Source organism: Pan troglodytes, chromosome X, assembly GCF_028858775.2.
Source record: "Pan troglodytes isolate AG18354 chromosome X, NHGRI_mPanTro3-v2.0_pri, whole genome shotgun sequence".
In the NCBI taxonomy this organism is placed as follows: Eukaryota; Metazoa; Chordata; class Mammalia; order Primates; family Hominidae; genus Pan; species Pan troglodytes.
Window position 1 is genome coordinate 52,736,366 of NC_072421.2, and position 143,538 is coordinate 52,879,903.

General features: G+C 43.9%; 4 protein-coding genes and 4 pseudogenes across 8 annotated transcripts; 4 read left to right on the top strand and 4 right to left on the bottom strand.

Annotated features, from left to right (window-relative positions):
• Positions 1-13,524: 13,524 nt before the first annotated feature.
• LOC112206840 (protein S100-A11-like) lies at positions 13,525-13,922 on the bottom strand (annotated as a pseudogene).
• Positions 13,923-23,166: 9,244 nt separating this feature from the next.
• On the bottom strand, positions 23,167-33,487 carry LOC129135296 (protein SSX2). 2 transcript variants are annotated; one of them, XM_009439109.5, is made up of 9 exons: positions 33,378-33,454; positions 31,947-32,035; positions 31,390-31,504; positions 30,758-30,853; positions 28,858-28,907; positions 26,719-26,854; positions 25,132-25,209; positions 24,260-24,364; positions 23,167-23,796 (listed from the first exon to the last, which is right to left on the bottom strand). In XM_009439109.5, the coding sequence occupies exons 2-8, from the start codon at positions 32,013-32,015 to the stop codon at positions 24,264-24,266; spliced, it is 645 nt and encodes a 214-aa protein (XP_009437384.2). In that variant the 5' UTR covers positions 32,016-32,035; positions 33,378-33,454; the 3' UTR covers positions 23,167-23,796; positions 24,260-24,263. The 2 variants fall into 2 exon arrangements, with proteins under 2 accessions (XP_009437384.2, XP_016803154.1); XM_016947665.4 differs by lacking the exon at positions 25,132-25,209 and having other exon boundaries at positions 33,378-33,487.
• On the top strand, positions 33,349-48,805 carry LOC100610344 (ornithine aminotransferase, mitochondrial-like; annotated as a pseudogene).
• A 10,601-nt stretch (positions 48,806-59,406) lies between these two features.
• Positions 59,407-74,866, bottom strand: LOC129138675 (ornithine aminotransferase, mitochondrial-like; annotated as a pseudogene).
• LOC741661 (protein SSX2) lies at positions 74,728-85,048 on the top strand. The gene is made up of 8 exons (XM_054676519.2): positions 74,728-74,837; positions 76,180-76,268; positions 76,711-76,825; positions 77,362-77,457; positions 79,308-79,357; positions 81,361-81,496; positions 83,851-83,955; positions 84,419-85,048. Exons 2-7 carry the CDS (start codon positions 76,200-76,202, stop codon positions 83,949-83,951), a joined length of 567 nt encoding a protein of 188 aa, XP_054532494.1. The 5' UTR covers positions 74,728-74,837; positions 76,180-76,199; the 3' UTR covers positions 83,952-83,955; positions 84,419-85,048.
• Positions 85,049-94,290: 9,242 nt separating this feature from the next.
• On the top strand, positions 94,291-94,688 carry LOC129138708 (protein S100-A11-like; annotated as a pseudogene).
• A 24,881-nt stretch (positions 94,689-119,569) lies between these two features.
• SPANXN5 (SPANX family, member N5) lies at positions 119,570-120,859 on the bottom strand. The gene is given in 2 exon segments (XM_054676500.2): positions 119,570-120,057; positions 120,700-120,859. Coding segments are annotated over 2 exon segments (483 nt in total). The 5' UTR covers positions 120,775-120,859; the 3' UTR covers positions 119,570-119,649.
• A 13,728-nt stretch (positions 120,860-134,587) lies between these two features.
• XAGE5 (X antigen family member 5) lies at positions 134,588-141,697 on the top strand. 4 transcript variants are annotated; one of them, XM_054676636.2, is made up of 6 exons: positions 134,598-134,809; positions 135,956-136,035; positions 136,537-136,642; positions 138,490-138,615; positions 139,932-140,006; positions 141,590-141,697. In XM_054676636.2, exons 2-5 carry the CDS (start codon positions 135,964-135,966, stop codon positions 139,964-139,966), a joined length of 339 nt encoding a protein of 112 aa, XP_054532611.1. In that variant the 5' UTR covers positions 134,598-134,809; positions 135,956-135,963; the 3' UTR covers positions 139,967-140,006; positions 141,590-141,697. The 4 variants fall into 4 exon arrangements, with proteins under 4 accessions (XP_054532610.1, XP_054532609.1, XP_054532612.1 ...); XM_054676635.1 differs by lacking the exons at positions 139,932-140,006; positions 141,590-141,697 and adding an exon at positions 139,664-139,917 and having other exon boundaries at positions 134,588-134,773; XM_054676634.1 differs by lacking the exons at positions 139,932-140,006; positions 141,590-141,697 and adding an exon at positions 139,664-139,917 and having other exon boundaries at positions 134,591-134,809.
• Positions 141,698-143,538: the final 1,841 nt, after the last annotated feature.

Below are 143,538 nucleotides of genomic sequence, written 5' to 3' on the forward strand. Positions count from 1 at the left end.
AGTGTTTATAAGCTCAGAGAGGACTTTCCCTTAGCCTATTTTACATGTATTGTTCACTATTTCATAAGTGAGGAAGCTGAATAAATGTAGCTTAAGACTGTTGGTCAGTGACCCATCCCAATGCAACCAGAATTGATATGGTTACCACCTCACTGAATTCCACATTCAATGTTGGTGCCTCGGTAGGCTGGTATGCCAGATCTGGTACTGCTTTCTTTGCTGCCTGGATTAATTTCAGCAAACCATTTCTTTCCCTCTCCCTTCCCTGTATTCCTCTCCCCACATCATCTTTCCCAGCAGTGTTTCGTCCCCTCCCTATGTTTTTACATTTACCCTCCCAGCAGCTGTCTACGAGCTTTTATGGGATCCCTTGTATTTTATAGAAGCTCTTCCTTTTGTAGACCTGTGAATTCTTAGAATGCTATGCTCCAAATCTTCTGTATATCACACTCTCAATTACATGGAGATTTTTGCTGTTTGCAAGAATATCAGTCCTAAAAGAGTGGGAAGATAAGCATTCTATCCCTGGAAACCCCATTCATGCAGGCCAATCCTTTCCCTTCTAACCTCCCCTCCCAGGTTTCTCCTAATTTAGGCAAGTGTAACTCTCCCAGCTTTGTTGAGAACATTGATTAAGGTAATGCATGCGAAGACGCTTTGTAAGCTCTAAAGCACTACAGAAATGGCACTGATTCTGTTTATCTGTGACCCTCACATTATAAAGATCATGCCCAAGAAGCCAGCAGAGGAAGGAAATGATTAGAAGGGAGTGCCAGAAGCATCTGCCCCACAAAACGATCCGAAGCAGCTGTGCCCACCCAGGAAAAGCAAATACCTCTAGAAGATTCACAAGAGATCTGGTAAGAGGAAACAATTCGGGAACAAACCCTCTGGCTTTCCTGGCTATGTTCAGGTGTGTGGATTGGGTGTGTGGCACGGACCCCAGACAAGCCTGGGTCCCGGCTGGGCTGAGGAGCTTGCCCAGCTCCAGAAGAGATGTTAGACATGACTTCCAGAGACACAGAGTGGAGTTGTCATCCATATACAAACCACGTGACTTGGGGCAAGTCTTCCAAATTTTCTCAGCTCCAGATTCCCAGTCCATACGATGGAAGTAAAGAATCATAGTTCACAAACTGTTTGGAGACATTATATTTAGTCTAGAAGGCCTGATGACATGAAAGGTGCTCAAGCAATTCTATCTGTAATTACCTGGGATCATGTCTTACGCAGCTCAATGCCTGATACCCAATCAGGTGTACTTCAGAGATATTGCAGGTTCGGTTCCAGACCACTGCAATAAAGTGAGTCACACATTTTTTTTTGTTATTGTCGTTTCGCAGTGCATAAAAACATTACGTTTTCACTATAGTGTACTCTACTAAGTGTGCAATAGCATTGTCTAAAAATGTACATACCTTAATTTTAAAATAATTCATTGATAAAAAATGCTAACAATCTTCTGAGCCTTCCGTGAGTCACACTCTTTTTGCTGGTGGAGGGTCTTGCCTTGGTGTTAATGGCTGCTGGCTGATCAAGGTGGTGGTTGCTGAAGATGGGAGTGGCTGTGGCAGTTTCTTAAAAGAACACAACGGTGAAATTTGCCACATTGATTAGCTCTCCCTTTCATGAAAGATTTCCCTGTAGTGTGTGATGCTACTGGATAGCATTTTACCCACAGTAGAACTTCTTTCAAAGTTGGAGTCAATCCTCTCTAGCTATGAAAGTCCTAGATGGCATCTCCTTCCAATAGAAGGCTATTTTATCTACATTGAAAATCTGTTGTTTCGTGTAGCCACCTTCATCAGTGATCTTAGCTAGATCTCCTGGATAACTTGCTGCAGCTTCTCCATCAGGGTTTGCTGCTTCACCTTGCACTTTTATGTTATGGAGACGGCTTCTTTCCTTAAACCTCACGAACCAACCTCTACTAGCTTCACGTGTTTCTCCTGCAGCTTCTTCACCTCTCTCAGCTTTCATGGACGTGAAGAGAGTTCAGGTCTTTCTCTGAATTAGACTTTGGCTTAAGGGAATGTTGTGGCTGGTTTCATGTTCTGTCCTGACCACGCAATCTTCCTCTATTTCAGCAGTAAGGCTGCTTTACTTTCTTATTCGTGTGTTCACTGGAGTATTAGTATTATTATTTCCTTCAAGACCTTTCCTTTGCATTATATACTATTATTTCCTTCAAGAACTTTTCCTTTGCAATCACAGCTTGGCTGTTTGGTGGAAGAGGCCGAGCTTTCAGCCTGTCTTGGCTTTCAGCGTGCCTTCCTCACTAAGCTTAGCCATTTCTAGCTTGTGATTTAGAGTGAGAGACATGCGACTCTTCCCTTCCTTTGAACACTTAGTGGCCATTGTAGGGTTGTTCATTGTCCTAATTTCAGTATTGCTGTGTCTCAAGAAATAGGGAGGCCCAAGAAAAGGAAGGTAGGCAAGGAAGAGCTCATCGGTGGAGCAGTCAGAACACACACAACATTGATCAATTAAGTTTGTCATCTTCTGTGGGTGCAGTTCCTGTTACCCCTAAAACAATTACCCACAACAGGGTGATTATTGTCAATAATAACCTAATTGCACATTTAAAAAAACTAACACAGTGTAAATGGATCGTTTGTAACACAAGGATAAATGGTTGAGGGGACAGATACCCTATTTGCCATGATGTGATTATTATGCATTGCATGCATGTATCAAAACATCTCACGTACCCCATAAGTATATACACCTACTGCGTACCCCCAAAAATAAAAAAAATTATTTTAAAAGACTAAAGAACAACAAAACAATCGCAATCATAATATCAAAGCTCACTGATCACAGATCACTATAACAGATATAATAATAATGGAAAAGTGTAAAATTGGTGAGAATTTCAAAAAAAAAAATTGCAGTATCTGCGAAGCAGGATAAAAATGAGGTGCCATAAAACAAGGTTTGCCTTGTGCCCTTAACAAATACGTGCAGCATGAAAGGAGGTATGGGTGAGTGTTCCCATAAGTGAAGAGGTTGGGAATCTAAACCTGACAACGGAAGGAGCCAGAAGCTAAAACTTTAATTGGTATTTGTCGTGTATTGGTGTGGATCTAAGGCCTCAGCCTCTCTAAGCCAGAGAATGTGAAAAACTGGATAAAGAAGGCCCATGGGCACTTGGTGGTGGGGAGGCATCTCCTTTTTTGAGAAAACAGAGCCTAACACTCTCCAACCCACCCAACCCTCACTTTCCAACTATTCTCCATCATAGGACCCAAAAGGGGGAAACATGCCTGGACCCACAGACTGCGCGAGAGAAAGCAGCTGGTGATTTATGAAGAGATCAGCGACCCTGAGGAAGATGACGAGTAACTCCGTAAGTGAACCTTCCGCTCATCCCCCACATCCCTGCAGATGTGCTATTCTGTTATGGTACTGGTATCCCATCTTCTCACTTGCTCCCCAAATAATTCCCTTTTCTAGGGTACAGCATTGAGGCTGAATGATGAGATTTCCCATTCTCTTTCTTTCTTTCTTTCTTTTTTCTTTTTTTTGGAGGGATTCTTGCTCTGTCGCCCAGGCTGGATGTGGTGGCCCGATTTCGCCTCACTGCAACTTCCGCATCCCGGTTCAAGCAATTTTCTTGCCTCAGCAACCTGAGTAGCTGGGATTACACGTGTGCACCCCACACACCCGGCTAATTTTTGTATTTTTAGTAGAGATGAACTTTCACCATGTTGGTCAGGCTGGTCTCGAACTCCTGACCTCGGGATCCACCTGCCTCGGTCTCCCAAAGTGCTGGGTTTACAGGCGTGAGCCACCGCACCCGGCCGATTTCCCATGCTCTTTCTACTCTCTACCCTGTATATCCAGGGATGCTCCCTACCCAGGATGCTGTGGGTTCCCAAACCCCAGGTCAGCCCTGATATGCGGGCCACACCTTCCTCTAGCCTAGGAATGGATAACCCAGGCGAAGAAGTCACTGTGGCATGAGCAGATGGTTCACTTCGAGGAACCGTGGAAGGCGTGTGCAGGTCCTGAGGTAGGACAGAATCAGAGTGTGCAGGGTCTGCAGGTCAGGAGGAGTTGAGATTGAGTTGTCACGTGGTGGGAACTCACTGCCACTTACTTTCCTTCTCTCTTCTTGCCTCAGCCTCGGGGATACGACACATGCCCATGATGAGAAGCAGAACGTGGTGACCTTTCACGAACATGGGCATGGCTGCGGACCCCTCGTCATCAGGTGTATAGCAAGTGAAAGCAAGTGTTCACAACAGTGAAAAGTTGAGCGTCATTTTTCTTAGTGTGCCAAGAGTTCGATGTTAGAGTTTACGTTGTACTTTCTTACAGTGTGCCATTCTGTTAGATATTAACATTTTCACTGATCAGCAAGACATACTTAATGCATATTTCAGTTTGTGTATCCATGCACCTACCTTAGAAAACAAGTATAGTCAGGTATTCTCTCCATAGAACAGCACTACCCTCCTCTCTCCCCAGATGTGACTGCTGAGGGGAGGTCTGAGTGTTTAATTTCAGATTTTTTCCTCTGCATTTACACACCACACGCACACACACACAAACACCAAGTAACACTATAAGCATCTCCCATCTGCTTGTACTCCCCTCATCCGAGTCCCCTCTATCAGTCACTGACAGTTAATAAACATTTGCAAACGTTCCCCAGTTGTTTGCTCCTCTCATTATTGTGCACACAGCTCTCTGCATGTGTATGAATATTTCTTTAGGAAAGATTCTTAGAAGTGGAATTGCTGTGTCAAACGAGTCACTTATTCAACAAAAAACTAATGAGTGCATACTCATGCTGAGCGCTGTTCTAGGTGCTGGAGAGACACCAGGGAACAAGGCAGACAGATGTTTCTGACCCCCATTCTAGAGGAAGATGTTTCCCGTTGTTGGGTTTCTTGGTTTGTTTGTTTGTTTCTTCTAGAGATGGGGTCTTGCTCTATCCAGGCTAGAGTGCAGTGGCATGATCATAGCTCAATGCAGCCTTGAACTCCTGGGCTCAAGTGATCCTCCCACAGCAGCCTCCAGAGTAGCTGTGACTACAGGCATGCGCCATCATGCGCCACTGATTTTTTTAGGTTTTGTCTAGAGAGTCTCACTATGTTACCCAGGCTGGTCTCCATCTCCTGGGTTCAGGAAATCCTCCCACCTTGGCCTCCTAATATATTGGGATTACAGGCGTAAGCCACCGCACCTGGCCTCCAGTTTTTATTTTGATAGAGACTATACACTTCAGTCCTGGAGCAGGATTCTGCAGCAGGTGTTTGGGCATCTTGGCCTTCGCTCTCTGAACCATTTTCGGGTTCTAGGGCTGGGACGGTCCATTTGGGAGTATGTAGGAGGAGACACAGATGAAATCGTCATCTGGGGAACGCAGAGGGATGAGGAAGATGCGTGCACTGTAGACCCTGTGTTGCACAGGGAATAGAAGAGTCCACTTAGTCTCCATGCAAAGGAGCAACGGTGGGAAAGTCTCCTGGACAGGAGCATGAGACTGCCCATCAAGGATCTCACCAACCAAGGGCCTGGGGGCTGGGGTGGGGACGATGATTTGGGAATGGGACAGTTCTTTCTCACATATACCGCTGCACGGTGCGGAGGTGGAACAGTTGTGGGGAAGGAAGGGCAGAGGGGAGTCCGTTTTAGAACAAACCAGTGTGTGTGAATGAAGACATTAAACCTCCAGTCACACACAACAGACTTGAAACACCAGCCCCGGGTGGAGGCAGGATTGGAGCTCTTCTGACCATTCATACCCCATCACCTTGGCCTCCTGGTTCTCCCCAGCCTTGGAAGGAGGACACGATCATCATTATGCCTATATGATAGATGAGAGAGGGAGTCCCAGACAGATGGTAGGCATCTTGTCACAGGTCCTACAGCTGGCAGGTGCAGGAGGGGCTGAGTTTGGAGTTCATTGACTCTAGAAATATTAAGGAGGAAAGGTGTGTGTGGTGGAGGGAGGGAGAATTGAACAAGCCCCGGGTTCTGTCCCCAGTTGCAAGGTAGAGGTTGTGGGTTCATTTTCCAAGACAGGGAGCCCTTAGAGATGGAGAGTGCAGGGAGGGAGAGGCAATCGTGGACATAGTGGGGACAGTGGGAGACAGAGATGTGCAGCCTGGGCAGAAGAGAGGCAGGCAAAGAAGCAGGGGATACCCAAGACCAAGTGTGGGCTGTCACAGCCACCAGAGGGAGAGGGTGCCAGGAAGGAGGTTGTGGGGGCTCCAGGAGCAAGAGGTTCCCTAGATCTGTGAGCATGCCCTGCCTGGCACTGCAGGAAGAGGTGGCTGCCACCCAGGTCAGTGTGGACGTACCTCTACCTGTGTCTCAGAGGAAACAAATTCTATTTTATCCCAATATAGTTCTGTATTACACAAATGTAACATTCCGATACTAGATATTGGGTGCCTTATCCTCCATGCAAATAGAGGAGAGGATACCCTAAAGGAGATACCGAAGGATTTGATTTTTCTTTCTCCCTGGGAAGATGGGATCCATAAGTTGAGTCCCCCAGCCCACAAGACAGGTGCAAAGAAGAGTGGCTGGAAGATTGTGAGTTATGACAGGGAACATTTTTCGTTAGGTTCCATGGGTATATAAAGCTCCCGACTATCTGTCTATCAGGGATAAAGAGTGAACATGGTCCCCTCTCCACAAATGTGTTTCTCTCCTTCACTATTACAGTGAAGGTCTGAAGTTCCGTCAAGTTCTGATACATTACTTTTATTATTATTATTTGTTTTTCTCTTTTTTTTTTTTTTTTTTTTGAGACAGACTGTCACTCTGTCGCCCAGGCTGGAGCGCAGTGGCGAGATCTCCCACTGCACTTCCAAGTTCGAAGGAATGTTGGGCAGGGTACGGGATCTATCTGCCATCTTGCTCCAATCATCTGGTTTTAGATATTTTATGTACTTTTGTCACTATATATGTGTAATTTTTCTCAATTTGGATTTCTAAATGGTTATTATTGGTATGTAGAAAAGCTATCTATTACTGTATATAATATTTTGTTACCTGTCTGGGTGCAGCTTCCCCTGCATTTTGGCACAAGACTCAATCTGTTTTATTCTCAAAAAAAAAAAAACAAAAACAAAAACAAAAACAAAACAAAACAAAACAAAAACCTGATAGCCTGGGTGCGGTGGCTCATGCCTGTCATCCCAGCACTTTGGTAGGCCGAGGTGTGTAGATCACCTGAGGTCAGGAGTTCGAGACCAGGGTGGCCAAGATGGTGAAACCGCATCTCTTCTAAAAATACAAAATAAAAAAAAAATTAGCCACGCCTGGTGGCGCATGCCTGTATTCCCAGCTACTAGGGCAGCTGAGACGGGAGGATCACTTGAACTCGGGAGGCAGAGATTGCAGTGAGCCAAGGTGGCACCACTGCACTCCAGGCTGGGCGACAGAGTTTCCATCTCTAAACAAAAAGAAAAAGAAAAAAAGAAAAATCACTTCACAGGCAATAGAGAGTTATAAAAGGATACTTTATGGAAGATTTCATAGAGAAGACTGATGGAAAGAAAGAAGTGTATATTTTACAGAGCTGAGCAGTTCACAGCAAAAATCACCAGAACTGCCTTTTTCTCCAAAATTATTACCCCTAAGCTATTCTACTACTGGTTCTTCTAGTCCTTCCCTCTATTCCAAATCCTCAAATTGTCCATTTTCTTATTGCAATAATTTTCCTCTGCCCAGATCTAGGTCCTCCACAACACTTAGCACTCTCTTCGAGTGTTTGAATGCCCATTGTTTTAGCTCAGGTTCCCAAGGAAACAGAATTTGGGCCATTCCGGACACTTCTAGACAGACTATACCGAGAAACCATGCCTGGAACGGTGCATGAGGAGAGGAGAGGAGAGGAGAGGGAATTTACATACCTGGCTCTCACTCCTGGTTCCTTTTCTTAACGGTCAAAATTTATCCCACAGGCACGAGCTCCCCTACACTTCTAGATTGCATCATCTGCCCCCTTGGCAGCTGTCTGGGAAGCCAGATCCCACACTTGGAAGTGTAGTTTTTCATACAATCCAAAAGTGGTAGCAGAGGCCAGGTGTGGTGGCTCATGCCTGTAATTCCAGCACTTTGGGAGGCCGATGCAGGCAGATCGTGAGGTCAGGAGTTCGAGACCAGCCTCGATAGCATGGTGAAACCCCGTCTATACTAAAAGTACAGATTTAGCTGGGCATGGTGACGTGCACCCGTAATCCCAGATACTCCGGAGGCAGAGGTGGGAGAATCGCTTGACCTCGAGAGGCAGAGGTTGCACTGAGCTGAGATCTCACCATTATACTCCAGCCTGGACGACAGAGCGAGACTCAATCTCAAAAACAAAACAAAACAAACAAACAAACAAACACAAAAGTGGTAGCAGAAGTCAGAAAGTCCAGGTATGTAGCTACTTTGCCTAGTTGTAAAGCAGCAGCCAAGGGTGAAAACTGAATACTCCCAGGCAAGTCCTAAGTTCACCGAGTAACTGGAGTACCCATCTGTGTTAGTTAATTGCCTTTATCTGAAGGAAAAGTAAAACTCATGTCTCTGTGACAACCAGGTGCTTACAGCTTGGAGCGAGGCACCTAGGCTAAACTCTTCTGGTGACAGGGAGACAAGGACATCATCTTCCTCAATGTTCACATTTCAAAGAGATGGCTCCAAGGCCCTGAAGAAAGACATTCCTAGGGGATGGGCGTGGTGGCTCACGCCTGTAATCCCAACACTTTGGGAGGCTGAGGCTGGAGGATCACTTGAGGCCTGGAGTTCAAGTTCAAGACATTCCTGGGTTCTAGGATGGCCAGAGGCTTACAGATCAAAGGAAGAATTTACAAACACAAATTTTCTCAAGAAAATGCTCTAAGGAAAGTGAAATGGGGAAAGGTCTCTTCTTCCCTTTTGGCAACAGGAAAAATTCAATTTTATGTTTAGTTACCCTTACAATATCCCCCTTTTGTTATTGTTTTATAGTAACACTGCAATTTTCTAATTATCTCCACTGCTGTTTCTATCTTTCTCTGTGTGGTTTACAGCCACCTAGATATCCAACAAGTCCATAGTAAGATGCAAAGCAAAGCAATTATCAGGATTATAATAGAATGATTTTTTTTTTCAGGACAGAGTTTCGCTCTTGTTGCCCAGGCTGGAGTGCAGTGGTGCGATGTCGGCTCACTGCAACCTCTGTCTCCTGAGTTCAAGCGATTCTCCTGCCTCAGCCTCCCGAGTAGCTGGGATTACGGGCATGTGCCACCATGCCCAGCTAATTTGGTATTTTTTGTAGATATGCGGTTTCACCATTTTAGCCAGGCTGGTCTTGAACTCCTTACCCCAGGTGATCCGCCCACCTCGGCCTCCCAAAGTATTAGGATTACAAACGTGAGCCACCATGCCCTGCCTAGAAAGAATTCTTAAATTCAGTATAATACTCCCCTTGTTTGGGCGGCGGGACCTTTAAACACATCATACTGGTTAATTGTGTCAAAGTCAAAATAAATTATAGAGACAAATCCCTAAATCAAATGCTGTATTTGGGAATCACAAAATTGCAATCCAGGGCATATACAAGGACTAGGGTGGTCTTCAGTGTGTCCAACGAACAAACAGAAGTTGGAAATTTTATTAGAAAGAAAAATGTTACATATCGTTTTGAAATGAGGCTCATTGGCCCTGGAGAAGCTGGTTCATTCGCACAATCAGCTTTCACATTCCCTCTTTTGATCAACATCTTTGTTTGAAAACCTCACTGATTAACCATATTAAAGTGAGGCTTCACTGTCACTCCATGCCAGGATGGACGTGGGCCGGTTGTCTTTGTCCCATGTCAAGGGAAAGGTAAGGGAGTCTAGATCAGGGACATGGGCCATATTTGAGCCACAAAGAGGCCAGAAGGAAAAAAAAAATTCAGGCAGGTTTGTCTGGAGTTCAGCATCAAATTCCATCTTGTTAGTCCCATCTATATTAGCATTCATCTTGAAGCACTAGGCCAACATTTTCCTGTTGGTAGAACTGGCTTAACAAATATTAGACAGGCAACAAGAATGGAGCTCAAAGATCATAATACAAAAGTAATTAGCTATCGTTATTTTATTTTATTATTTTATCTTATGTTATTTTATTTTATTGCAACGCGGTCTTGCTCTGTCACCCAGGCTGGAGTGCAGTGGCGTGATCCTGGCTCACTGCAACCTCCACCTCCTGGGTTCAAGTGAATCTCCTGCCTCAGCCTCTCGAGTAGCTTGGATTACAAGTGCTCACCACCACGCCCGGCTAATTTCTGTCTTTTCAGTAGAGACGGGGTTTCATCATGTTGGCCAGGCTGGTCTCGAACTCCTGACCTCAAGTGATCCGCCCTCCTTGGCATCCCAAAGTGCTGGGATTACAGGCACAAGCCACCGCACCCAGCTATAATTAGCAATAGTATAATAAATTTAGTTTGTACAATGATTTTGAACTAAGATCCCAAGCCTAAGGGCCACCAGCTAAACAAATCAAAAGACTATGGGGGAATTGAATGAGACCTCTTACAGTCTTTGAGTAGCATTTGAGGACTGGGTTGAATTAAAGCAGAGTGCCAACTCTATAAAAGGGACCACTCTATAAAAAGGATTCACTAGGTGAATCAAAGGATTTGGGAGTCATGGTCTGCCAAGTGAAAAATGTAGACATTAAGGGGATAAGAGTCTCATTATGATATGAAGACTTATTCTGATATCTTGGGAAAAGCTGTCTACAATGTGGAATCGTCAACTTCTCATCCTGATTTGTCGTTCGAATGTCTCTGGTTATGGCATTCGACAGTTTGGTGAACTTTTTGTGTGGTCCATACATCAGACACGAGACTTGTTCCTTAAAATGTATGCAGTTTGGCTAGGTGCAGTGGTTCATGCCTGTAATCCCAGCATTTTGGGAGGCTGAGGTGGGCAGATCACGAGGTCAGGAGATGGAGACTATCCTGGGTAACTCGGTGAAACCCCGCCTCTACTAAAAATACAAAAAATTAGCCGGGGATGTTGTCACGTGCCTGTAGTCCCAGCTACTCGAGAGGTTTGGGCAGGAGAATCGCTTGAACCCGGGAAGCGGAGGTTGCAGTGAGCCGAGATCTCACCACTGCACTCCAGCCTTGGCAACAGTGTGAGACTCCGTCTCAAAAAAAAAAAAAAAAATTATGCAGTTTTTATCTTAGAGTATTTGTAAACCAAAAATAGCATCCTAAGCACCCCCACCCTTAACCATCTGAATGGACGTCCTCCTCAGCCAGAGCTCTTTTAAAATTAACCTGGGAGACTGTTTTAGGCCATGACAGGACTTGTGGGTCAGACATGCCTCATTATATCTCTCTGGCATCAATATCAACACAGACTTAAATCTCATAAGAAACATGTTACAACCTAGTCTCTCTGAAGTCTAGTACCTGAAGGCTTCCTCTGCAAATAAGAACTTGGGTCACCACAATCCTTTATCTCAACCCAGGCATTCCTTTCTGTTGATCCTAGGCATGTTTGTTTGTTTGTTTTTGTTTTGAGACAGAGTCTAGATCTGTTGCCCAGGCTGGAGTATAATGGTGCATTCTCTGCCAACTGTAACCTCTGCCACCCGGATTCAAGCAATTCTCCTGTCTCAGTCTACCCAGTAGTTGGGGTTACAGGCACCCGCCATCACATCCAGCTATTTTTTTTGTATTTTTAGTAGAGACGGGGTTTCACCATGTTGGCCAGGCTGGTCTCCATCTCCTCACCTCAGGTGATTCATCTGCCTCAGCCTCCCAAAGTGCTGGGATTATAGGCATGAGCCACTAGGCCTGGCCGATCCTAGGTTTTTAGAAAACCCAACCAATTGTCAACTAGAAAAATTTTTAATCTACCTGTAAGCTGGAAGCCCCTGCTTCGAGTTGTCCTGCCTTTCTGGACCAAACCAATGTATTTCTTAAAAGTATGTGACTGAGTCTCCATAAAATCTGTAAAACCAAGCTGCACCCCAACCTCCTTGGGCAACTCAGGACCTCCTGAGGCTGTGTCATGGGCCAGGTCGCTCCTATTTGGCTCAGAATAAGTCTCTTCAAGTGTTTTCCAGAGTTTGACTCTTTTCATCAGCAGGCTTCAGGAACAGAGCAATTTCTGTTTTTAGTAATTTTATGGGAAAAAGTTGGATCTAGTCTAGTCTGTATGTAGATAACAAGAACTCGGCCAGGCGCAGTGGCTCAGGCCTGTATTCCCACCACTTTGGGAGGCCGAGGCGGGCGGATCACGCGGTCAAGAGATTGAGACCATCCTGGCCAACATGGTGAAACACCGTCTCTACTGAAAATACAAAAATTAACCGGGCGTGGTGGCATGCACCTGTAGTCCCAGCTACTCGGGAGGCTGAGGCAGGAGAATCGCTTGAACGCGGGAGGCAGAGGTTGCAGTGAGCCGAGATCCCGCCACTGCACTCCAGCCTGGTGACAGAGCGAGACTCTGTCTCAAAAACAACAACAACAACACAAAAAGAAAAAAAAAAGAAAAAAAAACACAAGAACTCGAAAAAATGCAGAGAGCTACAATCTAATAACTGGTCTATTAGAGCTTTTCTTTAGCAACATAATTTTTCTCTATACATTGATCACTTAGGAATCTCAGATTTAAAAACCTCTTGAGCATAGAAAGTCAAACCAAGGCCGACTTTAGATTTCACCTACCTTCTTAAGGTTCCTGGGCCTGACAGAAAGTGACCGTTTTTATTCACCCACTCTAAAGCTAAAAACACTTGAAGTCAGGCATTCCATGCATTTTGATGAAAGCCTTGGTAATATAACCAATTTCTTTTTCTTTTTGAGACAGAGTCTTGCTCTGTCACCCAGACTGGTGAGATCTCAGCTCGCTGCAGCCTCCACCTCCTGGGTTCAAGCAATTCTCCTGCTTCAGCCTCCTGAGTAGCTAGGATTACACATGTACACCACCATGCCCTACTACATTTTTTCTTTATAATTTTTAGTAGAGATGTGGTTTCCCCATGTTGGCCAGGCTGGTCTCAAACTCCTGACCTCAGGTGATCCACCCACCTCAGACTCCCAAAGTGCTGGGATTACAGGTGTGAGTCACCATGCCCGGCCTTATAACCAATGTTTTTAATTGTATCTGTCTATAAAGAGAGAGCAGATTTTTTTGTGTGTGTTTAGAAAAAAGGTGGGTCAGGTGCAATGGCTCACACCTAAAATCCCAGAGCTTTGGGAGGCCACTTGAGCCCAGAAGTTCAAGATCAACCTGGGCAACATAACTAGACCCCCATTGCTAAAAAAAAAAAAAAAAAAAAGGAAAGATAGATGGAAAAGAGAAAAGAAGTATGGTTTTATAACTACCTGCAGGTAGGGCCTGCATGAGGTGGTGGGTGTACTTGAGAGAAGAGAAGAGGAACGGAGGAGAGGAGAGGGGAGGGGAGGAAAGGGGGGGAGAAGGGCGAGGGGAGGGGGAGGAAGGGGACAGGGGAGGGGGAGCGGTGGAGCGGCACGGAGGAGGGAATGGTTTTATTACTACCTGCAGGCAGGGCCTGCATGAGGTGGTGGGTGTGCTGGGCCCAGGGTACGTGTGGGCTGTGAGGAGATGGTGATGGTGAGGCTGGAAGGAAAGGGGGTGGCTTGGAAACCAGGCCCAGGGGATCCTCAGATCCGCTTCTTGGAATGGGCAGCCTTGAGAAAAGAGTCATGGTAAGCCACAGTCATGCCATCCATCAGATGCAGACATTCTTGGAAATCTAGCTGCCCATCACTAGTGAGGTCCAGTTTCTTCATCATGTGGTCAAAGACACTGGGGGCCTCTGGTTCTTCATGAAGGCATCCAGTTCTGTATTCATGAAGCTTGGGAACTCCATCTTGGAGTGAATGCTATCGTAACCATCCTTTCCAGCCTATTTCTGGAAAATAGCAATCAGGGACTCTCTGTAGGGCTGGAGACTTTTGCCATGTTGGAGTTGAATGAGGCACCAAGAGCAGGTTTTTACTGGACCTGTGTGAATAACCATATTGCCATAGGAATATTTACAAATAGTTTTCAAATTCTGGAGGAATTGAGTAGTAAGAAAAAGCAAACATTTCCATCTCAGTTTACAAAAGTATACTTCACAAAATTATTATAAACTATAGATAGTTTAACAGAGAAAATTTTCTCTTTTTTTTTTTCATTTTTTTGAGAAAGGATTGTGCCCCGTCGCCCAGGCTGGAGTGCAGTGGTGCAAACACGGCTCCCTGCAACCTCTGCGTCCCGACTCAAGTGATCCTCCCACCTCGGCCTTGCAAGTAGCTGGGACCACAGGTGCGTGCCACCATGCCCAGCTAATCTTCTTATTTTTGTTTTTGTTTTTGTAGAGACAGGGTTTTGCCATGTTGCCCAATCGGGTCTGGAACTCCTGGGCTCAAGCAATCCTCCTGCCTTGGCTTCCAAAGTGAGCCACCACATCCCACCAGAAAATTTTCTTAAATGTGGAAAACAAAACATTTAGGTAAAAAACAAGTAAAGTTTTATTTTCTTAATTTCTTTCAGAAACCGGGTCTCCTATATTTCCCAGGTTGGTCTTGAACTCCTGCACTCAAGGGATCCTCCTGTTCCAGCCTCCAAAAGTGCTGGGATCAGAGGTGTGAGCCACTGCACCCAGCCCAAGAATAAATAAAGTTTTAAATAAAGGTCACAAAAACATTATTGGTTATTTAGCCTCATATAATTAATGTTTGTTCTGCTTGATCTTGATAATCAGTTGCATGAACCCATCAGTTTTCGTTAGAGTTTTCAAAAATAATTCATTTAGTTCATTGATCTGGAAGTTATTACAAATCTATATTCAACAGTACTTGTTAAAATATTTTTTATGAATCTGATTCTGGATGCCTTTAGAGAAGAATCAGCACTGTAGATGATAAAGCTTAGAATAGTAACGATTAAAATCCGATGAAAGTTCAATAATTGACAAGGAAATTCAGTTATTTCTATTATAGAGAGAATCTTAAGATAACAACCAGAATCATGACTAACAGCATCACACCAGGACCATCAGACCTCTGTAAATTTTATATGATCTTCTGAACATTAACATCAATAATATATCTATATAAATGTAAACACCAATTAGTATTTTTTATTATCTGACATTGTTTTTCATATAATGTGACATATCAAATAAGCCTAATGAGAGACACATTCTTTGAGGCTCTCCAGGGGCCTCACTGGTAAATCTCAAAGTCAATTTTAGGTTAAAAAGACTTAAATTAGAATTTGATTAGTTTGTTCAACAGCAATAGATAAATTAAAAAAGAATTGCATTTTGGGGAAGTTTGTCAAAGATGTTAAAAGGCTCAAAACACTTGTGCAAAACAGGATCACGGGTCACTGTGGAAATAATAGTCACTCATTTAACCAGAGTGATAGTCCACAGACTTCAAAAGCAATACAGAAAGTTACATGGACTTAAAAACTTACCCTTTCAAAGCTCAGTTTTCCTAAGCAAGAAGAAACCTAATTAGTAGGCCGGGCGTGTTGGCTCACGCCTGGAATCCCAGCACCTTGGGAAGCCGAGGCGGACAGATCACTTGAGGCCAGGAGTTCAAGACCAGGCTGAGCGACATGGCAAAACCCCTTTTCTACTAAAAGGACAAAATATTAGCTGGGTGTCGTGGCCCACGCCTGTGGTCCCAGCTACAGGAGGCAAAAGAATTGCTTGAACCCGGGAGACAAAGGTTGCAGTGAGCCAAGATCCCGCCCATTGCATTCCAGCCTGGGCGACAGAGAGAGACTCCATCTCAAAACAAAACCCCAGGATCAACAGAAAGGAATGCCTGGGTTAAGATAAAGGATTGTGGAGACCCAAGTTCTTATTTGCAGAGGAAGCCTTCAGGTACTAGGCTTCAGAGAGACTAGGTTGTAACATGTTTCTTATTAGACTGAAAGTCTGTGTTGATGTTGATGCCAGAGAGGTATAATGAGGCATGCCTGACCCCCACTTCCTGTCATGGCCTGAAACCATCTCTCAGGTTGAATTTTAAAAGAGCCCTGGCTGAGGAAGAAGTCCATTCAAATGGTTGCGGGTTGGCGGGGGATAGGATTTTATTTTTGATCTACAAGTTCTGTAAGATAAAAGTGCATACATTTTAAGGAACAAGTCTGCTGCCTGATGTATGGACCACACAAAAAGTTCACCAAACTGTCCAATGCCATAACCGGAGACATTCGAACGACAAATCAGGATGAGAAGCTGACGTTTCCACACTATAGACAGCTTTTCCCAAGACGTCAGAATAAGTCTTCATATCGTAATGAGACTCTTACCCCCTGAATGTCTACATTTTTCACTTGACAGAACCCGACGCCCAAATCCTTTACCTCACCTAGTGGTCCCTTTAGAGTTGGCACTCTGCTTTAATTCGACCCAGTCCTCAAATGCTACTCAAAGACTGCAAGAGGTCTCATTCAATTCCCCCATAGCTTTTTGATTTGTTTAGCTGGTGGCCCTTAGGCTTGGGATCTTGGTTCAAAACCATTACACAAACTAAATTTATTATACTATTGCTAATTATAGCTGGGTGTGGTGGCTCACGCCTGTAATCCCAGCACTTTGGGATGCCAAAGAGGGGGGATCATTTGAGGTCAGGAGTTCGAGACCAGCCTGGCCAACATGGTGAAACCCCATCTCTACTGAAAAGACAAAAATAAGCCAGTCATGTTGGTGGGCACCTGTAATCCCAGCTACTGGGGAGGCTGAGGCAGGAGAATAGCTTGAACCCGGGAGATGTAGGTTACAGTGAGCCGGGATCACGCCACTGCACTTCAGCCTGGGCGACAGAGCAAGAATCCATTGCAATAAAATAAAATAAAGTAAAATAATAAAATAAATAAAATAAAATAAACAATTGCTAATTATTTTAGAATTATGATCTTTGAGCTCCATACTTGTTGCCTAATATTTGTTAAGCCAGTTCTCCCAAGAAAATAATGTTAGCCCAGTGCATCAAGATGATTGCTAATATAGATGGCACTAACAAGATGGAACTTGATGCTGAACTCCAGGCAAACCTGCCTGAAATTTTTTTTCCTTCTGTCCTCTTTGTTGCTCAAATATGGCCCATGTCCCTGATCTAGACTCCCTTACCTTTCCCTTGACATGGGATAAAGACAACCGGCACAGGTCCATCCTGGCATGGAGTGACAATGAAGCCTCACTTTAAGATGGCTGATTGGTGAGGTTTTGAAAGAAAGATGTTGATCAAAAGAGGGAATGTGAAAGCTGATTGTGCGAATGAACCAGCTTCTCCAGGGCCAATGAGCCTCATTTCAAAACAATATGTAACATTTTTCTTTCTAATAAAGCTTCCAACTTCTGTTTGCTCGTTGGACATACTGAAGACCACCCTAGTCTGTGCGTATGCCCTGAATTGCAATTTTGTGATTCCCAAATACAGCATTTGATTTAGGGATTTGTCTCTATAATTTATTTTGACTTTGACACAGTTAACCAGTATGATGTGCTTAAAGGTTGCCCCACCCCCTGACAGGGTGAGTATTATACTGAATTTAAAAATTCTTTCTAGGCAGGGCATGGTGGCTCACATCTGTCATCCTAACACTTTGGGAAGCCGAGGTGGGTGGATCACCTAGGGTGAGGAGTTGAAGACCAGCCTGGCTAAAATGGTGAAATCCCATCTCTAAAAAAATACCAAATTAGCTGGGCGTGGTGGCACATGCCTGTAATCCCAGCTACTCGGGAGGCTGAGGCGGGAGAATCACTTGAACTTAGGAGACAGAGGTTACAGTGAGCCGACATCGCACCATTGCACTCCAGCCTGGGCAACAAGAGCGAAACTCCATCCCGAAAAAAAAATCATTCTATTACAATCTTGATAATTGCTTTGCTTTGCATCTTACTATGGATTTGTTGGATATCTAGGTGGCTGTAAACTACACAGGGAAAGATAGAAACAGCAGTGGAGATAATTAGAAAATTGTAGTGTTCCTATAAAACAATTAACAAAAGGGGGAAATTGTAAGGGTAACTAAACATAAAACTGAATTTTTCCTGTTGCCAAGAGGGAAGAAGAAACCTGTCTCCATTTCACTTTCCTTAGAGCATTTCCTTGAGAAAATTTGTATTTGTAAATTCTTCCTTTGATCTGTAAGCCTCTGGCCATCCTAGAACCCAGGAATGTCTTGAACTTGAACTCCAGGCCTCAAGTGATCCTCCAGCCTCAGCCTCCCAAAGTGTTGGTCTTACAGGCGTGAGCCACCACGCCCTGCCCCCGAAATGTCTTTCTTCAGGGCCTTGGAGCCACCTCTTCGAAATGTGAACATTGAGGAAGATGATGTCCTTGTCTCCCTGTCACCAGGGGAGTTTAGCCTAGATGCCTTGCTCTAAGCTGTAAGCAGCTGGTTGTCGTAGAGACATGAGTTTTATTTTTCCTTCAGATAAAGGCAATTAACTAACACAGATGGGTACTCCGGTTACCTGATGAACTTAGGACTTGCCTGGGAGCATTTAGTGTTCACCCTTGGCTGCTGCCATACAGCCAGGCCAATTACCTACATATCTGGACTTTCTGATTTCTGCTACCACTTTTTATTGTTTGTTTGTTTTGCTTGTTTTTTTTTTTTTTTTTTTTTTTTGAGGCGGAGTCGCCCTCTGTTGCCCAGGCTGGAGTGCAGTGGTGTGATCTCAGCTCATTGAAACCTCTGCCTCCCAGATTCAAGCGATTCTCCTACCTCATCCTCCCGAGTAGCTGGGATTACAGGCGCGTACCACCATGCCCAACTAATTGCTGTTATTTTTAGTAGAGACGGGGTTTCTCCATTCTGGCCAGGCTGATCTCCAACTCCTGACCTCATGATCCGCCTGCCTTGGCCTCCCAAAGTGCTGGGATTACAGGTGTGAGCCACCACGCCTGGCCTCTGCTACCACTTTTGGATTGTATGAAACGCTACACTTCCAAGTGTGGGATCTGGCTTCCCAGACAGCTGCCAAAGGGGCGGGTGATGCAATCTAGAAGTGTAGGGGAGTTCGTGCCTGTGGGATATCTACTGCCTGTGAAGTGAATTTTCTTTTTATTTCTTTTTCTTTTTTATTTAGAGACAGAGTCTCTGTCGCCCGGGCTGGAGTGCAGTGGCCCGATCTCGGCTCACTGCAATCTCTGCCTCCTGAGTTTATGTAATCCTCCCTCCTCAGCTGCCCTGGTAGCTGGCACTACAGGCATGCAACACCAGTGCCTGGCTAATTTTTTCATTTGTGTGTTTAGTAGACAAGGGGGGTTCACCATCTTGGCCAGGCTGGTCTCGAACTCCTGACCTCAGGTGTTCCACCTGCCTCAGTCTCCCAAAGTGCTGGGATTACAGGCGTGAGCCACCGTACCCGGCCTGTCACATTTATTTTGGAGAATAAAACAGGTTGAGTCTTGTGCCAAAATGCAGGGGAAGCTGCACCCAGACAGGTAACAAAATATTATATACAATCATAGATAGGTTTACTACATACCAATAATAACCATTTAGAAAACCAAATTGAGAAAAATTACACTTTCATAGTGACAAAAGTACATAAAATATCTAAAACCAGATGATTGGAGCAAGATGGCAGACAGATCCCGTGCCCCACTCAACATTCCATTGAACTGAGAAGAAAATGTTTTCAAGGGTCAACTCTTAACAGTAGAGGAAAATAAGAAAACGTGTCAGTGGTCCGCCAGAAATATTGAGGCATTCCTGGGAGATAGAGTAGATGGGATCAGACTGATAGAGAAACCCGAGGAGACAAGACCACAGCTCAAATCACTGTAGTAAAGAGATGCTGTTTGCTTTTTGAGACAGACTTACTCTGTGAGACAGACTTACTCTGTTGCCCAGGCTGGAGTGCAGTGGCGTGATCTCGGCTCACTGCACCCTCCGTCTCTCAGGTTCAAGGGATTCTCCCGCCTCACTCCCCGCAGTAATTGGAATTTACAGAGGCCTGCCACCACTACCGGCTAATTTTTGTATTTTTAGTAGAGACGGGGGTTTCACCCTGTTGGCCAGGCTGGTCTCAAACTCCTGACCTCAAGTGATCTGCCTGCCTCGGCTTCCCAAAGTGCTGATATTACAGAGTGGGTCACCGCGCCCGCCCAGGAGATTCTCTTTGTAACAAAGCCTCTGAAAATCTCCAAACCCTGAATCAAAAAAAACACGGAGCTGGAAAGGGCCTTAGGATAATCACATCATGTAGGTTAATTTAAAAGTTCATTAGAGGAACCAACCCAAATGTCCAACAATGATAGACTGGATTAAGAAAATGTGGCACATATACACCATGGAATACTATGCAGCCATCAAAAACGATGAGTTCACGTCCTTTGTAGGGACATGGATGAAGCTGGAAACCATCATTCTCAGCAAACTATCGCAAGGACAAAAAACCAAACACCACATGTTGTCACTCATAGGCGGGAATTGAACAATGAGAACACATGGACACAGGAAGGGGAACGTCACACACCGGGGCCTGTTGTGGGGTGGGGGGAGGGGGGAGGGATAGCATTAGGAGATATACCTCATGGTAAATGACGAGTTAATGGGTGCAGCACACCAACATGGCACATGTATACATATGTAACAAACCTGCACGTTGGGCACATGTACCCTAAAACTTAAAGTATAATGAAAATAAAAAGTTCATTAGAAACATCTGAATCAGCCAGATTCCCCTCCAACACCACAGACAGATTGGCTGGCAGTAGCCACTTTTGCCTCTAAGATGAAACTCTGATAATTGTTCATTAAAGAAAGTGAAGGCCTGGCGAGGTGGCTCACACTTGTCATCCCAGCACTTTGGGAGGCTGAGGCAGGAGGATTGCCTGAGGCCAGGGGATCCAGACCAGCCTGGGCAACATAGTGGATGCCGTCTCTATAAAAAAATACAAAAACTAGCTGGGTGTGGTGGCGTGTGCCTGTAGTTCCAGCTAGATCAGAAGCTGAAGTGGGAGAATCCCTTGAGCCTGGGAGATCCAGGCTGCAGTGAGCTGTACTTGCATCACTGCACTCCAGACTCAGCAACAGACTGCGATACTGTCTCAAAAAAAAAAAAAAACAGACAAACAAACAAAAAAACAAAAACAAAAACAAAAAACCACGAAAAAGTATGTATCAGGACTTGGTGTAACTTCAGCCCTTTACAGTAATAATCGAGGAGAGAAACACATTTGTGGAGAAGGGACCATGTTCACTCTTTATCTATCCATGATAGACAGATAGTCCGGAGCTTTATATACCCATGTAACCTAAGGAAAAATGTTCCCTGTCATAACTCACAACCTCCCTGCCACACTACGTTGCACCTGTCTTGTGGGCTGGGGGACCCAACTTATGGATCCCATTGTCCCAGGGAGAAAGAAAAATCAAATGCTTCGGTATCTCTTTTAGGGTATCCTCTCCTCTATTTGCATGGAGGACATGGCACTCAATATCTAGTAGCCGAATGTTACATTTGTGTAATACAGGACTATATTGGGATAAAATAGAATTTGTTCCCTCTGAGACACAGGTAGAGGTACGTCCACACTGACCTGGGTGGCAGCCATCTCTTCCTGCACTGCCAGGCAGGGCATGCTCACAGATCTGGGGAACCTCTGTTGCTCCTGGAGCTCCACAATCTCCTTCCAGGCACCCTCTCCCTCTGGTGGCTGTGACAGCCCACATGTGGCTTTGTCTCCCCCGCTTCTTTGCCTGCCCCTCTTCTGCCCACCCTTCGTATCTCTGTCTCCACTGTCCCTGCTGTGACCACAACTGCCTCTCCCTCCCTGCACTCTCTCTCTCCTAGGGCTCCTTGTCTTCGGTAAATGAACCCACAGCCTTTACATTTTGATTGGGGACAGAGCCCGGGGCTTGTTCAATTCCCCTTCCCTCCACCACACACACCTGTCCTCCTTAAAGTTTCTGAAGTCAGTGAGCTCCAAACTCAGCCCCTCCTGCACCTGCCAGCTGTAGGACCTCTGACAAGACACCTACCATCTCTCTGGGACTCCGTCTCTCATCTATTATATTGGCATAATGATGATAGTGTCCTCCTTCGAAGGCTGGGGAGAACCAGAAGGCCAAGGTGATGGGCCATGCACGGTCAAAACTGCTCCAATCCTGCCTCCACCTGGGGCTGGTGTTTCAAGTCCATTGTGTGTGAATGGAGCTTTGATGTCTTCATTCACACACAGTGGTTTGTTCTAAAATAGACTCCCCTCTGCCCTGCCCTTCCCCACAACTGTTTCCCCTCCACACTGTGCAATGGTACATGTGACAAAGAACTGTCCCATTCCCAAATCATTGTCCCCACCCCAGCCCCCAGGCCCCTGGTTGGTGAGACCCTTGATGGGCAGTCTCATGCTTCTGTCCAGGGGACTTTCGCACCGACTGCTCCCCTGCACGGAGACTAAATGGACTCTTCTATTCCCTGGCCATCACAGGGTCTACAATGCACGCATCTTCCTCATTCCTTCATGTTCCCCAGATGACGATTTCATCTGTGTCTCCTCCCACATACTCCCAAATGGACCGTCCCAGACCTTGAACCCGAAAATCATTCAGAGAGCAAAGGCCAAGATGCCCAAACACCTGCTGAAGAATCCTGCTCCAGGACTGAAGTGTATAGTCTCTATCAAAATAAAAACTGGAGGCCAGGCATGGTGGCTCACTCCTGTAATCCTAGTACTTTAGGAGGCCAAGGTGGGAGGATCGCTTTGGCCCAGGACTTTGAGACCAGCCTGGGTAACAGAGCGAGACTTTCTTGACAAAACCTAAAAAAATTAGTGGATCATGATGGTGCATGCCTGTAGTCACAGCTTCTCTGGAGGCTGAGGACGGAGGATTGCTTGAGCCCAGGAGTTCAAGGCTGCACTGAGCTATGATCATGCCACTGCACTCTAGCCTGGACAGAGCAAGACCACCATCTCTAGAAGAAACAAACAAACAAATAAAACCCAACAACTGGAAACATCCTCCTCTAGAACGGGGGTCAGGAACTCCTGTCTGCCTTGTTCCCTGACGTCGCTCCAGCACCTAGAACAGCGCTCAGCACGAGGACGCACTCATTAGTGTTTTGTTGAATAAATGACTCCTTTGACACAGCAATTCCACTTCTAAGAATCTTTCCTAAAGAAATATGCACACACGTGCACAGAGCTGTGTGCACAATAATGGCACGAGCAAACAACTGGGGAACGTTTGCAAAGGTTTATTAACTGTCAGTGACTGCTACAGGGGAATCGGATGAGGGGAGTACATGCTGACCAGGAAACAGAGTGAGGGGAGCTTGACCAGGACGCATGGCAATGGGAAAAGCAGATGGGAGATGCTTATACTGGTACTTGGTGTGTGTGTGTGTGTGTGTGTGTGTGTGTGTGGTGTGGTGTGTGTGTGTGGTGTGGTTTGTGTGTGTGTGTGTGTAAATGCAGAGGAAAAAATCTGAAATTAAACACTCAGAACTGCCCTCAGTAGTCACATCTGGGGAGAGAGGAGGGTAATGCTGTTCCATGCAGAGGTAACCGACAATACTTGTTTTCTAAGGTAGGTGCATGGATACACAAACCAAAATATGCATTAAGTATGTCTTGCTCATCAATGAAAATGTTAATATCTGACAGAATGACACAGTGTAAGAAAATACAACGTAAACGCTAACATCGTACTCTTGGCACACTAAGAAAAATGACGCTTAACTTTTCACCGTTGTGAACACTTGCTTTCACTTGCTATGCACCTGATGACGAGGGGTCCGCAGCCATGCCCATGTTCGTGAAAGGTCACCACGTTCTGCTTCTCATCATGGGCATGTGTCGTATCCCTGAGGCTGAGGCAAGAAGAGAGAAGGAAATAAGTGGCAGTGAGTTCCCACCACGTGGCAACTCAATCTCAACTCCTCCTGACCTGCAGACCCTGCACACTCCGATTCTGCCCTATCTCAGGACCTGCACACACCTTCCACGGTTCCTCGAAGTGAACCATCTGTTCATGCCACAGTGACTTCCTCACCTGGGTTATCAATTCCTAGGCTAGAGAAAGGTGTGGCCCGCATATCAGGGCTTACCTGGGGTTTGGGACCCCACAGCATCCTGGGTAGGGAGGATCCCTGGATATATACAGGGCAGGGAGTAGAAAGAGCATGGGAAATCTCATCGTTCAGCCTCAATGCTGTACAGTAGAAAATTATAAGAAGGGAATGATTTGGGGAGCAAGTGACAGATGGGATACCAGTATCATAACAGAATAGCACATCTGCAGGGATGTGGGGGATGAGTGGAAGGTTCTCTTACGGAGTTACTCGTCATCTTCCTCAGGGTCGCTGATCTCTTCATAAATCACCAGCTGCTTTCTCTCACGCAGTCTGTGGGTCCAGGCATGTTCCCGCCTTTTGGGTCCTATGATGGAGAATAGTTGGAAAGTGAGGGTTGGGTAGGTTGGAGAGTGTTAGGCTCTGTTTACTCAAAAAAAGGAGATGCCTGCTTCCTCCCAAGTGCCCATGGGCCTTCTTCATCCAGTTTTTCACATTCTCTGGCTTAGAGAGGCTGAGACCTTAGATCCACACCAACATAGGCCAAATGCCAATTAAAGTTTTAGCTTCTGGCTCCTTCCCTTCTCAGGCTTAGATTCCCAACCTCTTCACTTACGGGAACATTCCCCCATACCTCCTTTCATCCAGCACGTATTTGTTAAGGCCACACAGGCGTACCTTGTTTTGTTGCACCTCATGTTCATACTGCTTCGCAGATGCTGCAATTTTTTTTTTTAATTCTCACCAATTTTACACTTTTCCATTATTATTATATCTGCTATAGTGATCTGTGATCGGTGAGCTTTGATATTATTACTGCAATTGTTTTTATTGTTTTTTAGTGTTTTAAAATAATTTTTGTTCTTTATTTTGTGGGTACGCAGTAGGTGTATATTCTTATGGGGTACATGAGATGCTTTGATACAGGCATGCAATGCATGATAATCACATCATGGAAAATAGGGTATCCATCCTCAAGCATTTATCCTTGTGTTACAAACAATCCATTTACACTTTTAGTTTTTTTTAATGTACAATTAAGTTATTATTGACTATAATCACCCTGTTCTGTGTAATTGTTTGGGGGGTGGGTACCAGGAACTGCACCCATAGAATATGACAAACTGAATCGACCAATGTTGTGTGTGTTCTGACTGCTCCACCGATGAGCTGTTCCGCGTCTCTCTTCCTTTTCTTGGGCCTCCCTATTTCCTGAGACACAGCAATACTGAAATGAGGATTATTAACAACCTTACAATGGCCGCTAAGTGTTCAAATGAAAGGAAGAGTCACATGTCTCTCACTCTAAATCACAAGCTAGAAATGGCTAAGCTTAGTGAGGAAGCATGCTGAAAGCCAAGACAGGCTGAAAGCTAGGCCTCTTGCACCAAACAGCCAAGCTGTGAATGCAAAGGAAAAGTTCTTGAAGGAAATAATAATACTAATACTCCAGTGAACACACGATAAGAAAGCAAAACTGCCTTACTGCTCAAATAGAGAAAGTCTGAGTGGTCAGGATAGAAGACGAAACCAGCCACAACATTCCCTTAAGCCAAAGTCTAATTCAGAGCAAGACCAGAACTCTCTTCAAGTCCATGAATGCTGAGAGAGGTGAAGAAGCTGCAGGAGAAACATGTGAAGCTAGCAGAGGTTGGTTCATGAGGTTTAAGGAATGAAGCCGTTTCCATAACATAAAAGTGCAAGGTGAAGCAGCAAACCCTGATGGAGAAGCTGCAGCAAGTTATCCAGAAGATCTAGCTAAGATCACTGTTGAAGGTGGCTACACGAAACAACAGATTTTCAGTGTAGATAAAATAGCCTTCTATTGGAAGGAGATGCCTTCTAGAACTTTCATAGCTAGAGACGATTCACTTCAACTTTGAAAGAAGTTCTAAAGTGGCTAAATGCTATCGAATAGCATCACATACTACAGAGAAATCCTTCATGAAACGGAGAGCTAATCGATGTGGCAAATTTCACTGTTGTGTTCTTTTAAGAAACTGCCACAGCCACTCCACCCTTCAGCAACCACCACCTTGATCAGCCAGCAGCCATCAACACCGAGGCAAGACCCTCCACCAGCAAAAAGAGTGTGACTCACTGAAGGCTCAGAAGATTGTTAGCATTTTTAACAAAGAATTATTTTTAAATTAAGGTATATACATTTTTAGACACAACGCTATCGCACACTTAGTAGACTACACTATAGTATAAACATAATGTTTTTATGCGCTGCCAAACCAAAAAACAACGTGTGTGACTCACTTTATTGCAGTGGTCTGGAACTGAACCTGCAGTATCTCTGAAGTACACCTGTATTGGGTAACAGGCATGGCATTGAGCTGAGTCTTAATCAGGTAATGATCCCAGGTAATCACAGATAGAATTGCTTGAGCACCTTTCATGTCATCAGGCCTTCTAGATTAAATTTAATGTCTCCAAACAATTTATGAACTATGATTCCTTATTTCCATCTTACGGACTAGGAATCTGGAGCTGAGAAAATCTGAAAGACTTGCCCCAAGTCACATGGTTTTTTCTATGGGTGACAAATCAAGTCTGTCTCTGGAAGTCATGTCTAACATCTCATCTGGAGCTGGGTGAGCTCCTCAGCCCAGTCTGGACCCAGGGTTATCTGGGATCCATGCCACACACCCAGTCCATATACCTGAACATCGCCAGGGAAGCCAGAGGGATTGTTCCTGAATTGCTTCCTCTTACCAGATCTCTCGTGAATCTTCTCAGAGGTAGTTGGTTTTCCCGGGGGGCACAGCTGTTTCCCATCATTTTGTGGGCCAGATGCTTCTGGCACTTCCTCCGAATCATTTCCTTCCTCTGCTGGCTTCTTGGGCATGATCTTTATAATGTGAAGATCACAGATAAATAGTATCAGTGACATATCTATAGTGCTTTTGAGCTTACAAAGGGTCTTCACATGCATTAGCTTATTCAATGTTCTCAACAACACTGGGAGAGTTACACAGGCCTAAATTAGGAGAAACCTGGGAGGGGAGGTTAGAAGGGAAAGGAATGGCCTAAGTGAATATGGTTTCCATGGATAGAATGCTTATCTTCCCACTCTTTTAGGACTGACATTCTTGCAAACAGCAAAAATCTCCATGTAATTGAGAGTGTGATATACAGATGATTTGGAGAAGAGTAGCATTCTAAGAATTCACAAGGTCTACAAAGGGAAGAGGTTCTGTAAAATACAAGGGATCCCATATAAGCTTGTAGACAGCTGCTGGGAGAGTAAATGTAAAAACATAGGGAGGCGACAAAACACTGCTGGGAAAGATGGTGTGGGGAGATGAATACAGGGAAGGGAGAGGGAAAGAAATGGTTTGCCGAAATTAATCTAGGCAGCAAACAAAGCAGTACCAGATATGACATACTACCCTACCGAGGCACCAACATTGAATGTGGAATTCAGTGAGGTGGTACCCATACCAATTCTGGTTGCATTGGGATGTGTCACTGACCAACAATCTTAAGCTACTTTTTTTTTCTTTCTTTCTTTCTTTCTTTTTTTTTTTTTTTTTTTTTTTTTGAGACGGAGTCTCACTGTGTCGCCAGACTGGGGTGCCGTGGCATGATATCGGCTCAAGGCAACATCCGACTCCCGCGTTTAAGCGATTCTCCTTCCTTAGCCTCCAGAGTATCTGGGACTACAGGCAGGCACTACCACGCCCCGCTAAGTTTTGTATTTTTAGTAGAGACACGGTTTCACCATGTTGGGTAGGATGGTCTCGATCTCTTGACCTCGTGATCTGCCCGCCTCAGCCTCCCAAAGCACTGGGATTACAGTCGTGAGCCACCGCGCCCGGCTCTTAAGCTACTTTTAATTCAGCTTCCTCCCTTATGAAATAGTGAACCATACATGTCAAATAGCCTACAGTAAAGCCCTCTCTGAGCTTGTAAACACTGTTTAAATGTAGTAATAATAACAATTAATACCTTTCACAATCCTTCTTTGAATTCAGTCTCCACACTGGCAACCCAACTCCCAGATCCCTTTACCCTCCAAACCAGAGTTGAATCTGCACTTGTGGGATCACTCATTCAGGGGCCTCCGAGGGATCCCCTGGGCTAGGACTGGGCCTTCCCAGATGCCCCAGGTGCAGACAAGGCACTCAAGGAGCTCACAGTAGGGAGGGGCCGACAATCAAAGCGATTCCTAAGCCATGCAAGTGGCCCCAGCAACACAGCAGAGACCAGATGGTCCTTCCTGTTGAGAGAGTGGGTGTCTCAATGGAAGCACCAGCAGGCCCTATGGGGTGAAGCCCTAGTGAGCAACATCTGAACTTCATAAACAAATGCAAATGTGAATGAGCTTTAAATGGCTTGGAGCTCTGGATTAGACTACCACTGCCACTGCGCCCCAGGAAAATTCTTTAACATCTCTGTACCACGATAGCCTCATTTTATTATTATGTTGCTGATAACTATGATCTAAAACATGAACTATAATTCTTTACTTCCATTTCATGGACCAGGAATCTGGAGCTCAGAGAACTTAGAAGATTTGTGTCAAGTCACATGGCTTTCATATGGATGAAAACTGAAGTGTGTGACTCATTATTATTTGGAGATAATAGAAACAATGTCTTCTTAAGGATTAAATAAATTAATCCATGTGAACTGCTTGAAATAGTATCTGGCATCACTATGAAAACAAAAGAAGTATTAACAATCGCAACTGTTGGTACTATCAAGCCGTCGGTGCTACATCAGGTGTTGTGATAGACATGGGGAGAAGAAGGCAGTGAGGGCATTTTTGATATTCTCCCACTCTTACCAGTGTTCGCATCCGTGGAGGGACAAAGGTTCTCTGGTCCTTTAGATCTGAGAGACACTCACCTTCGGGGAGATTCCCTGGAGCCTGCCGAAAGTCATCTGAGGACGTTCAACTGAAAGAGAATACATCAGAATTTTTCTTTGTTGGTAAAGGTTTCCAAACTCTAGAGAGACTTCTGTCGCATCAGGGTATTCTGCAGCAGAGGGTTATGAGTCCACTCATTGTTGGGGAGTTATTTCAGATTTGCTTCTGAATTATGTTTAGTCATGGTTGGTGCATTTATCTGTGGCTTCAATTCAGAATTTTCCATCTCATGGTTTATCACATGGGGACTACACCCCATCACAGTGTCATCTTATTCCATTACATATCTTTTACTTTTTCCCAAATAATTAAATTGATTGGTTGGGAACCTGAACTGTATCCACTCAAGATGTGCAACAACTGAAAATCATTGTACACTTCAAATGGGTGAATCTTATGGTATGTGAATTAAGCTGTTAAATGTGTGATGAACCATGGATGATTTGGTCCAGTGGCTCTGAAATATTTTCAGTATAAAGACACTCCTTTACTGTCAAAACTTGGCAGATACTCAAGCACTGGCTTTTCAGGTCTCTTATAGTGATTGCGGGAGATTGTAGACTCTGGCCTGTTTAGTTGGCGAGTAATAGGTCTATTGGAGACGGTTTGGACATTCTGACCTTGTCTTATAATTATGTTGTCAGAGTAGAAGAGCAAGTAAACACATATGTCCCCTTTATATTCCTGAAATGTACAAAGCTCTCTACCCAAGAACCTGTCTTTTTTTCACCCTATGTTATCTCTGCTCTCTGACAAGTGGGAAAGCTCTCTGTGTGTTGGATAAGGGATCACTCCTTCAAACTCTCTTCCAAGCTCATCACGGAGAATCAGGGTTCTTTGGGAATGAGAAGACTATTTGGTTTTGATAAAATACAGAGAAACAGCGATCTTTATTACATAATGTGTTCATCACCCTCACTCCTAAGATACCTATCCAATACCTACATGCTGTTAATGAAACAAACTCTGGAAGTTTTTGGCGGATCTACAGTTTTAACACTTTCTTTCTTTCTTTTTTTCACTTGTAGCATTTTTTTAGCAGTCCTTTGATTCATTAACGGTGCTTAGGAAGAACAACATCTCGTTTAAAAAAGAAATATTTCAAACACACAGAAAAGTATGGGGAATAATATTGAGTCCAGTCGGATCTCAACATTACCCCACAGCTATGTTAGGTCTGATTTATTTATTCAGAATATTAGAAAAACTGCAAATAGGCCGGGCGTGGTAGCTCACAGTTGTAATCCCAGCACTTTGGAAGGCTGAGGCGGGTGGATCACCTGAGGTCAGGAAGTTTGAGACCAGCCTGGCCAACATGGTGAAACCCCGTCTCTACCATAAATTAAAAAATGAGCTGGGTGTGGGGGCACGTGCCTGTAACCCCAGCTACTCGGGAGGCTGAGGCAGGAGAATCACTTGAACCCAGGAGGTGAAAGTTGGAGTGAGCTGAGATTGCCTTATTGCACTCTACCCTGGCCGAGAAGAGTGAAACTCCATCTCAAAAACAAAAACAAACAAAACACACTATCAACAAGTCACAGCTGAAGCTGTCTGTGCCGCACTCAGCAATGCCTGCCCGCCCTCCCTCCCTCCTCCACTTACAGCCAGTCACCTTAATTTGATGGCTTTTTATTCACATTCATGTTTGTATACATTTACCATTTACTTATTATCCATAAAATATATATTCTTCTTTTGCATGTTTTAAAATTTTATATGAACGGCCTCTGTAGTTAACTTTCTGCATGCAATTTTTTTTTTTTCACTCAGCCCTGATGTGTATGAGGGAACAAATGCCTGAGGATCTTTCTCAGGTAGCTGAGCTGAAAAGCAACTGGGCTTGGGGAGACCCTTTCCAGCCCCTTCCCATCTACTCACCCTGATTCCCACGGTTAGGGTCATTATCAAAATCATTCCCCTGGAAGTCTTCGGCCCGTTTATTACACATGAAAGGTGGGAGGGTGGCCTTGAAACCTAGAAAGAAGCAAAATGTTTATTCCTTAAGAGACAAGCTTGGGCCTGGTATGGTGGCTCATGTCTGTAGTACCAACACTTTGGGAGGCTAAGGCTGGAGAATTGCTTGAGGCCAGGAATTCAAGGCTGCAGTAAGCTATGATTGCACTACTGCCCTCTAGCCTAGGTGACAGACTGAGACTGACTCAAAAAAAAAAAAAAAAAAAGGAAGAGACAAGCCGAGAGAAGGTAGGGTGGGTGTGTGTGGGGTGGGGGTAGGGGGGTTGCCGGGATGCCACAGAGACAGTTGGGCTCATCAGAACAGAAGCCTAAGGGAGAGAAACGTGCAGGATCCAGGTATAAGCTCCACTGTGGCCAGTCCCTGCCCTCAGCCCTGACAGGATACAGAAGAGCAGAACACCCAGAAGCTGCCTTGCGATTTTTCCCTGCACAAAAGGAAAATGTGAGGTACTTTCTGCAGCCTAAGAAGTAGCCAAAGCAGGAAAAGGGATGCTCATGTGTCCCCAGACTTGTCTGTTCCTAGAACTTTCTGTTACCTAGTTTAGTCATAGCCTCATACTTTCTCTTCATATACACATAGAAGATTTTCTCTGAGGCTTTCATCTTTTCCCACTCTTCCTTAGAGAAGTATTTGGCAATATCATCGAAGGCCTACAAAAAAAAAAAAAAAAAAGGAATTATGGCAGGGACTCAGCTAGGCATGTCTGCCATTCAGCTGGAGCCGCTTCCTGTGTGCTAGATCTGGGAACTGGGGATGATAATCCTTCCTGGTTGATGCCATGGCTAACTGACAGAACACGAGGGACCTTCCCTAGCTTCACCCCTGCCACACAGTAGGGCTTTAATGCTGCTGGCTGGCTCTCTTCCCACCTTCCAGAATGGACTGAGAGTCACCAGATGTAGTGCAAGGTCACAGACTTGTCTCCAGGGATGCTAGGTGATGACAGAGCGAGGGTGGGAGGCTCCCAAGGGTCCAGATCTCCCCCGAGACCCTGCTCCTTGTCTCCAGTATCTCTGTCCTCCCCTCCTCAGAAACCGGGTCACCCCACACTGTCCCCTGGGCCACTACTCTGCTCCCTCCAGGTCACCTCACCTTTTGGATCTTCTCTGGTATTTGAGCACCAACCGTGGGTCTCCTTGCAAAAGCGTCGTCTCCGTTCATGGCACCGGGAGCAGTCTGACCTGCAAGAGAAATAGCCTGAGTCTTTCCAGCCACAGCAGCTTTGATCCTGTGGAGGGAGAAATCAGTGAAGGCCGGCCACCCTCAGTCACCTGGAATCAGCTGCTGCATTTCTCCATCTGGGGCTTATCCGTCCCTGAGTAAGGATATGGGGAGAAATCAGATGAAAACAGGGAACCAGGGGTCTCTGGGAGAAGTATTGATAGGGAATGACAGGTTTCCTATGGGCAAAGCAGCCTTGAGTCTTTGGGAGGGGGTTGGCTAATGTTGTTAGTAGTTTCCCTGGAGCTAGGCTTACCCTGAAAGATGTACGGACCCTTGTTGGGGAGGCAGGGACATGACTGTGTAATTTTATTCAGTGGGGGCATGCTGACACCCCCACTCAATAAATAAAGGAAGGGAAGTTAGTCCCAGAGATAACATGGTCTCTTTGGCGATGGATCTGATCAGGCAGAGGGATGGGGGGTTCTGTTCTATTGAAGAGAAATGAGCATCGCTAATATGAACGTGTTCAGAGGCTATTACTCGGTGATTTGTAAATTATTAGAAGGAAGAGAGCTAGAATTTCTGAGACTACAAGAGCCCGCCATCACTTAGAGAGAATGTGGGGCATTTCAAGATGCAGCAATCAGCCAGGCACCGTGGCTCACGCCTGTAATCCCAGCACTTTGGGAGGCCGAGGCGTGCAGGTCGCTTGAGCCCAGGAGGTCGAGACCCGGCTGGGAAACACAGCAAAACCCCCGTCTACAAAATACACAAAAAGTTAGCTGGGGTTGGTGGAGCAGGCCTGTACCATCCCAGCACTTTGGAAGGCCAAGGTGGGCGGATCGCCTTAGCCCAGGAGCTTGAGACCAGGCTCGCAAACGTAGCAAAACCATCTCTACTAAAAAAAACAAACAAAATTTAGCAGAAGCGGGGTGGTGCGCGCCTGTAGCCCCAAGGCCTAGGCGAGAGGCTCACTTGAGCCCAGGAGGAAAGATTTGAGTGAGCTTTTTTGGTTTTTGTTTTTTCAGACAGGGTCTCGCTCTGTTGCCCAGTCGGGAGTGCACTGGCGTGATCATGGCTCACTGCAACCTCCGCCTCTTAGGTTCAGGCGATCCACCAGCTGTGGCTTCCAAAAGTGCAGGGATTACAAGTGTAAGCCACCGCACCCGGCCCAAATTTCTTAAGTTGCTACAGAGTTCCTAGGAAAAATCCCGTACCTGAAAAAGTTAGAAACTGACAGGAAAGATTTGAGATGGCGGCCTGCCTCATATACACTCCTTATTAAAACTAGATAGCAAATGCACCGCGGAGGAGGGGAGGGGTAGGAAGAATGGAAAAAGAAAATCAGCCTATGCTTACTCTGATTTTGGAAGAATCCAAAGAGAAAATCAGACCGTGCGTACTCTGAGTATGGAAGAATCGAAAGAGAGAGAAAGTCAGAGCATGCGTACTCTGAACTTAAAGTAGCCAATCCCAGGGGATGCTTTAGGCGGGAAAATTAGAGTCTCCACCCCCACTTTGAGAAGGTTTCGTCCCTGGAGCCGGGACTGATAGAAGCCACATCCGCTTTGCTTGTTCCGCCTACTGTTCTGACTTCTAATTGGCCAGATGGAGTTCACTAACTGCCCTGATTGGTCCATCATCCTTGGGCAGCGACATTGCAGAATAATGTCTCCTCCTCCAGCCACACCTTGTCGCCACTGCGAAAAAGTGGGTGGTCCTCAGGCGCCGTCAGATTTTGAACTCTCTGAAGACCGTTCCTGGATCTTGGGTTAAAAATCTGGATTCTAGTCTGAACTGTGGGAAGAAAAGAATAGTCAATCTGTGATTTTTCTACTTGAAAGACACGATGTTTTCCAAACTAGCACATTTGCGGAGGTTTGCTATACTTAGTCGTGGCTTTCATTCTTCAGTGGCTTCTATATCTGTTGCCACTGAAAAAACAGTCCAAGGCCCCGCAACCTCTGCTTACATTTTTGAAAGGGAATCTAAGTATGGTGCGCACAATTACCATCCTTTACCTGTAGCCCTGAAGAGAGGAAAATGTATTTACTTATGGGATGTGATTGTGGTATTGGTTACATCTGCCTTGGCCAATCCTCCAGCCTCCGTCTTGGGACTACAGGCGCAAACCACCCTACCCCCACTAATATTTTTTATTTTTTGATTTTTTAATAGAGAAGGTTTCGCTGTGTTGGCCAGGCTGGTCTTGACGTCGTGGGCTCAAGCGATCCTCCCACCTCGGCCTCGGGACTACAGGCATTCACCACCCAGCCCACGCTTTTTTTTTTTTTTTTTTTTTAAGTAGAAACCAGGTTTTGCTATGTTGGCCGGGCTGGTCTCATCGTCCTGGGCTCAAGGGATCCTTCCGCCATGGCCCCGAGACTACAGGCATGCACCACCCTGCCCACGCTTTTTTTTTTTTTTTTTTTTAGTAGAAACCGTGTTTCCCTATGTTGGCCAGGCCGGCATCAAGCTCCTGGACTCAAGGGATCCTCCCATCTCAGGACTACAGCCATGCACCACCCTGCCCAAGCTATTTTTTGTTTTGTTTTGTTTCGTTTTAGTGGAAACCGGGTTTCGATATGTTGCCCAGGCTGGCCTCAACCTCTCAGGCTCAGATGATGCTTCCACCTCGGCCTCAGAACTATAGGCGTGTGCCATTCTACCCTGCTTATTTATTTATTTATTTATTTATTTATTTATTTATTTATTTTTTAGGAGAGGCAGGCTTTCGCTTTGTTGGCCAGGCTGGTATCAAACTCCTGGGCTCAAGCAATGCTCCCACCTTGGCCTCAAAACTACAGGAGTGAGCCACCCCGCCCACGCTATTTTTTTGTTGTTCTTGTTGTTAGCAGAAATGGGGTTTCGCTATGTTGGCCAGGCTGGCCTCGACCTCCTAGGCTCAAGCAATCCTCCCGCCTCGGCCTCGGGACTACAGGCTCACACCACCCCGCCCCCACTAATATTTTTAATTTTTCTATTAGAGACAGTTTCGCTATGTTGTCCAGGCTGGGCTCTACCTCTGGGACTCAAGTGATTCTCCCGCCTCGGCCTTGGGACTACAGGCATGCACCACCCTGCCTTTTGCTATGTTTCCCAGGTTGGTCTTGACCTCCTGGGCTCACTCAATGATTTGAACCCGGGAAGTGGAGGTTGCATTGAGCTGAGATCACACCACTGCACTCCAGCTTGGGCGACAGAGCAAGACTGAAAAAAAAAGAAACAAAGAAAGAAAGAAAGAAAGAGCGAGAGAGAGACCAGCTGAATCTCCGTAAGAACAGTGAGCTTTGTGGTATTTTTACTTGCCCTCGTCCCATCTCATGCTCCCAGCTTGGTTCTGTTCATTGCTGATGAAATACAGATAGGATTGGCCAGAACTGGTAGATGGCTGGCTGTTGATCATGAAAATGTCAGACCTGATATAGTCCTCCTTGGAAAGGCCCTTTCTGGGGGTTGATACTCTGTGTCTGCAGTGCTGTGGGACGATGGCATAATGCTGACCATTAAGCCAGGGGAACATGGGTCCACATATGGTGGCAATCCACTAGGCTGCTGAGTGACCATCGCAGCCCTTGAGGTTTTAGAACAAGAAAATCTTGCTGAAAATGCAGGAAAAAAAATGGGTATTATCGTGAGAAGTGAACCCATGAAGCTACCTTTTGATGTTGTAACTGCCATAAGAGGAACAGAATTATTATTATTGCTATTATTTTGAGTCAGAGGTTCATTCTGGTTGCCCAGGTTGGAGTGCAATGGCGCGATCTTGGCTCACTGCAACCTCTGCCTGCTGGGTTCTAGCGATTCTCCTGCCTCAGCCTCCTGAGTAGCTGGGATTACAGGCACGCGCCACTATGCCCGGCTAATTTTTGTATTTTTGGTAGAGACGGGGTTTCGCCATGTTGGCCAGGCTGGTCTCGAACTCCTGACCTCAGGCGATCCACCCGCCTCAGCCTCCCAAAGTGTTGGGATTACAGGCGTGAGCCACTGTGCCCGGGAGGAAAATAATTATTAAATGCTATTGTTATTAAAGAAACCATAGACTGTAATGCTTGGGAGGTGTGTCTATGACTTTGAGATTATGGACTTCTGGCCAAGCCCACCCATGGTGACATCATCAGGTTTCACCTCTGCTGGTGATCAAGGAGGATGAGATTCGAGAGTCCAGTGAAATCATTAACAAGACCATCTTGTCGTTCTGAGGGTAGCAGCTGTTTTCAGTGGTCCCTGGGAGCCGGCTGGAGACAGGTGGTCCTGTAAAAGCTCTGCTCTAAATGTAGGCACATTCCACTCCCAGGTGCCGTCAAAATCTTTTTGTGTATATATGTTTTTTTCAGTTGATACACAATGGAACAATGTTCATGAACCTGACATTTGCTTTGTAGTGTTAAGAGAATGTAATGGCATCTATATTCAGTGAAAGTGTTTTGATGTGCACGTGTACTTTATAAGGTGAAATGCATCTGTATATACAGGCAGCCTTTAAATCACATCCTTCAGTATACTTTATATATGCTTTTATAATCTCCTTGCTGGTATAAAGGTTTTGTATTTGAAAAAGTATCTCTAGCGTATTACATAAAAGGCTGCACCTTATAAAGTCAAATCATTGTTTTCATTGAATTTTAGGAAGGATCAATGGTTAAGCATATAAAAAATACTAGTTCTTTTGTTTTCTTTTGTTTTTTGTTTTTGTTTTTGTTTTGAGACGGAGTCTCGCTCTGTCGCCCAGGCTGGAGTGCAGTGGCTCGATCTCCGCTCACTGCAAGCTCCGCCTCCTGGGTTCACGCCATTCTCCTGCCTCAGCCTCCCGAGTGGCTGGGACTACAGGTGCCCACCAAAACGCCTGGCTAATTTTTTGTATTCTTAGTAGAGACGGGGTTTCATCGTGTTAGCCAGGATGGTCTCGATCTCCTGACCTCGTGATCCGCCCGCCTCGACCTCCCAAAGTGTTGGGATTACAGGTGTGAGCCACTGAGCCCGGCCTATAAATTACTAATATTAAGTAAACTTTATGTTGACCAACACCAGGATATATTCTATGGATGTCATTATTTTGAATTAAGAATTAGTGTTTAACATCCCTAAATTGTTTTGAGTGCTTGATTATAATTTGTAAAAAAAAAGTTTATTTTTTATATTTCTTTACATTTTAAACAAAGCTTATATTTCAGAAAAAAAAAAAAGAGAGAGAGACAGAACATGGCCGGGTGCAGTGGTTCACGCTTGTAATCCCAGCACTTTGGGAGGCCGAGGTGGGCAGATCACTTGAGGTCAGGAGTTTGAGACCAGCCTGGCCAACATGGAGAAACCCCGTCTCTACTAAAAGTACAAAAATTAGCCAGGCATGGTGGCACCCGCCTGTAGTCCCAGCTACATGGGAGGCTGAGACAGAATAGCTCGAACCCGGGAGGCAGAGGTTGCAGTGAGCTCGAGAGTGTGCCACTGCACTACAGCCTAGGAGGCAGAGTGAGAATCCCTCTTGAAAAAAAAAAAATGTACAGTACATTTTCATCACCGCAATGCTATCCCTTGTGCTACTCATTTTTAGTAATACTCTCCTCCCATCCGCCATCCCTAATCCCTGGCAACCACAAATCTGTTTTTCGTTTCCACAATTTTGTCTTTTCTACAATGCTGTACAAGTGAAATCTTACAGTATACAACGTTTTACGGGCTTATTTCACTCGGCGTAATTCCATGGAGATTCCTCCAAGATATTGATATTTGTGTATCAGTAGTTCATTGTTGTTGTTGTTGTTGTTGTTGTTGTTGAGACAGAGTCTCACTCTGTCACCCAGGCTAGAGTGCAGTGTCTCGGCTCACTGCAACTGTCTGCCTCCCGGGTTCAAGCAATTTTCCAGCCTCAGCCTCCCGAGTAGCTCTGACTACAGGTGCGCGCCACCACACCCGGGTAATTTTTGTATTAGTAGTAAAGATGGGGTTTCAACATACTGGCAAGGCTGGTCTTGAACTCCTGACGTCATCATCCACCCGCCTCGACCTCCCAAAGTGCTGTGATAACAGGGTGAGCCACTGTGCCCTGACGATAGTTCATTTTTATTGCTGAGTAGCATTCCAGGGGATGGATGTACCACAGTTTGACCATTCACTTATTTTAGGACATATTGATTATTTCCAGCTATTGGCTATTACAAGTAAAGCTGCTATGAACAATTATGTACAAGTTTCTGGATGGGCATACATTTTAATTTCTCTGAAGTGTAATTGTTGAATTGTATGGTCACTGCATTGTTTAGTTTTATAAGAAACTACCAAACTGCTTTCCAGAGTGGCTGTAAGATTTTACCTTCCCAGCAGCACTTAATGAGGTGTCCAGTTTCTCTGCATCCTTGTCACCATTTGGTGTTGTCACTATGTCTTTTATTTTAGCTATTGTAATAAGTGTGTAGTGATACCTCATCGTGGTGTTATTCTGCATCTAGTGAAGCAAATGAGTGTTGAACATCTTTTCATGTGCTTATTTGCTTATTTCCTCTTCAGTGAAATGTATGTTCATATCTTTTCATGATTTTCTAATTGGATTATTTGTTTGTATTTTTTACCATTGAGGTTTTTATTATTATTTTTTTCTTGAGACAGAGTCTTGCTCTGTTACCCAGGCTGGAGTGCGGTGGCATGATCTTGGCTCGCTCCGACCTCCACCTCCGAGGTTCAAGTGATTCTCGTGCCTCAGCCTCCAGAGTAGCTGGGATTACAGGCATGCATCATCATGCTTGTCTAATTTTTGTATTTTTAGTAGAGATGGGTTTTTTGCCATGTTGCCCAGGCTGGTCTTGAACTCCTGGCCTCAAGGGATCTGCCCTCCGTCCACCTCGACCTTTCAAAGTGCTGGGATTACAAGCGTGAGCCACCACGCTCAGCCTACTGTTGAGTTTTGAGAGTACTATACGTATCCATTATATATTCTGGATGTGAGTCCTTTCTTGGATATGTGGTTTGCAAACATTTTCTTTCAGATCGTACCCTATTTTTTCATCCTTTTAACAAGATTTCTTGCAGAGCAAAAGTTTTAAATTGGATAAAATCTAATTTATTTTTTTCCTTATGTATTATGCTTTTTGAACCATTCACTATGCCCTAGATCTCAGACGTTTCTCCTATATTTTCTTGTAAAACTTTGTTTTTAGTTTTGTTTGTTTGTTTGTTTGTTTGTTTGTTTTTTGAGATGCAGTCTCGCTCTGTTGCCCAGGATGGAGGGCAGTGGCACGATCTCGGCTCACTGCAAGCTCCACCTCCCGGGTTCACCCCATTCTCCTGCCTCAGCCTCCCGAGTAGGTGGGACTACAGGCGCCTGCCACCACGCCCAGCTAACTTGTTTGTATTTTTAGTAGAGACAGGGTTTCACTGTGTTAGCCAGGATGGTCTCGATCTCCTGACCTCGTGATCCGCCCACCTCGGCCTCCCAAAGTGCTGGGATTACAGGCGTGAGCCACCGTGCCCGGCCTTTTTTAGTTTTATATTTTAGATTTAAATCTATGATCCACTTGACTTACTTTTTTGTATAAAGGTATGAAGACTAGGGCTTATTATTATCATTTTTTTTTTGGCCTATGGCTCTGCAACTGCCCCAGCACCATTTGTTAAGCAGATGATCTTTCCCTATTTTTGTCTCTTGGTAAAAAATCAGTGTGGGCTATTTCTAGGTTTTCTATTTTGTTACAGCGATCTATGTGTCTATTTTTCTCCCAATGGTATATAGTCTTGATTCCTGTAGCTATATAAGAAGTATTGAAATATGGTAGAGCAATTCCTCCCACCTTATTCTTCTTTTTCAAAAATTGTCTTAGCTATATAAATATTTTTTGAGATGGAGTCTCACTTTTGTCGCCCAAGCTGGAGGGCAGTGGGGTGATCTCGGCTCACCGCAACTTCTGTCTACTGTGTTCAAGCGGTTCTCCTGTCTCAGCTTCCCGAGTAGCTGGGATTTCAGGTGCACGCCACCACACCCGGCTAATTTTTGTATTTTTAGTAGAGACAGGGTTTCGCCATGTTGGCCAGGCTGGTCTCAAACTCCTTACCTCAAGCGATCTGCCCCTCTCAGCCTCCCAAAGTGCTGGGAATACAGGCGTGAGACACGGGGCCCAGTGTTGTCTTAGCTGTTGACAATTTGTTACAGCAGCAATCAAAAATGAATACACATAGAAATAGATTAATTAGTGAAACAAAATAAAAAGTCAAGAAACAGACTAATTTATATACAAACTTCAGCATGCATTTCCAAACAGTGGGCAAAAGATGGGGTGTATAATAAAGGATTGTATAATAAAGGATTGTTGTCTATCCATTTGGAAAAATAAACATTAAATCCTTACTTTCAACCACATAAAATAATAAATTCTAAAAATTCAGAGACTTAAATGTGAAAACGTGAAGTCATAAAGAGCTAGATGAAATTTTAGGAAAATATTACAGTGTAAGACATCTTGAGTTGGCATAGGCACTTCCTGATATTACACCAAGGCTATAAACAATGAATCTGACATATTTAAAGACGTAAAAAGTAAAGTATCATCTAAGTCAAAAGACACCATAAAAAAACTGTTTAAAAAGGCAAATTTTAGGCCAGGCACAGTGGCTCATGCCTGTAATCTCAGTACTTTGGGAGGCCAAGGCGGGCAGATCACGAGGTCAGCAGATCAAGACCATCCTGGCTACCACGGTGAAACCCTGTCTCTACTAAAAGTACAAAAAATTAGCCAGGTGTGGTGGTGGGTGCCTGTAGTCCCAGCTACTCGGGAGGCTGAGGCAGGAGAATGGTATGAACCCGGCAGGAGAATGGCGTGAACCTGGGAGGCGGAGCTTGCAGTGAGCCGAGATTGCACCACTGCACTCCATCCTGGGCAATAGAGTGAGACTCCGTCTCAAAAAAAAAAAAAAAAAAAAAAAAAAGGCAAATTTTGGGGAAAATGAAGCATCCCCAATAAATTAACAGTAACCATCTCTAATATGTAACAGAGCTTTTCCATATCAATAAGAGAAACTGGAACAACCAAATGAAAAAATGTGTTCAGGCATGGCACTACTTTATCGTATAGCAGAAAAGAATTACAGAATAGAAATTACGAAAGGAAAATAGTAAAGGAAATGGAGAAGAGATCCAAGAACTTTCAACGTTCATCCAATAGAAGATCCAGAGGTAGAGAATAGAAAGACTGGGACGGGCGCGGTGGCTCACGCCTGTTATTCCAACACTTTGGGAGGCCAAGGCAGGCAGATTACCTGAGGTCAGGAGTTCGAGACCAGCCTGTCCAACATGGTGAAACCCTGTCTCTACTACAAATACAAAAATTAGCCCAGTGTGGTGGTGGGCGCCTGAAATCCCAGCTACTTGGGAGGCTGAGGCAGGGGAATCACTTGAACCCGGGAAACAGATGTTGCAGTGAGCTGAGGTCCTGCCACAGCACTCCAACCTCGGTGTCAGAGCAAAATTCCATCTCAAAAATGAAAAAAAAAAAAAAGACTGGAGAGAAGGCACTACTTGAAGAAATAATGTTCTAGAATTTTCCCAGTTGAACAAAGACATGAATCTTCAACCTGAAAAGAGCCACCTAGTTCTGAGCCTGATTAACACACATGTGCACACACACCTGCGCACGCAGGAGCGCGCACACACACACACACACACCCCCTCGGGGTAAAATTTCTAGGATAAAGATAAAATCCTGAAAGGTCCCAGAGAGAAAAAGAGAAGAGAGAATGCAATGGAGAGGTTTTTCAAGGAGCTGATTTAAAATAACTTTGGGCCAGGCGCAGTGGCTCATGCCTGTAGTCCCAGCACTTTGGGGGCCAAGACCGGATGCTCGCTTGAGCTCAGGAGTTTGAGACCAGCCTGGCCAACAAGGCGAAACCCACTTCTACAAAAAATACAAGTAACCAGGTGTGGTGCCACATGCCTGTAGTCCCAGCTACTTGGGAGGCTGAGGCAGGAGAATTGCTTGAGTCCGGGAGGTGGAGATTGCAGTGAGCCGAGATTGTGCCATTGCATTCCAGCCTGGGTGACAGAGCCAGGCACTGTCTCAAAAAAACAAAACAAGAACAAACAATAAAAAAGTTGAACCTAGATATCTATATACAGCCAGAATAATCCAGAATGAGGGGAAAAATATTTCAGAAAATTCATGACGCATATACCCTTCAGAAATAATTATTGGTATCCAGTCCTGTGAGAAGGGAAAACTAAATTTAGGAGGAAGGAGGTGATTTCAGTAAGCAATGGCGAGCAGAAAAATAGTAAAATTTATTGAAAAGTGTAAGCTTTAGATTGAAAAATTTTAAAATTACAGTCTTGAACTAAAATTCCCAGTATTATAAACTTGGAAGACGGGAGCAGGGACAGGAAAGAAAAGATAAGTTTTTTTGGTGTTCAAGGAAGGGATACAGATGCTAATGAATGATAGAATGCGGTGGTGCACGCCTGTAACCTGAGCTATTCAGGAGGCTGGGGCAGGAGAATCACTTGAACCTGGGAGGTGGAGGTTGCATTGAGGTGAGATCACACCATTGCACTCCAGCCTGGGAAACAAGAGTGAAACTCTGGAAAAAGAAAAAAAAAAAAAGGCCAGGCACAGTGGCTCAAGCCTGTAATCCCAGCACTTTGGGAGGCCGAGACAGGTGGATCCCTTGAGTTCAGGAGTTCGAGACCAGTCTGGCCAACAAGGTGAAACTCCATCTCTACTAAAAATTCAAAAATTAGCCTGGCACAGTGTCACATGCCTGTGGTTCCAGCTACTCAAGAGGCTGAGGCAGGAGAATTGCTTGGACTCGGGAGGCAGAGGTTCAGTGAGCCAAGATCGTGCCACTGTGCTCCAACCTGGGCGACAGAGGAAGACTCTGTCTCAAATAAATAAATAAATAAATAAATAAATAAATAAATAAATAAGTAAATAGAAAACCTATTGGATAGATTGGATATGAAAACATTAACTGCTCAAATAAATAATTCAGCGGAATAGATTGGATGTTAAAACCGATATAGTTGAAAAAGCAATTACTGAGCTGAGGAAATGCGTCTAAAGAATTCATAAAAGTAATCAGTAATGGATAGAGAAGAAGTAAATGAAAGAAAAGTTAATTAATAGAGAGGATAGAAGAATAAATGTCAAAACACATCTAATAGTAGCCTTATAAGAAGAGAATACAGTTATTAAAAAGGAGAGTGTACTTAAATAAGTAATCAATGAGAATTCCTCAGATTTAAAAAAATGACTTAAGGTTTAAAGGTATTATAGTACACACATACACACAGGAAAAGTGAAATGTAAAATTGTGAAAGACAGAGATAAAAATATTTTAAAAACAATCAGAGAGAAATAGCAGGTTACTTACGGAGGAAAAATAAACTGACACCGGATCTCTCAAATACCACACTGGAGGCAAGGATACAATGGTGTAATAACTCCAAGCTGTTGAAAAAAATGATTTTTTTTTGAGACAGAGTCTCGCTTTCTCACCCAGGCTGGAGTGCAGTGGCATGATCTCAGCTCACTGCAACCTCTGCCTCCTGGGTTCAAGCAAATCTCCTGCCTCAGCCTCCTGAGTAGCTGGGGCTACAGGCGCACACCACCACACTCGGCTAATTTTTGTACTTTTAGTAGAGATGGGGTCTTGCCATGTTGGCCAAGCTGGTCTGGAACTCCTGACCTCAGGTTATCTGCCTGCCTCGGCCTCCCAAAGTGCTGGGATTACAGGCGTAAGCCACTGCACCCGACGAAAGAAAGGAATTTTTATACCGGGTGGAGTAAAGACAATGTCAGCCACATGACTTCAGGAGATTGAAGACACAGGGAAATGTTAAAGCAAACAAGTATTTACTGCACTTATTAGAGACTGTAAGGAAGGGCCAGCTGCAGTGGCTCGTGCCTGTAATCCCAGCATTTTGGGAGCCTGAGGCAAGAGGATTGATTGAGCCCGGGAGTTCAAGACCAGCCTGGGCAACATGGCAAAACGCCGTCTCTACAAAAAATTCAAAAATTAGACGGGCATATCAAGTTCCTGGGTCTGTAGAGAATTAAAAAAAAAAAGATATATATATATATATATATATATATATATATATATATATATATGTGTGGCTGGATTTGGTGGTGCGTACCTGTAGTCCCAGCTATTCGGGAGGCTGGGGCAGGAAGATTGCTTGGGCCCTGGAGTTTGAGGCTGCAGTGAGCTAGGATTGGGTCACTGCACTCCAGCCTGAGTTACAGAGTGAGACTTTGTCTCTGAAAAAAAAAAAAAAAAAGATCGTAAGGACGATTTTACTCAGAGGGGGGACTCCTGTGATAGGTACAGGGACCACCGTAATGGGGTCTTGCGGTGGGAGAGTGATATTGGGATCGACTTCAACTCCACAAGGACAAGTGGGGATTTGTAGTCAAGGAGTAGGGTCGGGGGGTCAGAAGATGGGAAATTACTTGGAGGAAACCTCAGGTGCAGGGGAATTCTGGCTAAACTGACTTGACAGGATTTTTGCTGAAACAGGCTAAATGGGCAGAGTCCCTGGATGAAGGACAGAGCCTGAGGTTGGGACCTAGTCAGAAACAGGACTCAGAGGAGCCCGATTCAAGTTTGGTCAAAGGAGAGTGTCTCTGTCTGAAAGCAAAAGCAAGAAAGCCAACAGCAGTAAAATGAATGGGTCACAAAGGAGAATTTTTGTGCATTGCTAAACAGGACTCTGCTTTAAACATTGTGAAAGTTGATTATGTGAAGTGAGTCACTCTTAGTTGTTTTTTTTGTTTGTTTTGTTTTGTTTTTTGTTTTTTTGAGATGAAGTCTCTCTGTGTCACCCAGGCTGGAGTGCCATGCGTGATCTCGGCTCACTGAAACCTCAGCTTCCTGGGTTGAAGCGATTCTCCCGCCTCAGCCTCCCGAGTAGCTGGGACTACAGCCACGTGCCACCACACCCGACTAATTTTGTATTTTTACCGGAGACAGGGTTTTGCCATGTTGACCAGGCTGGTCTCAAACTCCTGACCTCAAGCCATCTGTCCGCCTTGGCCTCCCAAAGTGCTGTGATTACAGGCGTGCTCCACCGCAACCCACCTGAATTGACTCATTCTTGACATACACAACTATGTCAGAGTTGTGTGGCCAGGGGAAAAAGCACTCAGGGCACATTGCACCTGCTCTAAGAATTGAATTTTCCACAAGGCTGGTGGCTGAAATGGCCTGCTGCCACCCTAAGAGCACTTTTACCTAGTAACTGCTGAAACAACCTGCAATGACTCTAAGGCTTGTTTTACCTATTGTCCACACTCACCAATCAGAGCTTCCAGCTCCTGAAAGCTTCTCTGGTGCCAATGGACTTGCTTTAAAAACTATAGGTAACATTTCTGTTTCTAATAAAACTCTCAACTTTCTCTTTCTTCTTTGGACATACCAAAGACCAGCCAGTTTGGGTGTATGCCTCAGATCACAATTCTGTGATTCTCAGGTAAAATGTTTAGAGATTCATGGCCTGGCGTGGTGGCTCACCCTGTAATCCCAGCCCTGTGGGAGGCTGAGGCCGGTGGGTCGCTTGAGCCCAGGGGTTCGTGACCTGCCTGGACAACGTGGTGAAACCCTGTCACCACAAAAAAATACAAAAATTAGCTGGATGTGGTGGTGCATGCCTGTAATCCCAGCTATTCCAGAGGCTGAGTCGGGGAGGCAGAGGTTGCAGTGAGCCGAGATTGTGCCACTGCACTCCGGGGTGGGCGACAGAGTGAGACCCGGTCTCAAAACAAAAAACAAAAACAAAAACATAATGTAACATCCTTAATATTGTAGTTAAAAAAAGAGACTCGTCTCCATAGGTTTTGACTTTGATATTTGTGGTGTCAGAAGTGGGGTCCGAAGCTGACTCACCTTGGAGATATCAATGACCTCTGGAACTATGGTGTGAGGTCTGCGCACTTGGTCCCCTTGAGCTTTTGCTTTTCTGGTTGCCTCTTTCCCCCCTGGTGAGTCTTTCTTGGATCAAACTGCCATTTGCTGAGGAGTTGAGTTCAGTTTTATTTGGGAATTTGTTAGGAAGGGTCTTTCTCTCTCTCCTGGTTATGAAACCTCCTCTTTTCTTTTCCTTTCTTTTCTTGTCTTGTCTTTTTTATCTTGTCTTTCTCTTTTCTTCTTTTTTTGAGACAGTGTTTCGCTCTGTCGCCCAGGCTGCAGTGCAGTGGTGTGATCTGGGCTCAGTGCAACCTTCACCTCCCAGGCTCAAGTGATTCTCGTGCATCGTCCTCCCGAGTAACTGGGATTACAGGTGTGCGCCACTACGCCTGGATAATTTTTGTGTTTTTTAGTAGACATGTGGTTTCACCCTGTTAGCCAGGCTGGTCTTGAAGTCCTGAGCTCAAGTGATCTGCCCGCCTCGGCCTCCCAAAGTGCTGGGATTACAGGCATGAGCCACTACACCCAGCCAGAGACGGCCTGTTTAAGAGGGATTTTCTCCCTCCTGGTTATGAGGCCTGGTTACAGAGATTTTTCTGTTAGGGAAGGCTTCTCATGCTTCCTGGTAAGTTTGTACTTTATTTTCTGAATCGTTTGCATGCTTAGAGTTTAATTTGGCTTTTGTGTATTAGGCATTAAACCGAATCACCTAGATTAATTTATTTACACACAGGCTCTCAAAGTTCAAAGGCATGCCAACATAGTTCTCTCTTTCTGGGACGCCAGCTGGTAATATGTGCCAACATTATGGGGATCATTCACGCAGTCTGTTTTCCTCAAACTGAACTAAAATAATACAGTCCAAATGGGACTCCTATCTCAGTTGGTATCTTGAGGCTCCAGAACACATTCAAGACTCAAAGGCTGCCTCACTGCAAGATACTGTCTAAAGCTAGCTGAGATTTTCTTCTCCAAAGCCTTCCCCTCTCCTTTGTTTACCTCTTCCTCTTTATCCTTCTTTAAGCAAAACTCTTTTTCCAAAACTCCTCAGCTACTCTGGCATACTGACTATTAAAATAAAGACAGTTGAAAGACATCAGATACAAATAAAATAAAATCACTGACCTTTGTAGTGTTTCTTAAAAGCAAAAGATGAAATTCCCATGTAAAAGATCTCCTTCCTATACTAAAAGGGAAGACAACACTCTTATCTTCAAGGATGAGGAATTGAGACCAAGAGAACACTATACAAAGCTTATTGGAATACCACTTATCTTTTGGGCCTTCTCACATAATTCAGTCACATTTTTACAGTTAACAATTCTTTGTCTAATTCAACATGTTGGTAACTGACTCAAACTGCTTTACCCAAAATTTGGGTCACCACCTTCATAAGATTACCTATTGAGGAGAAAAATCTTAAATAAAGTTTAGCCTTCTTCCATTTTGTCAGAAATATAATTTAGATCCAACGTCTTTTATAAATTGGTGAGTTTGTATGTTTTACTGTCCCATAATCAAAATTCTAAAATGAAAGTTATCTTTGTTTATGTACGTATCTGTGTTTGGGCGTATTCATACGTATGTACATGTGTTATGTTAAATGTGTCTACATGGTAAAATCTGGAATCGTTGGCAAACAATTATTTAAAGAATCCTATTCAGATTGGCTTAACTAGGTACTCATATAAATATACAGTAATTAACTAAAACGCATTTAGTTCATGCAACTTAATTAAGTAGTTGAAAAATAAGCTGGTTTTAAAATTGTTGGTAAAATAAAATGAGAAATGTTTTCAAAATTGTGACCACACATTTTTGGCTGGGTTTACTGGTTCTATATTTGTCTCTGTTGGATGTTTTAAGGTTATGAAACATAAACCTAACCTAAAAACAGAATGGTCTTTTATGTGCAATTCTTTGATAAGTAAGACTAATTTAATATTGTGGGTGTAATAAAACAGCTGTATTTTCTGAGTTATTGGCAAAATACTCATATATTTAAGGTTTTTGCTCAGGTGGATACCTGACATTTACAGGCTATAAAAATGTTTTAATAGGAAAATAACTCCAAATGACTAGCTTTATTTATTTATTTATTTATTTATTTATTTATTTATTTAGAGCAGAGTCTCCCTCTGTCGCCCAGGCTGGAGTGCAGTGGTGCTATCTCGGCTCGCTGCAGCCTCTGCCTCCCAGGTTCAAGAGATTGTCCTGTCTCAGCCTCCCAAGTAGCTGGGACTCTAGGCGTGCGCCCCCATGCCTGGATAATTTTTGTATTTTTAGTAGAGATGGGGTTTCACCTTGTTGGCCAGGCTGGTCTTGAACTCCTGACCTCAAGTGATCTGCCCTTCTTGGCCTCCCTAAGTGCTGGCATTACAGGCGTGAGCCACCGACCCCGGCCGACTGGCTTTGTTTAATATGTCAGTTTTCATAAGTAATCTAGGTATAATAGTTAAAATGAACAAATGAGGTAACTGTGAGATACATGTTTATAAGTGAACTTTTCATGTAATTTGAAATGTTTTTTTCTCTTGCTCTTACCATATGGAGATGAAATATTAAAGTTGTGTTATGTTAGATTAAGTAATAGGTACTCACTAAATGCCAGGATCATGTCCAACTAAGAAAACAATGGATCCACCTGCCTAGGCCTTCCAAAATGCTGGGATTACAGGCGTGAGCCACCATGCCCAGTGAGGAAAAGAAGTATTAAACGCTATTGTTACTAAAGAAACCAAAGATCGTGATGCTTGGAAGGTGATTCTAAGACTCGAGATAATGGACTTCTGGCCAAGCCAACCCATGGTGACATCATCAGGTTTGCGCCTCCACTGGTGATCAAGGAGGATGAGATTCGAGAGTCCAGTGAAATCATTAACAAGACCATCTTGTCTTTCTGAGGGTAGCAGCTGTTTTCAGTGGTCCCTGGGAGCCGGCTGGAGACAGGTGGTCCTGTAAAAGCTCTGCTCTAAATGTAGGCACATTCCACTCCCATGTGTCTTGAAAGCCTTTGTGTGGAATATCCATTTTTTTCAGTTGATACACAATAGAACAACGTTTATGAACCTGCCTTTTGCTTCGTAACGTAAGTAAGAGAATGTAGTGGCATCTATATTCAGTGAAAGTGTTTTGATGTGCATCTGTACTTTCTAAGGTAAAACATATCTATGTATACAGAAGAGCCTTTAAATCACGTCCTTCAGTATACTTTATATATGTTTTTATAATTTCCTTGCTGGTATAAATGTTTTGTATTTGAAAAAGTTATCTCTGGGGTATTGCATAAAAGGCTTCATCTTGTAAAGTCAAATCACTGCTATCATTGAATTTTAGGAAGGGCGAATGGTTAGTCATATGTAAAATACTAATATTAAGTAAACTTCATATTGGCCAACACCAGAATGTATTCTATGGTTGTCATTATTTTGAATTAAGAATTAGTGATTAAAATTCCTAAATTGTTTTGAGTGCTTGATTATAATTTGTAAAAAAAGTTTATTTTTAATATTTCTTTAAATTTAAAATAAGGTTTATATTTCAGGAAAAAAAAAAAAAGATACAGAACATGGCCAGGTGCAGTGGTTCACGCCTGTAATCCCAGCGCATTGGTAGGCCAAGGTAGGCAGATCACTTGAGGTCAGGAGTTCGAGACCAGCCTGTCAAGATGGTGAAACCCCCTCTCTACTAAAAATACAAAAATTAGCCAGGCGTGGTGGCACGTGCCTGTATACCCAGATCCATGGGAGTGTGAGACAGGTGAATGGCTCAAACCTGGGAGGCAGAGGTTGCAGTGAGCCGAGAGATCCTGCCACTGCATTCCAGCCTGGGTGACAAAGTGAGACTCAATCTTGGAATTAAAAAAAAAAAAATGGTACAGACCATTTCCATCACCACAGTGCCATCCCTTGTGCTACTCATTTTTAGTAATACTCACTCTCCTCCCATCCACCATCCCTAACCCCTGACAACCACTAATCTATTTTTCATTTCTACAATTTTATATTTTCTACAATGCTATACGAATGAAATCTCATGGTATATAACATTTTAGAGGCTTATTTCACTCAGCATAATTCCCTGGAGATTCATCCAAGCTATTAATATTTGTGTATCAATAGTTCATATTTTTGTTGTTGTTGTTATTGAGATGGAGTCTCACTATGTCACCCAGGCTGGAGCGCAGTGGCGCGGTTTTGGCTCACTGCAACCTCTGCCTCCCGGGTTTAAGCGATTCTCGTGCCTCAGCCTCCCAAGTAGCTGGGACTACAGGTGCACGCCGCCACGCCCAGTTAATTTTTGTATTATTAGTAGAGACAGGGTTTCACCGTATTAGCCAGGCTGGTCTCAGACTCCTGACCTCATGATCTACTTGCCTCCTGACCTCATGATCTGCCTGCCTCGGCTTCCCAAAATACCAGGATTACAAGTGTGAGCCACCGCGCACGGCCAATGGTTCATTTTTATTACTGAGTAGTATTACATGGTATGGATGTACCACAGTTTCACCATTCACCTATTGTTGGACATATTGATTATATCCGGCTATTTGGCTATTACAAGTAAAGTTGCTATGAACAATTATGTACAAGTTTCTGGATGGGCATACATTTTAATTTCTCTGAAGTGTAATTGATGAATTGTATGGTCACTGCATGTTTAGTTTTATAAGAAACTACCAAACTGCTTTCCAGAGTGGCTGTAAGATTTTACCTTCCCAGTAGCATTTTACTAGATGTCCAGTTTCTCTGCATCCTTTCCAGCATTTCGTATTGTCACTATGTCTTTTATTTTAGCTGTTGTAATAAGTGTGTAGTGCTGCCTCATCGTGGTCTTAATTTGCATCTAGTGAAGCAAGTAAGTGTTGAACAGCCTCTCATGTGCTTATTTGCTTATTTCCTCTTCAGTGAAATGTATGTTCATATATGTTCATAATTTTCTAATTGAATTATTTGTTTGTTTGTTTTTACCGTTGTTTTGTTTTGTTTTTGAGACAGAGTCTCGCTCTGTTACCAAGGCTGGAATACAGTGGCATGATCTTGGCTCACTCCAACCTCTGCCTCCCAGGTTCAAGCGATTCTCGTGCCTCAGCCTCTGGTGTAGCTGGGATTACAGGTGCGAACCATCATGCCTGTCTAATTTTTGTATGTTTAGTAGAGATGGGTTTTGCCATGTTGCCCAGGCTGGTCTCGAACTCCTGGCCTCAAGGGATCTACCCCCCATCCACCTCGACCTCCCAAAGTGCTGGGATTACAAGCGTGAGCCACCACGCCTGGCATACCGTTGAGTTTTGAGAGTACTATACGTATCCGTTATATATTCTGGATGTGAGTCCTTTCTTGGATACGTGGTTTGCAAACATTTTCTCCCAGTTTACACCCTGTTTTTTCATCCTTTTAACACGGTTTCTACAGAGCAAAAGTTTTAAATTGGATGAAATCTAATTTATTTTTTTCCTTATGGATTATGTTTTTTGAACCATTCACCATGCCTAGATCTCAGACGTTTCTCCTACGCTTTCTTGTAAAAGTTTTTTTAGTGTTATATTTTAGATTTAAATCTATGATCCACTTGAGTTTTATATATATATACACGTATATATTACACATATATACGTGTATATATACACATATATGTATATGTATATATGTACGTGTATATATACATATATACACATATGTATATGTGTATATATACGCGTACATATATACATATGTATATATGTGTGTGTATATACGTATATACACATATATACACATATGTGTATATATACATATATGTGTGTGTGTATATACGTATATACACATATATACACATGTGTATATATACATATGTGTATATATACACATATATATACGTATATATATATGAAGATTAGGTGTTTTTTGTTGTTGTTGTTGTTGGTTTTTTGTTGTTGTTGTTTCTTGTCTATGGATATGCAACTGCTCCGGCACTATTTGTTAAGCAGACGATCCTTCCTTCTTTTTGTCTCTTGGGGAAAATCAGTGTGGGGCTATTTCCAGGTTCTCTATTTTGTTCCAGTGATCTTTGTGTCTATTCTTCTCCCAATACTACACAGTCTTGATTCCTGTAGCTATACAAGAAGTATTGAAATATGGTAGAGCCATTCCTCCCACCTTATTCTTCCTTTTCAAAAATTGTCTTAGCTACATATACATTTTTTGAGAAGGAGTCTCACTTTTGTCACCCAAGCTGGAGGGCAGTGGGGTGATCTCGGCTCACTGCTATCTCTGCCTCCCATGTTCAAGCGATTCTCCTGTCTCAGCTTCCCAAGTAGCTGGAATTTCAGGTACCTGTCACCACACCCAGCTAATTTTTGTATTTTTAGTAGAGACGGTGTTTCTCCATGTTAGCCAGGCTCGTCTCAAACTCCTGACCTCAAGCGATCCACCCATCTCGGCCTCCCAAAGTGTCTTTGTTCAGTTCAGAAAATTCTAGAACATTATTTCTTCAAGTACTGCCTTCTCCCCAGTCTTAATATTCTTTTTTTTATGTTTTTCATTTTTGTGACGTAGTTTTGCTCTGTCACCCAGGGTGTAGTGCAGTGGCAAGACCTCAGCTCACTGCAACCTCCGCTTCCCAGGTTCAACTGATTCTCCTGCCTCAGCCGCCCAAGTAGCTGGGATTTCAGATGCCCACCACCACACCGGGCTAATTTTTGTATTTTTAGTAGAGACAGGGTTTTGCCATGTTGGACAGGCTGGTCTCGAACTCCTGACCTCAGGTAATCTGCCTGCCTCGGCCTCCCAAAGTGGTGGGATGACAAGTGTGAGCCACCTCGCCAGGCCTTCACTTTCTTTAATGAACAATTATCAGAGTTTCATCTTAGAGGCAAAAGTGGCTACTGCCAGCCAATCTGTCTGTGGTGTTGGAGGGGAATCTGGCTGATTCAGACGTTTCAAATGAACTTTTAAATTAACCTACATGATGATTATCCTAAGGCCGTTTCCTCCTCCGTGTTTTTTTGATTCAGGGTTTGGAGTTTTTCAGAGGCTTTGTTACAAAGAGCATCTCCTGGTCGGGCACAGTGACTCACGCTGTAGTGCCAGCACTTTGGGAGGCCGAGGCAGGCAGATCACTTGATGTCAGGAGTTTGAGACCAGCCTGGCCAACAGGGTGAAACCCCCGTCTCTACTAAAAATACAAAAATTAGCCAGCCGTGGTGGCAGGCTCCTGTGAATTCCAGTTACTGCAGGGGCTGAGGCAGGAGAATCCCTTGAACCTGGGAGATGGAGGGTGCAGTGAGCCGAGATCACGCCACTGCACTCCAGCCTGGGCGACAGAGTAAGTCTCCGTCTCAAAAAACAAACAGCATCTCTCGCCTACAGTGATTTGAGCTGTGGTCTTGTCTCCTTGGGTTTCTCTATCAGTCTGACCCCATCTACTCTATCTCCCAGGAATGCCTCAATATTTCTGGTGGACCACTGACACGCTTTCCTATTTTCCTCTACTGTTAAGAATTGATCCTTGAAAACATTTTCTTCCCAGTTCGATGGAATGTTGAGTAGGGCACGGGATCTATCTGCCATCTTGCTCCAATCATCTGGTTTTAGATATTGTATGTACTTTTGTCACTATGAAAGTGTAATTCTCAATTTGGTTTTCTAAATGGTTTTTATTGGTATGTAGAAAAGCTATCTATTACTGTATATAATATTTTGTTACCTTTCTGGGTGCAGCCCCCCCTGCATTTTGGCACAAGACTCAATCTGTTTTATTCTCCAAAAGAAAACTGACAGGCTGGGCACAGTGGCTCACGCCTGTAATTCCAGCACTTTGGGAGACTGAGGAGGATGGAACACCTGAGGTCAGGAGTTCGAGACCAGCCTGGCCAAGATGGTGAAACCCCATCTCTACAAAAAAATACAAAAAATAATTTAGCCATGCGTTGTTGGCACACGCCTGTAGTCCTAGCTACTAGGGCAGCTGAGGCAGGAGGATCACTTGAACTCAGGAGGTGGAGATTGCAGTGAGCCGAGATCACCCCACTGCACTCCAGCCTGGGCGACAGCAATTCTATCTCTAAAAAAAAAAAAAAAAAGAAACGAAAAAGAAAAAAAGAAAATTCACATCACAGGCAATAGATAGCTATAAAAGGACACTTTATCAAAGATTTCACAGGAGAGACTGATGGAAAGAAAGAAGTATATATCTTACAGAGCTAAGCAGTTCACTGCAAAAATCAACGGAACTGCCTTTTTCTCCAAAAATAGTACCCCTAAGCTATATTACTACTGGTTCTTCTAGTCCTTCCCCCTATCCCAAATCCTCAAATTGTCCATTTCCTTATTGGGATAATTTTCCTCTGCCCAGATCTGGGTCCTCCACAACACTTAACCCTGTCTTCGGGTGTTTGAATGCACATTGTTTTAGCTCAGGTTCCCAAGGAAACAGGCTTTGGGCCATACAGGACACATCTAGGCAGACTATACTGAGAAACCATGCCTGGAAAGGTGCAGGGGGAGAGGAGAGGAGAGGCAATTTACGTACCTGACTCTCACTCCTGGTTCCTATTCTTATTGGTCAAAATTTACCCCACAGGCACGAACTCCCCCACACTTCTAGATTGCATTAGCTGCCCCTTTGGCAGCTGTCTGGGAAGCCAGATCCCACACTTTGAAGTGTAGTGTTTCATACAATCCAAAAGTGGTAGCAGAGGCCAGGCATGGTGCCTTACTCTGTAATTCAATGCCATCCCCATCAAGCTACCAATGACTTTCTTCACAATATCTAAAACCAGATGATTGGAGCAAGATGGCAGATAGATCCCGTGCCCTACTCAACATTCCATCGAACTGGGAAGAACTGGACCACTGACACGCTTTCCTATTTTCCTCTACTGTTAAGAATTGATCCTTGAAAACATTTTCTTCCCAGTTCGATGAAAATGTTTTCAAGGATCAATTCTTAACAGTAGAGGAAAATAGGAAAGCGTGTCAGTGGTCCACCAGAAATATTGAGGCATTCCTGGGAGATAGAGTAGATGGGGTCAGACTGATAGAGAAACCCAAGGAGACAAGACCACAGCTCAAATCACTGTAGGCGAGAGATGCTGTTTGTTTTTTGAGACGGAGACTTACTCTGTCGCCCAGGCTGGAGTGCAGTGGCGTGATCTCGGCTCACTGCACCCTCCATCTCCCAGGTTCAAGGGATTCTCCTGCCTCAGCCCCTGCAGTAACTGGAATTCACAGGAGCCTGCCACCACGGCTGGCTAATTTTTGTATTTTTAGTAGAGACGGGGGTTTCACCCTGTTGGCCAGGCTGGTCTCAAACTCCTGACATCAAGTGATCTGCCTGCCTCGGCCTCCCAAAGTGCTGGCACTACAGCGTGAGTCACTGTGCCCGACCAGGAGATGCTCTTTGTAACAAAGCCTCTGAAAAACTCCAAACCCTGAATCAAAAAAACACGGAGGAGGAAACGGCCTTAGGATAATCATCATGTAGGTTAATTTAAAAGTTCATTTGAAACGTCTGAATCAGCCAGATTCCCCTCCAACACCACAGACAGATTGGCTGGCAGTAGCCACTTTTGCCTCTAAGATGAAACTCTGATAATTGTTCATTAAAGAAAGTGAAGGCCTGGCGAGGTGGCTCACACTTGTCATCCCACCACTTTGGGAGGCCGAGGCAGGCAGATTACCTGAGGTCAGGAGTTCGAGACCAGCCTGTCCAACATGGCAAAACCCTGTCTCTACTAAAAATACAAAAATTAGCCCGGTGTGGTGGTGGGCATCTGAAATCCCAGCTACTTGGGCGGCTGAGGCAGGAGAATCAGTTGAACCTGGGAAGCGGAGGTTGCAGTGAGCTGAGGTCTTGCCACTGCACTACACCCTGGGTGACAGAGCAAAACTACGTCACAAAAATGAAAAACATAAAAAAAAGAATATTAAGACTGGGGAGAAGGCAGTACTTGAAGAAATAATGTTCTAGAATTTTCTGAACTGAACAAAGACACTTTGGGAGGCCGAGATGGGTGGATCGCTTGAGGTCAGGAGTTTGAGACGAGCCTGGCTAACATGGAGAAACACCGTCTCTACTAAAAATACAAAAATTAGCTGGGTGTGGTGACAGGTACCTGAAATTCCAGCTACTTGGGAAGCTGAGACAGGAGAATCGCTTGAACATGGGAGGCAGAGATAGCAGTGAGCCGAGATCACCCCACTGCCCTCCAGCTTGGGTGACAAAAGTGAGACTCCTTCTCAAAAAATGTATATGTAGCTAAGACAATTTTTGAAAAGGAAGAATAAGGTGGGAGGAATGGCTCTACCATATTTCAATACTTCTTGTATAGCTACAGGAATCAAGACTGTGTAGTATTGGGAGAAGAATAGACACAAAGATCACTGGAACAAAATAGAGAACCTGGAAATAGCCCCACACTGATTTTCCCCAAGAGACAAAAAGAAGGAAGGATCGTCTGCTTAACAAATAGTGCCGGAGCAGTTGCATATCCATAGACAAGAAACAACAACAACAAAAAACCAACAACAACAACAACAAAAAACACCTAATCTTCATATATATATACGTATATATATGTGTATATATACACATATGTATATATACACATGTGTATATATGTGTATATACGTATATACACACACACATATATGTATATATACACATATGTGTATATATGTGTATATACGTATATACACACACATATATACATATGTATATATGTACGCGTATATATACACATATACATATGTGTATATATGTATATATACACGTACATATATACATATACATATATGTGTATATATACACGTATATATGTGTAATATATACGTGTATATATATATAAAACTCAAGTGGATCATAGATTTAAATCTAAAATATAACACTAAAAAAACTTTTACAAGAAAGCGTAGGAGAAACGTCTGAGATCTAGGCATGGTGAATGGTTCAAAAAACATAATCCATAAGGAAAAAAATAAATTAGATTTCATCCAATTTAAAACTTTTGCTCTGTAGAAACCGTGTTAAAAGGATGAAAAAACAGGGTGTAAACTGGGAGAAAATGTTTGCAAACCACGTATCCAAGAAAGGACTCACATCCAGAATATATAACGGATACGTATAGTACTCTCAAAACTCAACGGTATGCCAGGCGTGGTGGCTCACGCTTGTAATCCCAGCACTTTGGGAGGTCGAGGTGGATGGGGGGTAGATCCCTTGAGGCCAGGAGTTCGAGACCAGCCTGGGCAACATGGCAAAACCCATCTCTACTAAACATACAAAAATTAGACAGGCATGATGGTTCGCACCTGTAATCCCAGCTACACCAGAGGCTGAGGCACGAGAATCGCTTGAACCTGGGAGGCAGAGGTTGGAGTGAGCCAAGATCATGCCACTGTATTCCAGCCTTGGTAACAGAGCGAGACTCTGTCTCAAAAACAAAACAAAACAACGGTAAAAACAAACAAACAAATAATTCAATTAGAAAATTATGAACATATATGAACATACATTTCACTGAAGAGGAAATAAGCAAATAAGCACATGAGAGGCTGTTCAACACTTACTTGCTTCACTAGATGCAAATTAAGACCACGATGAGGCAGCACTACACACTTATTACAACAGCTAAAATAAAAGACATAGTGACAATACGAAATGCTGGAAAGGATGCAGAGAAACTGGACATCTAGTAAAATGCTACTGGGAAGGTAAAATCTTACAGCCACTCTGGAAAGCAGTTTGGTAGTTTCTTATAAAACTAAACATGCAGTGACCATACAATTCATCAATTACACTTCAGAGAAATTAAAATGTATGCCCATCCAGAAACTTGTACATAATTGTTCATAGCAACTTTACTTGTAATAGCCAAATAGCCGGATATAATCAATATGTCCAACAATAGGTGAATGGTGAAACTGTGGTACATCCATACCATGTAATACTACTCAGTAATAAAAATGAACCATTGGCCGTGCGCGGTGGCTCACACTTGTAATCCTGGTATTTTGGGAAGCCGAGGCAGGCAGATCATGAGGTCAGGAGGCAAGTAGATCATGAGGTCAGGAGTCTGAGACCAGCCTGGCTAATACGGTGAAACCCTGTCTCTACTAATAATACAAAAATTAACTGGGCGTGGCGGCGTGCACCTGTAGTCCCAGCTACTTGGGAGGCTGAGGCACGAGAATCGCTTAAACCCGGGAGGCAGAGGTTGCAGTGAGCCAAAACCGCGCCACTGCGCTCCAGCCTGGGTGACATAGTGAGACTCCATCTCAATAACAACAACAACAAAAATATGAACTATTGATACACAAATATTAATAGCTTGGATGAATCTCCAGGGAATTATGCTGAGTGAAATAAGCCTCTAAAATGTTATATACCATGAGATTTCATTCGTATAGCATTGTAGAAAATATAAAATTGTAGAAATGAAAAATAGATTAGTGGTTGTCAGGGGTTAGGGATGGTGGATGGGAGGAGAGTGAGTATTACTAAAAATGAGTAGCACAAGGGATGGCACTGTGGTGATGGAAATGGTCTGTACCATTTTTTTTTTTTTAATTCCAAGATTGAGTCTCACTTTGTCACCCAGGCTGGAATGCAGTGGCAGGATCTCTCGGCTCACTGCAACCTCTGCCTCCCAGGTTTGAGCCATTCACCTGTCTCACACTCCCATGGATCTGGGTATACAGGCACGTGCCACCACGCCTGGCTAATTTTTGTATTTTTAGTAGAGAGGGGGTTTCACCATCTTGACAGGCTGGTCTCGAACTCCTGACCTCAAGTGATCTGCCTACCTTGGCCTACCAATGCGCTGGGATTACAGGCGTGAACCACTGCACCTGGCCATGTTCTGTATCTTTTTTTTTTTTTTCCTGAAATATAAACCTTATTTTAAATTTAAAGAAATATTAAAAATAAACTTTTTTTACAAATTATAATCAAGCACTCAAAACAATTTAGGAATTTTAATCACTAATTCTTAATTCAAAATAATGACAACCATAGAATACATTCTGGTGTTGGCCAATATGAAGTTTACTTAATATTAGTATTTTACATATGACTAACCATTCGCCCTTCCTAAAATTCAATGATAGCAGTGATTTGACTTTACAAGATGAAGCCTTTTATGCAATACCCCAGAGATAACTTTTTCAAATACAAAACATTTATACCAGCAAGGAAATTATAAAAACATATATAAAGTATACTGAAGGACGTGATTTAAAGGCTCTTCTGTATACATAGATATGTTTTACCTTAGAAAGTACAGATGCACATCAAAACACTTTCACTGAATATAGATGCCACTACATTCTCTTACTTACGTTACGAAGCAAAAGGCAGGTTCATAAACGTTGTTCTATTGTGTATCAACTGAAAAAAATGGATATTCCACACAAAGGCTTTCAAGACACATGGGAGTGGAATGTGCCTACATTTAGAGCAGAGCTTTTACAGGACCACCTGTCTCCAGCCGGCTCCCAGGGACCACTGAAAACAGCTGCTACCCTCAGAAAGACAAGATGGTCTTGTTAATGATTTCACTGGACTCTCGAATCTCATCCTCCTTGATCACCAGTGGAGGCGCAAACCTGATGATGTCACCATGGGTTGGCTTGGCCAGAAGTCCATTATCTCGAGTCTTAGAATCACCTTCCAAGCATCACGATCTTTGGTTTCTTTAGTAACAATAGCGTTTAATACTTCTTTTCCTCACTGGGCATGGTGGCTCACGCCTGTAATCCCAGCATTTTGGAAGGCCTAGGCAGGTGGATCCATTGTTTTCTTAGTTGGACATGATCCTGGCATTTAGTGAGTACCTATTACTTAATCTAACATAACACAACTTTAATATTTCATCTCCATATGGTAAGAGCAAGAGAAAAAAACATTTCAAATTACATGAAAAGTTCACTTATAAACATGTATCTCACAGTTACCTCATTTGTTCATTTTAACTATTATACCTAGATTACTTATGAAAACTGACATATTAAACAAAGCCAGTCGGCCGGGGTCGGTGGCTCACGCCTGTAATGCCAGCACTTAGGGAGGCCAAGAAGGGCAGATCACTTGAGGTCAGGAGTTCAAGACCAGCCTGGCCAACAAGGTGAAACCCCATCTCTACTAAAAATACAAAAATTATCCAGGCATGGGGGCGCACGCCTAGAGTCCCAGCTACTTGGGAGGCTGAGACAGGACAATCTCTTGAACCTGGGAGGCAGAGGCTGCAGCGAGCCGAGATAGCACCACTGCACTCCAGCCTGGGCGACAGAGGGAGACTCTGCTCTAAATAAATAAATAAATAAATAAATAAATAAATAAATAAATAAAGCTAGTCATTTGGAGTTATTTTCCTATTAAAACATTTTTATAGCCTGTAAATGTCAGGTATCCACCTGAGCAAAAACCTTAAATATATGAGTATTTTGCCAATAACTCAGAAAATACAGCTGTTTTATTACACCCACAATATTAAATTAGTCTTACTTATCAAAGAATTGCACATAAAAGACCATTCTGTTTTTAGGTTAGGTTTATGTTTCATAACCTTAAAACATCCAACAGAGACAAATATAGAACCAGTAAACCCAGCCAAAAATGTGTGGTCACAATTTTGAAAACATTTCTCATTTTATTTTACCAACAATTTTAAAACCAGCTTATTTTTCAACTACTTAATTAAGTTGCATGAACTAAATGCGTTTTAGTTAATTACTGTATATTTATATGAGTACCTAGTTAAGCCAATCTGAATAGGATTCTTTAAATAATTGTTTGCCAACGATTCCAGATTTTACCATGTAGACACATTTAACATAACACATGTACATACGTATGAATACGCCCAAACACAGATACGTACATAAACAAAGATAACTTTCATTTTAGAATTTTGATTATGGGACAGTAAAACATACAAACTCACCAATTTATAAAAGACGTTGGATCTAAATTATATTTCTGACAAAATGGAAGAAGGCTAAACTTTATTTAAGATTTTTCTCCTCAATAGGTAATCTTATGAAGGTGGTGACCCAAATTTTGGGTAAAGCAGTTTGAGTCAGTTACCAACATGTTGAATTAGACAAAGAATTGTTAACTGTAAAAATGTGACTGAATTATGTGAGAAGGCCCAAAAGATAAGTGGTATTCCAATAAGCTTTGTATAGTGTTCTCTTGGTCTCAATTCCTCATCCTTGAAGATAAGAGTGTTGTCTTCCCTTTTAGTATAGGAAGGAGATCTTTTACATGGGAATTTCATCTTTTGCTTTTAAGAAACACTACAAAGGTCAGTGATTTTATTTTATTTGTATCTGATGTCTTTCAACTGTCTTTATTTTAATAGTCAGTATGCCAGAGTAGCTGAGGAGTTTTGGAAAAAGAGTTTTGCTTAAAGAAGGATAAAGAGGAAGAGGTAAACAAAGGAGAGGGGAAGGCTTTGGAGAAGAAAATCTCAGCTAGCTTTAGACAGTATCTTGCAGTGAGGCAGCCTTTGAGTCTTGAATGTGTTCTGGAGCCTCAAGATACCAACTGAGATAGGAGTCCCATTTGGACTGTATTATTTTAGTTCAGTTTGAGGAAAACAGACTGCGTGAATGATCCCCATAATGTTGGCACATATTACCAGCTGGCGTCCCAGAAAGAGAGAACTATGTTGGCATGCCTTTGAACTTTGAGAGCCTGTGTGTAAATAAATTAATCTAGGTGATTCGGTTTAATGCCTAATACACAAAAGCCAAATTAAACTCTAAGCATGCAAACGATTCAGAAAATAAAGTACAAACTTACCAGGAAGCATGAGAAGCCTTCCCTAACAGAAAAATCTCTGTAACCAGGCCTCATAACCAGGAGGGAGAAAATCCCTCTTAAACAGGCCGTCTCTGGCTGGGTGTAGTGGCTCATGCCTGTAATCCCAGCACTTTGGGAGGCCGAGGCGGGCAGATCACTTGAGCTCAGGACTTCAAGACCAGCCTGGCTAACAGGGTGAAACCACATGTCTACTAAAAAACACAAAAATTATCCAGGCGTAGTGGCGCACACCTGTAATCCCAGTTACTCGGGAGGACGATGCACGAGAATCACTTGAGCCTGGGAGGTGAAGGTTGCACTGAGCCCAGATCACACCACTGCACTGCAGCCTGGGCGACAGAGCGAAACACTGTCTCAAAAAAAGAAGAAAAGAGAAAGACAAGATAAAAAAGACAAGACAAGAAAAGAAAGGAAAAGAAAAGAGGAGGTTTCATAACCAGGAGAGAGAGAAAGACCCTTCCTAACAAATTCCCAAATAAAACTGAACTCAACTCCTCAGCAAATGGCAGTTTGATCCAAGAAAGACTCACCAGGGGGGAAAGAGGCAACCAGAAAAGCAAAAGCTCAAGGGGACCAAGTGCGCAGACCTCACACCATAGTTCCAGAGGTCATTGATATCTCCAAGGTGAGTCAGCTTCGGACCCCACTTCTGACACCACAAATATCAAAGTCAAAACCTATGGAGACGAGTCTCTTTTTTTAACTACAATATTAAGGATGTTACATTATGTTTTTGTTTTTGTTTTTTGTTTTGAGACCGGGTCTCACTCTGTCGCCCACCCCGGAGTGCAGTGGCACAATCTCGGCTCACTGCAACCTCTGCCTCCCCGACTCAGCCTCTGGAATAGCTGGGATTACAGGCATGCACCACCACATCCAGCTAATTTTTGTATTTTTTTGTGGTGACAGGGTTTCACCACGTTGTCCAGGCAGGTCACGAACCCCTGGGCTCAAGCGACCCACCGGCCTCAGCCTCCCACAGGGCTGGGATTACAGGGTGAGCCACCACGCCAGGCCATGAATCTCTAAACATTTTACCTGAGAATCACAGAATTGTGATCTGAGGCATACACCCAAACTGGCTGGTCTTTGGTATGTCCAAAGAAGAAAGAGAAAGTTGAGAGTTTTATTAGAAACAGAAATGTTACCTATAGTTTTTAAAGCAAGTCCATTGGCACCAGAGAAGCTTTCAGGAGCTGGAAGCTCTGATTGGTGAGTGTGGACAATAGGTAAAACAAGCCTTAGAGTCATTGCAGGTTGTTTCAGCAGTTACTAGGTAAAAGTGCTCTTAGGGTGGCAGCAGGCCATTTCAGCCACCAGCCTTGTGGAAAATTCAATTCTTAGAGCAGGTGCAATGTGCCCTGAGTGCTTTTTCCCCTGGCCACACAACTCTGACATAGTTGTGTATGTCAAGAATGAGTCAATTCAGGTGGGTTGCGGTGGAGCACGCCTGTAATCACAGCACTTTGGGAGGCCAAGGCGGACAGATGGCTTGAGGTCAGGAGTTTGAGACCAGCCTGGTCAACATGGCAAAACCCTGTCTCCGGTAAAAATACAAAATTAGTCGGGTGTGGTGGCACGTGGCTGTAGTCCCAGCTACTCGGGAGGCTGAGGCGGGAGAATCGCTTCAACCCAGGAAGCTGAGGTTTCAGTGAGCCGAGATCACGCATGGCACTCCAGCCTGGGTGACACAGAGAGACTTCATCTCAAAAAAACAAAAAACAAAACAAAACAAACAAAAAAAACAACTAAGAGTGACTCACTTCACATAATCAACTTTCACAATGTTTAAAGCAGAGTCCTGTTTAGCAATGCACAAAAATTCTCCTTTGTGACCCATTCATTTTACTGCTGTTGGCTTTCTTGCTTTTGCTTTCAGACAGAGACACTCTCCTTTGACCAAACTTGAATCGGGCTCCTCTGAGTCCTGTTTCTGACTAGGTCCCAACCTCAGGCTCTGTCCTTCATCCAGGGACTCTGCCCATTTAGCCTGTTTCAGCAAAAATCCTGTCAAGTCAGTTTAGCCAGAATTCCCCTGCACCTGAGGTTTCCTCCAAGTAATTTCCCATCTTCTGACCCCCCGACCCTACTCCTTGACTACAAATCCCCACTTGTCCTTGTGGAGTTGAAGTCGATCCCAATATCACTCTCCCACCGCAAGACCCCATTACGGTGGTCCCTGTACCTATCACAGGAGTCCCCCCTCTGAGTAAAATCGTCCTTACGATCTTTTTTTTTTTTTTTTTCAGAGACAAAGTCTCACTCTGTAACTCAGGCTGGAGTGCAGTGACCCAATCCTAGCTCACTGCAGCCTCAAACTCCAGGGCCCAAGCAATCTTCCTGCCCCAGCCTCCCGAATAGCTGGGACTACAGGTACGCACCACCAAATCCAGCCACACATATATATATATATATATATATATATATATATATATATATATATATATCTTTTTTTTTTTAATTCTCTACAGACCCAGGAACTTGATATGCCCGTCTAATTTTTGAATTTTTTGTAGAGACGGCGTTTTGCCATGTTGCCCAGGCTGGTCTTGAACTCCCGGGCTCAATCAATCCTCTTGCCTCAGGCTCCCAAAATGCTGGGATTACAGGCACGAGCCACTGCAGCTGGCCCTTCCTTACAGTCTCTAATAAGTGCAGTAAATACTTGTTTGCTTTAACATTTCCCTGTGTCTTCAATCTCCTGAAGTCATGTGGCTGACATTGTCTTTACTCCACCCGGTATAAAAATTCCTTTCTTTCGTCGGGTGCAGTGGCTTACGCCTGTAATCCCAGCACTTTGGGAGGCCGAGGCAGGCAGATAACCTGAGGTCAGGAGTTCCAGACCAGCTTGGCCAACATGGCAAGACCCCATCTCTACTAAAAGTACAAAAATTAGCCGAGTGTGGTGGTGTGCGCCTGTAGCCCCAGCTACTCAGGAGGCTGAGGCAGGAGATTTGCTTGAACCCAGGAGGCAGAGGTTGCAGTGAGCTGAGATCATGCCACTGCACTCCAGCCTGGGTGAGAAAGCGAGACTCTGTCTCAAAAAAAAATCATTTTTTTCAACAGCTTGGAGTTATTACACCATTGTATCCTTGCCTCCAGTGTGGTATTTGAGAGATCCGGTGTCAGTTTATTTTTCCTCCGTAAGTAACCTGCTATTTCTCTCTGATTGTTTTTAAAATATTTTTATCTCTGTCTTTCACAATTTTACATTTCACTTTTCCTGTGTGTATGTGTGTACTATAATACCTTTAAACCTTAAGTCATTTTTTTAAATCTGAGGAATTCTCATTGATTACTTATTTAAGTACACTCTCCTTTTTAATAACTGTATTCTCTTCTTATAAGGCTACTATTAGATGTGTTTTGACATTTATTCTTCTATCCTCTCTATTAATTAACTTTTCTTTCATTTACTTCTTCTCTATCCATTACTGATTACTTTTATGAATTCTTTAGACGCATTTCCTCAGCTCAGTAATTGCTTTTTCAACTATATCGGTTTTAACATCCAATCTATTCCGCTGAATTATTTATTTGAGCAGTTAATGTTTTCATATCCAATCTATCCAATAGGTTTTCTATTTACTTATTTATTTATTTATTTATTTATTTATTTATTTATTTATTTGAGACAGAGTCTTCCTCTGTCGCCCAGGTTGGAGCACAGTGGCACGATCTTGGCTCACTGAACCTCTGCCTCCCGAGTCCAAGCAATTCTCCTGCCTCAGCCTCTTGAGTAGCTGGAACCACAGGCATGTGACACTGTGCCAGGCTAATTTTTGAATTTTTAGTAGAGATGGAGTTTCACCTTGTTGGCCAGACTGGTCTCGAACTCCTGAACTCAAGGGATCCACCTGTCTCGGCCTCCCAAAGTGCTGGGATTACAGGCTTGAGCCACTGTGCCTGGCCTTTTTTTTTTTTTCTTTTTCCAGAGTTTCACTCTTGTTTCCCAGGCTGGAGTGCAATGGTGTGATCTCACCTCAATGCAACCTCCACCTCCCAGGTTCAAGTGATTCTCCTGCCCCAGCCTCCTGAATAGCTCAGGTTACAGGCGTGCACCACCGCATTCTATCATTCATTAGCATCTGTATCCCTTCCTTGAACACCAAAAAAACTTATCTTTTCTTTCCTGTCCCTGCTCCCGTCTTCCAAGTTTATAATACTGGGAATTTTAGTTCAAGACTGTAATTTTAAAATTTTTCAATCTAAAGCTTACACTTTTCAATAAATTTTACTATTTTTCTGCTCGCCATTGCTTACTGAAATCACCTCCTTCCTCCTAAATTTAGTTTTCCCTTCTCACAGGACTGGATACCAATAATTATTTCTGAAGGGTATATGCGTCATGAATTTTCTGAAATATTTTTCCCCTCATTCTGGATTATTCTGGCTGTATATAGATATCTAGGTTCAACTTTTTTATTGTTTGTTCTTGTTTTGTTTTTTTGAGACAGTGCCTGGCTCTGTCACCCAGGCTGGAATGCAATGGCACAATCTCGGCTCACTGCAATCTCCACCTCCCGGACTCAAGCAATTCTCCTGCCTCAGCCTCCCAAGTAGCTGGGACTACAGGCATGTGGCACCACACCTGGTTACTTGTATTTTTTGTAGAAGTGGGTTTCGCCTTGTTGGCCAGGCTGGTCTCAAACTCCTGAGCTCAAGCGAGCATCCGGTCTTGGCCCCCAAAGTGCTGGGACTACAGGCATGAGCCACTGCGCCTGGCCCAAAGTTATTTTAAATCAGCTCCTTGAAAAACCTCTCCATTGCATTCTCTCTTCTCTTTTTCTCTCTGGGACCTTTCAGGATTTTATCTTTATCCTAGAAATTTTACCCCGAGGGGGTGTGTGTGTGTGTGTGTGCGCGCTCCTGCGTGCGCAGGTGTGTGTGCACATGTGTGTTAATCAGGCTCAGAACTAGGTGGCTCTTTTCAGGTTGAAGATTCATGTCTTTGTTCAACTGGGAAAATTCTAGAACATTATTTCTTCAAGTAGTGCCTTCTCTCCAGTCTTTTTTTTTTTTTTCATTTTTGAGATGGAATTTTGCTCTGACACCGAGGTTGGAGTGCTGTGGCAGGACCTCAGCTCACTGCAACATCTGTTTCCCGGGTTCAAGTGATTCCCCTGCCTCAGCCTCCCAAGTAGCTGGGATTTCAGGCGCCCACCACCACACTGGGCTAATTTTTGTATTTGTAGTAGAGACAGGGTTTCACCATGTTGGACAGGCTGGTCTCGAACTCCTGACCTCAGGTAATCTGCCTGCCTTGGCCTCCCAAAGTGTTGGAATAACAGGCGTGAGCCACCGCGCCCGTCCCAGTCTTTCTATTCTCTACCTCTGGATCTTCTATTGGATGAACGTTGAAAGTTCTTGGATCTCTTCTCCATTTCCTTTACTATTTTCCTTTCGTAATTTCTATTCTGTAATTCTTTTCTGCTATACGATAAAGTAGTGCCATGCCTGAACACATTTTTTCATTTGGTTGTTCCAGTTTCTCTTATTGATATGGAAAAGCTCTGTTACATATTAGAGATGGTTACTGTTAATTTATTGGGGATGCTTCATTTTCCCCAAAATTTGCCTTTTTTTTTTTTTTTTTTTTTTTTTTGAGACGGAGTCTCACTCTATTGCCCAGGATGGAGTGCAGTGGTGCAATCTCGGCTCACTGCAAGCTCCGCCTCCCAGGTTCACGCCATTCTCCTGCCGGGTTCATACCATTCTCCTGCCTCAGCCTCCCGAGTAGCTGGGACTACAGGCACCCACCACCACACCTGGCTAATTTTTTGTACTTTTAGTAGAGACAGGGTTTCACCGTGGTAGCCAGGATGGTCTTGATCTGCTGACCTCGTGATCTGCCCGCCTTGGCCTCCCAAAGTACTGAGATTACAGGCATGAGCCACTGTGCCTGGCCTAAAATTTGCCTTTTTAAACAGTTTTTTTATGGTGTCTTTTGACTTAGATGATACTTTACTTTTTACGTCTTTAAATATGTCAGATTCATTGTTTATAGCCTTGGTGTAATATCAGGAAGTGCCTATGCCAACTCAAGATGTCTTACACTGTAATATTTTCCTAAAATTTCATCTAGCTCTTTATGACTTCACGTTTTCACATTTAAGTCTCTGAATTTTTAGAATTTATTATTTTATGTGGTTGAAAGTAAGGATTTAATGTTTATTTTTCCAAATGGATAGACAACAATCCTTTATTATACAATCCTTTATTATACACCCCATCTTTTGCCCACTGTTTGGAAATGCATGCTGAAGTTTGTATATAAATTAGTCTGTTTCTTGACTTTTTATTTTGTTTCACTAATTAATCTATTTCTATGTGTATTCATTTTTGATTGCTGCTGTAACAAATTGTCAACAGCTAAGACAACACTGGGCCCCGTGTCTCACGCCTGTATTCCCAGCACTTTGGGAGGCTGAGAGGGGCAGATCGCTTGAGGTAAGGAGTTTGAGACCAGCCTGGCCAACATGGCGAAACCCTGTCTCTACTAAAAATACAAAAATTAGCCGGGTGTGGTGGCGTGCACCTGAAATCCCAGCTACTCGGGAAGCTGAGACAGGAGAACCGCTTGAACACAGTAGACAGAAGTTGCGGTGAGCCGAGATCACCCCACTGCCCTCCAGCTTGGGCGACAAAAGTGAGACTCCATCTCAAAAAATATTTATATAGCTAAGACAATTTTTGAAAAAGAAGAATAAGGTGGGAGGAATTGCTCTACCATATTTCAATACTTCTTATATAGCTACAGGAATCAAGACTATATACCATTGGGAGAAAAATAGACACATAGATCGCTGTAACAAAATAGAAAACCTAGAAATAGCCCACACTGATTTTTTACCAAGAGACAAAAATAGGGAAAGATCATCTGCTTAACAAATGGTGCTGGGGCAGTTGCAGAGCCATAGGCCAAAAAAAAAATGATAATAATAAGCCCTAGTCTTCATACCTTTATACAAAAAAGTAAGTCAAGTGGATCATAGATTTAAATCTAAAATATAAAACTAAAAAAGGCCGGGCACGGTGGCTCACGCCTGTAATCCCAGCACTTTGGGAGGCCGAGGTGGGCGGATCACGAGGTCAGGAGATCGAGACCATCCTGGCTAACACAGTGAAACCCTGTCTCTACTAAAAATACAAACAAGTTAGCTGGGCGTGGTGGCAGGCGCCTGTAGTCCCACCTACTCGGGAGGCTGAGGCAGGAGAATGGGGTGAACCCGGGAGGTGGAGCTTGCAGTGAGCCGAGATCGTGCCACTGCCCTCCATCCTGGGCAACAGAGCGAGACTGCATCTCAAAAAACAAACAAACAAACAAACAAACAAACAAAACTAAAAACAAAGTTTTACAAGAAAATATAGGAGAAACGTCTGAGATCTAGGGCATAGTGAATGGTTCAAAAAGCATAATACATAAGGAAAAAAATAAATTAGATTTTATCCAATTTAAAACTTTTGCTCTGCAAGAAATCTTGTTAAAAGGATGAAAAAATAGGGTACGATCTGAAAGAAAATGTTTGCAAACCACATATCCAAGAAAGGACTCACATCCAGAATATATAATGGATACGTATAGTACTCTCAAAACTCAACAGTAGGCTGAGCGTGGTGGCTCACGCTTGTAATCCCAGCACTTTGAAAGGTCGAGGTGGACGGAGGGCAGATCCCTTGAGGCCAGGAGTTCAAGACCAGCCTGGGCAACATGGCAAAAAACCCATCTCTACTAAAAATACAAAAATTAGACAAGCATGATGATGCATGCCTGTAATCCCAGCTACTCTGGAGGCTGAGGCACGAGAATCACTTGAACCTCGGAGGTGGAGGTCGGAGCGAGCCAAGATCATGCCACCGCACTCCAGCCTGGGTAACAGAGCAAGACTCTGTCTCAAGAAAAAAATAATAATAAAAACCTCAATGGTAAAAAATACAAACAAATAATCCAATTAGAAAATCATGAAAAGATATGAACATACATTTCACTGAAGAGGAAATAAGCAAATAAGCACATGAAAAGATGTTCAACACTCATTTGCTTCACTAGATGCAGAATAACACCACGATGAGGTATCACTACACACTTATTACAATAGCTAAAATAAAAGACATAGTGACAACACCAAATGGTGACAAGGATGCAGAGAAACTGGACACCTCATTAAGTGCTGCTGGGAAGGTAAAATCTTACAGCCACTCTGGAAAGCAGTTTGGTAGTTTCTTATAAAACTAAACAATGCAGTGACCATACAATTCAACAATTACACTTCAGAGAAATTAAAATGTATGCCCATCCAGAAACTTGTACATAATTGTTCATAGCAGCTTTACTTGTAATAGCCAATAGCTGGAAATAATCAATATGTCCTAAAATAAGTGAATGGTCAAACTGTGGTACATCCATCCCCTGGAATGCTACTCAGCAATAAAAATGAACTATCGTCAGGGCACAGTGGCTCACCCTGTTATCACAGCACTTTGGGAGGTCGAGGCGGGTGGATGATGACGTCAGGAGTTCAAGACCAGCCTTGCCAGTATGTTGAAACCCCATCTTTACTACTAATACAAAAATTACCCGGGTGTGGTGGCGCGCACCTGTAGTCAGAGCTACTCGGGAGGCTGAGGCTGGAAAATTGCTTGAACCCGGGAGGCAGACAGTTGCAGTGAGCCGAGACACTGCACTCTAGCCTGGGTGACAGAGTGAGACTCTGTCTCAACAACAACAACAACAACAACAACAACAATGAACTACTGATACACAAATATCAATATCTTGGAGGAATCTCCATGGAATTACGCCGAGTGAAATAAGCCCGTAAAACGTTGTATACTGTAAGATTTCACTTGTACAGCATTGTAGAAAAGACAAAATTGTGGAAACGAAAAACAGATTTGTGGTTGCCAGGGATTAGGGATGGCGGATGGGAGGAGAGTATTACTAAAAATGAGTAGCACAAGGGATAGCATTGCGGTGATGAAAATGTACTGTACATTTTTTTTTTTCAAGAGGGATTCTCACTCTGCCTCCTAGGCTGTAGTGCAGTGGCACACTCTCGAGCTCACTGCAACCTCTGCCTCCCGGGTTCGAGCTATTCTGTCTCAGCCTCCCATGTAGCTGGGACTACAGGCGGGTGCCACCATGCCTGGCTAATTTTTGTACTTTTAGTAGAGACGGGGTTTCTCCATGTTGGCCAGGCTGGTCTCAAACTCCTGACCTCAAGTGATCTGCCCACCTCGGCCTCCCAAAGTGCTGGGATTACAAGCGTGAACCACTGCACCCGGCCATGTTCTGTCTCTCTCTCTTTTTTTTTTTTCTGAAATATAAGCTTTGTTTAAAATGTAAAGAAATATTAAAAATAAACTTTTTTTTTACAAATTATAATCAAGCACTCAAAACAATTTAGGGATGTTAAACACTAATTCTTAATTCAAAATAATGACATCCATAGAATATATCCTGGTGTTGGTCAACATAAAGTTTACTTAATATTAGTAATTTATAGGCCGGGCTCAGTGGCTCACACCTGTAATCCCAACACTTTGGGAGGTCGAGGCGGGCGGATCACGAGGTCAGGAGATCGAGACCATCCTGGCTAACACGATGAAACCCCGTCTCTACTAAGAATACAAAAAATTAGCCAGGCGTTTTGGTGGGCACCTGTAGTCCCAGCCACTCGGGAGGCTGAGGCAGGAGAATGGCGTGAACCCAGGAGGCGGAGCTTGCAGTGAGCGGAGATCGAGCCACTGCACTCCAGCCTGGGCGACAGAGCGAGACTCCGTCTCAAAACAAAAACAAAAACAAAAAACAAAAGAAAACAAAAGAACTAGTATTTTTTATATGCTTAACCATTGATCCTTCCTAAAATTCAATGAAAACAATGATTTGACTTTATAAGGTGCAGCCTTTTATGTAATACGCTAGAGATACTTTTTCAAATACAAAACCTTTATACCAGCAAGGAGATTATAAAAGCATATATAAAGTATACTGAAGGATGTGATTTAAAGGCTGCCTGTATATACAGATGCATTTCACCTTATAAAGTACACGTGCACATCAAAACACTTTCACTGAATATAGATGCCATTACATTCTCTTAACACTACAAAGCAAATGTCAGGTTCATGAACATTGTTCCATTGTGTATCAACTGAAAAAAACATATATACACAAAAAGATTTTGACGGCACCTGGGAGTGGAATGTGCCTACATTTAGAGCAGAGCTTTTACAGGACCACCTGTCTCCAGCCGGCTCCCAGGGACCACTGAAAACAGCTGCTACCCTCAGAACGACAAGATGGTCTTGTTAATGATTTCACTGGACTCTCGAATCTCATCCTCCTTGATCACCAGCAGAGGTGAAACCTGATGATGTCACCATGGGTGGGCTTGGCCAGAAGTCCATAATCTCAAAGTCATAGACACACCTCCCAAGCATTACAGTCTATGGTTTCTTTAATAACAATAGCATTTAATAATTATTTTCCTCCCGGGCACAGTGGCTCACGCCTGTAATCCCAACACTTTGGGAGGCTGAGGCGGGTGGATCGCCTGAGGTCAGGAGTTCGAGACCAGCCTGGCCAACATGGCGAAACCCCGTCTCTACCAAAAATACAAAAATTAGCCGGGCATAGTGGCGCGTGCCTGTAATCCCAGCTACTCAGGAGGCTGAGGCAGGAGAATCGCTAGAACCCAGCAGGCAGAGGTTGCAGTGAGCCAAGATCGCGCCATTGCACTCCAACCTGGGCAACCAGAATGAACCTCTGACTCAAAATAATAGCAATAATAATAATTCTGTTCCTCTTATGGCAGTTACAACATCAAAAGGTAGCTTCATGGGTTCACTTCTCACGATAATACCCATTTTTTTTCCTGCATTTTCAGCAAGATTTTCTTGTTCTAAAACCTCAAGGGCTGCGATGGTCACTCAGCAGCCTAGTGGATTGCCACCATATGTGGACCCATGTTCCCCTGGCTTAATGGTCAGCATTATGCCATCGTCCCACAGCACTGCAGACACAGAGTATCAACCCCCAGAAAGGGCCTTTCCAAGGAGGACTATATCAGGTCTGACATTTTCATGATCAACAGCCAGCCATCTACCAGTTCTGGCCAATCCTATCTGTATTTCATCAGCAATGAACAGAACCAAGCTGGGAGCATGAGATGGGACGAGGGCAAGTAAAAATACCACAAAGCTCACTGTTCTTACGGAGATTCAGCTGGTCTCTCTCTCGCTCTTTCTTTCTTTCTTTCTTTGTTTCTTTTTTTTTCAGTCTTGCTCTGTCGCCCAAGCTGGAGTGCAGTGGTGTGATCTCAGCTCAATGCAACCTCCACTTCCCGGGTTCAAATCATTGAGTGAGCCCAGGAGGTCAAGACCAACCTGGGAAACATAGCAAAAGGCAGGGTGGTGCATGCCTGTAGTCCCAAGGCCGAGGCGGGAGAATCACTTGAGTCCCAGAGGTAGAGCCCAGCCTGGACAACATAGCGAAACTGTCTCTAATAGAAAAATTAAAAATATTAGTGGGGGCGGGGTGGTGTGAGCCTGTAGTCCCGAGGCCGAGGCGGGAGGATTGCTTGAGCCTAGGAGGTCGAGGCCAGCCTGGCCAACATAGCGAAACCCCATTTCTGCTAACAACAAGAACAACAAAAAAATAGCGTGGGCGGGGTGGCTCACTCCTGTAGTTTTGAGGCCAAGGTGGGAGCATTGCTTGAGCCCAGGAGTTTGATACCAGCCTGGCCAACAAAGCGAAAGCCTGCCTCTCCTAAAAAATAAATAAATAAATAAATAAATAAATAAATAAATAAGCAGGGTAGAATGGCACACGCCTATAGTTCTGAGGCCGAGGTGGAAGCATCATCTGAGCCTGAGAGGTTGAGGCCAGCCTGGGCAACATATCGAAACCCGGTTTCCACTAAAACGAAACAAAACAAAACAAAAAATAGCTTGGGCAGGGTGGTGCATGGCTGTAGTCCTGAGATGGGAGGATCCCTTGAGTCCAGGAGCTTGATGCCGGCCTGGCCAACATAGGGAAACACGGTTTCTACTAAAAAAAAAAAAAAAAAAAAGCGTGGGCAGGGTGGTGCATGCCTGTAGTCTCGGGGCCATGGCGGAAGGATCCCTTGAGCCCAGGACGATGAGACCAGCCCGGCCAACATAGCAAAACCTGGTTTCTACTTAAAAAAAAAAAAAAAAAAAAAGCGTGGGCTGGGTGGTGAATGCCTGTAGTCCCGAGGCCGAGGTGGGAGGATCGCTTGAGCCCACGACGTCAAGACCAGCCTGGCCAACACAGCGAAACCTTCTCTATTAAAAAATCAAAAAATAAAAAATATTAGTGGGGGTAGGGTGGTTTGCGCCTGTAGTCCCAAGACGGAGGCTGGAGGATTGGCCAAGGCAGATGTAACCAATACCACAATCACATCCCATAAGTAAATACATTTTCCTCTCTTCAGGGCTACAGGTAAAGGATGGTAATTGTGCGCACCATACTTAGATTCCCTTTCAAAAATGTAAGCAGAGGTTGCGGGGCCTTGGACTGTTTTTTCAGTGGCAACAGATATAGAAGCCACTGAAGAATGAAAGCCACGACTAAGTATAGCAAACCTCCGCAAATGTGCTAGTTTGGAAAACATCGTGTCTTTCAAGTAGAAAAATCACAGATTGACTATTCTTTTCTTCCCACAGTTCAGACTAGAATCCAGATTTTTAACCCAAGATCCAGGAACGGTCTTCAGAGAGTTCAAAATCTGACGGCGCCTGAGGACCACCCACTTTTTCGCAGTGGCGACAAGGTGTGGCTGGAGGAGGAGACATTATTCTGCAATGTCGCTGCCCAAGGATGATGGACCAATCAGGGCAGTTAGTGAACTCCATCTGGCCAATTAGAAGTCAGAACAGTAGGCGGAACAAGCAAAGCGGATGTGGCTTCTATCAGTCCCGGCTCCAGGGACGAAACCTTCTCAAAGTGGGGGTGGAGACTCTAATTTTCCCGCCTAAAGCATCCCCTGGGATTGGCTACTTTAAGTTCAGAGTACGCATGCTCTGACTTTCTCTCTCTTTCGATTCTTCCATACTCAGAGTACGCACGGTCTGATTTTCTCTTTGGATTCTTCCAAAATCAGAGTAAGCATAGGCTGATTTTCTTTTTCCATTCTTCCTACCCCTCCCCTCCTCCGCGGTGCATTTGCTATCTAGTTTTAATAAGGAGTGTATATGAGGCAGGCCGCCATCTCAAATCTTTCCTGTCAGTTTCTAACTTTTTCAGGTACGGGATTTTTCCTAGGAACTCTGTAGCAACTTAAGAAATTTGGGCCGGGTGCGGTGGCTTACACTTGTAATCCCTGCACTTTTGGAAGCCACAGCTGGTGGATCGCCTGAACCTAAGAGGCGGAGGTTGCAGTGAGCCATGATCACGCCAGTGCACTCCCGACTGGGCAACAGAGCGAGACCCTGTCTGAAAAAACAAAAACCAAAAAAGCTCACTCAAATCTTTCCTCCTGGGCTCAAGTGAGCCTCTCGCCTAGGCCTTGGGGCTACAGGCGCGCACCACCCCGCTTCTGCTAAATTTTGTTTGTTTTTTTTAGTAGAGATGGTTTTGCTACGTTTGCGAGCCTGGTCTCAAGCTCCTGGGCTAAGGCGATCCGCCCACCTTGGCCTTCCAAAGTGCTGGGATGGTACAGGCCTGCTCCACCAACCCCAGCTAACTTTTTGTGTATTTTGTAGACGGGGGTTTTGCTGTGTTTCCCAGCCGGGTCTCGACCTCCTGGGCTCAAGCGACCTGCACGCCTCGGCCTCCCAAAGTGCTGGGATTACAGGCGTGAGCCACGGTGCCTGGCTGATTGCTGCATCTTGAAATGCCCCACATTCTCTCTAAGTGATGGCGGGCTCTTGTAGTCTCAGAAATTCTAGCTCTCTTCCTTCTAATAATTTACAAATCACCGAGTAATAGCCTCTGAACACGTTCATATTAGCGATGCTCATTTCTCTTCAATAGAACAGAACCCCCCATCCCTCTGCCTGATCAGATCCATCGCCAAAGAGACCATGTTATCTCTGGGACTAACTTCCCTTCCTTTATTTATTGAGTGGGGGTGTCAGCATGCCCCCACTGAATAAAATTACACAGTCATGTCCCTGCCTCCCCAACAAGGGTCCGTACATCTTTCAGGGTAAGCCTAGCTCCAGGGAAACTACTAACAACATTAGCCAACCCCCTCCCAAAGACTCAAGGCTGCTTTGCCCATAGGAAACCTGTCATTCCCTATCAATACTTCTCCCAGAGACCCCTGGTTCCCTGTTTTCATCTGATTTCTCCCCATATCCTTACTCAGGGACGGATAAGCCCCAGATGGAGAAATGCAGCAGCTGATTCCAGGTGACTGAGGGTGGCCGGCCTTCACTGATTTCTCCCTCCACAGGATCAAAGCTGCTGTGGCTGGAAAGACTCAGGCTATTTCTCTTGCAGGTCAGACTGCTCCCGGTGCCATGAACGGAGACGACGCTTTTGCAAGGAGACCCACGGTTGGTGCTCAAATACCAGAGAAGATCCAAAAGGTGAGGTGACCTGGAGGGAGCAGAGTAGTGGCCCAGGGGACAGTGTGGGGTGACCCGGTTTCTGAGGAGGGGAGGACAGAGATACTGGAGACAAGGAGCAGGGTCTCGGGGGAGATCTGGACCCTTGGGAGCCTCCCACCCTCGCTCTGTCATCACCTAGCATCCCTGGAGACAAGTCTGTGACCTTGCACTACATCTGGTGACTCTCAGTCCATTCTGGAAGGTGGGAAGAGAGCCAGCCAGCAGCATTAAAGCCCTACTGTGTGGCAGGGGTGAAGCTAGGGAAGGTCCCTCGTGTTCTGTCAGTTAGCCATGGCATCAACCAGGAAGGATTATCATCCCCAGTTCCCAGATCTAGCACACAGGAAGCGGCTCCAGCTGAATGGCAGACATGCCTAGCTGAGTCCCTGCCATAATTCCTTTTTTTTTTTTTTTTTTGTAGGCCTTCGATGATATTGCCAAATACTTCTCTAAGGAAGAGTGGGAAAAGATGAAAGCCTCAGAGAAAATCTTCTATGTGTATATGAAGAGAAAGTATGAGGCTATGACTAAACTAGGTAACAGAAAGTTCTAGGAACAGACAAGTCTGGGGACACATGAGCATCCCTTTTCCTGCTTTGGCTACTTCTTAGGCTGCAGAAAGTACCTCACATTTTCCTTTTGTGCAGGGAAAAATCGCAAGGCAGCTTCTGGGTGTTCTGCTCTTCTGTATCCTGTCAGGGCTGAGGGCAGGGACTGGCCACAGTGGAGCTTATACCTGGATCCTGCACGTTTCTCTCCCTTAGGCTTCTGTTCTGATGAGCCCAACTGTCTCTGTGGCATCCCGGCAACCCCCCTACCCCCACCCCACACACACCCACCCTACCTTCTCTCGGCTTGTCTCTTCCTTTTTTTTTTTTTTTTTTTGAGTCAGTCTCAGTCTGTCACCTAGGCTAGAGGGCAGTAGTGCAATCATAGCTTACTGCAGCCTTGAATTCCTGGCCTCAAGCAATTCTCCAGCCTTAGCCTCCCAAAGTGTTGGTACTACAGACATGAGCCACCATACCAGGCCCAAGCTTGTCTCTTAAGGAATAAACATTTTGCTTCTTTCTAGGTTTCAAGGCCACCCTCCCACCTTTCATGTGTAATAAACGGGCCGAAGACTTCCAGGGGAATGATTTTGATAATGACCCTAACCGTGGGAATCAGGGTGAGTAGATGGGAAGGGGCTGGAAAGGGTCTCCCCAAGCCCAGTTGCTTTTCAGCTCAGCTACCTGAGAAAGATCCTCAGGCATTTGTTCCCTCATACACATCAGGGCTGAGTGAAAAAAAAAAAATTGCATGCAGAAAGTTAACTACAGAGGCCGTTCATATAAAATTTTAAAACATGCAAAAGAAGAATATATATTTTATGGATAATAAGTAAATGGTAAATGTATACAAACATGAATGTGAATAAAAAGCCATCAAATTAAGGTGACTGGCTGTAAGTGGAGGAGGGAGGGAGGGCGGGCAGGCATTGCTGAGTGCGGCACAGACAGCTTCAGCTGTGACTTGTTGATAGTGTGTTTTGTTTGTTTTTGTTTTTGAGATGGAGTTTCACTCTTCTCGGCCAGGGTAGAGTGCAATAAGGCAATCTCAGCTCACTCCAACTTTCACCTCCTGGGTTCAAGTGATTCTCCTGCCTCAGCCTCCCGAGTAGCTGGGGTTACAGGCACGTGCCCCCACACCCAGCTCATTTTTTAATTTATGGTAGAGACGGGGTTTCACCATGTTGGCCAGGCTGGTCTCAAACTTCCTGACCTCAGGTGATCCACCCGCCTCAGCCTTCCAAAGTGCTGGGATTACAACTGTGAGCTACCACGCCCGGCCTATTTGCAGTTTTTCTAATATTCTGAATAAATAAATCAGACCTAACATAGCTGTGGGGTAATGTTGAGATCCGACTGGACTCAATATTATTCCCCATACTTTTCTGTGTGTTTGAAATATTTCTTTTTTAAACGAGATGTTGTTCTTCCTAAGCACCGTTAATGAATCAAAGGACTGCTAAAAAAATGCTACAAGTGAAAAAAAGAAAGAAAGAAAGTGTTAAAACTGTAGATCCGCCAAAAACTTCCAGAGTTTGTTTCATTAACAGCATGTAGGTATTGGATAGGTATCTTAGGAGTGAGGGTGATGAACACATTATGTAATAAAGATCGCTGTTTCTCTGTATTTTATCAAAACCAAATAGTCTTCTCATTCCCAAAGAACCCTGATTCTCCGTGATGAGCTTGGAAGAGAGTTTGAAGGAGTGATCCCTTATCCAACACACAGAGAGCTTTCCCACTTGTCAGAGAGCAGAGATAACATAGGGTGAAAAAAAGACAGGTTCTTGGGTAGAGAGCTTTGTACATTTCAGGAATATAAAGGGGACATATGTGTTTACTTGCTCTTCTACTCTGACAACATAATTATAAGACAAGGTCAGAATGTCCAAACCGTCTCCAATAGACCTATTACTCGCCAACTAAACAGGCCAGAGTCTACAATCTCCCGCAATCACTATAAGAGACCTGAAAAGCCAGTGCTTGAGTATCTGCCAAGTTTTGACAGTAAAGGAGTGTCTTTATACTGAAAATATTTCAGAGCCACTGGACCAAATCATCCATGGTTCATCACACATTTAACAGCTTAATTCACATACCATAAGATTCACCCATTTGAAGTGTACAATGATTTTCAGTTGTTGCACATCTTGAGTGGATACAGTTCAGGTTCCCAACCAATCAATTTAATTATTTGGGAAAAAGTAAAAGATATGTAATGGAATAAGATGAGACTGTGATGGGGTGTAGTCCCCATGTGATAAACCATGAGATGGAAAATTCTGAATTGAAGCCACAGATAAATGCACCAACCATGACTAAACATAATTCAGAAGCAAATCTGAAATAACTCCCCAACAATGAGTGGACTCATAACCCTCTGCTGCAGAATACCCTGATGCGACAGAAGTCTCTCTAGAGTTTGGAAACCTTTACCAACAAAGAAAAATTCTGATGTATTCTCTTTCAGTTGAACGTCCTCAGATGACTTTCGGCAGGCTCCAGGGAATCTCCCCGAAGGTGAGTGTCTCTCAGATCTAAAGGACCAGAGAACCTTTGTCCCTCCACGGATGCGAACACTGGTAAGAGTGGGAGAATATCAAAAATGCCCTCACTGCCTTCTTCTCCCCATGTCTATCACAACACCTGATGTAGCACCGACGGCTTGATAGTACCAACAGTTGCGATTGTTAATACTTCTTTTGTTTTCATAGTGATGCCAGATACTATTTCAAGCAGTTCACATGGATTAATTTATTTAATCCTTAAGAAGACATTGTTTCTATTATCTCCAAATAATAATGAGTCACACACTTCAGTTTTCATCCATATGAAAGCCATGTGACTTGACACAAATCTTCTAAGTTCTCTGAGCTCCAGATTCCTGGTCCATGAAATGGAAGTAAAGAATTATAGTTCATGTTTTAGATCATAGTTATCAGCAACATAATAATAAAATGAGGCTATCGTGGTACAGAGATGTTAAAGAATTTTCCTGGGGCGCAGTGGCAGTGGTAGTCTAATCCAGAGCTCCAAGCCATTTAAAGCTCATTCACATTTGCATTTGTTTATGAAGTTCAGATGTTGCTCACTAGGGCTTCACCCCATAGGGCCTGCTGGTGCTTCCATTGAGACACCCACTCTCTCAACAGGAAGGACCATCTGGTCTCTGCTGTGTTGCTGGGGCCACTTGCATGGCTTAGGAATCGCTTTGATTGTCGGCCCCTCCCTACTGTGAGCTCCTTGAGTGCCTTGTCTGCACCTGGGGCATCTGGGAAGGCCCAGTCCTAGCCCAGGGGATCCCTCGGAGGCCCCTGAATGAGTGATCCCACAAGTGCAGATTCAACTCTGGTTTGGAGGGTAAAGGGATCTGGGAGTTGGGTTGCCAGTGTGGAGACTGAATTCAAAGAAGGATTGTGAAAGGTATTAATTGTTATTATTACTACATTTAAACAGTGTTTACAAGCTCAGAGAGGGCTTTACTGTAGGCTATTTGACATGTATGGTTCACTATTTCATAAGGGAGGAAGCTGAATTAAAAGTAGCTTAAGAGCCGGGCGCGGTGGCTCACGACTGTAATCCCAGTGCTTTGGGAGGCTGAGGCGGGCAGATCACGAGGTCAAGAGATCGAGACCATCCTACCCAACATGGTGAAACCGTGTCTCTACTAAAAATACAAAACTTAGCGGGGCGTGGTAGTGCCTGCCTGTAGTCCCAGATACTCTGGAGGCTAAGGAAGGAGAATCGCTTAAACGCGGGAGTCGGATGTTGCCTTGAGCCGATATCATGCCACGGCACCCCAGTCTGGCGACACAGTGAGACTCCGTCTCAAAAAAAAAAAAAAAAAAAAAAAAAGAAAGAAAGAAAGAAAGAAAAAAAAAGTAGCTTAAGATTGTTGGTCAGTGACACATCCCAATGCAACCAGAATTGGTATGGGTACCACCTCACTGAATTCCACATTCAATGTTGGTGCCTCGGTAGGGTAGTATGTCATATCTGGTACTGCTTTGTTTGCTGCCTAGATTAATTTCGGCAAACCATTTCTTTCCCTCTCCCTTCCCTGTATTCATCTCCCCACACCATCTTTCCCAGCAGTGTTTTGTCGCCTCCCTATGTTTTTACATTTACTCTCCCAGCAGCTGTCTACAAGCTTATATGGGATCCCTTGTATTTTACAGAACCTCTTCCCTTTGTAGACCTTGTGAATTCTTAGAATGCTACTCTTCTCCAAATCATCTGTATATCACACTCTCAATTACATGGAGATTTTTGCTGTTTGCAAGAATGTCAGTCCTAAAAGAGTGGGAAGATAAGCATTCTATCCATGGAAACCATATTCACTTAGGCCATTCCTTTCCCTTCTAACCTCCCCTCCCAGGTTTCTCCTAATTTAGGCCTGTGTAACTCTCCCAGTGTTGTTGAGAACATTGAATAAGCTAATGCATGTGAAGACCCTTTGTAAGCTCAAAAGCACTATAGATATGTCACTGATACTATTTATCTGTGATCTTCACATTATAAAGATCATGCCCAAGAAGCCAGCAGAGGAAGGAAATGATTCGGAGGAAGTGCCAGAAGCATCTGGCCCACAAAATGATGGGAAACAGCTGTGCCCCCCGGGAAAACCAACTACCTCTGAGAAGATTCACGAGAGATCTGGTAAGAGGAAGCAATTCAGGAACAATCCCTCTGGCTTCCCTGGCGATGTTCAGGTATATGGACTGGGTGTGTGGCATGGATCCCAGATAACCCTGGGTCCAGACTGGGCTGAGGAGCTCACCCAGCTCCAGATGAGATGTTAGACATGACTTCCAGAGACAGACTTGATTTGTCACCCATAGAAAAAACCATGTGACTTGGGGCAAGTCTTTCAGATTTTCTCAGCTCCAGATTCCTAGTCCGTAAGATGGAAATAAGGAATCATAGTTCATAAATTGTTTGGAGACATTAAATTTAATCTAGAAGGCCTGATGACATGAAAGGTGCTCAAGCAATTCTATCTGTGATTACCTGGGATCATTACCTGATTAAGACTCAGCTCAATGCCATGCCTGTTACCCAATACAGGTGTACTTCAGAGATACTGCAGGTTCAGTTCCAGACCACTGCAATAAAGTGAGTCACACACGTTGTTTTTTGGTTTGGCAGCGCATAAAAACATTATGTTTATACTATAGTGTAGTCTACTAAGTGTGCGATAGCGTTGTGTCTAAAAATGTATATACCTTAATTTAAAAATAATTCTTTGTTAAAAATGCTAACAATCTTCTGAGCCTTCAGTGAGTCACACTCTTTTTGCTGGTGGAGGGTCTTGCCTCGGTGTTGATGGCTGCTGGCTGATCAAGGTGGTGGTTGCTGAAGGGTGGAGTGGCTGTGGCAGTTTCTTAAAAGAACACAACAGTGAAATTTGCCACATCGATTAGCTCTCCGTTTCATGAAGGATTTCTCTGTAGTATGTGATGCTATTCGATAGCATTTAGCCACTTTAGAACTTCTTTCAAAGTTGAAGTGAATCGTCTCTAGCTATGAAAGTTCTAGAAGGCATCTCCTTCCAATAGAAGGCTATTTTATCTACACTGAAAATCTGTTGTTTCGTGTAGCCACCTTCAACAGTGATCTTAGCTAGATCTTCTGGATAACTTGCTGCAGCTTCTCCATCAGGGTTTGCTGCTTCACCTTGCACTTTTATGTTATGGAAACGGCTTCATTCCTTAAACCTCATGAACCAACCTCTGCTAGCTTCACATGTTTCTCCTGCAGCTTCTTCACCTCTCTCAGCATTCATGGACTTGAAGAGAGTTCTGGTCTTGCTCTGAATTAGACTTTGGCTTAAGGGAATGTTGTGGCTGGTTTCGTCTTCTATCCTGACCACTCAGACTTTCTCTATTTGAGCAGTAAGGCAGTTTTGCTTTCTTATCGTGTGTTCACTGGAGTATTAGTATTATTATTTCCTTCAAGAACTTTTCCTTTGCATTCACAGCTTGGCTGTTTGGTGCAAGAGGCCTAGCTTTCAGCCTGTCTTGGCTTTCAGCATGCTTCCTCACTAAGCTTAGCCATTTCTAGCTTGTGATTTAGAGTGAGAGACATGTGACTCTTCCTTTCATTTGAACACTTAGCGGCCATTGTAAGGTTGTTAATAATCCTCATTTCAGTATTGCTGTGTCTCAGGAAATAGGGAGGCCCAAGAAAAGGAAGAGAGACGCGGAACAGCTCATCGGTGGAGCAGTCAGAACACACACAACATTGGTCGATTCAGTTTGTCATATTCTATGGGTGCAGTTCCTGGTACCCACCCCCCAAACAATTACACAGAACAGGGTGATTATAGTCAATAATAACTTAATTGTACATTAAAAAAAACTAAAAGTGTAAATGGATTGTTTGTAACACAAGGATAAATGCTTGAGGATGGATACCCTATTTTCCATGATGTGATTATCATGCATTGCATGCCTGTATCAAAGCATCTCATGTACCCCATAAGAATATACACCTACTGCGTACCCACAAAATAAAGAACAAAAATTATTTTAAAACACTAAAAAACAATAAAAACAATTGCAGTAATAATATCAAAGCTCACCGATCACAGATCACTATAGCAGATATAATAATAATGGAAAAGTGTAAAATTGGTGAGAATTAAAAAAAAAAATTGCAGCATCTGCGAAGCAGTATGAACATGAGGTGCAACAAAACAAGGTACGCCTGTGTGGCCTTAACAAATACGTGCTGGATGAAAGGAGGTATGGGGGAATGTTCCCGTAAGTGAAGAGGTTGGGAATCTAAGCCTGAGAAGGGAAGGAGCCAGAAGCTAAAACTTTAATTGGCATTTGGCCTATGTTGGTGTGGATCTAAGGTCTCAGCCTCTCTAAGCCAGAGAATGTGAAAAACTGGATGAAGAAGGCCCATGGGCACTTGGGAGGAAGCAGGCATCTCCTTTTTTTGAGTAAACAGAGCCTAACACTCTCCAACCTACCCAACCCTCACTTTCCAACTATTCTCCATCATAGGACCCAAAAGGCGGGAACATGCCTGGACCCACAGACTGCGTGAGAGAAAGCAGCTGGTGATTTATGAAGAGATCAGCGACCCTGAGGAAGATGACGAGTAACTCCGTAAGAGAACCTTCCACTCATCCCCCACATCCCTGCAGATGTGCTATTCTGTTATGATACTGGTATCCCATCTGTCACTTGCTCCCCAAATCATTCCCTTCTTATAATTTTCTACTGTACAGCATTGAGGCTGAACGATGAGATTTCCCATGCTCTTTCTACTCCCTGCCCTGTATATATCCAGGGATCCTCCCTACCCAGGATGCTGTGGGGTCCCAAACCCCAGGTAAGCCCTGATATGCGGGCCACACCTTTCTCTAGCCTAGGAATTGATAACCCAGGTGAGGAAGTCACTGTGGCATGAACAGATGGTTCACTTCGAGGAACCGTGGAAGGTGTGTGCAGGTCCTGAGATAGGGCAGAATCGGAGTGTGCAGGGTCTGCAGGTCAGGAGGAGTTGAGATTGAGTTGCCACGTGGTGGGAACTCACTGCCACTTATTTCCTTCTCTCTTCTTGCCTCAGCCTCAGGGATACGACACATGCCCATGATGAGAAGCAGAACGTGGTGACCTTTCACGAACATGGGCATGGCTGCGGACCCCTCGTCATCAGGTGCATAGCAAGTGAAAGCAAGTGTTCACAACGGTGAAAAGTTAAGCGTCATTTTTCTTAGTGTGCCAAGAGTACGATGTTAGCGTTTACGTTGTATTTTCTTACACTGTGTCATTCTGTCAGATATTAACATTTTCATTGATGAGCAAGACATACTTAATGCATATTTTGGTTTGTGTATCCATGCACCTACCTTAGAAAACAAGTATTGTCGGTTACCTCTGCATGGAACAGCATTACCCTCCTCTCTCCCCAGATGTGACTACTGAGGGCAGTTCTGAGTGTTTAATTTCAGATTTTTTCCTCTGCATTTACACACACACACACACAAACCACACCACACACACACACCACACCACACACACACACACACACACACACACACACACCAAGTACCAGTATAAGCATCTCCCATCTGCTTTTCCCATTGCCATGCGTCCTGGTCAAGCTCCCCTCACTCTGTTTCCTGGTCAGCATGTACTCCCCTCATCCGATTCCCCTGTAGCAGTCACTGACAGTTAATAAACCTTTGCAAACGTTCCCCAGTTGTTTGCTCGTGCCATTATTGTGCACACAGCTCTGTGCACGTGTGTGCATATTTCTTTAGGAAAGATTCTTAGAAGTGGAATTGCTGTGTCAAAGGAGTCATTTATTCAACAAAACACTAATGAGTGCGTCCTCGTGCTGAGCGCTGTTCTAGGTGCTGGAGCGACGTCAGGGAACAAGGCAGACAGGAGTTCCTGACCCCCGTTCTAGAGGAGGATGTTTCCAGTTGTTGGGTTTTATTTGTTTGTTTGTTTCTTCTAGAGATGGTGGTCTTGCTCTGTCCAGGCTAGAGTGCAGTGGCATGATCATAGCTCAGTGCAGCCTTGAACTCCTGGGCTCAAGCAATCCTCCGTCCTCAGCCTCCAGAGAAGCTGTGACTACAGGCATGCACCATCATGATCCACTAATTTTTTTAGGTTTTGTCAAGAAAGTCTCGCTCTGTTACCCAGGCTGGTCTCAAAGTCCTGGGCCAAAGCGATCCTCCCACCTTGGCCTCCTAAAGTACTAGGATTACAGGAGTGAGCCACCATGCCTGGCCTCCAGTTTTTATTTTGATAGAGACTATACACTTCAGTCCTGGAGCAGGATTCTTCAGCAGGTGTTTGGGCATCTTGGCCTTTGCTCTCTGAATGATTTTCGGGTTCAAGGTCTGGGACGGTCCATTTGGGAGTATGTGGGAGGAGACACAGATGAAATCGTCATCTGGGGAACATGAAGGAATGAGGAAGATGCGTGCATTGTAGACCCTGTGATGGCCAGGGAATAGAAGAGTCCATTTAGTCTCCGTGCAGGGGAGCAGTCGGTGCGAAAGTCCCCTGGACAGAAGCATGAGACTGCCCATCAAGGGTCTCACCAACCAGGGGCCTGGGGGCTGGGGTGGGGACAATGATTTGGGAATGGGACAGTTCTTTGTCACATGTACCATTGCACAGTGTGGAGGGGAAACAGTTGTGGGGAAGGGCAGGGCAGAGGGGAGTCTATTTTAGAACAAACCACTGTGTGTGAATGAAGACATCAAAGCTCCATTCACACACAATGGACTTGAAACACCAGCCCCAGGTGGAGGCAGGATTGGAGCAGTTTTGACCGTGCATGGCCCATCACCTTGGCCTTCTGGTTCTCCCCAGCCTTCGAAGGAGGACACTATCATCATTATGCCAATATAATAGATGAGAGACGGAGTCCCAGAGAGATGGTAGGTGTCTTGTCAGAGGTCCTACAGCTGGCAGGTGCAGGAGGGGCTGAGTTTGGAGCTCACTGACTTCAGAAACTTTAAGGAGGACAGGTGTGTGTGGTGGAGGGAAGGGGAATTGAACAAGCCCCGGGCTCTGTCCCCAATCAAAATGTAAAGGCTGTGGGTTCATTTACCGAAGACAAGGAGCCCTAGGAGAGAGAGAGTGCAGGGAGGGAGAGGCAGTTGTGGTCACAGCAGGGACAGTGGAGACAGAGATACGAAGGGTGGGCAGAAGAGGGGCAGGCAAAGAAGCGGGGGAGACAAAGCCACATGTGGGCTGTCACAGCCACCAGAGGGAGAGGGTGCCTGGAAGGAGATTGTGGAGCTCCAGGAGCAACAGAGGTTCCCCAGATCTGTGAGCATGCCCTGCCTGGCAGTGCAGGAAGAGATGGCTGCCACCCAGGTCAGTGTGGACGTACCTCTACCTGTGTCTCAGAGGGAACAAATTCTATTTTATCCCAATATAGTCCTGTATTACACAAATGTAACATTCGGCTACTAGATATTGAGTGCCATGTCCTCCATGCAAATAGAGGAGAGGATACCCTAAAAGAGATACCGAAGCATTTGATTTTTCTTTCTCCCTGGGACAATGGGATCCATAAGTTGGGTCCCCCAGCCCACAAGACAGGTGCAACGTAGTGTGGCAGGGAGGTTGTGAGTTATGACAGGGAACATTTTTCCTTAGGTTACATGGGTATATAAAGCTCCGGACTATCTGTCTATCATGGATAGATAAAGAGTGAACATGGTCCCTTCTCCACAAATGTGTTTCTCTCCTCGATTATTACTGTAAAGGGCTGAAGTTACACCAAGTCCTGATACATACTTTTTCGTGGTTTTTTGTTTTTGTTTTTGTTTTTTTGTTTGTTTGTCTGTTTTTTTTTTTTTTGAGACAGTATCGCAGTCTGTTGCTGAGTCTGGAGTGCAGTGATGCAAGTACAGCTCACTGCAGCCTGGATCTCCCAGGCTCAAGGGATTCTCCCACTTCAGCTTCTGATCTAGCTGGAACTACAGGCACACGCCACCACACCCAGCTAGTTTTTGTATTTTTTTATAGAGACGGCATCCACTATGTTGCCCAGGCTGGTCTGGATCCCCTGGCCTCAGGCAATCCTCCTGCCTCAGCCTCCCAAAGTGCTGGGATGACAAGTGTGAGCCACCTCGCCAGGCCTTCACTTTCTTTAATGAACAATTATCAGAGTTTCATCTTAGAGGCAAAAGTGGCTACTGCCAGCCAATCTGTCTGTGGTGTTGGAGGGGAATCTGGCTGATTCAGATGTTTCTAATGAACTTTTTATTTTCATTATACTTTAAGTTTTAGGGTACATGTGCCCAACGTGCAGGTTTGTTACATATGTATACATGTGCCATGTTGGTGTGCTGCACCCATTAACTCGTCATTTACCATGAGGTATATCTCCTAATGCTATCCCTCCCCCCTCCCCCCACCCCACAACAGGCCCCGGTGTGTGACGTTCCCCTTCCTGTGTCCATGTGTTCTCATTGTTCAATTCCCGCCTATGAGTGACAACATGTGGTGTTTGGTTTTTTGTCCTTGCGATAGTTTGCTGAGAATGATGGTTTCCAGCTTCATCCATGTCCCTACAAAGGACGTGAACTCATCGTTTTTGATGGCTGCATAGTATTCCATGGTGTATATGTGCCACATTTTCTTAATCCAGTCTATCATTGTTGGACATTTGGGTTGGTTCCTCTAATGAACTTTTAAATTAACCTACATGATGTGATTATCCTAAGGCCCTTTCCAGCTCCGTGTTTTTTTTGATTCAGGGTTTGGAGATTTTCAGAGGCTTTGTTACAAAGAGAATCTCCTGGGCGGGCGCGGTGACCCACTCTGTAATATCAGCACTTTGGGAAGCCGAGGCAGGCAGATCACTTGAGGTCAGGAGTTTGAGACCAGCCTGGCCAACAGGGTGAAACCCCCGTCTCTACTAAAAATACAAAAATTAGCCGGTAGTGGTGGCAGGCCTCTGTAAATTCCAATTACTGCGGGGAGTGAGGCGGGAGAATCCCTTGAACCTGAGAGACGGAGGGTGCAGTGAGCCGAGATCACGCCACTGCACTCCAGCCTGGGCAACAGAGTAAGTCTGTCTCACAGAGTAAGTCTGTCTCAAAAAGCAAACAGCATCTCTTTACTACAGTGATTTGAGCTGTGGTCTTGTCTCCTCGGGTTTCTCTATCAGTCTGATCCCATCTACTCTATCTCCCAGGAATGCCTCAATATTTCTGGCGGACCACTGACACGTTTTCTTATTTTCCTCTACTGTTAAGAGTTGACCCTTGAAAACATTTTCTTCTCAGTTCAATGGAATGTTGAGTGGGGCACGGGATCTGTCTGCCATCTTGCTCCAATCATCTGGTTTTAGATATTTTATGTACTTTTGTCACTATGAAAGTGTAATTTTTCTCAATTTGGTTTTCTAAATGGTTATTATTGGTATGTAGTAAACCTATCTATGATTGTATATAATATTTTGTTACCTGTCTGGGTGCAGCTTCCCCTGCATTTTGGCACAAGACTCAACCTGTTTTATTCTCCAAAATAAATGTGACAGGCCGGGTACGGTGGCTCACGCCTGTAATCCCAGCACTTTGGGAGACTGAGGCAGGTGGAACACCTGAGGTCAGGAGTTCGAGACCAGCCTGGCCAAGATGGTGAACCCCCCTTGTCTACTAAACACACAAATGAAAAAATTAGCCAGGCACTGGTGTTGCATGCCTGTAGTGCCAGCTACCAGGGCAGCTGAGGAGGGAGGATTACATAAACTCAGGAGGCAGAGATTGCAGTGAGCCGAGATCGGGCCACTGCACTCCAGCCCGGGCGACAGAGACTCTGTCTCTAAATAAAAAAGAAAAAGAAATAAAAAGAAAATTCACTTCACAGGCAGTAGATATCCCACAGGCACGAACTCCCCTACACTTCTAGATTGCATCACCCGCCCCTTTGGCAGCTGTCTGGGAAGCCAGATCCCACACTTGGAAGTGTAGCGTTTCATACAATCCAAAAGTGGTAGCAGAGGCCAGGCGTGGTGGCTCACACCTGTAATCCCAGCACTTTGGGAGGCCAAGGCAGGCGGATCATGAGGTCAGGAGTTGGAGATCAGCCTGGCCAGAATGGAGAAACCCCGTCTCTACTAAAAATAACAGCAATTAGTTGGGCATGGTGGTACGCGCCTGTAATCCCAGCTACTCGGGAGGATGAGGTAGGAGAATCGCTTGAATCTGGGAGGCAGAGGTTTCAATGAGCTGAGATCACACCACTGCACTCCAGCCTGGGCAACAGAGGGCGACTCCGCCTCAAAAAAAAAAAAAAAAAAAAAAACAAGCAAAACAAACAAACAATAAAAAGTGGTAGCAGAAATCAGAAAGTCCAGATATGTAGGTAATTGGCCTGGCTGTATGGCAGCAGCCAAGGGTGAACACTAAATGCTCCCAGGCAAGTCCTAAGTTCATCAGGTAACCGGAGTACCCATCTGTGTTAGTTAATTGCCTTTATCTGAAGGAAAAATAAAACTCATGTCTCTACGACAACCAGCTGCTTACAGCTTAGAGCAAGGCATCTAGGCTAAACTCCCCTGGTGACAGGGAGACAAGGACATCATCTTCCTCAATGTTCACATTTCGAAGAGGTGGCTCCAAGGCCCTGAAGAAAGACATTTCGGGGGCAGGGCGTGGTGGCTCACGCCTGTAAGACCAACACTTTGGGAGGCTGAGGCTGGAGGATCACTTGAGGCCTGGAGTTCAAGTTCAAGACATTCCTGGGTTCTAGGATGGCCAGAGGCTTACAGATCAAAGGAAGAATTTACAAATACAAATTTTCTCAAGGAAATGCTCTAAGGAAAGTGAAATGGAGACAGGTTTCTTCTTCCCTCTTGGCAACAGGAAAAATTCAGTTTTATGTTTAGTTACCCTTACAATTTCCCCCTTTTGTTAATTGTTTTATAGGAACACTACAATTTTCTAATTATCTCCACTGCTGTTTCTATCTTTCCCTGTGTAGTTTACAGCCACCTAGATATCCAACAAATCCATAGTAAGATGCAAAGCAAAGCAATTATCAAGATTGTAATAGAATGATTTTTTTTTCGGGATGGAGTTTCGCTCTTGTTGCCCAGGCTGGAGTGCAATGGTGCGATGTCGGCTCACTGTAACCTCTGTCTCCTAAGTTCAAGTGATTCTCCCGCCTCAGCCTCCCGAGTAGCTGGGATTACAGGCATGTGCCACCACGCCCAGCTAATTTGGTATTTTTTTAGAGATGGGATTTCACCATTTTAGCCAGGCTGGTCTTCAACTCCTCACCCTAGGTGATCCACCCACCTCGGCTTCCCAAAGTGTTAGGATGACAGATGTGAGCCACCATGCCCTGCCTAGAAAGAATTTTTAAATTCAGTATAATACTCACCCTGTCAGGGGGTGGGGCAACCTTTAAGCACATCATACTGGTTAACTGTGTCAAAGTCAAAATAAATTATAGAGACAAATCCCTAAATCAAATGCTGTATTTGGGAATCACAAAATTGCAATTCAGGGCATACGCACAGACTAGGGTGGTCTTCAGTATGTCCAACGAGCAAACAGAAGTTGGAAGCTTTATTAGAAAGAAAAATGTTACATATTGTTTTGAAATGAGGCTCATTGGCCCTGGAGAAGCTGGTTCATTCGCACAATCAGCTTTCACATTCCCTCTTTTGATCAACATCTTTCTTTCAAAACCTCACCAATCAGCCATCTTAAAGTGAGGCTTCATTGTCACTCCATGCCAGGATGGACCTGTGCCGGTTGTCTTTATCCCATGTCAAGGGAAAGGTAAGGGAGTCTAGATCAGGGACATGGGCCATATTTGAGCAACAAAGAGGACAGAAGGAAAAAAAATTTCAGGCAGGTTTGCCTGGAGTTCAGCATCAAGTTCCATCTTGTTAGTGCCATCTATATTAGCAATCATCTTGATGCACTGGGCTAACATTATTTTCTTGGGAGAACTGGCTTAACAAATATTAGGCAACAAGTATGGAGCTCAAAGATCATAATTCTAAAATAATTAGCAATTGTTTATTTTATTTTATTTATTTTATTATTTTACTTTATTTTATTTTATTGCAATGGATTCTTGCTCTGTCGCCCAGGCTGAAGTGCAGTGGCGTGATCCCGGCTCACTGTAACCTACATCTCCCGGGTTCAAGCTATTCTCCTGCCTCAGCCTCCCCAGTAGCTGGGATTACAGGTGCCCACCAACATGACTGGCTTATTTTTGTCTTTTCAGTAGAGATGGGGTTTCACCATGTTGGCCAGGCTGGTCTCGAACTCCTGACCTCAAATGATCCCCCCTCTTTGGCATCCCAAAGTGCTGGGATTACAGGCGTGAGCCACCACACCCAGCTATAATTAGCAATAGTATAATAAATTTAGTTTGTGTAATGGTTTTGAACCAAGATCCCAAGCCTAAGGGCCACCAGCTAAACAAATCAAAAAGCTATGGGGGAATTGAATGAGACCTCTTGCAGTCTTTGAGTAGCATTTGAGGACTGGGTCGAATTAAAGCAGAGTGCCAACTCTAAAGGGACCACTAGGTGAGGTAAAGGATTTGGGCGTCGGGTTCTGTCAAGTGAAAAATGTAGACATTCAGGGGGTAAGAGTCTCATTACGATATGAAGACTTATTCTGACGTCTTGGGAAAAGCTGTCTATAGTGTGGAAACGTCAGCTTCTCATCCTGATTTGTCGTTCGAATGTCTCCGGTTATGGCATTGGACAGTTTGGTGAACTTTTTGTGTGGTCCATACATCAGGCAGCAGACTTGTTCCTTAAAATGTATGCACTTTTATCTTACAGAACTTGTAGATCAAAAATAAAATCCTATCCCCCGCCAACCCGCAACCATTTGAATGGACTTCTTCCTCAGCCAGGGCTCTTTTAAAATTCAACCTGAGAGATGGTTTCAGGCCATGACAGGAAGTGGGGGTCAGGCATGCCTCATTATACCTCTCTGGCATCAACATCAACACAGACTTTCAGTCTAATAAGAAACATGTTACAACCTAGTCTCTCTGAAGCCTAGTACCTGAAGGCTTCCTCTGCAAATAAGAACTTGGGTCTCCACAATCCTTTATCTTAACCCAGGCATTCCTTTCTGTTGATCCTGGGGTTTTGTTTTGAGATGGAGTCTCTCTCTGTCGCCCAGGCTGGAATGCAATGGGCGGGATCTTGGCTCACTGCAACCTTTGTCTCCCGGGTTCAAGCAATTCTTTTGCCTCCTGTAGCTGGGACCACAGGCGTGGGCCACGACACCCAGCTAATATTTTGTCCTTTTAGTAGAAAAGGGGTTTTGCCATGTCGCTCAGCCTGGTCTTGAACTCCTGGCCTCAAGTGATCTGTCCGCCTCGGCTTCCCAAGGTGCTGGGATTCCAGGCGTGAGCCAACACGCCCGGCCTACTAATTAGGTTTCTTCTTGCTTAGGAAAACTGAGCTTTGAAAGGGTAAGTTTTTAAGTCCATGTAACTTTCTGTATTGCTTTTGAAGTCTGTGGACTATCACTCTGGTTAAATGAGTGACTATTATTTCCACAGTGACCCGTGATCCTGTTTTGCACAAGTGTTTTGAGCCTTTTAACATCTTTGACAAACTTCCCCAAAATGCAATTCTTTTTTAATTTATCTATTGCTGTTGAACAAACTAATCAAATTCTAATTTAAGTCTTTTTAACCTAAAATTGACTTTGAGATTTACCAGTGAGGCCCCTGGAGAGCCTCAAAGAATGTGTCTCTCATTAGGCTTATTTGATATGTCACATTATATGAAAAACAATGTCAGATAATAAAAAATACTAATTGGTGTTTACATTTATATAGATATATTATTGATGTTAATGTTCAGAAGATCATATAAAATTTACAGAGGTCTGATGGTCCTGGTGTGATGCTGTTAGTCATGATTCTGGTTGTTATCTTAAGATTCTCTCTATAATAGAAATAACTGAATTTCCTTGTCAATTATTGAACTTTCATCGGATTTTAATCGTTACTATTCTAAGCTTTATCATCTACAGTGCTGATTCTTCTCTAAAGGCATCCAGAATCAGATTCATAAAAAATATTTTAACAAGTACTGTTGAATATAGATTTGTAATAACTTCCAGATCAATGAACTAAATGAATTATTTTTGAAAACTCTAACGAAAACTGATGGGTTCATGCAACTGATTATCAAGATCAAGCAGAACAAACATTAATTATATGAGGCTAAATAACCAATAATGTTTTTGTGACCTTTATTTAAAACTTTATTTATTCTTGGGCTGGGTGCAGTGGCTCACACCTCTGATCCCAGCACTTTTGGAGGCTGGAACAGGAGGATCCCTTGAGTGCAGGAGTTCAAGACCAACCTGGGAAATATAGGAGACCCGGTTTCTGAAAGAAATTAAGAAAATAAAACTTTACTTGTTTTTTACCTAAATGTTTTGTTTTCCACATTTAAGAAAATTTTCTGGTGGGATGTGGTGGCTCACTTTGGAAGCCAAGGCAGGAGGATTGCTTGAGCCCAGGAGTTCCAGACCCGATTGGGCAACATGGCAAAACCCTGTCTCTACAAAAACAAAAACAAAAATAAGAAGATTAGCTGGGCATGGTGGCACGCACCTGTGGTCCCAGCTACTTGCAAGGCCGAGGTGGGAGGATCACTTGAGTCGGGACGCAGAGGTTGCAGGGAGCCGTGTTTGCACCACTGCACTCCAGCCTGGGCGACGGGGCACAATCCTTTCTCAAAAAAATGAAAAAAAAAAAGAGAAAATTTTCTCTGTTAAACTATCTATAGTTTATAATAATTTTGTGAAGTATACTTTTGTAAACTGAGATGGAAATGTTTGCTTTTTCTTACTACTCAATTCCTCCAGAATTTGAAAACTATTTGTAAATATTCCTATGGCAATATGGTTATTCACACAGGTCCAGTAAAAACCTGCTCTTGGTGCCTCATTCAACTCCAACATGGCAAAAGTCTCCAGCCCTACAGAGAGTCCCTGATTGCTATTTTCCAGAAATAGGCTGGAAAGGATGGTTACGATAGCATTCACTCCAAGATGGAGTTCCCAAGCTTCATGAATACAGAACTGGATGCCTTCATGAAGAACCAGAGGCCCCCAGTGTCTTTGACCACATGATGAAGAAACTGGACCTCACTAGTGATGGGCAGCTAGATTTCCAAGAATGTCTGCATCTGATGGATGGCATGACTGTGGCTTACCATGACTCTTTTCTCAAGGCTGCCCATTCCAAGAAGCGGATCTGAGGATCCCCTGGGCCTGGTTTCCAAGCCACCCCCTTTCCTTCCAGCCTCACCATCACCATCTCCTCACAGCCCACACGTACCCTGGGCCCAGCACACCCACCACCTCATGCAGGCCCTGCCTGCAGGTAGTAATAAAACCATTCCCTCCTCCGTGCCGCTCCACCGCTCCCCCTCCCCTGTCCCCTTCCTCCCCCTCCCCTCGCCCTTCTCCCCCCCTTTCCTCCCCTCCCCTCTCCTCTCCTCCGTTCCTCTTCTCTTCTCTCAAGTACACCCACCACCTCATGCAGGCCCTACCTGCAGGTAGTTATAAAACCATACTTCTTTTCTCTTTTCCATCTATCTTTCCTTTTTTTTTTTTTTTTTTTTTAGCAATGGGGGTCTAGTTATGTTGCCCAGGTTGATCTTGAACTTCTGGGCTCAAGTGGCCTCCCAAAGCTCTGGGATTTTAGGTGTGAGCCATTGCACCTGACCCACCTTTTTTCTAAACACACACAAAAAAATCTGCTCTCTCTTTATAGACAGATACAATTAAAAACATTGGTTATAAGGCCGGGCATGGTGACTCACACCTGTAATCCCAGCACTTTGGGAGTCTGAGGTGGGTGGATCACCTGAGGTCAGGAGTTTGAGACCAGCCTGGCCAACATGGGGAAACCACATCTCTACTAAAAATTATAAAGAAAAAATGTAGTAGGGCATGGTGGTGTACATGTGTAATCCTAGCTACTCAGGAGGCTGAAGCAGGAGAATTGCTTGAACCCAGGAGGTGGAGGCTGCAGCGAGCTGAGATCTCACCAGTCTGGGTGACAGAGCAAGACTCTGTCTCAAAAAGAAAAAGAAATTGGTTATATTACCAAGGCTTTCATCAAAATGCATGGAATGCCTGACTTCAAGTGTTTTTAGCTTTAGAGTGGGTGAATAAAAACGGTCACTTTCTGTCAGGCCCAGGAACCTTAAGAAGGTAGGTGAAATCTAAAGTCGGCCTTGGTTTGACTTTCTATGCTCAAGAGGTTTTTAAATCTGAGATTCCTAAGTGATCAATGTATAGAGAAAAATTATGTTGCTAAAGAAAAGCTCTAATAGACCAGTTATTAGATTGTAGCTCTCTGCATTTTTTCGAGTTCTTGTGTTTTTTTTTCTTTTTTTTTTCTTTTTGTGTTGTTGTTGTTGTTTTTGAGACAGAGTCTCGCTCTGTCACCAGGCTGGAGTGCAGTGGCGGGATCTCGGCTCACTGCAACCTCTGCCTCCCGCGTTCAAGCGATTCTCCTGCCTCAGCCTCCCGAGTAGCTGGGACTACAGGTGCATGCCACCACGCCCGGTTAATTTTTGTATTTTCAGTAGAGACGGTGTTTCACCATGTTGGCCAGGATGGTCTCAATCTCTTGACCGCGTGATCCGCCCGCCTCGGCCTCCCAAAGTGGTGGGAATACAGGCCTGAGCCACTGCGCCTGGCCGAGTTCTTGTTATCTACATACAGACTAGACTAGATCCAACTTTTTCCCATAAAATTACTAAAAACAGAAATTGCTCTGTTCCTGAAGCCTGCTGATGAAAAGAGTCAAACTCTGGAAAACACTTGAAGAGACTTATTCTGAGCCAAATAGGAGCGACCTGGCCCATGACACAGCCTCAGGAGGTCCTGAGTTGCCCAAGGAGGTTGGGGTGCAGCTTGGTTTTACAGATTTTATGGAGACTCAGTCACATACTTTTAAGAAATACATTGGTTTGGTCCAGAAAGGCAGGACAACTCGAAGCAGGGGCTTCCAGCTTACAGGTAGATTAAAAATTTTTCTAGTTGACAATTGGTTGGGTTTTCTAAAAACCTAGGATCGGCCAGGCCTAGTGGCTCATGCCTATAATCCCAGCACTTTGGGAGGCTGAGGCAGATGAATCACCTGAGGTGAGGAGATGGAGACCAGCCTGGCCAACATGGTGAAACCCCGTCTCTACTAAAAATACAAAAAAAATAGCTGGATGTGATGGCGGGTGCCTGTAACCCCAACTACTGGGTAGACTGAGACAGGAGAATTGCTTGAATCCGGGTGGCAGAGGTTACAGTTGGCAGAGAATGCACCATTATACTCCAGCCTGGGCAACAGATCTAGACTCTGTCTCAAAACAAAAACAAACAAACAAACATGCCTAGGATCAACAGAAAGGAATGCCTGGGTTGAGATAAAGGATTGTGGTGACCCAAGTTCTTATTTGCAGAGGAAGCCTTCAGGTACTAGACTTCAGAGAGACTAGGTTGTAACATGTTTCTTATGAGATTTAAGTCTGTGTTGATATTGATGCCAGAGAGATATAATGAGGCATGTCTGACCCACAAGTCCTGTCATGGCCTAAAACAGTCTCCCAGGTTAATTTTAAAAGAGCTCTGGCTGAGGAGGACGTCCATTCAGATGGTTAAGGGTGGGGGTGCTTAGGATGCTATTTTTGGTTTACAAATACTCTAAGATAAAAACTGCATAATTTTTTTTTTTTTTTTTTGAGACGGAGTCTCACACTGTTGCCAAGGCTGGAGTGCAGTGGTGAGATCTCGGCTCACTGCAACCTCCGCTTCCCGGGTTCAAGCGATTCTCCTGCCCAAACCTCTCGAGTAGCTGGGACTACAGGCACGTGACAACATCCCCGGCTAATTTTTTGTATTTTTAGTAGAGGCGGGGTTTCACCGAGTTACCCAGGATAGTCTCCATCTCCTGACCTCGTGATCTGCCCACCTCAGCCTCCCAAAATGCTGGGATTACAGGCATGAACCACTGCACCTAGCCAAACTGCATACATTTTAAGGAACAAGTCTCGTGTCTGATGTATGGACCACACAAAAAGTTCACCAAACTGTCGAATGCCATAACCAGAGACATTCGAACGACAAATCAGGATGAGAAGTTGACGATTCCACATTGTAGACAGCTTTTCCCAAGATATCAGAATAAGTCTTCATATCATAATGAGACTCTTATCCCCTTAATGTCTACATTTTTCACTTGGCAGACCATGACTCCCAAATCCTTTGATTCACCTAGTGAATCCTTTTTATAGAGTGGTCCCTTTTATAGAGTTGGCACTCTGCTTTAATTCAACCCAGTCCTCAAATGCTACTCAAAGACTGTAAGAGGTCTCATTCAATTCCCCCATAGTCTTTTGATTTGTTTAGCTGGTGGCCCTTAGGCTTGGGATCTTAGTTCAAAATCATTGTACAAACTAAATTTATTATACTATTGCTAATTATAGCTGGGTGCGGTGGCTTGTGCCTGTAATCCCAGCACTTTGGGATGCCAAGGAGGGCGGATCACTTGAGGTCAGGAGTTCGAGACCAGCCTGGCCAACATGATGAAACCCCGTCTCTACTGAAAAGACAGAAATTAGCCGGGCGTGGTGGTGAGCACTTGTAATCCAAGCTACTCGAGAGGCTGAGGCAGGAGATTCACTTGAACCCAGGAGGTGGAGGTTGCAGTGAGCCGGGATCACGCCACTGCACTCCAGCCTGGGTGACAGAGCAAGACCGCGTTGCAATAAAATAAAATAACATAAGATAAAATAATAAAATAAAATAACGATAGCTAATTACTTTTGTATTATGATCTTTGAGCTCCATTCTTGTTGCCTGTCTAATATTTGTTAAGCCAGTTCTACCAACAGGAAAATGTTGGCCTAGTGCTTCAAGATGAATGCTAATATAGATGGGACTAACAAGATGGAATTTGATGCTGAACTCCAGACAAACCTGCCTGAATTTTTTTTTTCCTTCTGGCCTCTTTGTGGCTCAAATATGGCCCATGTCCCTGATCTAGACTCCCTTACCTTTCCCTTGACATGGGACAAAGACAACCGGCCCACGTCCATCCTGGCATGGAGTGACAGTGAAGCCTCACTTTAATATGGTTAATCAGTGAGGTTTTCAAACAAAGATGTTGATCAAAAGAGGGAATGTGAAAGCTGATTGTGCGAATGAACCAGCTTCTCCAGGGCCAATGAGCCTCATTTCAAAACGATATGTAACATTTTTCTTTCTAATAAAATTTCCAACTTCTGTTTGTTCGTTGGACACACTGAAGACCACCCTAGTCCTTGTATATGCCCTGGATTGCAATTTTGTGATTCCCAAATACAGCATTTGATTTAGGGATTTGTCTCTATAATTTATTTTGACTTTGACACAATTAACCAGTATGATGTGTTTAAAGGTCCCGCCGCCCAAACAAGGGGAGTATTATACTGAATTTAAGAATTCTTTCTAGGCAGGGCATGGTGGCTCACGTTTGTAATCCTAATACTTTGGGAGGCCGAGGTGGGCGGATCACCTGGGGTAAGGAGTTCAAGACCAGCCTGGCTAAAATGGTGAAACCGCATATCTACAAAAAATACCAAATTAGCTGGGCATGGTGGCACATGCCCGTAATCCCAGCTACTCGGGAGGCTGAGGCAGGAGAATCGCTTGAACTCAGGAGACAGAGGTTGCAGTGAGCCGACATCGCACCACTGCACTCCAGCCTGGGCAACAAGAGCGAAACTCTGTCCTGAAAAAAAAAATCATTCTATTATAATCCTGATAATTGCTTTGCTTTGCATCTTACTATGGACTTGTTGGATATCTAGGTGGCTGTAAACCACACAGAGAAAGATAGAAACAGCAGTGGAGATAATTAGAAAATTGCAGTGTTACTATAAAACAATAACAAAAGGGGGATATTGTAAGGGTAACTAAACATAAAATTGAATTTTTCCTGTTGCCAAAAGGGAAGAAGAGACCTTTCCCCATTTCACTTTCCTTAGAGCATTTTCTTGAGAAAATTTGTGTTTGTAAATTCTTCCTTTGATCTGTAAGCCTCTGGCCATCCTAGAACCCAGGAATGTCTTGAACTTGAACTCCAGGCCTCAAGTGATCCTCCAGCCTCAGCCTCCCAAAGTGTTGGGATTACAGGCGTGAGCCACCACGCCCATCCCCTAGGAATGTCTTTCTTCAGGGCCTTGGAGCCATCTCTTTGAAATGTGAACATTGAGGAAGATGATGTCCTTGTCTCCCTGTCACCAGAAGAGTTTAGCCTAGGTGCCTCGCTCCAAGCTGTAAGCACCTGGTTGTCACAGAGACATGAGTTTTACTTTTCCTTCAGATAAAGGCAATTAACTAACACAGATGGGTACTCCAGTTACTCGGTGAACTTAGGACTTGCCTGGGAGTATTCAGTTTTCACCCTTGGCTGCTGCTTTACAACTAGGCAAAGTAGCTACATACCTGGACTTTCTGACTTCTGCTACCACTTTTGTGTTTGTTTGTTTGTTTGTTTTGTTTTGTTTTTGAGATTGAGTCTCGCTCTGTCGTCCAGGCTGGAGTATAATGGTGAGATCTCAGCTCAGTGCAACCTCTGCCTCTCGAGGTCAAGCGATTCTCCCACCTCTGCCTCCGGAGTATCTGGGATTACGGGTGCACGTCACCATGCCCAGCTAAATCTGTACTTTTAGTATAGACGGGGTTTCACCATGCTATCGAGGCTGGTCTCGAACTCCTGACCTCACGATCTGCCTGCATCGGCCTCCCAAAGTGCTGGAATTACAGGCATGAGCCACCACACCTGGCCTCTGCTACCACTTTTGGATTGTATGAAAAACTACACTTCCAAGTGTGGGATCTGGCTTCCCAGACAGCTGCCAAGGGGGCAGATGATGCAATCTAGAAGTGTAGGGGAGCTCGTGCCTGTGGGATAAATTTTGACCGTTAAGAAAAGGAACCAGGAGTGAGAGCCAGGTATGTAAATTCCCTCTCCTCTCCTCTCCTCTCCTCATGCACCGTTCCAGGCATGGTTTCTCGGTATAGTCTGTCTAGAAGTGTCCGGAATGGCCCAAATTCTGTTTCCTTGGGAACCTGAGCTAAAACAATGGGCATTCAAACACTCGAAGAGAGTGCTAAGTGTTGTGGAGGACCTAGATCTGGGCAGAGGAAAATTATTGCAATAAGAAAATGGACAATTTGAGGATTTGGAATAGAGGGAAGGACTAGAAGAACCAGTAGTAGAATAGCTTAGGGGTAATAATTTTGGAGAAAAAGGCAGTTCTGGTGATTTTTGCTGTGAACTGCTCAGCTCTGTAAAATATACACTTCTTTCTTTCCATCAGTCTTCTCTATGAAATCTTCCATAAAGTATCCTTTTATAACTCTCTATTGCCTGTGAAGTGATTTTTCTTTTTTTCTTTTTCTTTTTGTTTAGAGATGGAAACTCTGTCGCCCAGCCTGGAGTGCAGTGGTGCCACCTTGGCTCACTGCAATCTCTGCCTCCCGAGTTCAAGTGATCCTCCCGTCTCAGCTGCCCTAGTAGCTGGGAATACAGGCATGCGCCACCAGGCGTGGCTAATTTTTTTTTTATTTTGTATTTTTAGAAGAGATGCGGTTTCACCATCTTGGCCACCCTGGTCTCGAACTCCTGACCTCAGGTGATCTACACACCTCGGCCTACCAAAGTGCTGGGATGACAGGCATGAGCCACCGCACCCAGGCTATCAGGTTTTTGTTTTGTTTTGTTTTGTTTTTGTTTTTGTTTTTGTTTTTTTTTTTTGAGAATAAAACAGATTGAGTCTTGTGCCAAAATGCAGGGGAAGCTGCACCCAGACAGGTAACAAAATATTATATACAGTAATAGATAGCTTTTCTACATACCAATAATAACCATTTAGAAATCCAAATTGAGAAAAATTACACATATATAGTGACAAAAGTACATAAAATATCTAAAACCAGATGATTGGAGCAAGATGGCAGATAGATCCCGTACCCTGCCCAACATTCCTTCGAACTTGGAAGTGCAGTGGGAGATCTCGCCACTGCGCTCCAGCCTGGGCGACAGAGTGACAGTCTGTCTCAAAAAAAAAAAAAAAAAAAAGAGAAAAACAAATAATAATAATAAAAGTAATGTATCAGAACTTGACGGAACTTCAGACCTTCACTGTAATAGTGAAGGAGAGAAACACATTTGTGGAGAGGGGACCATGTTCACTCTTTATCCCTGATAGACAGATAGTCGGGAGCTTTATATACCCATGGAACCTAACGAAAAATGTTCCCTGTCATAACTCACAATCTTCCAGCCACTCTTCTTTGCACCTGTCTTGTGGGCTGGGGGACTCAACTTATGGATCCCATCTTCCCAGGGAGAAAGAAAAATCAAATCCTTCGGTATCTCCTTTAGGGTATCCTCTCCTCTATTTGCATGGAGGATAAGGCACCCAATATCTAGTATCGGAATGTTACATTTGTGTAATACAGAACTATATTGGGATAAAATAGAATTTGTTTCCTCTGAGACACAGGTAGAGGTACGTCCACACTGACCTGGGTGGCAGCCACCTCTTCCTGCAGTGCCAGGCAGGGCATGCTCACAGATCTAGGGAACCTCTTGCTCCTGGAGCCCCCACAACCTCCTTCCTGGCACCCTCTCCCTCTGGTGGCTGTGACAGCCCACACTTGGTCTTGGGTATCCCCTGCTTCTTTGCCTGCCTCTCTTCTGCCCAGGCTGCACATCTCTGTCTCCCACTGTCCCCACTATGTCCACGATTGCCTCTCCCTCCCTGCACTCTCCATCTCTAAGGGCTCCCTGTCTTGGAAAATGAACCCACAACCTCTACCTTGCAACTGGGGACAGAACCCGGGGCTTGTTCAATTCTCCCTCCCTCCACCACACACACCTTTCCTCCTTAATATTTCTAGAGTCAATGAACTCCAAACTCAGCCCCTCCTGCACCTGCCAGCTGTAGGACCTGTGACAAGATGCCTACCATCTGTCTGGGACTCCCTCTCTCATCTATCATATAGGCATAATGATGATCGTGTCCTCCTTCCAAGGCTGGGGAGAACCAGGAGGCCAAGGTGATGGGGTATGAATGGTCAGAAGAGCTCCAATCCTGCCTCCACCCGGGGCTGGTGTTTCAAGTCTGTTGTGTGTGACTGGAGGTTTAATGTCTTCATTCACACACACTGGTTTGTTCTAAAACGGACTCCCCTCTGCCCTTCCTTCCCCACAACTGTTCCACCTCCGCACCGTGCAGCGGTATATGTGAGAAAGAACTGTCCCATTCCCAAATCATCGTCCCCACCCCAGCCCCCAGGCCCTTGGTTGGTGAGATCCTTGATGGGCAGTCTCATGCTCCTGTCCAGGAGACTTTCCCACCGTTGCTCCTTTGCATGGAGACTAAGTGGACTCTTCTATTCCCTGTGCAACACAGGGTCTACAGTGCACGCATCTTCCTCATCCCTCTGCGTTCCCCAGATGACGATTTCATCTGTGTCTCCTCCTACATACTCCCAAATGGACCGTCCCAGCCCTAGAACCCGAAAATGGTTCAGAGAGCGAAGGCCAAGATGCCCAAACACCTGCTGCAGAATCCTGCTCCAGGACTGAAGTGTATAGTCTCTATCAAAATAAAAACTGGAGGCCAGGTGCGGTGGCTTACGCCTGTAATCCCAATATATTAGGAGGCCAAGGTGGGAGGATTTCCTGAACCCAGGAGATGGAGACCAGCCTGGGTAACATAGTGAGACTCTCTAGACAAAACCTAAAAAAATCAGTGGCGCATGATGGCGCATGCCTGTAGTCACAGCTACTCTGGAGGCTGCTGTGGGAGGATCACTTGAGCCCAGGAGTTCAAGGCTGCATTGAGCTATGATCATGCCACTGCACTCTAGCCTGGATAGAGCAAGACCCCATCTCTAGAAGAAACAAACAAACAAACCAAGAAACCCAACAACGGGAAACATCTTCCTCTAGAATGGGGGTCAGAAACATCTGTCTGCCTTGTTCCCTGGTGTCTCTCCAGCACCTAGAACAGCGCTCAGCATGAGTATGCACTCATTAGTTTTTTGTTGAATAAGTGACTCGTTTGACACAGCAATTCCACTTCTAAGAATCTTTCCTAAAGAAATATTCATACACATGCAGAGAGCTGTGTGCACAATAATGAGAGGAGCAAACAACTGGGGAACGTTTGCAAATGTTTATTAACTGTCAGTGACTGATAGAGGGGACTCGGATGAGGGGAGTACAAGCAGATGGGAGATGCTTATAGTGTTACTTGGTGTTTGTGTGTGTGTGCGTGTGGTGTGTAAATGCAGAGGAAAAAATCTGAAATTAAACACTCAGACCTCCCCTCAGCAGTCACATCTGGGGAGAGAGGAGGGTAGTGCTGTTCTATGGAGAGAATACCTGACTATACTTGTTTTCTAAGGTAGGTGCATGGATACACAAACTGAAATATGCATTAAGTATGTCTTGCTGATCAGTGAAAATGTTAATATCTAACAGAATGGCACACTGTAAGAAAGTACAACGTAAACTCTAACATCGAACTCTTGGCACACTAAGAAAAATGACGCTCAACTTTTCACTGTTGTGAACACTTGCTTTCACTTGCTATACACCTGATGACGAGGGGTCCGCAGCCATGCCCATGTTCGTGAAAGGTCACCACGTTCTGCTTCTCATCATGGGCATGTGTCGTATCCCCGAGGCTGAGGCAAGAAGAGAGAAGGAAAGTAAGTGGCAGTGAGTTCCCACCACGTGACAACTCAATCTCAACTCCTCCTGACCTGCAGACCCTGCACACTCTGATTCTGTCCTACCTCAGGACCTGCACACGCCTTCCACGGTTCCTCGAAGTGAACCATCTGCTCATGCCACAGTGACTTCTTCGCCTGGGTTATCCATTCCTAGGCTAGAGGAAGGTGTGGCCCGCATATCAGGGCTGACCTGGGGTTTGGGAACCCACAGCATCCTGGGTAGGGAGCATCCCTGGATATACAGGGTAGAGAGTAGAAAGAGCATGGGAAATCGGCCGGGTGCGGTGGCTCACGCCTGTAAACCCAGCACTTTGGGAGACCGAGGCAGGTGGATCCCGAGGTCAGGAGTTCGAGACCAGCCTGACCAACATGGTGAAAGTTCATCTCTACTAAAAATACAAAAATTAGCCGGGTGTGTGGGGTGCACACGTGTAATCCCAGCTACTCAGGTTGCTGAGGCAAGAAAATTGCTTGAACCGGGATGCGGAAGTTGCAGTGAGGCGAAATCGGGCCACCACATCCAGCCTGGGCGACAGAGCAAGAATCCCTCCAAAAAAAAGAAAAAAGAAAGAAAGAAAGAAAGAGAATGGGAAATCTCATCATTCAGCCTCAATGCTGTACCCTAGAAAAGGGAATTATTTGGGGAGCAAGTGAGAAGATGGGATACCAGTACCATAACAGAATAGCACATCTGCAGGGATGTGGGGGATGAGCGGAAGGTTCACTTACGGAGTTACTCGTCATCTTCCTCAGGGTCGCTGATCTCTTCATAAATCACCAGCTGCTTTCTCTCGCGCAGTCTGTGGGTCCAGGCATGTTTCCCCCTTTTGGGTCCTATGATGGAGAATAGTTGGAAAGTGAGGGTTGGGTGGGTTGGAGAGTGTTAGGCTCTGTTTTCTCAAAAAAGGAGATGCCTCCCCACCACCAAGTGCCCATGGGCCTTCTTTATCCAGTTTTTCACATTCTCTGGCTTAGAGAGGCTGAGGCCTTAGATCCACACCAATACACGACAAATACCAATTAAAGTTTTAGCTTCTGGCTCCTTCCGTTGTCAGGTTTAGATTCCCAACCTCTTCACTTATGGGAACACTCACCCATACCTCCTTTCATGCTGCACGTATTTGTTAAGGGCACAAGGCAAACCTTGTTTTATGGCACCTCATTTTTATCCTGCTTCGCAGATACTGCAATTTTTTTTTTTGAAATTCTCACCAATTTTACACTTTTCCATTATTATTATATCTGTTATAGTGATCTGTGATCAGTGAGCTTTGATATTATGATTGCGATTGTTTTGTTGTTCTTTAGTCTTTTAAAATAATTTTTTTTATTTTTGGGGGTACGCAGTAGGTGTATATACTTATGGGGTACGTGAGATGTTTTGATACATGCATGCAATGCATAATAATCACATCATGGCAAATAGGGTATCTGTCCCCTCAACCATTTATCCTTGTGTTACAAACGATCCATTTACACTGTGTTAGTTTTTTTAAATGTGCAATTAGGTTATTATTGACAATAATCACCCTGTTGTGGGTAATTGTTTTAGGGGTAACAGGAACTGCACCCACAGAAGATGACAAACTTAATTGATCAATGTTGTGTGTGTTCTGACTGCTCCACCGATGAGCTCTTCCTTGCCTACCTTCCTTTTCTTGGGCCTCCCTATTTCTTGAGACACAGCAATACTGAAATTAGGACAATGAACAACCCTACAATGGCCACTAAGTGTTCAAAGGAAGGGAAGAGTCGCATGTCTCTCACTCTAAATCACAAGCTAGAAATGGCTAAGCTTAGTGAGGAAGGCACGCTGAAAGCCAAGACAGGCTGAAAGCTCGGCCTCTTCCACCAAACAGCCAAGCTGTGATTGCAAAGGAAAAGTTCTTGAAGGAAATAATAGTATATAATGCAAAGGAAAGGTCTTGAAGGAAATAATAATACTAATACTCCAGTGAACACACGAATAAGAAAGTAAAGCAGCCTTACTGCTGAAATAGAGGAAGATTGCGTGGTCAGGACAGAACATGAAACCAGCCACAACATTCCCTTAAGCCAAAGTCTAATTCAGAGAAAGACCTGAACTCTCTTCACGTCCATGAAAGCTGAGAGAGGTGAAGAAGCTGCAGGAGAAACACGTGAAGCTAGTAGAGGTTGGTTCGTGAGGTTTAAGGAAAGAAGCCGTCTCCATAACATAAAAGTGCAAGGTGAAGCAGCAAACCCTGATGGAGAAGCTGCAGCAAGTTATCCAGGAGATCTAGCTAAGATCACTGATGAAGGTGGCTACACGAAACAACAGATTTTCAATGTAGATAAAATAGCCTTCTATTGGAAGGAGATGCCATCTAGGACTTTCATAGCTAGAGAGGATTGACTCCAACTTTGAAAGAAGTTCTACTGTGGGTAAAATGCTATCCAGTAGCATCACACACTACAGGGAAATCTTTCATGAAAGGGAGAGCTAATCAATGTGGCAAATTTCACCGTTGTGTTCTTTTAAGAAACTGCCACAGCCACTCCCATCTTCAGCAACCACCACCTTGATCAGCCAGCAGCCATTAACACCAAGGCAAGACCCTCCACCAGCAAAAAGAGTGTGACTCACGGAAGGCTCAGAAGATTGTTAGCATTTTTTATCAATGAATTATTTTAAAATTAAGGTATGTACATTTTTAGACAATGCTATTGCACACTTAGTAGAGTACACTATAGTGAAAACGTAATGTTTTTATGCACTGCGAAACGACAATAACAAAAAAAAATGTGTGACTCACTTTATTGCAGTGGTCTGGAACCGAACCTGCAATATCTCTGAAGTACACCTGATTGGGTATCAGGCATTGAGCTGCGTAAGACATGATCCCAGGTAATTACAGATAGAATTGCTTGAGCACCTTTCATGTCATCAGGCCTTCTAGACTAAATATAATGTCTCCAAACAGTTTGTGAACTATGATTCTTTACTTCCATCGTATGGACTGGGAATCTGGAGCTGAGAAAATTTGGAAGACTTGCCCCAAGTCACGTGGTTTGTATATGGATGACAACTCCACTCTGTGTCTCTGGAAGTCATGTCTAACATCTCTTCTGGAGCTGGGCAAGCTCCTCAGCCCAGCCGGGACCCAGGCTTGTCTGGGGTCCGTGCCACACACCCAATCCACACACCTGAACATAGCCAGGAAAGCCAGAGGGTTTGTTCCCGAATTGTTTCCTCTTACCAGATCTCTTGTGAATCTTCTAGAGGTATTTGCTTTTCCTGGGTGGGCACAGCTGCTTCGGATCGTTTTGTGGGGCAGATGCTTCTGGCACTCCCTTCTAATCATTTCCTTCCTCTGCTGGCTTCTTGGGCATGATCTTTATAATGTGAGGGTCACAGATAAACAGAATCAGTGCCATTTCTGTAGTGCTTTAGAGCTTACAAAGCGTCTTCGCATGCATTACCTTAATCAATGTTCTCAACAAAGCTGGGAGAGTTACACTTGCCTAAATTAGGAGAAACCTGGGAGGGGAGGTTAGAAGGGAAAGGATTGGCCTGCATGAATGGGGTTTCCAGGGATAGAATGCTTATCTTCCCACTCTTTTAGGACTGATATTCTTGCAAACAGCAAAAATCTCCATGTAATTGAGAGTGTGATATACAGAAGATTTGGAGCATAGCATTCTAAGAATTCACAGGTCTACAAAAGGAAGAGCTTCTATAAAATACAAGGGATCCCATAAAAGCTCGTAGACAGCTGCTGGGAGGGTAAATGTAAAAACATAGGGAGGGGACGAAACACTGCTGGGAAAGATGATGTGGGGAGAGGAATACAGGGAAGGGAGAGGGAAATAAATGGTTTGCTGAAATTAATCCAGGCAGCAAAGAAAGCAGTACCAGATCTGGCATACCAGCCTACCGAGGCACCAACATTGAATGTGGAATTCAGTGAGGTGGTAACCATATCAATTCTGGTTGCATTGGGATGGGTCACTGACCAACAGTCTTAAGCTACATTTATTCAGCTTCCTCACTTATGAAATAGTGAACAATACATGTAAAATAGGCTAAGGGAAAGTCCTCTCTGAGCTTATAAACACTGTTTAAATGTAGTAATAATAACAATTAATACCTTTCATGATCCTTCTTTGAATTTGGCCTCCATACTGGCAACCCAATCCCAGATCCCTTTACCCTCTAAACCGGAATTGAATATGTACTTGTGGAGTCACTCGTTCAGGGGCCTCCAAGGAAACCCCTGGGCTGGGACTAGGGTTTCTCGGATGCACCAGGTGTAGACAAAGCCCTCAAGGAGCTCACAGTAGGGAAGGGCCCACAGTCAAACCTGTTCCTAAGCCATGCGAGTGGCCCCAGTAACGGATCAGAAGCCAGCTGGTCCTTCCTGTTGCGAGAGTGGGTGTCTCCTTGGAAGCACCAGCAGGCCCTATGGGGTAAAGCCCTAGTGAGCAACATCTGAACTTCATAAACAAATGCAAACGTGAATGAGCTTTAAATGGCTTGGAGCTCTGGATCAGACTACCACTGCCGCTGCACCTCAGGAAAATTCTCTAACATCTCTGTACCACGATAGTCTCATGTTATTATTATTTTGCTGATAACTATGATCTAAAACATGAACTATGATTCTTTACTTCCATTTCATGGCCCAGGAGTCTGGAGCTCAGAGAACTTAGAAGATTTGCGCCAAGTCACATGGCTTTTGTGTGGATGACAACTGAAATGTACGAGACGTTATTATTTGGAGATAATAATAGAAACAACGTCATAGACGTATTCTTAAGGATTAAATAAATTAATCCATGTAACCTGCTTAGAATATCTGGCATCACTATGAAAACAAAAGAAGTGTTAAGGATTACAACTGTCGGTGTTATCAAGCCGTCAATGCTACATCAGGTGTTGTGATAGACATGGGAAAAAGGAGGCAGTGAGGGCATTTTTGATATTCTCCCACTCTTACCAGTTTTCGCATCCATGGAGGGACAAAGGTTCTCTGGTCATTTAGATTTGAGAGATACTCACCTTCGGGAAGATTCTCTAGAGTCTGCCGAAAGTCATCTGAGGACATTCAACTGAAAGAGAATACATCAGAATTTTTCTTTGTTGGTAAAGATTTCCAAAAAGTGCTGGGATTACAGGCCTGAGCCACTGCGCCCAGCGTTGTCTAAGCTACTGAAAATTTGTTACAGCTGCAATAAAAAATGAATGCACATAGAAACATTTATTAGTGAAACAAAATAGAAAGTCAAGAAACAGACTAATCTATACGCAAATTTCAGCATGCATTTTCAAACAGTGGGCAAAAGATGATGGGTTGTATAATAAATGATTGCTTGACAAGTGTCTATCTATTTGAAAAAATGAAGATTAAATCCTTACTTTAAACCACATAAAATAATAAATTCTAAAAAATCAGTTACTTAAACGTGAAAATGTGAAGTCATAAAGAACTAGATGAAAATTTAGGAAAATATTACAGTGTAAGACATCTTGAGGTGTCATAGGCACTTCCTGATATTACACTAAGGCTATGAACAATGAATCTGACATAACGATGTAAAAATTGAAGTATCATCTAATTCAAAAAACACCACAAAACTGTTTAAAAAGGCAAATGTTGGGGAAATTGGTGAAGCATCCTCAATAAATTAACAGTAACCATCTCTAATATACAACAAAGCTTTTGCATATCAGTAAGAGAAACTGGAACAACCCAATGAAAAAATGTGTTCAGGCATGGCACTACTTCACCGTATAGCAGGAAAGGATTATGAAATAGAAAGTATGAAATGAAAATAATAAAGGAAATGGAGGATAGAGCCCAGAGGTTTCAACGTTCATCCAATAGAAGTTGCAGAGGTAGAGAACAGAAAGACTGGACCAGGCGCCGTGGCTCACGCTTGTAATCCCAGCCCTTTGGAGGCTGAGGCAGGCACATCACCTAAGGTCAGGAGTTTGAGACCAGACTGGCCAACATGGCGAAACCCCGTCTCTACTGAAAATACAAAAATTAGCCCGGTGTGGTGGTGGGCGCCTGAAATCCCAACTATGTGGAAGCCTGAGGCAGGAGAATCACTTGAACCCGGGAGGCAGAGGTTGCAGTGAGCTGAGATTGTGCCACTGCACTCCAGCCTGGATGACAGAGCAAAACTCCGACTCGAAAAGGAAAAAAAAAAAAAAAAAAAATAGAAAGACTGTAGAGAAGGAGGTACTTGAAGAAATAATATTCTAGAATTTTCTCAACTGAACAAACACATGAATCTTCAAACTGAAAAAAGTCACCTAGTTCTGAACCTGATTAACACACAGGCGCGCACACACACACACACACACTCACACATATACGCACACACTCCCTAGGAGTAAAATTTCTAGGATAAAGATAAAATCCTGAAAGGCCCCAGAGAGAAAGAGAGAAAAGAGAATGCAATGGAGAAGTTTTTCAAGGAGCTGATTAAAAATAACTTTGGGCCAGGCACAGTGACTCACGCCTGTAGTCCCAGCACTTTGGTAGGCCAAGATGGGAGGACAGCTTGAACTCAGGAAATTGAGACCAGCCTGGCCAACAAGGCAAAACCCATCTCTACAAAAAATACAACAAGTAGCCAGGTGTGGTGCCACGTGCCTGTAGTCCCAGCTACTTGGGAGGCTGAGGCAGGAGAATCACTTGAGTCCGGGAGGTGGAAATTGCTGTGAGCCGAGATGGTGCCACTGCATTCCAGCCTGGGTGACAGAGCCAGACACTGTCTCAAAAAACAAAACAAAACAAGACAAAAACAAACAAAAAAGTTGAACCTAGATATCTATATACAGCCAGGATAATCCAGAATGAGGGAGAAAATATTTCAGAAAATTTGTGACGCATATACCCTTCAGAAATCATTGTTGGTATACAGGTCTATGAGAAGAGAAAAGTAAATTTAAGAGGAAGGAGGTGATTTTAACAAGCAATGATGAGAAGAAAACCAGTAAAACTTATTAAAAAGTGTAAACTTTTGATTGTAAACTTAAAAAATTATAGTCTTGAAATAAAATTCCAGGTATTATAAACATGGAAGATGGGAGGAGGGACAGGAAAAAAAAGAGAAGTTCTTTCGGTGTTCAGGGAATGTATACAGATGTTTATGAATGATAGAACGGTAGAATGGTAAAAGGCACTAGCATTAAATTTTGTTTTATTTTAGACAGGGCCTCACTCTGGTGCCCAGGCTAGAGTTCCATAGCACAATCATGGCTCACTGCAACCCCAGCCTCCTCAGCTCAAGTGACCCTCCTGCCTCAGCCTCCCATGTAGCTGGGACTACAGGTGTGCACCACCATGCCTGGGTAACTAAAAAAAATTTTTTTTTGGTAGAGACAGGGTCTGGCTATGTTGCCCAGGCTGACCTTGAACTCTGGACCTCGAGCAATCCTCCCACATCAGCCTCTCAAAGTGGTGGGATTATAGGAGTGAGTCACTGTGCCCACTTAACGCTAGTATTTTAGAGTACAAACTCTGGAACCAGACAGCTTGGGTTCAGTTTCTGGCTTCTCAACTTATTAAGCTATGTGACCTTGTGTAAGTCATATAACCTTTCCGTGTTTCAGGCTACTCAAGAGTAAACTGGGGATAACCACACTATCTAGCTCATTTGATTGCTATGATTAAATGGGTAAGTACATGTAAAGCACTTAGAATAGTGCCTGTCATGTGGTTAAGTGGAATATATCTTTTACTTGTTGTTAGTAATGACTTCAAATTACTTTTAAAATGTAAAGGCATATCTGGTTCAAGAAGAAGATGGTGAACCAGGAATAGCTGCTGGCTTCCTTCCCAAACCAAACCCTGCAGATGCCACAGACGAGGTGGGAAGTGGTTGGAGTTCAGAACAGTTCCTGTAACAAAACCCTTGATGGTTTAGCCCCACTGGGGGATGAGATGGCTTCGAGTGGGAAAGGTCAGAGGCCACAGATGGAGGATCAGCCCAGGCGGAGCTTTCTAAGTTGCATTCTTGTTTTCTCCTTGTTTTCTAGAAGGCTTATTACCTGTTCTGTAAACATATAGAGCAGACACTTGGCAGGGCTGGCCCAGTGCTAGCCCAAAGTGGCCTGATAACATTAAAGAATAAGGGGCTTGGGAAGCTCCTAGAAAAAGTGCAGACTCATCAAAGCTGGCCAGTAACTGAACATTTCTTTCCTACCTCTCCCTCTGCCCTCTGAGCTGGGCGATTACAACCAATATCATCCACCTGTAGACTCCCTCCACACTGTAAGGCAGAAATCCTGTAAGGGTCTCTGGGGGCTCATAGGCTAGGGACTGGAAGAAGAATTGGCTCAGCTCAGCTCTAGAGGCTCCGTATCCTACGATCTATCAATCCAGAAACCCTGAAACTCATGTGGAGTGTCTGGACTGACACACCTTCCCAGGAACAAAGAGTTATACAGAAAAACTATCGGATAGGCCGGGCGTGGTGGCTCACGCCTGTAACCCCAGTACTTTGGAAGGCAGAGGTGGGAGGATAACCTGAGGTCAGGAGTTCGAGAACAGCCAGGTATTTTTGGTAGAGACGGGGTTTCACCATGTTAGCCAGGATGGTCTCGGTCTCCTGACCTCGTGATCCGCCCGCCTCGGCCTCCCAAAGTGCTGGGATTACAGGCGTGAGCCACCGCGCCTGGCCTTCGCAAGCTCTTTTTACTCCCTGCCCTGTATATCCAGGGATCCTCCCTACTCAGGATGCTGTGGGTTCCCAAGCTCCAGGTCAGCCCTGTATGTGGGCCACACCTTTCTCTAGCCTAGGAATGGATAACCCAGCCAAAGAAGTCACTGTGGCATGAGCAGATGGTTCACTTCAAGGAACCATGGAAGGCGTGTGCAGGTCCTGGGGTAGGGCAGAATCAAGAGTGTGCAGGGTCTGCAGGTCAGGAGGAGTTGAGATTGAGTTATCAGGCAGTGGGAACTCACTGCCACTTACTTTCCTTCTCTCTTCTTGCCTCAGCCTCGGGGATACGACACATGCCCATGATGAGAAGCAGAACGTGGTGACCTTTCACGAACATGGGCATGGCTGCGGACCCCTCGTCATCAGGTGCATAGCAAGTGAAAGCAAGTGTTCACAACAGTGAAAAGTTCAGCGTCGTTTTTCTTAGTGTGACAAGAGTTCGATGTTAGTGTTTCCATTGTATTTTCTTACAGTGTGCCATTCTGTTAGATATTAGCGTTTTCGTTGATGAGCAAGACATGCTTAATGTGTATTTCGGTTTGTGTATCCATGCACCTACCTCAGAAAGCAAGTATAGTCAGGTATTCTCTCCATAGAACAGCACTACCCTCCTCTCTCCCCAGATGTGACTACTGAGGGCAGATCTGAGTGTTTAATTTCCAATTTTCCCCTCTGCATTTACACACCAGACACACAAACACACACACACAGACACACACACACACACAGACACACCAAGTACCAGTATAAGCATCTCCCATATGCTTTTCCCCATTGCCATGAGTCCTGGTCAAGCCCCCCCTCAATTTGTTTCCTGTTCAGCATGTACTCCCCTCCTCTGATTCCCCGTATCAGTCACTGACTGTTAATAAACCTTTGCAAACGTTCCCCAGTTGTTTGCTCCTCTCATTAATGTGCGCACAGGTCTCTGCACGTGTGTGAATATTTCTTTAGGAAAGATTCTTAGAAGTTGAATTGCTGTGTCAAAGGAGTCATTTATTCAACAAAACACTAATGAGTGTGTTCTCGTGCTGAGCGCTGTTCTAGGTGCTGGAGAGACATCAGGGAACAAGGCAGGCAGATGTTCCTGACCACCATTCCAGAGGAGGATGTTTCCAGTTGTTGGGTTTCTTTGTTTGTTTGTTTTTTCTAGAGAAGGGGTCTTGCACTGCCCAGGCTAAAGTGCAGTGGCATGATCATAGTTCAATGCAGCCTTGAACTCGTGGGCTCAAGTGATCCTCCCACCTTAGCCTCCAGAGAAGCTGTGACTACAGGAATGCACCATCATGACCCACTAAGTTTTTTAAGGTTTTGTCAAGAAAGTCTCTCTATGTTACCCAGGCTGGACTTAAACTCCTGGGCCAAAGCAATCCTCCCACCTTGGTCTCCTAAAGTGTTGGGATTACAGGCGTGAGCCGCAGCACCTGTCCTCCAGTTTTTATTTTGATACAGACTATACGCTTCAGTCCTGGAGCAGGATTCTGTAGCAGGTGGTTGGGCATCTTGGCCTTCGCTCTCTGAATGATTTTCGGTTTCAAGGTCTGGGACGGTCCATTTGGGTGGATGTGGGAGGAGACACAGATGAAATCGTCATCTGGGGAACGTGGAAGAATCAGGCAGATGCGTGCAATGTAGACCCTGTGATGGACAGGGAATAGAAGAGTCCACTTAGTCTCCATGCAGGGGAGCAATTGGTGGGAAAGTCTACTGGACAGAAGCATGAGAGCGCCCATCAAGGGTCTCACCAACCAAGGGCCTGGGGGCTGGGGTGGGGATGATGATTTGGGAATGGGACAGTTCTTTCTCACAGGTACCATTGCACGGTACAGAGGTGAAACAGTTGTGGGGAAGGGAAGGGCAGAGGGGAGTCTATTTTAGAACAAACCATTGCGTGTCAATGGAGACATCAAAGCTCCATTCACACACAATGAACTTGAAACACCAGCCCCAGGTGGAGGCAGGTTTGGAGCTGTTTTGACCATCCATAGCCCATCACCTTGGCCTCCTGGTTCTCCCCAGCCTTAGAAGGAGGACACGATCATCATTATGCCTATATGATAGATGAGAGACAGAGTCCCAGACAGATGGTAGGTGTCTTGTCACAGGTCCTGCACCTGGCAGGTGCAGGAGGAGTTGAGTTTGGAGCTCACTGACTTCAGAAACATCAAGGCGGACAGGTGTGTGATGGAAGGAGGGAGAACTGAACAAGCCCCAGGCTCTGTTTCCAATCACAATGTAAAGGCTGTGGGTTCATTTACCGAAGACAAGGAGCCCTAGGAGAGAGAGAGTGTAGGGAGGGCAGGCAGTCGTGGTCACAGCAGGGACAGTGGGAGACAGAGATATGCAGGGTGGGCAGAAGAGGGGCAGGCAAAGAAGCAGGGGAGACCCAAGGCCAAGTGTGGGCTGTCACAGCCACCAGAGGGAAAGGATGCCAGGAAGGAGGTTGTGGGGCTCCAGGAGCAAGAGGTTCCCCAGATCCGTGAGCATGCCCTGCCTGGCACTGCAGGAAGAGGTGGCTGCCACCCAGGTCAGTGTGGACGTACCTCTACCTGTGTCTCAGAGGAAACAAATTCTATTTTATCCCAATATAGTTCTGTATTACCCAAATGTAACATTCGGCTACTAGATATTGAATGCCGTATCCTCCATGCAAATAGAGGAGAGCATACCCTAAAAGAGATAATGAAGGATTTGATTTTTCTTTCTCCCTGGGACGATGGGATCCATAAGTTGGTTCCCCCAGCCCACAAGACAGATACAAGGAAGGGTGGCTGGAAGATTGTGAGTTATGACAGGCAACATTTTTCCTTAGGTTCCATGGGTATATAAAGCTCCGGACTATCTGTCTATCATGGATAGATAAAGAGTGAACATGGTCCTCTCTCCACAAATGTGTTTCTCTCCTTGTGAAGGGCTGAAGTTACACCAAGTTCTGATACGTTACATTTGTGTGTGTGTGTGTGTGTGTGTGTGTGTGTTGTTGTTGTTGTTGTTTTCTTTCTTTTTTTGACATGATCACACTCTGTCGCCCAGGCTGGAGTGCGGTGATGCAAGTACAGCTCACTGCAGCCTCGATCTCCCAGGCTCAAGGGATTCTCCCACTTCAGCTTCCGATCTAGTTGGGACTACAGGCACACGCCACCACACCCAGCTAGTTTTTTATTTTTGGTAGAGACGGCATCCACTATGTTGCCCAGGCTGGTCTCGATCTCCTGGCCTCAGGCAATCCTCCTGCCTCAGCCTCCCAAAGTGCTGGGATGACAAGTGTGAGCCACCTCGCCAGGCCTTCACTTTCTTTAATGAACAATTATCAGAGTTTCATCTTAGAGGCAAAAGTGGCTACTGCCAGCCAATCTGAGTGTGGTGTTGGAGGGGAATCTGGCCGATTCAGATGTTTCTAATGAACTTTTAAATTAACCTACCTGATGATTATCCTAAGGCCCTTTCCAGCTCCGTGTTTTTTTGATTCAGGGTTTGGAGTTTTTCAGAGGCTTTGTTACAAAGATCATCTCCTGGGCAGGCACGGTGTCCCATGCTGTAATGTCAGCACTTTGGGATGCCGAGGCAGGCAGATCACTTGAGGTCAGGAGTTGGAGACTAGCCTGGCCAACAGGGTGAAACCCCCCGTCTCTACTAAAAATACAAAAATCAGCTGGCCGTGGTGGCAGGCCTCTGTGAATTCCAGTTACAGTTCGGAGTGAAGCAGGAGAATCCCTTCAACCTGGGAGATAGAGTGTGCAGTGAGCCGAGATCACGCCACTGCACTCCAGCCTGGGCGACGGAGTAAGTCTTTGTCTCAAACAGCATCTCTCGTCTACAGTGATGCTCTTGTCTCCTTGGGTTTCTCTACCAGTCTGATCACATCTACTCTATCTCCCAGGAATGCCTCAATATTTCTGGTGAACCACTGACACGTTTTCTTATTTTCCTCTACTCTTGAGAATTGACCCTTGAAAACATTTTCTTCCCAGTTCAATGGAATGTTGAGTGGGGCACGGGATCTATCTGCCATCTTGTTCCAATCATCTGGTTTTAGATATTTTATGTATATTTGTCACTATATAAGTGTAATTTTTCTCAATTTGGTTTTCTAAATGGTTAATATTGGTATGTAGAAAAAACCTATCTATCTATCTATCTATATAATATTTTGTTACCTGTCTGGGTGCAGCTTCCCCTGCATTTTGGCACAAGACTCAATATGTTTTATTCTCCAAAAGGAAAGTGACAGGCTGGGCGCAGTGGCTCACGCCAGTAATCCCAGCACTTTAGGAGACTGAGGCGGGTGGATCACCTGAGGTCAGGGGTTCAAGACCAGCCTGGCCAAGATGGTGAACCCCCTTCTCTACTAAAAATACAATAAAATAAAAAAAATTAGCAAGGCATTGGTGGTGTGCACCTGTAGTCCCAGCTACTAGGGCAGCTGAGGCGGGAGGATCATTTGAACTCGGGAGGCGGAGATTGCAGTGAGTCGAGATCGCACCACTGCACTCCAGCCCGGGCGACAGAGACTCTATCTCTAAATAGAAAAGATAAAGAAAAAAAGAAAATTCACTTCACAGGCAATAGAGAGTTATAAAAGGATACTTTATGGATGATTTCATAGGGGAGAATGATGGAAAGAAAGGATATATACATATATATATATATATATATATATATATATATATATATATATATAACAGAGCTGAGCAATTCACTGGAACAATCACCAGAACTGCCTTTTTCTCCAAAAATAGTACCCCTAAGCTATATTACTACTGGTTCTTCTAGTCCTTCCCTCTATTCCACATCCTCAAATTGTCCATTTTCTTATTGGGATAATTTTCCTCTGCCCAGATCTGGGTCCTCCACAACACTTAACACTGTCTTCGAGTGTTTGAATGCCCATTGCTTTAGCTCAGATTCCCAAGGAAACAGGCTTTGGGCCATACAGGACACCTCTAGACAGACTATACTGAGAAACAATGCCTGGAATGGTGCATGGGGAGAGGGGAGGAGAGGAGAGGGAATTACGTACCTGACTCTCACTCCTGGTTCCTTTTCTTATTGGTCAAAATTTACCCCACAGGTGCGAACTCCCCTACACTTCTAGATTGCATCAACTGCCCCTTTGACAGCTGTCTAGGAAGCCAGATCCCACACTTTGAAGTGTAGTGTTTCATACAATCCAAAAGTGTTAGCAGAGGCCAGGCGTGGTGGCTCACGCCTGTAATCCCAGCACTGTGGGAGGCCAAGGCAGGCGGATCATGAGGTCAGGAGATCGAGACCATCCTGGCCAGCATGGTGAAACCCCGTCTCTACTAAAAATACAGAAATTAGCTGGGCATGATGGTGCATGCCTGTAATCCCAGCTACTCGGGAGGCTGAGGAAGGAGAATCGCTGGACCCTGGGCGGCAGAGGTTGCAATGAGCTGAGATTGCACCATTGCACTCCAGCCTGGGCAACAGAGGGCGATTCCACCTCAAAAACAAACAAACAAAAACAAAACAAAAAATAAAAAGTGGTAGCAGAAATCAGAAAGTCCAGATATGTAGGTAATTGGCCTTGTTGTACAGCAGCAGCCAAGGGTGAACACTAAATGCTCCCAGGCAAGTCCTAAGTTCATCGAGTAACTGGAGTACCCATCTGTGTTAGTTAATTGCCTTTATCTGAAGGAAAAATAAAACTCATATCTCTATGACAAGCAGGTGCTTACGGCTTGGAGCAAGGCACCTAAGTTAAACTCCCCTGGTGACAGGGAGACAAAGACATCATCTTCCTCAACGTTCACCTTTCAAAGAGATGGCTCCGTGGCCCTGAAGAAAGACATTCCTGGTGGCGGTGCTTGGTGGCTCACACCTGTAATCCCAACACTTTGGGAGGCTGAGGCTGGAGGATCACTTGAGGCCTGGAGTTCAAGTTCAAGACATTCCTGGGTTATAGGGTGGCCAGAGGCTTACATATCAAAGGAAGAATTTATAAATACAAATTTTCTCAAGGAAATGCTCTAAGGAAAGTGAAATGGGGAAGGTCTCTTCTTGCTCTTTTGGCAACAGGAAAATCTCAATTTTATGTTTAGTTACCCTTACAATTTCCCCCTTTTGTTATTCTTTTATAGTAACAGTACAATTTTCTAATTATCTCCACTGCTTTGAAATGAGGCTCATTGGCACTGGAGAAGCTGGTTCATTCGCACAGTCAGCTTTCACATTCCCTCTTTTGATCAAGATCTTTCTTTGAAAACCTCACAAACCTGAGGTGATCCACCCACCTCAGCCTCCCAAACTGCTGGGATTACAGGCGCAAGCCACTGTGCCCGGCCCTATAACCAATGTTTTTAATTGTATCCCTCTAGAGAGAGTGAGCAGAGGTGTCTGTGTATGTCTGTATTGTGCTTTGTGTTTTACAGAACATTAACTCTTTATAAAGCATATATTTCTAACCTAGGAAAATATCAAATGGAAAAGGGATGGGAATACCTTTGATATGTACATTCAGCAGAACTATGTGCTGCCGGGTACAGTTGCATGAACATATACACATCTCCACTTCCTGTGAGAGGAAATTTTAAGAAGAAAATTTTCTTTAGGAATCAGTGCTCCCCCAGGCCTTATTTACAATGTCTGGCTTACTGTCAACCTGCGAGTCTGTCCACCAACCCTACAGGACCTCATATCCCTCCCTTCTCAAATGCCTACCTCTTCCCTTCCCTTCCCCCCCACCATCAGAAAACAGGCATAGATATATGCAGCCATCAGCTTCTCAAACTTGATTTTATTGTAATCATCACCGTTGGTGGTGAGGATATGTCCAATTTGGTTTCTCCATGTTTAATTAGTCTTCCTCACCCACCTCTGACGATCCTTCAGATGAGTCTGGGTCTTCTTCCTCCATCGAAGATCCTTCAGATGAGTCTAGGTCTTCATCCTCTTGTGAAGATCCTTCAGATAACCCTAGGTCTTCATCCTCCTGTGAAGATCCTTCAGGTAATTGTAGGTCTTCATCCTGCTTTGAAGATTCTGCAGATGAGTCTAGGTCTTCGTCCTCCTGTGAGGATCCTTCGTCCTCCTCCTCTTGGACTGGATTGATGGAGTTCTCTCAGGACTGGTCATTCTCCAGTTGATTTGAATGTATTTTCTTAGTCTTCCTGTAGCACAACACTAATACTGTTGAATATTCTGATGTTTTCATCTTTTTCAAACTCGGTTCGAGGACTAAGTCCCTGTTTGGTGTCTCCTGCATCTGTTAAGAAAACAGGGAGAGGCCAGAAAGACATTATTTTGGGTGAATAGGATAGAGACTGGATAGCAAGGGGGGCTTTATGAGAAGGAATGCAGGTTGAGGAAGGGGTTCGATCCAGAGAAGAACAAGGTTGAATCACAGGGTAGGGATCTATGGGGAAGAAGAGGAGCATGGGTAGGATCATCTGTTAGTCCAAACTGCACCATTTTGTAAGTTCTTTGCTATTTTGCAGACCTTGGTCAAAGTGAAACATCCCATGGGGGTTCAGGCCGTGAGAAACATCCTGCCTAACCACCTGTCCACAAGGCAGACAAAGGCCCAACTAAAGAAACATCCCTATCATATCTTGCTTGGCAAAGTTCTAAGGAACACCACAACGATATTCCACCAGAAAAAGGGCCAAACCACCTGATCATAAGAACATCTTATCAATATCCTGCCGGGCAGCAAGCCATACTGCCCAGATCCCTCCCACCCATACCTGTAAGTACCCCAGGCTGTAAGCGGTGGTGGGATCTGGCATTAAGCTGATCCCCCACTTCCACAAGCGTCTGCAGTATTCCTGTGTTGCTGTTTGAGCTGCCCCCTCTCTGTGTGTCTTTCTTTCACCCTCGCCTTCGCTTCAAAACCTAACAATCTTACCTCATCATTTTTGCTGTTGGAGTCACAGGGGCTCTTCCTCTTCTCCCCATTGGTGCTTGAAGTGGGCTTTTCCATGATTCTGGTTGGTTGTTGAATGTCTACAGCAGGATCTTGTAGAGTCCAGACTTCCACAGCTATATTGAAGCTTCCCAGTGGCCCAGAGCTCTTGCCCTCCCTATATATACCCTCCTGGTGACAAGGCAAAGCCACACCCTTGAGCTTTGTTTGATCATACAGGCAGTGTCCCAGCCAATGGCAGTCCAAGGGTGGCTTAGACATCACAAAGCACCACTGCTGACCACTCCCTGGGCTTGTAGGGGAGGGGTGACAGGGGTGTAGAGGAAACCAAATGCTGCTGTTGTTTCAGCATCCCCTGAAGATGCATCCCAAACTGATCTGCTGCCGCTCCTCATTTCTCCATGTTTAATGTTCGTGGTTCACATGGAAGTGAGAGGTTGATTCTGTCAAGCCCTTCCCCACAGCCATTCCTATTAAGTGATTCATTCTTTTGTCTTCCAGCCCTCACCATGACTTAGTATTTTAGATGTCTCACCTCAAATCCCCCAAGCTAGTGTGGCTACATTTAATTATTGGTGGAGATGTGAATTATCCCATTTCCCTCTTACAGTTCCTTCATATGCACCTTGAAGACCATTTACTCTTGGGCTACTGCCAGGCAAATTTCAACCCATGTTCTTTTACCCAATGTCCATGTAGTTCTTTTAAGTTTCCTATTTCCAATCTGAAACAATGGCCTCAGTCTGTCAAAACTTTAGTGAATTAACATTCTTTACCTTGCATCCTAGTCTTGTTTCAAATCAGGGGTGTATGTTCACAGTAAATGTAGTATCCCAACATGAATTCTACCAGTATGTGGGGTGGGGGAAGGAGTAAATATTCAAGTGCTGGAAGTTGTCCTGAGTGTTTACCTGCAGGATACTGCAATCTAAGACTAATATGTGCAAGAATGTGGGCATAGTTAAGCTTTGCACTGGAGATTGTGTCCAGTGACAAAAAAAAATGCATTCAGATTGGAAGGGAGAAGTAAAAGTATCTTTTGTCAAAGACTACATGAGAGTGTATGTAGAAAAGTCAATCTAAAAAAAAATGCTTCTACAATAATTGAGGTTAGCAAGATTGCAGAGTAAGCGATCAACATATAAATCAATTGTATGTTTATCTAGTAGAAGTTATATATTAGAAATTTGCATCCAGTTTTCACCTATAGTCATCATGTCAATATGAATAATGACACATTTTTCACCGGAAAGTATTCCCATTTGTGTAATTAATTAAATGGTAATATAAGTTTTAAGGTATCACTATCATTATTGGCATTAAGACGTGAAAGAGTTATACATCATAAGCAGTGTGGCAAAGAAAAAGAAATGGAGAGGGAAACAAAATCGGAGAGTAACACATCTGGAAAGCTAAATATTTGCTTCTAAAAGTGACTGTTTTTGGCTGGGCGCAGTGGCTCACGCCTGTAATCCCAGCACTTTGGGAGGCCGAGGCAGGCAGATCACCAGGTCAAGAGATCAAGACCATCCTGGCTAACACGGTGAAACCCCGTCTCTACTAAAAATACAAAAAATTAGCCAGGCGTGGTGGCTGGTGCCTGTAGTCCCAGTTGCTCGGGAGGCTGAGGCAGGAGAATGGCATGAACCCGGGAGGCGGGGCTTGCAGTGAGCCAAGATCGTGCCACTGCACTGCAGCCTGGGCAACAGAGAGAGACTCCATCTCAAAAAAAAAAAAAAAAGTGACTGTTTTTTGAGGTACAACTGGCAAATTTCACATCCTTCCACAGTCTTTGTGATGTTCAGATATTCAGGTATTTCAGGGATATATTAAATAATGTAGGCATTCTGAGCATATCAACCATATCATCCACACTCTGAAAACATTAGTGTTCAAGAATGTATTCCCTTTCAATTATGCCCTACATTCAATATCTGTGTCTTGTTCATATTCTGTGTTGTGCCTTTTCCATTTTCTTCAAGATTGTTTAATCTACTGGATGCTCTTCCTAGCTATTTCTCAAAAGAACATTCTATTAAATTTATTAATATCAAATTAGTTTTCCTTTTGTTAATGATGCATACCTTTCATTTACTGCCTTTTTCCCTTAAGTTTATTCTGTGACTCTTATTATTTTGCTCTTTCTTAATATTATTTTCTTGTATCATGGAATTTGCTATCTATTTTAATAAGATATACATTTAATGCTATGACTGTCCTAAGAATACAACTGAGGCTTGTTCAGTAGCCTCCTGGAAATCATCTGAAAACAATCTTTTAATGTTAATAGCCTAATGGAGTGGTTCAGAAGTGTGGAGTAAAAACATTTAGGTAATTTCTCCCCTAAACATGCAGTGCTTCCTTTAAATTCAGAAGTTCTTCTAATTAAGTCAGCAATTTGGAAAACATGTGTAAAAGATACTTACGTGGACTACTCAGGACTTAGTATGTTATAGTCTTTGAACTTTAAATCGTATCTTCTGATGACTCAAGGCAGAAACCTGTAATATATAACCTCTGATATGGTTAGAGGTTACCATATGTGTCTTCAATCTAATTATACACAGTAGCTCATGAAGACTGACAGGAGGGCAGGGAGCATGCTTAGCCCAGGCATCTTACAAACACCTTGAGCATCACTGACCTACATGCATGCTCCCTACTTCTTGGGTCACAAAAACTTGACTGTCTCTTTCCATTTTATTATTCAGTCATTCAAGGTCTCACTGCGGGAAGACTTTAAAATGCAATCACTGGGTCCAGCAAGGGAGGTGGCTCATGCCTATAATCCCAGCACTTTGGGAGGCTGAGGCAGGTGGATCACTTGAGATCAGGAGTTCGAGCCCAGCCTGGCCAACATGGTGAAACTCTGTCTCTACTAGAAATACAAAAATTAGTCCGGCGTGGTGGCACGCACCTGTATTCCCAGCTACACAGGAGTCTGAGGCATGAGAATCCCTTGAAACCGGGAGGTGGAGGTCACAGTGAACCGAGATCAGACCACTGCACTCCAGCCTGGGCGACAGAGTGAGACCCCTACTGAAAAAAAAAAAAGCGATCATTGTTTAAGAGCCTGAGAGAATTCAGGATTTGACAAAATCCAAGAACACTCATGAAGGTCTCCATACAGGAAAACAAACAACAAGTAGAGTGCCAGCTCATTTACTTAGGAGCAATGAAATCTCAACTCGGATATTATAATTGGACTGAAGCTGATTGTTATGATAAACAAATCACGAAAATCAAATTATCTTTGTATTTTCTCCAACAGAACCAAAACATGCAGAAATCAGCAATGAAATGATTTTAATCTATCTGATGTGCATTCACTACTTTCAATAAAAGCAAAAACCGGTGCAGGATTTATGTGTTTTGTCCAGAATCTCACAAATTATCTTAGAGCTGGTATTAGAATCTTCTTCAGGGTCAGCATATTTCATACGAAGTGGTATTACAAATGTATTATGTATTTGCGAAAAGCAGAAAGTAGAAAATAATCTACAAATTTTTAGCTGTTGGTTATACTCAGAAGTAAGAAAATGCTTTTCTTTTCTTTTTTCTTTTCCTTTCTTTTTTTTCCCCCCTGAGATCGGAGTTTCACTCTGTTGCCCAGGCTGGAGTACAGTGGCATGATCTCGGCTCACTGCAACCTCCGCCTCCCGGGTTCAAGCAGTTCCTCTGCCTCACCCTCCCGAGTAGATGGGATTATAGGTGCCTGCCATGAAGCCCGGATAATTTTTTGTATTTTTAGTAGAGACTGGGTTTCACCATTTGCCCTGGCTGGTCTCGAACTCCTGACCTCAAATTATCCACCCGCCTCGGCCTCCCAAAGTGCTAGGATGACAGGCGTGAGCCCCCGCTTCTATTTGATGATTCAATATGGCTTTGACCCAATTTGTGTCTGTATCTGATAGTCTTTCAGTTTTGCAGTCAGGCTTCTGGGGTCTCGACTACCTTCCCGAGAAAGTCTGCATTTGGACTCTGTTTTTAAAGGGGCAGTAACGTTCTCTCTTTTCATTATCAAAAGTGTAATATTATGGAATACAGAAAGCACGTAATTTTGAATCTTAATGGATAACATACCTCCTTCTGGCATTTTAAATTGCTCTCATTTTGTCAGAGTCTTCCCCTGGACACCAGGGCCAACTCCACATTCATCCCCAGTCTTTGACTGAGACAGCTTCTGGAGATCAGCTTCCAGGTCAGGTACTAAAAAATACCAAGGATATCGACTGGAGCAGCCAAACCAGAATGATAAATAAGGAAATGATCCTATTCTTTTCCTCAGTGTGATGCAATAAAAGCCTGTAGGCTACTGTGGTAATAAATGTGATGCAAAGATGTCCCACCTTTGTTTTCCTGTATTATGATATCTTAACTAACAATCTGAGGATAAATCACACCACACCTATATTTCCCATACTTTTTAACATTGTGTGTTATAAACACTCAGCTACCTAGGAAATCTGAAGTATCTCAGCTACCTAGGAAATCTGAAGACTGCCCCGTGGATAGCATTTTAATCATACCTTAAATATAATGTTCTGAATGATTAGATCAATGTACTGGTCTGCTTATGACAAATCTTATAGTCCTGACACTAATTCCCTGTTCAGGTACCCTGAAAGTGTTGGGGTTAAACTTAATTAATGTTTAGGTCCAAAGGCCCTATATGTCATTAAGAAAAAGTACCCGATACAACAGCAAAACCACTGTCTTCCAATGAGAGTACGGGAACTGAAGTGCAGAGAAATTAATGGGCATTGTTGACAGTCATATTCTGGAAACCCCTTAACAGTGAATTGCTAAAATAATCCATGGCCCAAATTCTGTCTATCTTTAGTTTGAAAGTGCTATCTATTCGTTGAGGAAACAATTTCTGTTTCATGATAATCTTATTGTACTTGGAGTTTTCTAATTATAAAAATATTGAAACAACTTTTAAAAGCCCCTTCAAAGTCCTACTGATATAGTTATCTGTATTCCAGTGTCCTGAATTATCCACCTTTTACCAAACATACTGTCAAAAATAGGCATCAGAGGAAACAGTGGCTGTCATTTATTGGCCTCTTTTCTGGAGACGCTATCCTACTTCACTGAACTGCGTTTTGTCCTGAGTCAATGCTGAGTACCTTACAGTGCAGACATATTTGAGTATTAAGCATTTTTAAGCAAAATCATTCACATTTTCTGACATGGATGGTGGGAAGAATGCAAACCTTGGAACAAAATATGAATTCCTCCTCCATGATTCAAGTGTTCTTGGTAAGTCTCAATCTCTGAGCCTCATTTTTCTGTTTTATTTATTTATTTATTTATTTATCTATTTATTGACACAGAGTTTCATTCTTTTTGCCCAGGCTGGAGTGCAATGGTGCAGTCCCGGCTCACCGCAACCTCCACCTCCCGGGTTCAAGCAGTTTCTCTGCCTCAGCCTCCCGAGTAGCTGGGATTACAGGCATGTGCCACCACGCCCAGCTAATTTTTGTATTTTTAGTAGAGACGGGGTTTCGCCATGTTGCCCAGGCTCGTCTCGAACTCCTGAACTCAGGTGATCCACCCACCTTGGCCTCCCAAAGTGCTGGGATTACAGATGTGAGCCACTATGCCTTGTGCAGCAAGGGGCATGCACACTGAGTCAGGCACATGCAGGGCCGGCCAGGGTTTTCCTGCTATCCCCATACCCTTATCCCAGGTAGTTTGTAGTAGGAAGAAAGGGACGTGAGAGATTTTTTAAATTTTTTTTGTCTCTTGCCCAGCCATTCTCAGGCATCCAGAAACATTGAGAACAGAGAGTCCCATGTCACCCTTAGTGGAGGGTGTGTCTCAGAAAGACCTTTTGTGACAGAAATAAAGAATTTTATGTCTATATTTACACATACTGTTTTCTCAGGGTGTTTTTCTGTTGTCCAGGGTGGAGGGCAGTGGCATGACCATGGCTCACTGCAGCCTCCATCTCTTGGGCTCAAGCAATCCTCCTCACACAGCAACCTCCCCTGTAGCTGGGACTGCAGTTGGCCGCCACCACGCCCGCCTAATGTATTTAATTATTATTATATTTTAGATGCGGGGTGTCACTGAGTTGCTCAGGCTGCTTTCAAACACATGGCCTCAAGTGATCCTCCCATGCCTGCCAATTTTTATACATGCTTTTTATACATGCTGTAGACAATCAATTCACACCTGTACTTTTTTTTAAGGTTGTGTTATTGCACTTTTATACCTCTTGACTGGTAGCTGAATTCCCTGAATACCTGTAAGGTAATCACTGGCTGACCAATGAGTGTGGTTTTAACAATGGCTCACAGTGGCTTGGAAAGCCCTCATGGGAAGTATTTCTGAGGAAAAGTGGAGAGTGTGCAGGAATAGTTTTGAAAAACAGAGACAACCGATGTCCTCCTTCCCTCCCTTGCCTCTCCTCATGTGCCAGGTTTTCTGTTTTCTCCACTATTACAGAATCACCATGTTGTATCCTGTGATGAAAAGTTTTTATCTCTTTAATCATCCCATTTCGTCCTCCAGACCTTTTTTTTTCTGGAAGGGTTGTAAGCAGAAGGGACGAAACATCTTCAGAAAAACACATTATGATATAAACTTAGTGAAAAGATTCATCATATTTAAGAAATGGACAGGATGAAATCCTGAATTCATAAAAATTTTAAAAATCAGTTTACATAACATCCATCCCTTTTGTCTCTATCCCTTATCCAGTGAGAAGTGTAGAAAAGATGAATTCCTCACTTGTGGCAACTGCATTAAGTAGTCAAACTGCTGGACCCTCTCCGTCAGTATCACACATCCAGATGTAATAGCCACAAAACACAAAGACATTTTACAACTGTACCTTTTTTTATCTCATTGTAATTTCCATCAAAACCCTAGCACTGAACTCAGCATTCACAGAATTACGAGTACCATGGCCAAGAGAGATCCTGCCTCAAATGTTGGGAGGAGGCTGCAGCAGTGGCAGTCCAGCTGAAGACAAGGCTGAAATGTGTCTTCACACACCCCACTCCCTTTTTGAGACAGGATTTCTCTCTGTCATGCAGGCTGGAATACATGGAGGACTTAGAGCTCACCACAACCTAGGACTCCTAGGCTCAAGCAATCCTCCTGTGTTACCTTCCTGAGTAGATGGGACTACAGACACGTGCCATGATGCCCAGCTAATTTTAAAAATTGTGTAGAGCAGGGGTCTCACTATGTTGCCCAGACTGGTCTTGAACTCCTGGCTTCAAGTGATTCTCCTCCCTCAGCCTCTCAAAATACTGGGATTACAGGTGTGAGCCGCTGCATGTGGCCTTTTTTTCTCTCACTTTTTTCCCTTTATCTAAGGCTTAAGGTTTAGCTAAGGCTTTGCTTTAGCCCAGGAAACTGATTTTTTTGCCTCCCACTTAGAGGAAAGAGCAATTCAAACCTTCAGGATTTTTGGCCTACTGAAAGTTCATTGGCAACAATTGTATCCTGTCTCTACCTGCCTGCAGGAGAAAACAAAAATTAAAGTCAGCACCAGACTGCGATTTTCCTCCATACATTATCCTGCACAGAACAGCGGTCGAGGGATCCAGTCAGCCAGTTCTCTCACAGTTGGAGGGATTATTGTTAATGCTGTGAGTACATGTATTCTTCATAATAGACAACAGCTCAGCTGCTGCTTCATACTATGGGGAAATCCATAGTCTCCCAGGAGTGACAGCTTCCTCATCTCTACCCCTTCGCTCTTCCTTTACTCAAAGAAAGTTTCACCATATTGTAGTGAGTCAGGGTCCTGCTGGTGAATCACACGGTTGCTGACACTGTGTCAGGGACCCCCAAGGCCACCCTCACCTTCAGTGATTCATGGACATTCTCTGCTGCCCTTCTGCATACAATACTCCTAACTGAAGCCAGCCCCCTCACCTCAGGTCAGTATACCATGCCTCCCACCTTGTCATGGGCTTTGCTCCTACAGTGATCACTCCTCTCTCCAGAACCATCAACTGCTCCCTCTACGTTGGATCATTCCCCAAGCTAAGGGAAAACTCACCCTCTTCCCCCATGTCCTTCTCTAGCTACGAACACATTTAATTCCTGCCCTGCAAAGGAAAACTGCATGAACTTACGCAACACACTTCATTGGAGTCCATTTTCAAAATTATCTACAAAGGAAAATGAACCAGAATATCCAAAACAATTCTGAAGTTTAACTTTGGGGAGTTCACCCTACAGGAGGTCAAGATTCACATTAATTCTATTATATTTATTGATTGATTATGTTATCAGTGCATTGGAAGAAGGTGACTTCCCCCTTGGCTTGGGGATTGATCCAATATAGAGGGAGCTGTTGATGGTTCAGGAGAGAAGAGAGATCAGTGCAGGAGCGGAGCCCCTGAGAAGGTGGGAGGCATGGGATCCTCAGCTGAGGTGAGGGTGCTGCCTTGAGTTAGGAAGCATTGCATAAAGTTGTTGATTATGATTCTTAATCATCCAGCCCCATATGGCAATTGTGTTACTTCTCCAGTATTCAAGACAGTATGGTATTGGAGAAAAATCAACAGGTCAAAATAGAGCCAGCAATAGACTCACAAACCTAATAAGATGATTTTCAGAAAAGTGGCAAAGGCAATGGACAAAGATTATCTTTTTAAAATATTGTGTTGTTTTCTCCTGTCTTGTGGCCACTACATTAATTGATTTTCATCCCTCTGGTTCCCTTCCCTGTGTTTCTCCTTTGCACTTCAACTGCTGTTCTGTTTGTCTGTCTGCCCCACCACAGTGCAATATTTCCCACAGCAAGGACCACGTGTCTTTGTGATATTTGAGATGTCCAACCCGTCAATGAGAAACCGAATCAAGAAAATGCGGTACATGTACACCATGGAATACCATGCAGCCATAAAAAGAATGAGATCATGTCCTTGGCAGGGACATGGATGGTGGCGGCAGCCACTATCCTTAGCAAACTAATGCAGGAACAGAAAACCAAATACCAGATGTCCTCACTTTTAAGTGAGAGCTAAATGATTAAAACACATGGACACATGGGAGAAGCATCACACACTGGGCCTACTGGACTGCGGGGGTGGGAGGAGGGAGGGTCAGGAAGAATAGCTCGTGGATGCTGGGCTTAATACCAGGGTGATGTGATGATGTGTGCAGTAAATCACGGTGGCACATATTTACCTATGTAAGAAACCTGCACATCCTGCACATGTACCCCTGAGCTTAAAGTAAATTTTGGAAATAAAAAATGTCAATATTTCAGAATCCTTCTTTCCATGTGTTGGTCATTGTGTCATTTATCTAAGCATTATGGTGACATGAAAGCTGAGGCATAACAACAATTAGTATGATCAGCAATTTTTCAGGATTATGCCCCAGTATGATCTAACATCAACTACTAATATTGAATTGCATTTGACTCCTGGAAGTACTTAAGGAAAGTTGGTAAGAAAAAATATTCATCCTTGAAAATATTTTTTAAATTTGTATAAATTGGATCAACACTGAATACCACAGATGTCACTGTCACTGGATGCTAATGAAGTACATAATGGACCCATGAGACACAATCAATAATAAAGGGGGAAATAAAAGGGAACATATCAAAGCACTGTCAGACGAGTGCAGAAGCACACACATGGTCACACCTGCAGCTGCAGAAAGACATGGTAGGAAGTAAAGCCCCACAACTCATCAGCCTTCCTTCTCACCAGCTCATGAGTTCACAAATGAGTTTGCTGAGGGTCAAATGCCCACAGTAAAACTGACCAATTTAAACATCACTGAGTGCCATTTCAAGCATTATGTAGAAAGCTACAGACAACAGTGAACTTATTCTGAGCAAATCTTAATCCATCATCTTCACAGATGGCTATAGAAATGGCCTGTAAACATTTTATCTGATAACCACTAAAGTAATGACGTTCAAACTCTTTTATGACAACGTGTGAGAAATACACAGTTTATATATAGTCAACTAGGCAAATAAATATATGTATGTACGTGGAGATGTGTAGTGTATTTGTATATTCTATATACAGTGAACGCTATTTAGTAATTTATCTCCATTCTTTAAAATGCTGTTTGTGGCTGACAACATTCATCTTATGATCCACTATGGATTAAAAACCAGTTTAGAAATGATTACAGCTTTTTCAGAGAACATCCCCCATGGTTGATAAATGTTGCTATAGAATATATGCAAATATACATGAGAACCCAATTTTGTCCACCTCCTTTGCAATTCAGTGTTTTTAGACAAAAATGTCATCTTTGATATGGGCCACAAAGGCTACTACAAAATATACAATTACTGATGAAATGTGTGTTTCATCTGCAGATATCAGTATCTGTTTTGCACAGGTGAAGTCTTACTTGGAGAAGTGGGAACTCACAGGCAAAAGGAACAGAAAGTACATGTGACTTCTTGTCCTCTTGATATCATGTGGAGGCTTTGCTTGGGCTGCAGCATAGCTGAATGTCATGCATTGCATGCATTCACAGGGAGGTCCCTGTGTGACCTCCATTCCCCTACTGTGCCCCCATTTTATGAAGCAAGTGGGAGAGCTACACTGAAAATGGTAGGTAGTAAATAATTTGGCCTCAACCACCAAGCAATCTGAGCTCACGTGACAGCGTTTACTCTGGTACCCTGAAACTTGCCAGCTGCTCAGAATCTGTAGACTTTGTCCCACCCACCCACCGTCCTGTGGAAATCTATGTTTGGTCATAGATTCCCATGTATGGAGGATGGGAAGCTCTGGTCATGTGGGAAATTGAGCCCTCCCACAGGTAGACCGGCTGTGTTGCTCCCAGCTCTGTTTCCTCCCTTAGCAGCTAGAGAGTTGCTAGGGTCATGTATCAGGCAACTCTTCTTGTCTCTACAGTGTCTTTCATACTTTCTGCTGCTTCCTGTTTGTCACAAGGACTCTTTCACAACTTTCCCAATCCCAATCCTAATATGATCCTTTGAACTCATCCAGCAGGTCTGGAGTTATGGCCCACAGGAATGGCAGCGGGAAGTTCAAATTTGGCAAGAAATTCAAGCCTGCTCTTTGAGGCTGGAGTGAGGCCACTCAGGAATCATTAAAGTCCAGGTCTGCATGTGATGGTTAATATTAAGTGTCAACTTGATTGGATTGAAGGATGCAAAGTATTGTTCCTGGGTGTGTCTGAGAGTGTGCTGTCAAAGGAGATTAATATTTGAGTCAGTGAACTGGGAGAGGTAGACCCACCCTCAGTCTGTGTGGGCACCATCTAATAATCAATTGCCAGCGCCACTAGAACAAACCAGGCAGAAGAACATGGAAAACTAGACTTGCTGAGTCTTCCAGCCTCCAACTACCTCCGGTGCTGCATGCCTCCTGCCCTCGAACAACAGACTCCAGGTTCTTCAGCTTTTGGACTCTTGAACTTACACCAGTGATCTGCCAGGGGCTCTCGGGCCTTTGGACATAGACTAAAGGCTGCAATGTTGGCTTCAATACTTTTGAGGTTTTGGAACTCGGACTGCCTTCCTTGCTCCTCAGGTTGCTGATGGCCTATTGTGGGACTTCACCTTGTCACCATGTGAGTCAATACTCCTTAATAAACCTTACTTCATATATACATCTATCCCATTAGTCCTGTCCTACAGATCCCTAACTAATACAGCATGAAACACTACCATCCAGCCATCTGATGGCATGACCATTTGCTAAATAGTTGCTCACAAAACGTCTGAGTCCAGAAATCACTATCTCCCATTCTGTGAGCACTTCTGAGTGCACTATATTAAAAACTGGAGTTAATAAGAAGCAAAAGAAAGTAAAATTTAATAATGATAGTGTCCATGCCAAGAAAGAATAAAAAAAAGGTAAATTAAATAAGAGATTATGATTATAACTGCTCTCGCTTTTAAAAAAAATATATTTAAAACACCATGATTCCTACTCAAGTTGCTTTTGAGAGACACAGAGAGACTGAGCAACCTTTCTTTTCCAGCTCAAGGTATTTCCCTAAAAGAAGGCCAGCTGCATGAAATATATAGGCGTCATTTTAGCAATATATCTTAATTTATTTATAAAGGGCTACATTCTGATCAGGACACCCTTCCTATCCTTCCCTTCCATATAATATTTCCCACATTAAACTGCTAAAGAATACAAAAGTAATAAGAACAGGAATCATGCGCACAGCTTGCTGTCTACATTGAGAGTTTATACTCCACTGGCTTCATCAACATAACTGTACTAATACAGCAATCTCTTGCCTAGGAAAATAAAAGTTTCAAAGAACGTTACTGTTCATTTCAGCAACTGCCTGAAAGATCCATCAACTCTTCAGTCAAAAGTGTCAAATGACATTTTTCAATCCCAAAACTCATTGAACTGTTGCCTAAAAATCTTTGTCTTCTTGGCTCCACCAACCCTAAATCATTATGATTCCTACCTAACTCTAACCAAACAGTCCCCCACTTTAAAAGACCCACTGTACACCAGATTTCAAAATCAGAATAAATATACTTAAATCCCTTCAACGTCTGATGTGCTAGTGCCTCAGTCGAGGTAGTGCTCTCCCTTACAGCATTATGCAAATAATGTCAGCCCTGTCATATGAACAGGCTATTTGGCTGATATTTGGAGAGTACAGTATATGATCCATTTAGTCACCACTGCTTTGCATCATGTCACAGTAGACTGCGCCTAGATCCTGTCATCAATATGTATGTATATTTCTGAATCAAAATACATGATCTGAATGACCTACAGGTATATTCAGGCAAATCAGTCACTAGCCCAGAGATTTAAATGTGCAATAACACATCCTCCCAAAAAAAAACTAAGCATGTGTGAATATATTTAGTCTGCAGAAGAGTTTATTCCATTACATTCATTAGAAGCATGGCAGAAAACTGAGAACCAGAGGAAAAAAGTGACTAATCAAAGCATGTATAAAAATTGGTCAAGGTGGGATGATAGCTTGAGCCCAGGAATTCAAGACCAGCATGGCATCAGACTGAAACAACGTTCTAAAAAATAAATTAATTGCTCAGGTGTGGTGTTCGCACCTGTAGTACCATCCACTTGAGAGGCTTCAGCATGAGGATTATTTGAGCCCAAGAGACCCAGACTTCAGTGAGGTATGGTCATGCCACTGCCATCCAGCCTGGGCGAGAAAGCCATACCCCGTCTGAAAAAAAAATTTATAAATAAAGATATAAAAATAGTTTATTTCTTTCACAACAGGCTTTTCTGAGACACATCTTCCATTAAGGGTGACATAGGACTGTGTGTTCCCAACGTTTCTCAATGCATGAGATTGTTTGGGCAAAGAAAAACAAATGCTCTCTTAAGTCCCTTTATTTCCACTACAAACACCCTGTGGATGCGAGTATGAGAACAGCAGGAAAACCACGGTCAGCCTGCAAGTGGCAGACTCAATGGGCATGCTCCCTGCTAAGCAAGTTCCGGCTGCCCATGTGCCTTGCTGTCTGTCTTCTATCCCTGCAGAGCTGTGGAAGGAAACGTCATGACTTCTTTCTTGCCAACTATGACACAGCGGGTAGGTCAGCAGACCAGTCCTCCCAGAAGTTGAAGTGTCAGTGAGTGTGAGGGAAAGCAGAAGGGCTTCCCGTGGGTTGGACCACTCAGTCCATGGCCTCATATAGGTTGTCATCCTTCTACTAAAAGGCAGCGACATCACCATGGCCTTGCTGTTGTGGGGTCCTGGGCAGGGGAGGAAGTAAGGGCATAGAGGGGAGGAGGGTCAGATGAACACGGAATGAGTTGAAGGGTGACATTATTTGCAGTATTTCAGTCTCAGAGGCATAAAAAAACCACACAGAGAGGATGGATTCCAAAGTCCTTAGTGGGGACCTTGGAAGGAGCAGAGAACAGGGCACGGGGGGACACTGAAGGGACAGTGCAGCTCTTAAGGCAAGAGGCGACCTCACTGCGCATGCTCCTTGGGTGCCTCCTTAGTGCGCATGTTCATTGGGCGCCTTGCCATTGGCCCTTCGCCCACCCGGGAGCTGTGATCCTGCACCTCGGGTCCCTGAGGTCTGGATTCTTTCTCCCCTACTGAGACGCAGCCAGTAGGTCCACAGGCCGATCCAACTGGGAGTTGAAGTGTGAGTGAGAGTGCGGAGGAGCCAGCGGGCTTCCGGAGGGTCGGGGCGCGTGATTGGTGACTCCGAGTGAGAAGGGCCTTGATGTCGTCGTCCTTCTCGTGCGGCCCCGCAGCTATGGGCCTTCTTGTCTTGTAGGGGTCAGGACGAAGGAAGAAGGAGGGCTTCGGAGTGGGACGGGGGTTAGGTGAAGCTGGGGCAATGCTGGGGTGCTGTTGGCGGTATTCCAGTCCCAGAAACGCCTGGAACTCCCAACAGAGGACAAATTCCAGACTCCTCAAGGGGCATCAAGGCTGGAATGTCGTGGGCGGTAAGGAAGGGGCCTAGAAAGTGGGAACACTCCGGACTGGTGACCGCCACCCCAAGGTTTGTATAACGAACCGCAGAGGTGCCCGCCCGGTGAGGACTGCCCAGTGCTATGTGGCAACTTCTCAACTCCATCTTGGAAGTTCGAATGGGTGGAAGGGGCTATGCATTCCAACAAAACTCGATTTTAGGGGGGAAACGGGCCTAGCAAATGGGTGTGTGACAAAAGCCATGGGCACTTTAATTTTAATTCTCAAGCTGTATTTTCCTAAATGTCTCACGATGGAGAGTCCAATTGTGAAACCAAACCTCATTGGAAATACCGTGTGTCTCTTGCCATAAGCCCTAAGGATTGCTCAGCTAGCTTGACGAACATAAGTGGCTGTACAAGTACTCGATTCAGAAGGCATACACACTTATACATGCCCTCTGACTTACTTTTCAATGTCTTACCAAATTTTTAAAAATTGCAAGTTAGCATTTGGCCATGGAAGTGCTCAAGTGTGGTATACACTCAGGTGCATTTTAACAATCACAGTATTCTGGTTTTTGCTTTGGTTTGGTTTGGTTTTTTTGAGACAGAGTTTTGCTCTTGTTGCCCAGGCTGGAGTGCAATGGTGCAATCTCGGCTGGCTGCAACATTCGCCCCCCGGTTCAAGTGGTTCTCCTGCCTCAACTTCCCGAGTAGCTGGGATTACAGGTGCTCGCCACCACACCCAGCTACGTTTTTGTATTTTTAGTAGAGACGGGGTTTCACCATTTTGGCCAAGCTGGCCTCGAGCTTCTGACCTCAGGTGATCCATCCCCCTCAGCCTCCCAAAGTGCACACTATTCTGTTTGCAGACTGAAATATGAGTTGGCAAGGAAGAAGATATAGACCAAGACGATGTTTACGACTTGCTCAGCTGGTTGGGCCTATGCTTGTGAGTGACTTCACATTCGATTTTTTTCTACTAGCAGAAATTTTTTTGTGTGGTAGTTATTGTTGAACTAGTATAGATACACTGATAAAGGTCTCCCATGTTGATAAAAAATGATCATGGCATCTCATGAAGGAAAGAGTAACCCAAGAAGGCTACATACTGTTTTTGCCTGGATGTGTGAACTTGTGTTCCTCGATTTCACTGGTGATTTCCTCTTCATGCTTATTCATAGCACATTACACCCATTCAACCCAACATAAATTAAAATGGCTTCCAACGCCATTGAGGGTAACGGTCTCAGAGTAACCTCTCTATGGGAACAGTAACTTAATGAAGAATAAGTATGTGGAATCGTTTTGGGATAGTGTAGGAGCATGTCTTTAAACATGCATATGATCAGAAGTATCTGTGTAATCTGTATATTCATATTATTGACATGCATTGATAAGAAAAATTTTTTATCTGCACACACACACACCACCACCCCCGCCCTTGTCTCAGGAGCCCAGTGTGCCAGAGCCTCAACAAGAAGAACCACCAACTGAAAGTCAGGATCATACACCTGGTCAGAAGAGAGAAGAAGATCAGGGTGCAGCTGAGATTCAAGGTGCTGGGAAGGGAAAGAAAGAATGTCTATGGGGGGAGGAGGCCTGTGTGTGCATCACGCCTTATGCCATGACCAGTAACAGGAGGAAAGAAAGCAATAGGAAAGGATCTCAAACATTTGCTGAGAGTTTTGCAAGAGGCTGGAAATGTGATGGGTATAGTTTGCAGCTTCCTGCAGTCCCCGGATATGGTGAATCTTCTCTTTTTCTTTGAGATGCATTTTGTATGCTTGAAAATATAGTCCTTCCTAAATCAGATGAAACCGTTTAATTGGTTGTATAAAAATGTACATTATTTCGCCAGTTTAACTTGATATTCTTAGGATGTTGCAGTGAGATCCTCTCAGCCATGGTGTTCACAGTGTTGTAAGCACCCTTTGATAGCATGTGGGGTGCCAAGTCACCCTACCATATAACATCCCAAATAAAGCCCATTTGCAAAGGGATGTTAACCTCATTTTATAAATAAGAAAACTGAGGCCGGGTGTGGTGCCTCACCCCTGTAATCCCTGCACTTTGGGAGGCCGAGGTGGGCGGATCACTTGAGGTCAGGAGTTCGAGACCACCGTGGCCAATGTGGTGAAATCCTGTCTCTACTAAAAATATACGAATTAGTTGGGCATGGTGGCACACACCTGTAATCTCAGCTACTAAGCAGGCTGAGGCAGGAGAATTTCTTGAGCCCGTGCGGCGGAGGCTGCAGTGAGCCAAGATCTCGCCACTGCACTCCAGCCTTGGTGACACAGCGAGACTCCATCTCAAAAAATAAAAATAAATAAATAAGAAAACTGAGGCTCAGAGATAGAGGCTTACCAAGAAAACCTGACTCTTGGAGAAGGAATTCATATTTTGTTCCAAGGTGTGCATTCTTCCTGCCATCTATTTTAGAAAATGTGAATGATTTTGCTTAAAAATGCTTAATACTCAAATGTGTCTGTACTATAAGGTACTTCAATATTGGCTCAGGACAAAGCGCAGTTCAGTGAAACAGGATAGCAACTCCAGAAAAGAGGTCAATGAATGACAGCCACTGTTTCCTTTGATGTACATTTTTGACAACATGTTTCGTAAAAGGTGGATAATTCAGGATGTTGGCGTGCAGGTAACTGTGTTAATAGGATATGGAAGGGGCTTTTAAAAGTTGTTTCAATATTTTTATAATTAGAAAACTCCAAGTAGGATAAGATTATCGTGAAACAGAAATTGTTTTCTCAACGGATAGCATTTTCAAACTAATCAGAGACAGAATTTGGGCCATGGATTATTTTAGCAATTCACTGTTAAGGGGTTTCCAGAATATGACTGTCAACAATGCTCATTAATTTCTTTGCACTTCAGTTCCCATACTCTCACTGGAAGACAGTGATTTTGCTGTTATATTTCGTACTTTTTTTCTTAATGACATTCATGTATGGAAAGTCACATATAGGGCCTTTGGACCTAAGAATTACTTTAATAAAGTTTAACCCCAACATTTTCAAGATACCTCAACAGGGGATGAGTGTCAGGACCATAAGATTTGTCATAAGCTCACCAATACATTGATCTAATCCTTCAGAAAATTACATTTAAGTTATGATTAAAATGCTATCCGTGAGGCCGTCTTCAGTTTTCCTAGGTAGCTGTGTGTTTATAATACACATTAGTAAAGTATGGGAAATGTAGGTGTGCTGAGACTTATCCTCAGATTGTCATTTAAGATAAGATATCATAATACAGGAAAACAAACATTTATTACCACAGTAGCCTCTAGGCTTTTATTGCACAACACTAAGGAAAAGAATAGGATCATCTCCTTATTTATCATTCTGGTTTGGCTGCTCCAGTCCATATCCTTGGTATTTTTCAGTGCCTAACCTGGAAGCTGATCTCCAGGAGCTGTCTCAGTCAAAGACTGGGGATGAATGTGGAGATAGTCCTGATGTCCAGGGGAAGATTCTGCCAAAATCAGAGCAATTTAAAATGCCAGAAGGAGGTATGTTATCCATTAAGATTCAAAATTATGTGCTTTCTGTATTACACAATATTATACTTTTGATAATAAAAGGAGAGAATATTACTGCCCCTTTAGAAATAGAGTTCAAATGCAGACTTTCTTTGGAAGGTAATTCAGACCCCAGAAGCCTGACTGCAAAGCTGAAACACTATCAGATACAGACACAAATTGGGTGAAAGCCATATTGAACCATCAAATAGGAAAGCATTTTCTTACTTCTGATTATAACCAACAGCTAACAATTTTCAGATTATTTTGTAATTTCTGCTTTTCACAAATATATAATACACTCGTAATACCTCTTTGTGTGAAATATGCTGATCCCTGAAGAAGATTCTAGTACCAGCTCTAACATAATTTGTGAGATTCTGGACAAATCACATAAATCCTACACCCATTTTTGCTTTTATTGAAAGTAGTGAATGCACATCAGATAGATTAAAATCCATTTCATTGCTGATTTCTACATGCTCTGGTTCTGTTGGAGAGAATACAAAGATATTCGGATTTTCATGATTTGTTTATCATAACGATCAGCTTCAGTCCAATTGTAATATCTGAGTTGAGATTTCATTGCTCCTAAGAAAACGAGCAGGCACTCTGCTTGATGTTTGTTTTTCCATAAGGAGACCTTCATGAGTGTTCTTGGATTTTGTCAAATCCTCAATTCTCTCAGGCTCTTAAACAACTATTGTTTTATTTATTTTTGTTTGTTTTTGTTTTGTTTTTTTCGGACGAGGTCTCGCTCTGCCGCCCAGGATGGGGTCCAATCTTGGTTCACTGTGACCTCCGCCTCCCGGGTTCAAGCGATTCTCATGCCTTAGCCTCACATGTATTTGGGATTACAGGTGCGTGCCACCACGCCCAACTAACTTTTGTATTTTTAATAGAGACGGGGTTTCACCATGTTGGCCAGTCTGGGCTCGAACTCCTGACCTCAAGTGATCCACCTGCCTTGACCTCCCAAAATGCTGGGATTACAGGTGTGAACCACCTCCCTCACCGGACCCAATGATTGCATTTGCAGGAACCTACAACATTCAGACCGTACATTCAGACCATTCCCGCAGTGAAGCCTTGAATGACTGAATAATAAAATGGAAAGAGACAGTCAAGTTTTTGTGGCCCATGAAGTAGGGAACATGCATGTAGGTCAGTGATGCTCAAAATGGTTGGAAGATGCCTGCGCTAAGCATGCTCCCTACCCTTCTGTCAATCGTCATGAGCTACTGTGTGTAATTAGATTGAAGACACATATGGTAACCTCTAAACATATCAGAGGTTATATATTACAGGTTTCTGCCTTGAGTCATCAGATGATATGATTTAAAGGTCAAAGACTATAACGTACTAAGTCCTGAGTAGTCCACGTAAGTATCTTTTACACATGTTTTCCAAATTGCTGACTTAATTAGAAGAACTTCTGAATTTAAAGGATGCACTGCATTTTTAGGGGAGAAATTATCTAAATGTTTTACTCCACACTTCTGAACCACTCCATTAGACTAATTACATCAATAGATAGTTTGTAGACGATTTCCAGGAGCCTACTGAACAAGCCTCAGTTGTATTCTTAGGACAGTCATAGCGTTAAATGCATATCTTATTAAAATAGATAACAAATTACATGATACAAGAAAATAATACTAAGACATAAAAAATAATAAAAGAGTCACAGAATAAACTTAAGGGAAAAGGAAGCAGGCAGTAAATGAAAGGTATGAATCATTAACAAAAGGAAAACTAATCCAAAAGTAATACATTTAATAGATCGTTCTTTTGAGAAATAGGTAGGAAGACAGCATCCAGTAGATTAAACAATCTTGAAAAAAATGGAAAAAGCACAACATGGAATATGAACAAGACCCAGATATTGAATGTAAGGCATAATTGAAAGTGAATACATTCTTAAACACTAATATTTTCAGAGTATGGATGAAATGGTTGACATGCTAGGGATGCCTACATTATTTAATATGTCCCTGCAATACCTGAATATCTGAACGCCACAAAGACTGTGCATGAACTTGTGAAATTTGCTAGTCGTCCCTCAAAAACAGTTACTTTTAGAAGCAAATATTTAGCTTTTCCAGATGTCTTACTCTCCGTTTTCATTTCCCTCTCCATCCATTTCTTCTTTTTTTTCCACACTGGTTATGATATATAACCCTTTCACATTTTAATATCAATCATGATCTTGATACCTTAAAACTTATATGACCATTTAATTAATTGTACAAACGGGAATAGTTTCCAGTGAAAAAAGTGTCATTATTCATATTGACATGAGGACTATAGGTGAAAACTGGATGCAAATGGTTAGTGTATGTTAAAAAAGAACAAAGAAGGGTAAACTAGCTCAAAGCAATATCACAGCACTTCTTCACGATAGAGAAAAAACAAATGCAATACTGGCCTTTCTATTCATTCCACTTATGTATTTCCTAATGTGACATTAACTGTTTCCTCAAAAGATAGTTTTCAGACTATTTGTAGGAACCTATTGGACATTCAGACCATACTCTCAAGCCAAAACTTTAAATTATGCATTTTTTCTGGAGGAATTTTTTTTTCAGAAATTCCTTCTGTTTCTTAGGTTTTTTGTGTTCTCGTTGTATTTTGAGTAAACTCTACACAATGTTTGCCATCTACTTTAAGCCCCTTTTGATAGATTCACTTGATTTAATGTGATCTGACCTCAGACTGTCTTTTGGTTTCCTTCTAGCACTAAAAGCAGGGTGTGTTTTTAAAATGTTGCTAATGTATATGTTTGGAAGTGTATCCTCAAAGTCTCTACAGAGGTCTAGGTGAATATTAGCCGTAGGGAGACTCTTCAGATTCTGGTTTTAGTCCACTGTATAAAACTAGACCTTTGGTGTCCTTTGCATACCTTTAATTTCATCTGAATACAGTTCTGCTAGTAATGTTCCCTCCTGTTATGTTTCTATTGCAGGGGAAGGGAAACCACAGCTTTAAACGAAGACAACCAAAAGAATGCAAACTGGATTTATCCGAGATATTTGACTTTTAAAAATCTCAATAAAGTTTTCCAGTTTTCTCCAAAGAAGTATCACACATCTTTTGTTCATTTATTCTCGCATATTAGACCCTATTGGAAATTTTGGCCAGGTGCAGTGGCTCATGCCTGTAATCCAAGCACATTGGGATGCTGAGGCAGGAGGATTGCTTGAGCTTGGGAGATTGAGACATGCTTGGGCAACATGGCAAAACCCGCTCTCTACAAAAATAAATGAATGAATGCATGAATATATGCATATATGTATGTAGGTGTAGTCCCAGCTACTCTGGAGGCTGAGGTGGGAGTATCCCTTGAGCCTAGGAGGTCAAGGATGCAGGTAGTCATGTTCATGCCACTGCAACTCCAGCCTGGGTGAATGAGACTCTGTCTGAATAAAAAATCGTATCATTTTTGCAACTTTGTATTCTGATTGAGCTGGTATACACGTGTGATATTGTGAAATACATATATTTGGTCCTGGACCCTGCTTACTGTCATACAACTCCTACAGGTTTTAGAATCGCCTCATAGTGACGTCTTTTTGTATGCTAGTGAGTTGACCATTGACTGGCAGCTCCTAGTTAGCTCTAGGATAGGGGATTAGAGGGTTGGCACTTTCAGCCACATCCCCAACCTTCAGGACGGAGAGGGGCTGAAGGTTAAGTTGATTGCCAATGGCGGGCCAACAGTTTAGTCAGTCATGCCTATATAATGAAAACCTCCATCAAAACCCAAAAGGACAGGGTTCATAGAGCTTCTGCCTAGCGGAACACATGGAGGGTAGCATGCCCGTAGAGGCCATGGAAGCCCCCTGCCTCTTCCTTCTATTCCTTCCCCTATGTATCTCTTTATCTGCATCCTTTGTTAGGATATCCTACTTTCCACAAAATATGTGAGAATTCCCCAGGCTGTAGAGCTGGATGAAAGAACTACAGCCTAGGCAGAAGAAAGGGGAAAGCAACTAGGGCAACTTGCTGAAGCAAAATTACTTGGATCCTACCTACACTGTCTCCTTACAGGCGATGGCATGACATAGCCATGGGTGTAAGAGCCATCCTGCCTCTCACACACTGGCCTTGAGATGGTGGGCAGGATACTTACATCCTGTGGGACTGTTTCTCCATTTTAACGTTGAAATTAGAATATTTAGACTAAATACTTGCTATGAAGAATAAATGAAATAACATACAATGCAGGCATTACATTGCAGATAAATTTACTAGTTATCTTTCCTTAATCCCTTTAAAATTTCAAATGTTTTCATTCCATTTTTCTTTACAACTACACCTCTAGTATGTGATAACTGCTTTGGAATTGCAAGTAGGAATATCAATCTACCTTTTTAAATGCATTTGACTTCAGAAACTGATTTGATGTAAATATGTAAATTAAATAGCAGTGTAGCTGGCATCAGACATGGCATTGATTCTGAAGTTGATTTGTAAATAACCGAGGTGTGACAAGGCCAACCCTATGTCAGTACTATGTGCTGAAAACTTGTTTGGTGTGTGTGAAGCCATGAAGAATAAGTCTATTCCGGTCAGTCAACACCACAGAACTCAATATCATCGTGTGTCAAGAGCTCACGCAGTCCCTAAGCAGCCCTGCGGTGGCTAATGGGGCCACAAGGATCACCAGTGCAGTTGTAATTTTCGCTTGTCATATATTCATAGATTTGGCAGGTAAAAGACAATGAACCCAAATGGATCAAAGTGGTTGATTACTTGCAGACTCAGCAAAAGCAAGATTAACATCGTGTCAGCACTGTGTCCCTAGGCCTACAGTACCACACTGAATTGGAGTTACTCAGTGACAGCACAGATGGTGGGTCTCTCTGCCTGTGAGGAGCCCACAGTCATAGCATAAGGCCAATTTTGAAACCA

Bases quoted from the DNA above. Each gene is read 5' to 3' on its own strand.
- LOC129135296 (XM_009439109.5), bottom strand. From the start codon at position 32,015: ATGAACGGAGACGACGCTTTTGCAAGGAGACCCACGGTTGGTGCTCAA. The intron at 28,908-30,757 runs GTGAGTAGATGG...ATTCTCTTTCAG, and splicing joins CCCTAACCGTGGGAATCAGG to TTGAACGTCCTCAGATGACT. The intron at 24,365-25,131 runs GTCGATTCAGTT...TCTCCATCATAG, and splicing joins TCAGAACACACACAACATTG to GACCCAAAAGGCGGGAACAT.
- LOC741661 (XM_054676519.2), top strand. From the start codon at position 76,200: ATGAACGGAGACGACGCTTTTGCAAGGAGACCCACGGTTGGTGCTCAA. The intron at 76,269-76,710 runs GTGAGGTGACCT...TTTTTTTTGTAG, and splicing joins TACCAGAGAAGATCCAAAAG to GCCTTCGATGATATTGCCAA. The intron at 79,358-81,360 runs GTGAGTGTCTCT...CACATTATAAAG, and splicing joins TCCAGGGAATCTCCCCGAAG to ATCATGCCCAAGAAGCCAGC.
- XAGE5 (XM_054676635.1), top strand. From the start codon at position 135,964: ATGAGTTGGCAAGGAAGAAGATATAGACCAAGACGATGTTTACGACTT. The intron at 136,036-136,536 runs GTGAGTGACTTC...CCCTTGTCTCAG, and splicing joins AGCTGGTTGGGCCTATGCTT to GAGCCCAGTGTGCCAGAGCC. The intron at 138,616-139,663 runs GTATGTTATCCA...TTGCATTTGCAG, and splicing joins ATTTAAAATGCCAGAAGGAG to GAACCTACAACATTCAGACC.